The sequence below is a fragment of the Rhinolophus hipposideros genome, assembly GCF_964194185.1.
Source record: "Rhinolophus hipposideros genome assembly, chromosome: 2".
NCBI classification, from domain to species: Eukaryota; Metazoa; Chordata; class Mammalia; order Chiroptera; family Rhinolophidae; genus Rhinolophus; species Rhinolophus hipposideros.
Genome location: NC_138048.1, coordinates 100,148,646 through 100,270,738, shown reverse-complemented (window position 1 = coordinate 100,270,738; position 122,093 = coordinate 100,148,646). Strand labels below are relative to the sequence as shown.

The window sequence follows — 122,093 nt, the reverse complement described above, 5'->3', positions numbered from 1 at the left end:
GACTTATTGTGAGGCTTATGCAGGTGAGTTGATAACAGGTGATGTGTATAGGAGAGGGCCTGGACCCAGAAAGTGCTCAGTCAATGTTAGTCATTATCACAGTGAGGAAGACAGGCATTGAACAGGTAATGCCAAGTGAGCCCAGCGTCATGAACAAGAAGGGGCGGGGGTGGGGCAAAAATGGGGGAGCTGAGGCAGAGGGAGAGAGAAGGGTATTAGGGGCCTTTTTAGGGCAAGATGAATAAGAACAATAGGAAGAGTTGGCCAAGCAAAAGCTAGCTGTTTGGGGAGGGTGAACAAATTATAAAAAAGGATCAACTTGTGTGAAATCCAAAAGAATCATGGCTCCATAGGAGAATGGAGAGAAGTCCGGAGTGGATGGAGCAGAGAGCTAAGGGCAGGGCTATGTGGAGGTGGAGAGGTCGGCAGCCAGAGCTCAGGGACCTGGAAACATAGTGAGCATTTCCATCTTGATCTTACGAATTGTAAGCAGATGAATGACATGATCAGGTGTGTGTTGGTTAAAGATTACTCTGAGTATACCTGGACTAGAAGGATCAAAAAGGGGTTCAGAGGTTACATACCCAAAAGAATCAGAAGGAGGGACCTAAACAAGTACTTGTTCGCCAGTATTCATTGCAGCATTTATTCACTACTGTTAGAAAGTGGAAGCAATCCAAGTGTCCATGGATGGATGAAGGGATCGACAAAATGTGGAACAGTATTCAGTCATAAAAAGGAATGAACTTCTGATACACGCTACAACATGGATAAATCCTGAAAACCTTATGCTAAGTCCAATAAGCCAGATACAAAACAACAAATATTGTATGATTCCACTTACATAAAGTGTCTAAAATTGGCAAATTCACAGAGAGAAAGTAGATAGAGGTTACCAAGAGCTGGGAGAAGGGGGAAAGGAAAGTTACCACTTAATGGGTACAGCGTTTTTATTTGGGGTGACAAAAAGTTCTGGAAATAGTGGTGATGATTGCACAATATTGTGAATGTAACTAATACCGCTGAATTGTGTACTTAAAATGGCAAATTTTATGTTATAGGTATTTACCAGAACTTCAAAAAATTAATAATGTGCCAGAAACCTTTGAACTGCATGTTTGAAATGGGTGCGTTGTATGATATGTGAATTCTACCTCCACAAAGCTGTTTTTCTTAAAAATCAAGCAGGAACAACAAAATGGGTCCAGGGAGATGGTCAGAGTAGAAGTGTGGGCAGGAGGCTATGCCTATGTGTTGGCCTGGGACTTTGCAGGCCCCGAGAGAAGAGGAAAATGGCCAAATTGGAAAGATATTTGGAAGGAGGGTGGACAGTGCAGTGACAGTAGCTTGTTGTGGAACATAGAGGAGCCCCAGCTTCCTTCTACATTGCCTCATAGCTGCTCACGGTTGAATCAGATTTTAGTCCTAATCTGATCGCTTTAAGAATTTTGGAATCGTGCAAGAAAATGAAGTCATTCCACTTAGCTTCCTCTCTGGAGCCCTTAGTTCCAAATCCCTCTGTGTTCCCAACCAAATGGAAACCAATTACCACCCTCTCCCATTTCCCTAATTATTGTACAATTAAATACCTTAATGCTGGGGGCACTATAAAAACTTGTAGGACAGGAAAATGGGGAGGGGAGGCACACACTTCAAAGAAGGAGAAACTTGTAAAATCAATCTAGGGCACAAAGAGGTATGATCTTTTGCACCAAGGTGCTTTCCTTTTCTTTCTCCTGTGATAGAATTTTAAAAAATCAAAAGCAGGGCAACTGGTTGGTTCAGTGGTTAGAGCATAGTGCTCATAGCTCCAATGTCGCCAGGTCGAGTCCCACATGGGCCAGTGAGCTGTGCCCTCCACAACTAGATTGAAAAAAAAAAAATCAAAAGCAGTCAGAGCCACGTGGTTCTTCAGCACAGTTACAAGAGCTGGAATCAAAGTGAATTCAGTCTGAGGAAGGGTGAACCAAATAATAAAGTGCTCTCAAAATATCAATACTCACAACAACCTTTGAGATAGATACTAACCAGGACTCTCCGCATAATTTATTGGCCTTGCGCAAAATGAAAATGCAGGGCTGCTTGGTTCAAAAATTATTAAGAATTTCAAGAGAGTGACAGCAGAACATTCAATCCGGCAGGGGCTCTTGGAGTACAAGGCCCTGAGTGATTGCACAGGTCACATGCCCACGAACGAGGCTGGTACTACCACATTCTCCATGTCTCCAATGTGGAAACTGATGGCACAAACTCACACAGATCATCTCTGGCAGGATTTGAAACCCTCTTAAACTGCAAAAACACAGAAATTAGGGATGGACACCGAGATGGGGTAACATAAAACTGTTCCATTCTATGTGATGACACCATTGGATGATCTTGCCCCTTCTTGCACTCGAGTTTCAGACATGTCTTTGTACCCACAATATTCATTGTGTGGGGGAGAGGTGTCCTTGCAGGAAATCTAGATTATCATAGTCCCCCTTTATTTGAAGTTTCGCTTTCCATGGTTTCAGTTACCTGTGATCAATCGAAGTCTGACAATATTACATAGAAAATTCCAGAAATAAACAATTCTTAAGTTTTAAATAGCACACCATTCTGAGTAGTGTGATGAAATCCTGTGCTGTCCTACTCCGTCCCACCCGGGATGTGAATCATCTCTTTGTTCAGTGTATCCATGCTGTGAATATAGTAAAATAAGATATTTTGTGAGAGAGAGAGAGAGAGAGAGAGAGAGAGAGAGAGAGAGAGAGAGAGAGAGAACATTCACATAACATTTGTTATATAGTTTATTGTCATTGCCATAATTGTTCTATTTTATTATTGTTGTTAATCTCTTACTATGCCTAATTTATAAATTAAATTTTATTGTTGGTATGTGTTTATAGGAAAGAACATAGAATATATAGAGTTCAGTACTATCTGCAGTTTCAGGCATCCACTGGGAGTCTTAAAACGTATGCCCCACAGACATGGAGGGCCTGCTGTACATTTCTAAATTACATGACTCAATTTCTGCTTCCCCTCCCCCCCACCTTTTAAGCAACCCTGTCCTTCTTTCCAGCTCTAAGTTACGTCCCTATCCTCATTCCTTGACATCTTGGCTCCTTCCTCCCCATATATACAAACTATTTTGGAAGATGTTTGTGTGCTGTGCCCCTCACCTATGCCATCAGGTAAGACTTCGGGCTTCCAACAAAGACCATCTGCAGCCGTTCTAAGAAGACGTAAACCACCATTTGTCAGCCACAAAGAAACCAGCGTAGGAGAGTGAGGCCGAATGTTGTCCAGAGCTAATAGACTTATTTTTAGGAAGCAACAAATAGTGGTTTGTTTATAGAGTTGGCACCAAAGAGTCACATAACGAAGAGCCTGCTTGCTGAGGATTGCAAAAGCTGGGGGAGCACTGAAAGGCTGATTTCAAAAGCCTACAGAAGGAGGCCTTTAAGAATGTGACAGAACTGATGTGTGTATGGCAGTCCCTCCAAGGTCAAAGGCACCAAGTGCAATAGTCTCTATTCTGCCACTGAGAGACAGCTACCCACAGAAGCATTTGACCTCTCTGAGTATGGCTGTAGAGCAGAGGTTCCCAAACCTTTCATTTTTTCACATCCGCAAAGTGAAAACGTTGGACCCTATAGTCCATTTTGGCTCTAAAGCCCATAGAATATTTAAATTAGAGGTAGGATTTCAGAAAATTGGGCTAAATCTATGCCAATCCCTTGATATTCCTTAATGTTTTCTTAAATATATTTTTTTCACTTATTTTTAATCAATTTTCTTTCTATGATATTCATATTTTTCTCTTTGTAAAAGAAAAATGCAGCATAAACAAAGTTTGGGGGGTTCTTGGAGTATTGTGACTCCATGGTAGTTTTCGGTGTGAAATTTCCCAAACTGACAACCATCATCCTACTTTCTGTCTTTATGAGTTGGACTAATATAGGTGCCTCACATAAGTGGAATCCCAGTGTTTGTCCTTTTGTGATTGGCCACTAGGCACTGCCTATGGCGCCCTCTGTAGGTGAAAGTCTTAATTTTTGTCTTAGGAATCGTGGCAGTGGCCCATGAATTTCAAAACTAAAAACTTTTAATGTGGTAATATATGCAACATAAAATTTACCATTTTAACTGTACAGTTCAGTGGCATTAAGTACATTCACGTTGTTGTGCAACCATCACTTCCATTTATCTCCAGAATGTTTTCATCTGCAGAATTGAAACTCTGTACCCATTAAACCCAGTTTTCCACTCCCCCTCCCCAGTCCCTGGCAACCACCATTCTTTCTGTCTTTATGAGTTTGACTCCTTTAAGTCAGTCATATAACTGGAATCCTACTTGTCCTTTTGTGACTGGCTTTTTTCACTTAGCATAATGTCTTCAAGGCTCACCCATGCTGTCGCATTTGTCAGAATTTCCTTCCTTTATAAGGCTGAATAATGTTCCATCGTATGTATGGACCACATTTTGTTTGTTCATTCATCTGCCGATGGACACTTGGGTTGCTTCCACCTCTTGGCTATTATGACTAATGCTGCTATGGACATAGGTGTACAAAAATATTTAACAATTTTTAATGGTCATTCCCAAGGGAAGGCTTACAGCTACCAAAAAGAAAACAAATCAAAATCCAGAGAAAGGAATTCAGACTCAACAAAAGCAAGTTCTGAGTATGGCTATAGAGCAGAGGTTCCCAAACCTTCTCAATGATTTTTCACAGTGCTCCTAGACAAAAACGAAACAAAAAGTTTGAACTATGTTTATTATTATCAAATAGCTAGATCCAACCAACTTAATAAGTATTTATGTTTTAACAATTAAGTAGTTGTTTGAAAAAAATTACATGTAAATTGAAAGAAAAAATACTTTTATTTTTTTCTTAAATAACCACAATTATTTACTAACGGCCTGTGTGCACCTGTTGAACATGTCACTATCTCTCCAACCTTGAAATCAGATTGGACCTTCATTTCCTGTTCCATGTTGATTTTCCTTGGTACTGGCTTTTTATCACAATAACCTCTGAAATCCTGGCTTTGTGAAGCTATGACGTTATCAAAAGAGAAGTAGCACAATATGATGTTGAAACGATGAACTATCTTGAGTTAGTAATTTGCAATGGATGTCAGGAATTGCTGTGTTTCCCTCAACTTACAAAAATATTCCGAGGGAAACTGTGAGTTTCTTGTGGTGCTCTGGGTACTTTGGCACCCAGTTTGAGAACTGCAAATCCAGACAGTTCAAATACTACAAAGACCTTACCTTGTCAACAATGGCTCCATGCCTTGCTCCTGGCTGATTCTCCGACCAACCTCTTTTTTTACCACCCTTGGCCTCCTTCTCTCCCTCCCTTGCACACACACTGGCCCTCTTGAATTCTAGACCTCTCTGATCATATCCCCACCTCAGTGACTTTGCATTTCATGTAGATTTTTTCTGGAATGCTTTTCCCCCCTTGGGTTGACCTGGCTCTCCTCCCTAACTCATTCAGGGGTCTGCCGTTCCCTGCCCACCCCCAAATGCTGTCACCCACTTTACTCAACTCCAGAGCACTCATGCCTACTTGCCTGCCATTCTGTCAGTCTTCCTGCACCTTTGGGGATGATTGCCTAAAACAAATCTCTCTGAAAACAAATTACATTTGACATTAGTTGGTCTGGGATAACTTCAATAGCAACAAAACAACATTGCATGTTGAGGTAATTAAAATGTTAACGAACACAAAAGGAAGGAGACTGGATAAGAAAGACCAACGAATGTAAAGGAAATAATGCAAACGCACAACAGTGTCACCATTTAAACTAGCAAGCCAGGAATACTTTGAGAGGAGATGACAAGTGAGGAAAAGTGACGATGTTGTGGCAGTGGTACTCAGCTGCTTCTGGAGATGTCACAATCCAAATTGCTCCTAGACAAGTGAAGAAACAACTCCCCCTCCTGATGGGAGGAACCGGAAGCTCACTAAGCTGGGAGGGTTTTATGGCCATATTTTGCAATCTACCACACCATTCATTTCCCACTGAGGTTTGGTACCACTTTTTTTCCTCATTAAACTTTGTTTTGAAAGGCCTGAAAATTCTGCAACAGATTTTGGGTCAAGATGTTTCCATTAAAAAGTACTCATTTAAAAAGCTAATAACTTAAAACCGACACACACACAGACACACAGACACACACACACATACACCCCACACATACTCTCTCTCTCACACATACATGAAAGAAAAGAGAAGAAGAATGGTGCACAAAACATTCTGCCTTCCTTCTGGAAGTTTTACCATGCATTATTGTCATTAATAGTCTTTTGCTATTAAACTTAAGTGGCCAATTGAGACAAAGAGTTCTGAGACCATTCCTCCACCACTGATTAACACTTTACGTTGTATTGTATTCTACGTCTTTCATAATTTCCCTTGTACTTTCCAACAATAACTTAGAAAATTTTTTTTCCCTTCTCAGGCTTATGGGATTTTAAAAACGTATCCTCTTATTATCAAGATCTAATTTTATTGCTTGCTGATCACATAATATGGTTTGTATGATGTTGATATTTTAGAACGTATTGAGGTCTCCTTTCTGGCCTGGAACATAGTTAACTTTTGTGACTGTTCCATGTTATTGAAAAAGAACACATATCCTGTTTGTGGGTATACAATTCTCTCACTATCTATTAACTTGAATACATTGTTATTCAAATGTTATGCATTTTCTCATATCTAATCATTAAGATGCTAGACCAGTCTTTACAACAGCTTTGAAATTTATCATTGATATTTTAATGTCTAAATTGAGTATGGATTTTGTTATATTTTGCTGTTCGAAGAATAGGGCCATCAAGTCAATACCCTAGTATTTTTGAGTAGTCAGGTCTGAGACCCTGGTCATCAACGTAATATATATTTATCAAGGCTTGGTTCTGTGGCCATTGTCCTGCTTCCCTTATGGACTTGCCAGTGTATGTTTAAACATTGAGCCATGCCCCCTAATTATAAAATGTAACACATGGGATAATGGCTGGGATTCACTGGCAGATTCATACACAATGTTCAGAAACCCTTCTTCTCCTGGTGATGAGCTGACTTTTTGTCCTCCCCATACCACCCCACCCCCCATTCAATGCCACAGTGACTAAAACACAACCACACACTAGAAATTCAATTTGGGGGTTCTGATTTCCTAGTATCCTTTTTTAAAGTGTAAAAATATTCATGGGTTGGCTGTAAATTATGGTCCTTTAATACCTTATAAGGAATGTATCAAATTTCTTTATTTTCTGACGGCTATCTAAAAACATTTTTGTAAGGGAACAGGTATGGAGGAAAGGTGGGGAAGGAGGGGCACTTAGCATAGGGAGGGAGGCAGAAAAGGAAATAATTCTGGAGGAGAAATTTTCCAGGGAGCTAACTTCTGGGAAAGCTGCAGCAATTAGGGCCTTGGGAAGATGGGGGGGGGGCGGTGGGGCCAACAAGAAGGTGTTAAGTATGCATGTGTGGGGAGGTAGGTGAGCAAAGAGGGAAGAGATTTAAGAAGACAAACTTTATCTATGTTGTGATTTTTATCAAGACTAGCCTCACCCTATGGCTATTTTATTCCATATTGGACAAGAGGGGAACTCTTTTTCAATTTTGCTTCAGAGAAGAAAAAAAAAAGGCATATTTGATGTTTCTGTTTTATTCTCTGTTTTACTGTTATTTCAGTAAGAATCCCACAATGATCTAACCTGAATCATACTAATGTCATGTGTCTAGCGCTCAAATAATTCGTTTGACAATTATCATGCCACCTTGTAACATCTCATATCATCTTGGGTTCTTGGTTAAGTTCTTTATTGCTATTGAACTTCACAGGTGTGTCATATTCTCAGTGATACTGTAAGTCCCTTGGGAGTAGCTAGACTATGTTATATTTTTTTGAAAGTACTATGGAAGGTTGTATAACGCAATGAACATAGCAAATCCTAGTGGATATTGGTGTTTTGTTGACTTGAGGAGCAGCTGTAGCTTTACTTATCTTTTAGCCTATGGACGCTGTCACAGAGTTCATGTGACTGTCTTTGAAAGAATGCTTCATTCTTCTCACTGCTAAACAAACAGATAATGGAACTGCCTTGATCTTAGTAAATGCCACACTAAAACATTCATCACTAAAGAGAATAAAATTTGTACAGAATAGAGAAAGGAATTCCATATCTGTCCTCTCTATAATGTGATTGCATTAACGAGCTTTTACCCAGATGCAATGATGCTGGGTAAACTGCCAAGATAATGTTATCTTATGTGCAGCAATGTATACTTCTCACATTCTGAGTCCATGATTAATATGCTTTCCTATGAACTTGATATGGGCTCTGATTGAGTTTCTCCTTTGATCTCTTTCCAGAACTTGAATTTAAACTTAAAAAATTGAAATGGGAATAAGCATCCACACTTGACAGGTGTGAGTGAGAAGTGTGGCTACTGGAGATGAACTGGTTGACTTTTAGAGACTGCATGCTTCTTTTGGCTAATCCACCACAGTCCAGGGGCCAGTTCACAAACTTGTAGACTCAAAAACCTGAATTCTGAGACTTTTTGACAGCATTCCAAGAGTTAACCTGCCTTTTAGGCTAGACTGACATTAACCAAGTTCAAGACCCAGATCTAGGCATTCGTTTATGTTCATATTTATGTAGACATTGTTTTAACAAATATGTATGGGTCCCTACGATGTGCCAGTGATAACAGAGCACTGAACTTTGTGTTGTGCCATTAGAGAGTGCACATTTTAGCAAAGGAATTTGACAAACGAATGAATATGTGATATCACCAGTAGGTGATAAAGGCAATAAAGAAAAATAGAAGAGTGTGACGTAGGGAGTGTAGATCCATATAAAGATCCCACATGAAGTGAGAGTAGGAGCCACATCAGGTCTGGGCAGAGTTTCAGAGGGAACAGCAGGGGAAAAGGCCCCCAAGTAGATACCAGCTTAGAATGTCCCAGAAACAGTGATGCTTATCTTCAATAGACCAGCATGTTCTTGGATCCCTTCTCTCCACGCAGGCCTTTGATATAGAAAGACATGTCCTTGTCTATGAGTTGGTTGATGAGCCTGATATCTGAACAAGTGGGGTTAGTGAGTTGGTATGATTCATGGCATCAAGCCAACTTAGTCTGAAGCACCCATCTGTACTTCTGAGCCCTATCCCTCATCAGGTATGCCACTGGTGAAGGCTGGGGTGGGTATTGACAAGTTCTTTCTTTGTTTTCAAATTGGATTAGGATATACTGAGTGGAGGAGTGGCTCAAGGACTTACTAGCTGGGTTATACTGACAAGTTGCCTCACCTTCTTGATGTCTTTGTAAAGAGAGAAGGTAATTTGCCCAAGGTCACACAGGCAGAAACTGGATACAGGGCTTTGGACCATTTCCTACCTCTCCCTGCTGCCTCTGTGGTCAGGTCCACCCTGCTTGAAAACAAACTTGGTGGTTGGCAATTAACCACAGAAGAGAACCAGTGTGGAAATCAGTCAGAATTAAGTCTCTGTCTCTACTTATACCAGTGCTGCCCTTTACAGTTTGCATTGTGAGCAGCTCCCTGTCTCTTAATACCGTGGAATCAGCTCCTATCTGCTGGGGTGACTCCTTCTGTCTGACCTGCTGATGACACAGGCATTTCCACTGGCACTTCCACTGGCACGATAGTCTCGCCAGGCCAGAGGCTCAGGATCAAACACCACGGGCTGTTTCTACTAGAGACTGAAACTCCAACAGGCCACAAAAGTCCACCTCCTCCGATGCTCATTATACAGCTACTCACAGAACACAAGACAGTATTTCCTCAGGCCAGACGACAACTTGACAGAGAACTGCAGGAATTACCAAATTACTCATCAAATGAGTTGGTTTATTCATGATTTATTTGAACACATAACCAAGTATTGATGAAGTCATATTAAAAATTCACCAGCCTGTGTTTTACTTATTCATTTATACCTCCATTTTATTTCAGAGCATTGCATGTGGCTCTCAGATCAATCACATCGGATAAAAACACACAGTACTTTTTCCCAGGGCCGTGTTTCACACATCGCATCACTTTCTCAGGATAGCCCCAACGATTAGGTAGGGCTGCCTTTGCTGTCTCCATCTTCACGACGGGAACTTAAGTATGGAGGCCACCGCACTGTCCACGATGGCTTTTCACAGGCATTAGTTAGTTCATTTGATCCTCTCCTCGCACCCTGGGGTGGCGGTCAGTCCGGAGTAGCATCCCACCAGACAAAACGGTCTGTTCAAGTTGGGAGACAAGTTTTGGGTCAGGGTTAGGGGCACCCGCACGACCCCCGAGCCAGGTACCCGAGCGGGGACCTCTCCGCATCCGCCCGCCTGGCATGTAGCTCGGGGTGTTCACCCTTCCTGCCAACTCGCAGGGCCCGGAATAGGCAAAGCATCAAATCCCGCTGTGTGTCAAGCCAAGACCTTCAAACGACACCGATAGGGCGCCCGCAGGCCAAGAACTGAGCTGAGTGCTGCTGCGACGAGCCGAAGCTCGTGCCCTCCCGGAGCGGAGGGTCTGGGGGTTTTCCTGCCAAGGACCCGAGAGAGCCCACGGGGGAAAGAGGCGCGCGCCAGGGGGCTCCTGCCCGCCACGGCCGGGCAGGGGTGTCGCGGAGTGCCCGCTTGCCCTCGGCGGCGAGCGAGCCTGCGGGGACTGCAGCAACGGGCAGAACTCGGGGAGTCGGTGCCCGCACCAACTGTGAGACCTGATTGCTTTCCGACCTTCTTCCCGCCCTCCCTTTCCATAGGCCCCGCCCTCCCTTTCCACAGGCCCCGCCCCTTCCGCCGATCCCAGCTTCCACCGCCACCCCCACCCCGCGGGCCCGCCCCTTCCGCCGGCCTTACTTTCCGAGGCCCCGCCTCTCCCCCAGCCCCGCCCCTTCCTGCGCACGTGTGGGCTCCGGGAGCGCTTCTGCCGGCCGCAGGCGTCTTCCTGGCGAGACCGCAGGTGTGGGTCCCGGCGCGCCTCCGCCCTCTCGGCCATGGGGGTCCCCAAGAGGAAGGCCCCGGCTGGCCAGGACGGCGCGGCTTCCCCCGCTGGCGCAGGCAAGCGGGCCCGCACCGAAGAACTCACAGGCGTGCGCTTCAAGGCTCAGCTGAGGGACCCGCAGGGAGCCGGGCAGGGTGAGTGCGGGGCCGGCCCGCGGCGGGGAGCACGTGTGTGCGAGGCGGCCTCCAGGCCCGGGAGGCGTTTCCGTGTACTAGACACGGCCCCTCCTTTCTGCAGCTTTTCGGTCGCCGAGGGTCAGAGCCTCGTGTTCCTCTGTGCGTACAGGAAACCGAGGCTCCGGCGACAGGCCTTCCCGAGACCGCCCCTGGACTGCGCGCGGCATTTCCGTGCCCTGCGCGGCCAGCGACACCAGCGGACCCCGACTTGTTTGGTTGTGACAGTTCCGTGCAACTACACACCTCCCTTCCCCGAGCAGCGACCCTCAGCAGACTCCAAAACCTCTTTATTGCAATTGTTAAGAGCGCAAATAAGTGTACTACTCCTTCGCCAACACATATTTATGGAGCCCCGACTGTAAGTCAGCTCGGGGCGTTCAGGGAGACCGCTTTCTAGTACTGCCGATGGCTGTCAGCACTGTTTTCAATGGCATTGGTCCTTCAGCACTCACCCACCCCGATACCATGTGTAATAGTAAATGACCACATGAAGCCACCCACAAGGACTGGTCAGCTGCCCAGGATTCGACTAGTGATGGATGTGGAGCAGATCCTATCATTTCACGTGTTGAAAAGTGTGACCACCCTTCACAATGCCATGTAATCCATTAGAAATTATATAGGTTTTAAGAAAAAAAACCCAAATTGAATATCCTAGTCTGTGGAAACACTGGTACTGGGTCAAAATAAAACTTGACAGTGTTTCTCCCAGGTTAAAGGAATTTTTAAGTTAATGGCCAGCATATCCTCAGTTTCCAGTCTGTCTCCCATAGATTTCTTTTGTGGTTTGTTGTTTTTTTTGTTTTGGGGTTTTTTTTTTTTTTTCAGATTTTGTTTTTAAATGTTTGACACCTCCACCTGCTAGCCAGTGCTGGGAAGATGATACCTGCTTTAGCGCAATTACACGTGTCATTCATTCATTTATTTGTTCATTATTTGTTAGGGGCTATTATTACTAGAGTAGAGATAAAACAGTGAGTAATAATCAAACCCAGGCCCTGCCATTGTGCAGTTTAGGAATAGTCAGGTGGGGAAGGCAGATGTCAATCAATAAAATCTGGTGCTTGCAGGCCTGTGTCTAATCTGGGAAATCAAAGAAGGCTCCTGGAGGAAGTGGCTTTTCAGTAGAGTTGTAGGATGGAGCAGGGACAGGGACAGGAACCTCCCTGGCAGAAAAAGAGCATGTTTGTTTAAAAGATTGCATCTGTATACATATTCATGGTTTAGCTTGGAGAGCTTCATGATATTCAGGTGCTGCATGTAAACAGGTTTTGGATGGAGCCCGGTTGACAGGCGATGGATATATGTCGGTGAAGTAGTTGGAAGATGTGGCAATGAGTGAAAGTGAATCTCCTGTGAGGCTGTGTTGGATTCGTGTTTGAATCTGATCTCTATTTTTGGATTATCTCTCCCTTTTGATACTTTCTCATCAATTCCTGTGATAGGATCCACTCACAAGGAAGTGGAACTGATAGATGTTAGGGGGTTTGTTTTCATGCAGGCATTAGGGAAGGTGTTGTTGTTGTTTTCAGCTTTACTGAGGTATTATTGACATAAACCATGTAAGTTTAAGGTGTAATTGCGATGATTTGATACATGTATATATTGTGAAATGGCCAAAATAAAGTTAGTTAACACCACCATCCCCTCACATAATTACCATTTTTTTTGGTGATTGCATTTGAGATCTACTCTCTTAATAACTTTCAAGTATATACTACAGTACTCTTAACTAGAATCACCATGTTGTACATTAGATCCCCAGAATTTACTCATCTTATAGTTGGAAGTTTGACCAACATCTCCCCATTTCCCCCAGCTCCTGGCAACCTCCATTCTATTCTCTGGTTCTATGAGTTCAGCTTTTTTAGATTCCACAAAGTGAGAACGTGCAATATTTGTCTTTCTATGTCTGACTTATTTCACTTAATACCCCCAGGGTCCACACACATCGCAAAAGGTAGCATATCTTTCTTTTTTAAGGGTGAATAATACTCCATTGTATATGTATCTCTATATAAATATACCACATTTTCTATATATACTCTCTGATTATACCCCCTTTCATGTCGGGGTGGGGAGAAGAGAGCTGCAGGGTTAGATTGCAAAGACCCAGAGGGCGCTCTGGAGTGTGGATCAATGTCCTTCCTTGATCAGGGAGGATCCTTGGATCAAGGAGGGTTCTGCTCTAAACCAGTTCCTTTGAACATTGTGGCCCATGACTTCACTGGCGATAGAGAAAAGGCAGTGTCACAACTTTCGGTCTCCCTGTCTTCATATTGCTGTTGTGTTTTCCATCTCATCAAGTGGCAATGCCAATCACTTGGGTGTTCCTGCCAGATGCCTCCCTCGGTAACAGTAGTGGCTGTGATTGTGGGAGATTGTCCTTGTTAACATTTGAACATAACTCTGTTTCAGCCTTGGAAGCGTTTGTCTCTGCTGCCAAGAAGCTACCGCGAGAAGATGTGTATGATGTTGTGGAAGGGTACATTAAGATTTCTGTGGAGTGTGCAGAGATTTTCCAGCTCCTGAGTGGGGAGAAGCGACCTGAAAGTGAGGTATGTTATTCCTCATCTGGTTTGATGCAGAGAAGAAAAAGCGAATGCTGCTATATATTAAGCTCGATGAAGACAAATGTGATATAATTTTCCAAGACGTTGCCAGCTTTCTACAGAAAACAGTGCTTTGGCCCCGTGTTATCGGCATACATTCATTTTTGCATCATGACCTTTGGAAGCGTTTAAGTGGAAAGCATTAACTTCTTATCGGTAAATAATACCAGAAAGAAGGATCGTAGATTCTTAATCTGCATGCACTAGGTTTTGACATGGTTCGTTCTAACAAATGGAAAATAGGTAAAAATTGTGTCTCACAGATTCAGATGCATATTGAGTCTTTTTGTTCAAAAGAGGTTCAAACTTGGGGATATTTGGAACCTATTGAAATCTTAGGGTTATTGCTGTAAAGCTACAGACCTGAATATCCCTGATTGGGCAATGAGGCCCAATCGTAAGTAGAAATTTCTCTTTTCCATTTGTGTAGTTGTAAGCAAGCATTCTCTATTTAACTAGACTATGGAAGCAAGACTAATTCCAGAGCCAGGAGCCTTGCAGGGCAGCCTGCTAAGCTGCCACCTTCCTGTGTTTGGCCCAGGATGTCGGGCGGCCTCATCCTGGGAGTTGAAGGTTTTAAACCTGCAAGTGACTGTGGCTAAGACCAGAGGAGCAGATATGTAGAGGGGGAAAAGAAAGGAGATGCTTCATAAGCATTTCGATTCTCTCTTTGCAGATGCTATTAATATTTCAAGTTTTTGAGGCCATATTGTTACGGACGGCAAGTGATCTTTCCCATTTTCATGTTGTGGGAACCAACATCGTGAAAAAGCTGCTGAATAACCACATGAAGCTCATCTGTGAGTCCCTGTATGCCTCGGGTTACAAGTAAGTTGCCCAACTTTACATACGTGGCCAGACTAGCCTTGGGCTTGGTCTGCGCTCTGCTCTCCACAAGTGCATTTGACCTTGCCTCCATTCCCAAAGTAGAGCTGCATGGTTTCCGTGACCATGGCTCTGCCTCTTCTTTGTTGACTGGCTCCTTACTGTCGCTGACTCCTACCACAAGTGCCTCTCACTCTTGCATTGCTCTCCTTGCTGTCCTGGCAACGCTCCCGGCATCCTTCTGCCCCAGCGGCCCTTCTCAAAGGTCATCACGCACTCCCTCCCTTTCTGCCCTCAGGGCTTTGCAGAAGTGTCCTCTCAAGGAAGCCTTTTTTGACCATCCTGTGTCCACTGTCACTTTCTGTCCCTTTAGCTTGTAGAGGGAAATGTCTATTTGTACAGCTACACATTTGACGTAATTTTCTCTATCGATCTGTTGACTATCTCTCTCCTTCCACTAGAATGCAAGGTGCATGCAGGTGTGGGACTTGGCTGCCATAAAATGCTGTCTTTCCAGCACCTGGAAGAGTGCCTAGAACATAGTAGCTACTCAGTAAACCACGGGTTCTGGGTGCCTGCAGAATGGAAAGGCAGCCACAGGCTCGCTTTTGGAGATGCCCACTACAGAGGAGTGCTCTGTGCCCTGCAAAGGCAGGGTGGGTGCGGCTTCCACTTACAGGATGGTTGACTGGACACAGAGATGGCCGGCTTCTTCGTAACTTGCATTTTGTATTCTTGGATCCTCTTTAGACTCATTTTATTGTTTTGTTTTGGCTTCAATTGAAGTTTTTGTTAATGACTTTTTTTTTTTTTTTTTTAAAGAGCATGTCTTCTTCCTTCCTTTTGCTGGTTTGGGGATGGCAAACCACAACTGGGTGTGCAGGTGGCTTGTGCTTCTGTTGTTCCTGACATGCCTCATTTCCCCATTGTGCCTATGCAGGATGGCTCGAGCCTGCCTGAACCTGATGGCCGCCATGGTGACCCAGGGTCCTGAGGCCGCCAGGGATGTCTGCAGCCATTTTGATTTGCATAAGAAAACCTTGTACACGCTGGTGACCAAGAGGGATTCTAAGGTGAGGAGCCCTGAGCATCTTGCATCTCCTGTGTTTCCTTTCCACTTGGAGCCGCAGTGGTTGGCTTGTCCTCCTTTCTCCAGCCTTGGTCCTCACATAGATGCAGTAGGAGACCATTGTGGGGAGAACTGTGCCTTGGCTGCACTGGAGCCTGGGAGGAAGGAAGGCCTTACCTCTGGCCAGCAGTAGTGGCCGAGGCATGGCCGAGCCTGAATGACAGGGACATCGGAGGCCAGCTTCTCTGGGGCTCAGTGTCACAGTGCCTTTCTGGCCTGTGGGGATAACTGAGCTTGTGAGCGTCTTCACTGAGCAAATGAAATAATCCCCATGAGCCTCATGGCGTGGACTTAGTCCTCCTGTTCATATTCTGTCCACTTCGGAGAAAACCCTTGGAAGTCTAAGCCAATGACATCATCAAAGAGGACATTTATGGTTTCTTAATATATTTCTTGTATCTCCCAATTATAAGTCTTATAATGAGTATGGGCTGGATTGTACCAAAGAGCACGGAAGTGTGAATGGTTGATTTCAGGAGAGCTGTATAAAAGAAAAGTTCCCTGGGGGGTCTAGAAGTTGCACTTGGGTTTAGAAAGGTTATTGGGGAGGAAGCACAAGTTTGAGGACTCATAAGCTGGACTCATAAGCTGGAGAGAGGGCCTAAGGGTGTCTCAGCGCCTCTTACCTTCCGTTAGATCAGCTCTCTCCACTGACACTTCAGTGCCATGAACAGCCATGGCCCAGCTCTCCACACCCCTTCCTGGGCGCAAAGAACAGACCCGTATCAAACCCTGTCTGCCGGAATGGAGAACCACATTAGAATGATTTACTCCTGCGCCCATATGTGGCCTTGTTCTCTAACTCTCCCTGAGAACTAAGAGTTTATCCAGTGCCAGGTAACATAGACTGAGGTTGAAGCATATTAACAACAAGGTGACTTTTACGGCTCTGTGAGGTTGGTTCAGTGTTGAGAGTTTTCCTGGAATTGCGAATAAGGTGTTCTCTGAGGGTAAGTATCAAGGACACTATGCTTTATTAAAGTGTTAGCAAATTCCATTTGATAAGTCATGGCTCCTGACGTTTAAATGCATTTCTAGTAAAAAGAATTTGTGTGCTCTTTGCACATTAGGGCAAATATCATGGTTCTTTGGTTCTACCTGGCAGTGAGCCTGGTAATAATTATCCATTAGATTCCCTTTCCCCTCCCACCCTGTCTTTTTTTTACCTCAACCAGACCAGCCATCTAAGTAAAATGTCAGTACCCAGGCCACCCACCGAGACACACGTGGGAAAGCACAGCTGGGATTCCCTTCCCAATTTCCTTGCTTGAACCCTGGCTGCAAGGCTGCACACAGGCTGCTGCATCTCAGAGTCTCAGCAAGCTGTTTTACACCTCCTTGATCTGTAAAGTGGGACGTATGATCAAGATGAAAATGTTTTTAATTTCTTTAGTTTATTCTACATCAGGTGTTGTAAATTGTGTTTTGTAGGCAATGGTTTCTAGACATTAAAAAAATTTTTTTTTTCATATAGGAAATGACGGGGATATTCAAAAATAGAGAGCAGCACAATGAGTCCCCATGTACCTGTCATCCTACATCAGGCACTGTCACCTCTCCCACCTTTTGGTTTGCTTTGAGGCAGAGTAGTACAGCAAATCCCCCACGTGAATCATATTTCACCATAAATATTTCAGTGTGTATTTCTTACAGAAAATGACCTTTTAAAAAACAAAAGCACTGTACCATCATCGTACCTAACACCATTAATAATTTCTCAGTATCATCTAATGCCCAGTTCAGTCTCATTTTCCCCCAACTATGGCAAACATGCCTTTACCCTTTGTGGTTCAAATCAGCATGCAGACCAGGACCCCACATTGTGTTTGGTGGATCAGTTTCTGAAATCTCTTAGCTTCTTTGAGTTTTCTGCCCTCAATCCCCATTTTTTTTCCATCCTATTTAGTTATTTAAGAAGCTAGTAGATGTGTGTGTGTGTGTGTGTGTGTGTGTGTGTGTGTGTGTTTAATGAGTGTTTCTGACATTTTAGAGGGAATTATTAAAGCCTCGTAAACAGAAGATTATGGATATCTTGATCCAGCCAAAGAAAGCATTGTTAAAAAACCCTGTGCGAAGAGCAGTTTTACCAAATATGTTTTGGTCTATTTTAGACAGTGTTTTGGAACAAGCTGTAGAGTTCGGGACACTTTCTTCCTGGGATACTAGCCCTGTGAAGTCACAGGGTAGGAATGAGGAGTAGGCATGTGGCCCTTTTGCCTTTGATGGAGTTTGCTGAGATAGAGGGTGGGGCCCCAGGGGACTGTCTGGTCAGGTGGCAGCGGGATGCATGGTGGCCGCTGCTGGGAGTGGGGCAGATGCTGTGTCTGGAGGTTTTGTTTCCCCACAGTGTTAGGAGTCTGAAACTGGGTTGTCGGGGGTATATAGGACAGATACCAGGAGGTGAGAACTGAATTCCATTTTAGTTCAAAATTCCTTGTTGGAGGGCCTCTGCAGAGGATCTAGTCCCCCTCTGCTATGTCCAAGCAGGAGAAAAAGGTCTGGAATGTCAGATAACTGGGACCAGCACTCAGGGCCCCGACTCCTGATATTTCAGTGGGACATAAAAACCCCAACTAGTGGAACTTTTCCAACTCGCTGAGAAAGGATCAAACTGAATTTAATTTGGCCAGGCAAGTTTTAGCATTTTATCAGCATTCTTTTGAATCACAAGGCGTGCATAGACCAGGGTACAAGGTCACTGAGCTTGAATGAGGTGATGTACTTCTTTGAGCCATGAGGCATCTGGAGACTTGGTCGCAGTGGTTACTCAGCTTCCTGAGGACAGGGACAATATTGGAGGCATTTTCGCATTGTCTCTCAGCCTGAGGTTGTGGCACCTTGAATGTAATTGGTGTTTTGCAAACACTGAATTGGTGAGTAAAGGCACTGGGGCATCACAGACACTCTAAGGAAATGCAACTTCTTTTCAAGACTTTAGTTGTCATTGTACCAAACTCCATATTGTGACTCTTCATGTTCGTCCCCAGAACGGAGAGGAGAGCTTAGAGCCTTTAGTGTATTTGGACTAAACCAGCATTAGTCTAACCAATTTTGCCGAAATGCTGTGTGACGTGGGTGGAGAAAGACTCCATAAACAGAACTAATGTGCGAGGCCTCCATCCAGATTTTACAGAGCACGGGTCAGATGAAACATGTACCCAGCGAAACGAGACAGAATTAATTATACTCAAATAGAGGCGTAGGTGATGCCAAGTATGGTCCTTGCACCTTGAGAAAAGTGAAACGAAAATGCTGTGGAGCCCTGAGAAGAAAAAACTCTCCTGTGGTCAGACATAAAGTCAAGCGCAAAGCCGTGTGTTTGTACAGTTATTTCTTATTATCCCAATGCCAGTACTTACTTAGTAGGTATGTGACGTTGAGTGAGTTTTTGAAAGCCTCTGTTTCCTCATCTATAAAATGGGTGTGGTAGGCACCTCTACCTTAGGTTGTTATAAGGAGTAAATGAGATGACAGATGTGTGGCATTTGACGTAATGTCTGGCACATGGTAAGTGCTCAGTAAACATTACTGGTACCACCACTAGTACTGCTGCCTTAAGTGGAGGGGAACTGTCTGGAAGGCTGAGACTCCTTTATCTTTTCAGAATTCAGGGCGATAATTCTCCGTGATACTAACTTTTTTCAAATTAAAATGCCTTTGGGATAACTGAAGTAGGGAGAAGTTTTCAGTTTTAGTAGTGGAGGATCTAAGCGTTTGTGCTAGTTCTGGTACAGCTGACGAGGTCCAGGTCCTGTGGGTGTAAAAGAGGGGTGATGAAACACGGGTTTGTCTTAAAGTTACTGGGAGGGAAAACTGACCAGAGGGCCCCAGTGACTTCCCCTGAGTGTTGGCTGCTGGTCCTGGGCCTTGGCTGACAGTCGTAGGACAGTACAGATTGCAATCCTGGGAAGGCCACGCTGGGTTTATAATATGACAGCATCTGTGCTTCCGTGTCTGGAGTAAATTTATAATATCTAGTAAAAACCAGACATCACCTCATTGGCATCTCATCAAAAGCAGCACCAGTCTTTACCTCTGGATTTTCAAAAACGTAGATATATTGTTTCATTGGCAAGTGAGAGTAGATGTTATCTAGACGACTGAGAATCTTCTGCTCTTATACCAAAGTGGTCCATAAACTAAAAATGCTTGTGAATTACAGTTGAGGAAGGGGACATAACTATATTTTACCTGTACTTTGTATTTAAAAAGAGCTTGAAAGAGATGGGAAAGTAGTAGCATAGAAGATTGAGCAGGAAGGGCATAGAAGAAACCCTTTGTTTCCATAAAGAGATGCCCATCAGTTTCTCGGTTTCAGACTTGAGCCCTCTGATGGCATCAGCGTCGAGTGCCTTTGTGCCATTGGGACACGAGGGGCATGCATTGTGCTGTGTTCCTGCTTCCTTGCGTGTGTGTGGACACACATGTGACACGTGGTCTCCTTTGTCCCCAGGGTGTGCCTGACGTCCGGCTGGCCTACATCCAGTTCGCCCTCTCCTTTCTGATTGCCGGTGATGATGGCACCGTGGTGCAGGTGCTGGAGGTGAAAGGTAGGCGTGCCGTCTTGAAACAAAGCCTGGCTGTGACTGGAAAAATCTACCACACAGAACAGTCTGCAGCCCTTGCCGCTGCCGAGTGCACTAGACGGAAGGGGTGTGGGTGGCGAAGCTTTGGTCAGTGTGGTTTGGATACCGTGGTCAGCACGAACAGAGGTATTCCTGTGACGCTATCTGGAATGCTGAGCGCTGTACCAACAAAGGATAAATGCAAACTTCAGAGACTCGTGCGAACAAAGGGCCTTTTATGGGTCCCGAGCATACACAGATTCATTGCCCTGGCTACCTGGCCTTCCTTAGTAATAGTGTTTAAAAAAATAAAGTTTAATTACTTTGGTGGCTTTGCCTAGTGTTACCAGAATATCAGTAATAGCGCTCCAAGGAATTCCAACTGGGTCACCTGTTGGCTGTCTCCCTCCAGCAGGGCTGGCATAATTTAATCTTTTATGGCCACTTGCATTTTATCAGGAGACTCAGTAAGGCGGTAAGTCACAGCCCTAGCCGTGCTTAGCACATGGCAGTTGTTCGGTGAGCTCTGCAGAGCCTGCAGATGAGGCGCGGTCCGTGTCCTGGCCGCCGCTCTGGAGCTGTAGGAGGAGGAACGTCAGCGTGTCCAGTGTGGTCCGGGCTCCAGCCCTTCTCCTACCTCGCCCAGGGTGGGAGACCTGCCTGCCTCCAGAACATGGCTGTCAGGGACCACTAAGAGCAGGGCGTGGGCGGTGGGCACCCTGCCTGGTGCAGTGGACAGTCCTGCTTGTTGCAGGTCCCATGTGGGGCGTCCTGCTGCCCCAGGGCTCGGAGTTTCTTCAGAATTCCCCGGTGTCGTCACAGCCATCGGCCTTTTATGAAAGGACATGCTTTGGGCTTCTTCATCTACACTGTTAGTGTGCAGAGATGCACCTCTACTAGTGTCGTGCAGGCCATCTGGACGTAGGACATTACGCAGGCACTTTTGAACTGTGTGATCCAGCCATCCCATGTCTGGTCATTTATCCTAAGGAAAGAATTAAGGATGTGACTAGAAGTTTGGTTAGGAGCCGTTTTTCCATATTAGCTGAAAATTAGCTAACTGTCCACCAGCAAGATATCGACCGAGCAAATTGAGGTCTGGTCATAGGTAGAATGCACCTGTTAAAAAAGAAGTCAGAATATACTTGTTGACATCAGACTTTTTAACAATATATGTGGGTATAAACTTAGTTATAAAACTGTTCTGTATGATCCTATTTTACTAAAAATTAAATATAACAGCATAGATACAGCAGAAAGTTAGCAGTTAACTGGTAACCTGGAAGTTAACCTCTGGGTAGTAGAGTTATGGTTGATTTTAAATTTCATTCTTTTGGTTTGTCTAGTATTTTCAAGCTTTGTTTTTAGAACAATGAATTTGCTTTTATACAAATTATGTGTGCCTGTTAAGCATGTGAAATTGTAATTGCTTTGATGCCGTGCCTGGCGTCACCAGTCTGTTAGTGATGATACAGAATCCAGCTGTGTGCGGTGGCTGATTACCTGGGGACCTAGAAGTGTGAAAAGAAAGCAAACAAACAGACCCCAAATTCTACCACCACCCAACAAAATGATGACCATCGTTTTAAATACATCTCGGAGCAAGTCTAAGCAAAGAGAAACTTTGGAAAGCTTTAATCATAACATACATTCTCTTTCAAACAGTCAGCATCAAATTAATTTTACTTTTAATGTGAGAAATGGAAACTAAAACAGAACTAAATAACTACGGAACTTCCTTAATTGTCCTGTCATCGTTTTAGCTGTAGATCTTAATTTCCTTTGTCACGAAAGTGGTCATTTCCACTGAACTTGTATAATTAAAAAAGACAAAACTTAAAAAAAAAAAAAGAAAGTAGATGGCATTGTTTGCTATACCATTTAAGAAGTAATGTTCTCTCATTTCCTCTCATGTTCAGAATTTTCTGGAATTTAATGCTTTGAAACTTTTACTTTCAGAATTTATTCCTTGCATTTTTGGCTCAGGCATAAAGGAAGATCGGATTTCTACCATCAATATTTTGTTATCCACACTGCAAACAAAGGTACGTGTTTGGTAATCAGCGTTTCTGTCATTCATTTTCCCCAGCATTTTACAGAACTCTGGAGCTTTAACATCTTAGGTTACATAGGTCGTTGTTACATAGGTTGAACGGAAAACTGTTTCTTCAGCAGAAACTTGGTGTTGACAAGCAATCCTGAAGCGGCCACCTAGGCTGAGGCAGGGCTGCCTCCTCTCACAGCAGGAGAAAAGCTGCTGGTCACCTTTTCATAGGAAGCCATGGGAGTCATTGTGAGCTATAAATGACACCTGTTCTTCATTTACACACCTAACGAAATGTTTTGTGTCATCTTGCACATTCTGTCTTTTACAAGCATATAATAGAAATTTTAAAACTTGCTGAAAGGATCACTGTCTTTAATACCTAAGCACCTTACAAAAACTCTGTGACCCTTCCAATATAAAAAGTTGTCAAAAGGCCATGAGCTGACAATCCACACACAAACAGCTAATTAGCATAGTATATACTTAAAACACTGATTCTCAACTGGGGGATGCTTTTGCTCCCCATCGCACATTTGGCAATGTCTGGAGACATATTTGATCGTCAGAACTGGGGAAATGCAACTAGCATCTGGTGGGTGGAGACCAGGAATGCTGTTCCACATCCTACAATGCGCAGGACAGTCATTGGTCCCAAAGGTCAGTAGTGCTGAGGTTGAGAAACCCTGGTTTAAAGTAATGAATTAATGAGATGCAGGTTTTTGTTGTTGTTGTTTTGCTTTTTTTTTGCCTACCAAATTAGCACTGACTTTAAAATAATGATATATAGTGCTAGGAAAGATGCTTTGAATCAAGTACTTTCCTGGAAGAAGTGTTACAACACCCTGGAAGACCAGGCCTGACAGTATGTGTCAAAAGTCTTAAAAAACATGTTTGTAGATTTGGGAGTGGGGTGGGGGTGGGGCTAGCCTCAGAACCGCTTCAGAAACTCATGTGAGGTACCTAAACCTCCAGAGATTCAAGGGATAGGTTTGGGTGGAGCTGAGAACTTGTGCCACAATTCCAAGTCCATAGAGAGGGATACAGTGAAGGCTTTGTACAAGGATACTGGTCGCAGCCAGAGTGTGTACACACCTGGGGAATGGTAAAATTAAGTTACAGTCACTTAGAGGGTAGGACGATATTCAGCCCTCCCAATGACGTTCTAAAGGAAGTTTTAATAATATAGGAAAAGTTCTTGCTACATAAGTAAAAGCAGGCACTATATACATATAAAATATAATCTCAAAGATGTAAACTCCCCCATCCCATACATACACGTGTATATTGTGTGGGTTGGGGAAGGCTGAAAGGAAATACACCAAGACGTTAACTGTAGATATCCTAGGATGGTGGGAATGTTGGTGGATTTTGTTTTTCTTTTCATATTTTTTCCCTTTTTTTGGCCAAATATTTTGTCCTACACCTACATTATTTTTGTAATGATGAAAAATAGTAAACACTATTTTAAAAGTTGAATTCCTTGAAATTCATGTTTTATTGTTTTCAGATAGTTCACAATAAAAATATCACAAAAACCCAGAAGGTGCGTTTCTTCACTGGGCAGTTACTGAACCATATAGCATCTCTCTACAGCTGGAATGGGATTGTTGATGTGAACCTGGAAAATACTGAGGTACAGTCGTGTTTGGGTTTCATGTGGCTTCACTGTTAGTGTGTGATCCTCACAGCTCGGAGACTGAAGACTAAACGTAACATCTGCCTTTAAAAAGTCCCTCCATTTGATCTGTTTCTTTTGGCTTGTGGTAATATTAATTTTCCACTTAGATTCAATATGGTTTTACAATTTTATTCTTAGAATAAGATTTTTTTTCCTAGCCTCTGAGGTATCATGATATTAAACTTTTTTTTTTTTTTTTTTAATGAGAAAACGGTTCCCTTTATCTGAGTGACATCTTAATTTTCCCTGCAATGCTTGCCCAGTGGGATTACAGGGTTGATCCAGGCTCTCTTCCTCCTCTTATTTACCTCTTCTTTTCCTCTCTTCCATTGTTTTTAAATCTAGCTTTTGGAATTCCAAGGCTTGTTCTCTTAATTCAGGGTCCTAAGCATCTAAGGAACCCTAATTTCCTCACCTACTGACATGTATAATTTATTTTGTAGCAGTTACTAAAATGCTAAATTAGAACAGTGGCTCCATTGACCCAAGGCCAACATACCTTTTAATTCTCCTCATTTTGAAATTCCTCAGGGTGTTTCTGAACATGGACTTGGCCAGAGTAGTGAAGGATCAGACTTCCTGTTAACTTTATGATAATTACTTCTCAAGAGCCCACTATTTCGCTTCCTTTTATCTTCGTGACTTGCTTATGTCCTCTTGTTTTGAACATGTTTTGTACACTCTATTACCAGGAAGCCTCAGGGCCTTAATAAAAACACTCCCAAATGTGGAATTTTATTGGAAAAGGCAAGAGAAAATAAGTCATTCTTAAGCTTGTTTAAAAATACAGATTTAAACTTGCTCCTCTTATGAATATTTTTAAATTTTGATTGGTGTTTCTGTTTTTTTGAAATGATACCTGGTGTTTACTTGAAAATGTTTTCTAAGTTATCATTAGGCCTGTGATATTTTCACTTTTATTCTATAGCTATTACTAAAGTTTATGAACTTGGAATTTTCATTGAATTTTTTAAAACCCTCTTAGGCTTCTGCTGAAGACACAGGGAAAACCATGGTGAGGGAGCTGGTTCATCACTTCCTGATGGATCTTTGCTGTTCGCTCAAGCATGGGATTAATTTTTATGATGCGTCTTTGGGTACCTTCGGCAGGTAAAGTGTAACACCCTTGTGAATCCCAGGTGTGTGTTTCTCAGAAGTCACCACATCTATCCATGACTGTCCAGTGGAAATCTGTTAAGTGATGGAATTGTAGTGGGTTAGAACCAGAAACGTAGCATTTGGAGACCCAGAGAACTTGTAGTCATTATGTGCCCTTGGGGAGAAGGTGTCAGGGTAACCATTGACTAAGTCGTGGAGATGTTACATCTCTCACCCAAGGCGGTGCTGTGTGTGTCTATTCGGTTTGCTGACTCTGAGAATAGGTCTTACATCTGCTTTCCCACAGAGGACAGGCCCTGAGAGGGGCCTCACAACAGTTCTGAAGTGGTGCCATTGTTATTCCAGTTTGCAGAGGAGGGAAATGGGCACAGAGAGGTCAGGTCACTCCCCCGTTAGTGGCAGAGCTCAGATTTGATCCCAGGAAAACTGGTTCCAGGGTCACCCTCATCACAGCTGGAAGGTCCCCCTCTCCACAGTGACTGCTGCTCACCAGTTAGGATTTCACAATTTTGTTTATACATTTTGTTTCATATTTCACAATTATAATATTTCATATATAGTCCAAAGCTAACAGCTTAGATTGTATTCGATTAGACTTTGTAGTTGTATTATTATAATATCCATGTTATTTTTTAATAACCAAATGGCCTACTGTTAGATATGCTGTTCACCAACTTGCTTTTTTCCATGCGACAGTAAATATATTGGACATGTTTTCTGGTCATTGTGAAAGACTCTTACTTTTTACCCCCTTGGCATTTTATTATAAGGGTATAGATGGTTTAATTTAGTTTTAACCAGTCAGGAAATAGCTGATTCCTTCAGAAAGATATGACACGGTGGGAATTTTTCTCCCTGCTTGTGACTTTGGATTTGTTTTGATTCTGAGATTATTGTGATTTAACTTGCCACATCTTTTTCTCGTCAGTTAGAATAAGCTTGTTTTCCTACTAAAATGTAATAGCAGACTTTTATCGTCTAATATAATGTAATACTATGCTTAAATCACACACATTTTTCCCCCTTAAGTAGGTCCATAAAACAGATGATCATTAAATGAGCATGTTGAACCAACTTAGGGGTGTGGGTCTGTTTAAATAAGCTGTGATTTACATCAATTTTCGAAGCCGTGGGCAAAAGACAAATGTTTGTGCTTGTGGAGGGAAGGGAATTTTGTTTGTGGGGACATTAAGGAAAAGCTTAGAGGAAGTGGAAACACATGGTTCCCCAATCATCGTAAGTCTCACTCCCTCATTCAGGTCATTCAGGTCTCCACGCCAATGTCACCAACTCAGGGAGGCTTTCCTTGGCATCCCTTTCTGAAATAGGCCTTTCCTGTCACCATCCTTCTGCCTGGCTCTTGCTTCTGACTGTGACTTGTCACTACCTTGCATGTTTATTACTTGATAGGGGAGAATCAGAACAGAGGCTGTTCTGCAGTTCCCAGCACGTAGTAGGTGTTTGATGAAAGCAAGGTGTTATGGGGTAGGCAAGGATTGGCGAACTTTTCCTCTAAAGCGCCAAATGGTAAGTATTCGAGGCTTGGCTGGCCATACGGTCTCTACTGTGACCACTCAGTTTTGCCATTGTAGTACTGAAGGAGCTGTGGCCATAAACCAGTGCGTGTAATTCTGTTTGTTCCAATAAAGCTTTATTTACAGAGACAGACAGTGGGCTACAGTGTGCCGACCCCTGGTGTGAAGGTTAAGGGAACAGATTCTGGGTGAGCTCTGAGAGCTTGAGCAGCTTACTGTTCCTCTCTGACTCTAGCACCTCATCTGTAAAATGGAAATAAAATTAATACCCGTCTCAGAGAGTGGTAGGGAGTGGTAACTGTTTAGGGCAGTGTGTGGCAAGTATTGCATGCACACTACATAATAGAAATGCTATTCATTTTATTACATTGTGGATTGAACTAGCACTTGTGTGTGTATGTGTCTGCAAATTGTTAGCACTCTTTGTAGATTTAATGTTCTATTCATTTGACAGCATAAACTGTTTTGCTTATGAAAATTTCATATTAAGAATTTTAAGCTTTTAAAAGGATAGCTCTCTGATCAAAAGTATATTTTCTAATTTAATTTTTTGAAGATTTTTAATACATGGGAAGCTGTCATATAGCTTCTTAGTTTCAGTCAGTTTATAAGGGAACACGAAACAGTGAGGGTCCTAGAAACCAGCAGCATGGATGCCAATGAGGCAAATTCTCAGGGCTTTCTGCTTTTTAGACTTCACATGTCCAGCAGATATGAAAAGGCCTCTTTTCTTAGAAGGCCTCTCGGGTAAAACCCAGAGGCCTGCGGTTTGGGGTATGCAGATCCTGGGCTGGTTGTTTCCTTTCTGCAAGTTTTAATGTCCATAGGTTTTCCTGGCTTCTTTTTATCATTTTCTTGAAAACTGCCCACATTTAGGAAAAGTTTTGAATATTTTCATACAGATTTTTTTCCACTATATTAGCTTCTTTCAGCTGGCAAGTGAAGGCATAGGAATTTGAAATAAGCTAGAAACAGAGGAAGTAAAAGATCTGTGAAAAGACTTTTAGAAATAATTTATGGCACTATGGACTGTGTGGCAATTCTTGAGCATTTCATATAAAAAACCCTTCATCCTTTCAAACGAGAGATGGAGTCTCTGTATTTTTGATATGTATGTGCACATACATATTTATTCACATACACACCTTTTCATGTGTGTTGGAAGAAAGAGGTCAGTAAAGTTTCAAAATGAAATTTGGGGAGTGGGTCCCTCCCTGCTGATTTGGGCCTTTCTTTACACTGCCGTGACTTCTAGGCCCACTCGCTGGTAGGTGGCCAGTGGATAGGGAGAATGCGTCTCTTCTTTACAAGTCAAGTGGAACTCAGAGGAAAGGTGGGGGTGGAGAACCAAAGAAGAGACTTGTTCAGCCAGTCAGAAGTAGAAGAGTGAGATTGAAGCCCTTGGATGGAGAACTGGAACCCCACAGGCCAGAAAAACACCCTGTTTCATGCCACCGGGGAAGTCTACCCAAAATGAAATTTGCCGGTCATCTGTGTTTCCAACTGTGTTTACCGAGAGTGATTCTGTTGTTACCCTGAGCTCTCAGTGTGTTGTGACAATTTCCCGCTGACCCTTCTCTCTGCTTCTCTGACAGAGGAGGAAACCTGACACTCCTGCACTTCCTGTTGGGTTTGAAAACTGCAGCGGACGACGAGCTGGTGTCGGAACTTGTGGTGAACATCCTCAAAGTGTGCCCGGACTTACTGAACAAATATTTCAAGGAAGTGACGTTTTCCTTTGTCCCAAGAGCGAAGTCCACTTGGTCAAATAATATCAAACTTCTAAAGAAGGTGAAAGCCCTGGGCATTTCAGAGTCTGTTAGATAGGGTGGGGGCAGGCAGGGCAGAGAGGGACCTCTGACAAACGACAGTGTGAAGAACTTCTTCCAGCCGTTCTTGTTCTTCAGGGGACCTTTGAGATCATGTAAATTAGGTGTTTTTATCCACTGGGACATTCTGCTGCTCACTGAGCTGAACTTGGAGGTTCATGCCTTTTGCATCTGTTGAGCCAATGTCATCTTCTTCACCCAGCTGTTGCATAGAGTGAGATCTTAACAAGTGTCAGCAGGTAGGCCGGAATTAGGGAAATGTCTGACTTGTAGGATGGTTTTTAAAGATTGCTGTTTCAAGTACTTAGAACAACTTGAAATAAACTGTGGCATCGTGGTGTCTTGGTTGGAGTGGATGTGTATTAATTTCCTTCTCATCATAGATGTTAATATCCCCTCATCTACCAGTGGAAGTACTAGTACAAAGCCTTTGGCAGTCCTTCCTGGCTCGGTTAATCCCTCCCTCTCTCTCTCTCTCTCTCTCCCTCCCCTCCCCCCGTCTCTCTCTCTCTGTCTCTCTCTGTCTCTGTCTGTCTGTCTGTCTGTCTCTCTCTCTCTCTCTCTCTCTCTCTCTCTCTCTCTCTCTCTTCCTCCCCCCGTCTCTCTCTCTCTGTCTCTCTCTGTCTCTGTCTGTCTGTCTGTCTGTCTGTCTCTCTCTCTCTCTCTCTCTCTCTCTCTCTCTCTCTCTCTCTCTCTCCCCCCGTCTCTCTCTCTCTGTCTCTCTCTGTCTCTGTCTGTCTGTCTGTCTCTCTCTCTCTCTCTCTGTCGTTTATGGCCTGCCTACTGCTGAAATACCTGGGATTGTTTTCTTGCACATCAAGTTGAGCATGGGTTTATCTGTAAAACAACCTTCCATTCTTGTATCCTCTACTTTTCCCTGAGTGCCTACACGTGCAGTCCCCACGTGTGTGTTGGGTTGAGAAGGAGGCACTTTGGCCTGATTTTGATTTTGGTGCAGGGAGCCTTGTGGCCAGCCCCCCCGGCCACTGCTGTGGTTCTCCCGGGGAAGGGGAGGGGGCAAGTACACGGCGTTCGCCAGCCTGGGTGTGAGTCCTTGCTTCTCTGCTCACTAGCTGTGTGTCCCTAGGGAAATTACTTAACCTCACTGAAGCCTAATTTTGCTTCTGTAAACTTTTTAAATTTAATATAAAATATCCCTACCCCATAGGGTTGTCATGAAGCACTGAAAAGGTCACATGACAGGTGCCTGTCAAGCACATTATGATGAGTAACATGGCTGTTCTTGCATTGACTTATTTGTCATCAGCAGTTTTAAGAGGCTCCCAGACCGCAGGCCGAGCTCTGCTTAAGGTCACTTCCCTGGTAACAGCCAGTCTCGTGACCTGACTTGTCTCTTAACAAGTGGGTTTGGGGGTTAGTCTTCTGGACCCTGTTCCTTGTGGCAAGCCTGCGACTTTTATCATGATGGTTGTTTCTTTGGAATGCAGCACTGTTGGGGGCCTACAGTTAGCCTCAGGTTTGAAACGCAGTCTCCGGCACCAGCTCATTGTCTTTTTCTCCTCCTCACAGATCTATGAGGCCCAGCCGGACATTTCCCGGGCGTTTCAAACCAGAGAGTTTATCCCTTTGCCTCGGCTTCTGGCAATGGTGATGGTAACCACCGTGCCTCCGGTGTGCAATAAGATCATGTTCACCCAGGCACTAAACGTAAGTGGTCATCCTGCTTCTAGAACTTTCTCCTACTCACCCTGCTGGCAGTGCTGGGGAGCATTCTGAGTGTTGGCCTGGACTGGGTTGTGGTTTGTCAATGGTTCTTCAGGGTGTTCCCTGTGTCCTGGTGAAGGGACGCTGGCGCCCAAGGCACATTCCTGTCAGGGGGTGGGGTGACTGCACCCCCAGCACTGAGCTCAGAGCTCTGCATCCCTCCATGCTCTCTAGGCCTGCCTGAAGATGGGGGCATGTTGGAATCAGAGGAAGAGAAGTGTGTTCAGCCACAGCCTAGTGTCATGCGTGGAAGTCTCCTTAGTTTGGAATTTTGGGACAGGGTAGGACTGAAATTTGCCTCGCAACTCTTCCGTTAATGGTTTAAGTGACTAGTGTTAAGTTTTCTGGGAAACGTACTTTGAAGACCAACTGTTTCGGGCATTCTTGGAGGGTATGTTCATGGAAAAAAATTAATCCTTCAATTTCATATCATTATTTATTATAAAAGGTCCCCAAGTTCCATCAGAAGCCACATTCCAAGGGACTTATCATGGCCTTAGGTGATTGGCTGTGAGTGGCTGGCACACGTGGGTCCAAGCTCTGCTAGTCCCTCCTAAATCCAGGTTGCCTCAAGACCTACCTGGGTTGGCCAGGTATTCAGAGGGGTGCAGGGCCTGGGGTTTCTTTCGGGGGTGTGGAGTCCCCATCTTTCTGGGCAGGTGGGGTTGTTGTGTAAACACAGCAGGCCCAGGGTCTGCCGTGGTGGTTTGCAGAGGCCTGAGAGTGGTAGCCTGGTGGTGATGGGGCAGTTACTGTAAAGTGGCAGAGACGCCTTAGATGGCACAGTGGGATTAAGCAGTTTTTGATACCCATCCAGGCTTTGTGCTCAGAGTGGGTAGTGGGGTGAGGCGTAGAGAGAAGGGGGCCTATGTGGGACGAGGCAGAAAGGTCTTTTGTTCTGGTTGCCAAATCATAAGAACCAAAATTAGGACCCAGCTAGCTTGCCCATTGATTTTGTGGAAGACACAAAATCTTTTAACTCAAAGGGCTTGCAAGAAAGTAGAACTGAAAGGAATGTTAGCTGCTGTCTCTATGGGAAGAACAGTTTCATCTGGCCAGCTGCATTTATGCTCCCCTTCAATCTGACTCCAGGCAGCCTGGGTCTCTCTCTTATGGTGTTGCTTTAGGAGAGGGGGTTCCATCCCCTAGACAGAGTGGCTACAGGACGAGGTAGAGGCCACGGCTTTCTCTCCTGCCAGCTCTGCCGTCCTGTGCAGAGCCACAGCTGGCAAGGGGCGGCTACAGCTCTGCCTGCTCAGCGGACCCTTCCTGAGCTGTGACGCACCACCAGTGAGTCCTGTGAGTCAGATGGACCTGGGCCGTGGGGTCACGAGGCTGTGGGGTTTGGGTTTGTTTTTGTTATTTTACATTTTTCTTTTATTCTTCACATGTTATCTGAAAATTTTTAATAGCATACATTTTAGAATCAGAAAGAAAAGAGTTAGCTTATTTTAGAACAGGAAATGAGGTGTCTGGAGGTGGAGTCTGGGGCTGTTGGTTGAACTTTGTGCTCCAGGCCGTCAGGTTTACATGTGAACACTTGTTTGGGCCCTGCCTCAGACGTGATTGTGGGACGGAAGTCATTATTGGTTTCGGATGTTTCATGTAGTGCTGCTGTAGTGTACAGCATACATATAAAATGAAACCCCGCCACCTGGAATGTTGGAATGAGGTGTCCTAGTTATTAAATTAAAAGTCCATCAGAAAAACTTTCCATTTCTATCTGAGTGTAAATCTATAAATCTCAGCAGCAGCTGGTATTTCCAGACTTGGCTGTTCTCAGGAATCAGCTGGGACCAGTCGAGTTGGCCTGGGCTGGGGCCTGAGGTTGTGTGTATCTCCTGAGCACCCAGGAGATCGCCTCGCTGCTGCTGGCCCAGACGTGACTAGCCAGGATCTCGTCTTGCCCTCTTTTTGGCAATAGCACAGGTTCTGGAACCTTCTTCAATCCCTGCAGTGAGTGAGAATTGTGAAGACTCTCCTGCTGTCATTCGGAATACAAGTAGCAAATGTGGGTGTTGGAGGCTTGGGATCAGGGGCTGTTTACCGAGCCTAGGGGTGGTTTTTCCTACTAAACTACCGACGCCTTTTCTTGTCATTGCTCCACCTGGTGTGAAACGCTTTTTTAGGGGCTGGTTGGCATCTGGTGAGAGCTTGGCTATTGTTGGTACAGATAATCCATATGAGCTGAGTGGTTTTCAGAGAAGACTTAACCAAAACAGACAATGGAAAAAAATAAGTAACTCTCCAACCCTTTCTTTAGTAACCGCCTTCACGGCAACTGCTGAAGTCAGATCTGTGGAGGTCAAGAGGGCAGGGTCGCTGGGCCACCTCCTCTCATGGCGTACAGGCCAGCCGTCTCACACAGCTTCCCTGTGGGTGACCTGAGAAGGGGCGAAAGCCATCCAAGTCTGGGGCTCGGGAGAGCAGTGTCCACCAGTGCAGCCTAAAGACATTTGTGGATTTGATTCTTTTTCTTCCCAGTTGGACAGCAAATCAGTGAAACACACAGCTTTGTCCCTTGTTTCCTTCATTTTGAAGAGAGCATTAAAAACTCTTGACTACTGCCTGAATAAAGAGGTGTGGCAAGCATCCGGCATGTACACGGCCGCGATGATGGAAGACTTTATGCAGCTCTTCAGAGAAGCCCTGAGTAAGGTAGGCACGGAAGCCAGGCTTGGCGTTTCTAGAGAAGTTTCCAGGGCTTTCCTTAACAGGTGTCCCAGGTAAGCACAGCAGGTAGTAAAGGCGGTCTTGGGAGCACAGACGGTGGGTGTGAAGTGAAGTGGTTGGGGTGCTCCTGGGGCCTAAGTGTCACCAGGAGCTATTGTGTTCTTTCCCCGCCCCCAACCACTGCACACGCATGCTGGACTGGTTCCACAGTCAGGCACCGGGTAGCTGGGAAGCCCCTCTTATTCCCTCCTCCCCCTGGCTTTTTCTGGTAATTCAGGAAGGCCAGTCATCTGCAGACTGGCCAGCTGCCCTGGAAGAGCCACAGTCTTACTGGGCAGGTCCCCCTAGACGGTCATAAGGACGTCTTTCTTTGTTCCCAGGGCCTTGCTCAGGTGAATGAGTCTTAAGGGGTTTGTTTTAATTGTCAGCACTTGTTTTTTTCACCAAATTTTTGTTGTGTACAGTTCTGGGAATCACACCTCAGAACAGAGCTCACAGAGGATGTGGGCCTGTTCTCACCCTGCACCCCTCTTTCCACACACATACACACACACAGACACACACACACACAGACACACACATACACACACACACACAGACACACACATACACACACACACAGACACACACACATACACACACAGACACACACACACAGACACACACACAGACACACACACATACACACACAGACACACACACATACACACACAGACACACACACACAGACACACACACACATACACACACACATAGACACACACACAGACACACACACACATACACACAGACACACACACAGACACACACAGACACACATACACACACACAGAGACACACACATATACACACACACATACACACACACATACACACACACATACACACACAGACACACACACACAGACACACACAGACACACACACACACATACACACAGACACACACACAGACACACACACACAGACACACACACATACACACACAGACACACAGACACACACACACACACACACACACATATGCTCACACCTCCCCTCTGTTGAGCTTTTCTTAGTAGGTTCCGTTCATTTGTTTCTCTTCCTCGTTTAATGTGTCTCGTTTTTTGTTTCTTTGTTTTCCCTTTTAGATTTTACCAGACCTGAACACCATCGTGTGGGTCTGGCAGTCACTTAGAAAACAAGAGACAAAACAAGATAACGAAAAAGGAAAGAAAAGGAGCAACAGGAGTCCTGTGGCCTGCGCGGCTGCCCAGTGCGGTGAGGGCTCCGTGGGGTTGTCTGCTGTGTGTAGACAGAGCTGACACAGAAGCGTGAATCCTCTGTCCTTTGCTTGGAGAGAAGACTGAGAATGGAATCTCAGAGTGAATTCTGATGTGAATTAGCAATGTGCCCGAGTCTTACGCATACGCTGTTTCTATAAAGACTTGAGTGACGGGTGCCATGTGCTCAGGCCCGTTGTGGGATGGCCCTTTTATGCTGTGCATAGGGAGGCAGGCAGGCTCCAAGGTCCCCCCGGGAAGGAGATACACTGACTCAGACGTTGTTATTAGCCAGACAGGGGGCTTTGTATCTTATATCTGCATCCTACTAATCCTACGGTGGCCCTGCAAGGGTAGGCATTATTGTGTCCCCATTATTCGGAGGACACGGGAGCCCAGAGAGACAGAGTAGCTTTAACCTGTCTGAGGTCACAGCAGTGAAACGGGGGTTTAAACCCAGGCAGTTTGAATAGTCCTGACTTTTTCACCACGTTCACTCCCTAACTTTAGTTCTGTAGGGGTCTGTCTGCTCAGCGGGCAGTTGACAGCACTGGGTCACGGGCAGCTTGACTGCTTACCGATTGGTGGTGAAGGACAAAGAACACGTGTGTTTCCTAATTCAAGCTGCTTTATTTGGGTTCAGATGATGCAGAAACCGTTCTTCTGAAAGCCGTCCTGCTGCAGGTCATATGCCTCTACCAGAAGGTGGTCCCGCACGTGGTCACGCAGTACAACTTTGACTTCAGCAAGCTCCTGAAAGGTGCGTCTCAGGGGACATGGGCACCCTTCTGCTGTGTCTGCCAGCGGGGATAGAGGAAGTGGATAAACCAGAGCAGAGCCCACACAGCGAGGACCAGGAAGGGTGGTGGGCTGTTTGGCCCGCGTGCATGAGCCACCAGCCTGCTGCTTTTCAGTAGGACCAATATTTTTGAAATAGCCACTCTTCCCTACGTAAATATCAGGTGAACACTGAGCAGCAGCGAGAGAGGAGAAGGGAGAAGCCAGCCAGTTTGTGTTGCCTGCCACAAACTGTCCACAAATCAGATCATGTGATAATTTATAAAGCCTCTTTTCAGAGGGGTGCAGAAACAAGAACCCCTTAGAAGGATGTCTTGTTCATACAGAGGCACTTTTGACGTAGTTACTCATATTTTACCCAGTGAGTCAGGTTCAAATCACATCTTGTACCTATAACATGATGCCTGTCCAGCCATGTTTTGTTTTGGGTTTTTTTAAAATTTATCATTGGCAACAAATACTGCCTGTCATTCTTTTTCTTTCTTTCTTTCTTTCTTTCTTTCCTTTCTTTCTTTCCTTTCTTTCCTTTCTTTCCTTTCTTTCCTTTCTTTCTTTTCTTTCCTTTCTTTCCTTTCTTTCCTTTCTTTCCTTTCTTTCCTTTCTTTCCTTTCTTTCCTTTCTTTCCTTTCTTTCCTTTCTTTCCTTTCTTTCCTTTCTTTCCTTTCTTTCCTTTCTTTCCTTTCTTTCCTTTCTTTCCTTTCTTTCCTTTCTTTCCTTTCTTTCCTTTCTTTCCTTTCTTTCCTTTCTTTCCTTTCTTTCCTTTCTTTCCTTTCTTTCCTTTCTTTCCTTTCTTTCCTTTCTTTCCTTTCTTTCCTTTCTTTCCTTTCTTTCCTTTCTTTCCTTTCTTTCCTTTCTTTCCTTTCTTTCCTTCCTTCCTTCCTTCCTTCCTTCCTTCCTTCCTTCCTTCCTTTCTTTCTTTCTTTCTTTCTTTCTTTCTTTCTTTCATTTTTATTGGGGAACATGGGGAACAGTGTGTTTCTCCAGGGCCATCAGCTCCAAGTCGTTGTCCTTCAATCTAGTTGTGGAGGGCGCAGGTCAGCTCCAAGTCCTGTCGCCGTTTTCATCCGGCAACTTTGTTGTTGAGAGCTCGCACTCTAACTAACCGAGCCATCCAGCCACCCCTCCAAAAGCTCAATGGCAGCTCATTGTCTTCAGTCTAGTGGAGGGCGCAGCTCACTGGCCCATGTGAGAATTGAACCGGCAACCCTGTTGTTCAGAGCTCGGGTTCTAACCAACTGAGCTATCCGGCCGCCCCCGGCCGTGTTTTCTTGATGGGAAAGTTTGTCTAATAAAATTGACTTTAATTTGGCCTACAGAAGAAGACCTGCAGAAATATCATTCCTGGGATTTATATAAACAAGTGAAGTAGTTCTATTCAAAGCTGTAATTAACTTTAATTGACATGAAAGGTTCTTTTTGCTGTGAGAAAAGGAAATATACTAGAATGTGGCCATTTAGTATTTAGTAACTATGTCCTTCCCAATCGAAGAGAAACCCAGAAATCAGGTCAGAGGGTAAGGACTTGGGTGGCCACAGTCTGCTCACAAAACGCTTGCAATCTGGGGAGCAAGGCCGGTGCCCCACGTGGGGGGTGTGACATGAATCGGAGACTGCAGCTGGAGGGCAGCATGGGGTACAGGGAGGGCATCAAGCTATAGGAAGAGGTCAGTGTGGGCTGAGTGGCAGGGCAAGCGTCTTTGGGCAAGTGGCATCCAGGATTCTTGTTAACAGATTTAGATAGACCTCAGAGGGGGAGGGGTGTCAGGTGAGGTGTCAGGGCAGAGCGGTGGGCCTGTCTGAGGGTGACCACAGGACTGGGAGGAGGAATCCTGCAGTCTTCTTTTCAGACAAGGAGTTCCTCGTCTGGTCCTTTGGGCCGGGGCAGCAGTGGCTGGGCGCCTACCTCTCCATGACTTCTTGCCTGTTTTCCTCTTTTCCGCCCGCAGGCATCATCTCAGAGCAGGGCCTTCGAGAGGAGGTACCTCCCATCCTGCAGCACCACATTCTGAAGGTGGCCCTGGAACTTCCGGCCAGCAAGTTTTTGTGGTTAAAGGCACAGGTAGGAAACTGAGCCACTCCGCCCCCCTCTCCCTCCGCCCCAGCTGCCTTCCATCCTTAGCGATCCTGCAGGCTTGCTAGCTTTTTGGCCTGGGAATTTCTAACTGAAACAACAGGACCCTGACGGGGTTGGGGGCACAAAGGAAGATGTTAACGGTTCTCCTTTTAAAGACACATCTAGAGCAGAGGTGAGGTCCGGATTTGTGAGCCAGGGGGCTTGTAACTCTCTTTGCTTTTGCAAAATAAGACACTTCATGTGTCCTTACTGAAAATATATTGTTGCTGGGTACTGGGAGTTTTTGTATTTTTTATCTTGACTATTTTACATTTTTCTTGTCATTTTAAAACCTTTGAGAAAATAAAATAAAACATATTCCTTCTCCTTTGTCCTCATCCTAGAACTTAAGACAGAAATAGAAATTAATACCAAGCTAGAGGCTGGTGGAAGAAAGCAGTCGAGATTTCTGGCATTTTTCTGTCTTTAATAATGTCTTCTAGGACTTTCTGGAGAACATAATGTTGAATCATAAAGGGAACTTAGCATTCAACATCTATGACCGGTGTATTTAAACACGAAGTGCTGTATCACTTTTGTCCAAAGGGGGAAACATGACCAGGCAAAATTTAGCATCGTCTGAGTGTGTTTCTCAGTAGCTCAGATGACTTTTTTAGTGACTGAGATCTTATGGAACCTATAGCATGGAAATGTACGTGGCATCTTCACGTGTGACATTTCCGGAAAGGCGTGAGAATGCTGCGGCACTGGAATTTTGTATTTCCTCCCGAGTCCTCTCCCTTAGGCTCACCAGCATCCTAGCTGAGGAGCATTCTTACGGAGAACTTACTGTGTCAGCTCATTTACCACCACTTCAAGACAAGGCAGCTGAAGCACAGAGTGGTTAGGAAACTTCTGCAGGGTCCCAGCCAGAAGTGGAGGCCCCGGGATTGGACCCAGAGCCCAGCTCCCAACCTTTATACCCCACTGAGATCGCTGCCACGGCCCCATAACGATGACAAGACGGGCGTTAGTTTTTTAGCCCAGTTGAGCAGGGCTAATGCAATCTTGATGATTTAGTTAGAAAGTAAACAGAAGCCTCTTACTTTGAAAGATCTGGTATTAAAATGTTCATTTATATCCTGTATCCCTGCTGGGCTTCAGGAACATTGGCACTTCCCATGTTCAGGGTCAACCTCCTGGCCACAGCTTGAGGGTCACTCCAGTGAGACAGATTCGGTGGAGTTTGGGCCAGGAAGCTGGAGCTCTGTGCACTTCTCTGAGATGTGTTCAAAGCCCAAAATCTTTTGCAAGAGGCTAAATTATGTATAAGGAATCGATTTTGTCAGCACCAGCATTCTGCTGAAGTGTAGCGAGCACAGCTTATCACCGTGTCAGACCGCTCTGAGTCGCATCCTTCTCCACCACCCACCAGGTGGTGCCAGGTCTGCACCAGGGCGCCCTGGACTTGATTCCCTGCTTGACCACTAAACAGCCAGGCACCTCCTTGTGCCTCAGTGTCCACATGTGTACGATGGGAATAACAGTGATGGCCACCTCAGGACTGTTGGGAGGATAAAGTGAGGCAGTGTATGTAAAAAAGCAAGAATGGCACTGGCAGCCCAGCCCGGTGGCTCAGGCGATTGGAGCTCCATGCTCCTAATGCCGAAGATTGCGGTTTGATTCCCACATGGGCCTGTGCCAGATGGCTCAGTTTGTTGGAGTGCGGGCTCTCAACCACAAGGTTGCTGGTTCGACTCCCGCAAGGGATGGTGGGCTGCGCCCCCTGCAACTCAGATTGAACACGGCACCTTGAGCTGAGCTGCCACTGAGCTCTCAGATGGCTCAGTTGGTTGGAGCACTTCCTCTCAACCACAAGGTTGCTGGTTCGACTCCTGCAAGGGATGGTGGGCTGTGCCCCCTGCAACTAGCAACGGCAACTGGACCTGGAGCTAAGCTGTGCCCTCCACAACTAAGACTGAAAGGACAACAACTTGACTTGGAAAAAGTCCTAGAAGTACACACTGTTCCCCAATAAAGTCCTGTTCCTCTTCCCCAAATGAAAAAAAAGGAAAAAAAAAGAATGGCACTGGCACATGACGAAGGCCACCAGGAAGAGGGCCACCTTGTTGCTCCCCTGCTGCTGCTCTTTATAATCACTACAACTGGGGGTTTTGGGGTTTGGAGTGAGTTACTTAACTTCTGAGGTTCTTTGTATACAAAACCCCAGCAGTCATGACAAGGTGTAGTTAAAATGAGATAAGAGGCCTGGAAGCATACTGGGCACACAGTACCTGTTTGCTCAGCAAATAGTGGTCTGTTATGTTTATGTCGTTCTGTGCTGTTGTTCAAACTCCAGGAAGGCCCAGAGGCAGAAATTATTGGAGGAGAACGATCCGTGTTTTACTTACTGATGAAAATGTTTGTGGCCAGTAGCCATTTACAACTCAAGTCATCAACCAAACTTCTGATCATAAAGGTGAGCATTTTCTACCAGTTCCTAATTCTGAGAAGCATTTTACAGAGTCCTTCTTATAAGTATGTGCTTAGTCAATAGTTGTTGAATTAAGGAAGTCTTAGGACTATTGTAATTTAAAAATAGAAGGTTTTATGGCAGTTTTAATTTATTTTGTCTTAAACTTGGCTGCATTCCTGAGAGGCAGCATGGTGGAGTGGGGAAAACATCCACTTTGAAGTCTGTTCCTAGATTTGAGTCCTGGTTCTACCACTTGCTGGGTGGCATTGGAGAAATTACTTAACCTCTCTGAACTTCGCTTTCCCATAGTTAGTGGGAATAATAAAGCTGTAGGTTGCAGAGGAGATTGATTACATGTGATAAAGTAGTAGGTTATGCCTCACATGTTCTGGGCTCAATAAATATTAGATTTCTGGCACTCCAGGGAACTGTTTAATAGGTGATGCCTCTCTCCCTCATCTTCAGCCTTTTGACCTCACCCATCACCCACAGGGCAGGTGTTGTCAATATCAGTGGAAAGAAATGAAGAGTTTGACTCGTTGCTTCTCTTCTTTCTTATACTTTATAGTCATTTTCCAGGGCTACATCAGGTCTTGGAGCAGTAGGAAATCCGGATTCTCCTTTCTGCTGTGCAGCAAACATCTTGGGGGGTGCTGCAGAAGTTACATTTGTCGTCTTTTGAGTGCAAAGATTGTACCTTTCTTTGAAGAGCTGATAATCTTGCTGCCCTTCAGCCTCACCTGAGCTATTTGAAGGGTGGGAACATCTAGGTCTTGACCTCTGTACATAGCCATTTCCTTGCAGATTGTGCAGGGTGAACTTGACCCAGCCAGGTGTCATGATCACGAAGTGCAGACATGAGCTTGGCACAGTCGGGCGTGCGGTTAGTGCACCCCGCTGCTGGGCTCGTGCTGCGGGGCTGCTGAGACCCCGGGTCTCTGCCACCAGGCCATGGGGGTGTCACCCCCACAGGCCCAAGTCCTGCCTCATAACAGCCCCATTCTCTCAGAAATGGTGGGTGCTCCTGGCCCCGGGTCTGAGTCTTGAGGGGCCACACTGACAGGTTCATTATCTTAGAGGATCTCAGACAGGCTGGTTGAGTCCCTGTGAGGGGTCAAGTCCTACATGTTTACCTGGAACTTTGTGAAAATCCAGGTACAAAAATCAGACCCCTAAGTAGCAGCTGGACTTTTCCCTTTTTATTATTAAGGAGTTGAAGGAAAGGAGTAAACAGCAGCAGGACAAGGGATTATGTTCTCTGCCCGAGCACAGAATGCTCTTTTCCTTATTTCCCTCAACAATGGAAGTGTTGTTTGGAAAGAAAAGCTTTTAGGGTAAAACTAGATGCAACTTTCACCCTTTGTGCTCCTTGGGTCTCTGTGTCGTGCTGGAGCAGTCAAACCACGGCGACTCCCTCAGAAAGGCTCCAGCCTGACTTTTTCACTGATGTCTCCTTCCTGACAGATCCTGCGGGACACGGGGGTGTTTGAGTACACGTGGAAGGAGCTGGAGCTGTGGCTGGAGCACTTAGATAACACCGTGGAAGAGAAAAAAGAGACTGTGATTCAGTTTTTGGAACGTGTAAGCACATATTTTCTGTGTAAAGGAGCGTGTTCAGGATCATTCTGAGTGATCCTCAGCATAATTCAGGCATTTTGATACACCAGTGCCAAAAGGCCTCACTTCCTGGCTTGCTTCCTAATTCTTGCTGACGTGTCAGAATCTTTTAGTTTTGGAATCTGTAAAATGGGAACATATTACCATGTGCTGTTTAATTTCCTTTTAGGAATTTTTTTTTGCATGAGCAAACAATGGTATACTAAAAATGATGTTAAAAGCAATGATATATATACTAAAAGGAGATTTTTTAAAAAATTTTACAACCAAAAGTTTTTAAAAATCGCAGAAAAATTATTGTTCTTAGTAAGGCCCGTTAACATTTTAGCTTTTCTTTTTATTTTTCCATTGATATTTTGGGACATTTTTTCATTTCATTTGTGACCATCTCACCATTTATCACTTGGCTCTTTAATGCCCAGGTTTTATTGACATTGGTGGCAAATCCCTATTCGTACACAGACAAAGCATCTGACTTTGTCCAAGAAGCCAGCACACTGCAGGCCAATGTGACAAAGCAGGACGCTGATGACATCAGCATCCCCGTCTCCCACATCGACGGTAGGTGCCACGCCCTCCTGCACTCCTCGGGTTCTGAAGATCGAGCTGCAGTGGCATATTAGAGAAAGAAAACAAGATTTGCATTAAAGGTCGTGCAGAGTGTAGACGTCCCATTTCTTTGTGTCACAGGTTAGCCTACTGTGGAAATGAAAGTTGCTGTATTTGTTCATGTAATGGGAGCTATGTACAGAGCTTACCTGCTGGGTTATTTTTATTTGTGCAGTGTTTACTGTATGCCAGGTGCTGATCTAAGCTCTTTATAAGCCTTAAGTGTATAACCTCGTTAAGAGCCCTAAGCAGGGGTATTATTCTCGTATTATATATTGATAAGGCAGCTGAGGCACAGAAAGGTTAAGTAACCTGGTCAACCTCACTCAGGCAGCGTAGCAAAGTCAGGGCTTGAATCCAGACACTCTGGCCCTGCTCTCTGCTTTAACCCTTCCACTTGTTGGCTTCTCAGAGTTTGGCTTGTTCGCCTGAATGTCCAGGTGAAAGGTCCTGGGCTTTCTGTGTCATCTGAGGAAACTTCATCCTAGTATCACCTAAGCTGGATATCCTGGCAAAGATCTTAAGATATTACAGGCAGTGTCCTCATCTATGTAGAACCAAACTTCGTATTCAGCATTTTTCCCTGAGAGAAGTTTAGCATTTATTTTTTCTCCTTTTGCACATATTCTCTCTCTCTTCCCTCCCTGTGGACTTCTTTGCAGTAGAGCCCTTGGCTGGCTCTTGCCTCCGTTTGATCCCTGCCTCTCTGTCTCAGACGTTCTCGACATGGTAGACGTCCTGGTGGAAGGCAGCGAAGGCTTGGATGAGGAAATTGGCGCCTTACTGAACGAAGACATGGCCGTGCTCACATTCCCATTCAGTGCCGTGGTCCCCGCAGCCCTAGAAGCCAGGAATAAGCTGCTCCTCGGGACAGAAAATGCAGCAGGTACCCTGTGTAGTCAGGATATTGTGGGTGTCTGGGGTAGGAGGTGGGATTGCAGGGCCCCTGGAAATGGTTGCTGAAAACCAGAGCAGCAAGCGTTCAGACCCTCCACAGTGAGCTTTCCCAGTGGCAGAGCTAAGCGTGCGGATAGGAATTGCAAGGCTGGGAAATCAGTCATTTGAAGGATGAATCTGAAATGTGTTTGCATGGCCTCATGGACACCTGCTATAACACTGATCTTGTCAGTATTTATTCTTGATATCTTGATGCTAACGTATGAGTTTTTCATATTTGCTCAGTACCCAGGCAATTTAGACCCAAGGAAGCACTCACAGATCACAGTGGTGTAGTTAGTATGGCTCAGGCTTTGCTGCAGTAATAAATAAGCACTCCCCCAACAGGTCAGTAGTTTAATGAGGAAAGGTCTCTTTCTTGACCTCGTCATAGTTCAGTACAGGTCACGTTGTTCTCCTGGGCGGCTGTGCCCCGGCAGCCAGCACAGGGATCTAGGCTGCTCCTGTCATGTAGCAGTGCCATCTCCACCTGGGCTTCCCCAGGTCGCTGTGGAAGTGCTAGAGTCAAGCAGGGGTGTTTGGCTGGGCCTGGAGGAGGGTAAACCAGTCATGTGTCCCGACGTAACTGCAAGGGGGGCTTGTGTGTCAAGGAAGAGGAAGTGGATTGGTGAGCACTGAGCAACTCCTGCTCCCAGGTGGCTTTGCCTCACCTCTTCTCTACCTGGGCCTCAGGACCTGAAGTACGACTGTTTAATAAAATGGAGCCTTGTGAGGACTCTGGTGGTGGTATCTGCCTTCCAGAATGGTTATGTGACCCCTCGTGCAGTCAGCATGAATTTTCCTGGTCTTGAATAGACCAGGTGAGAGACAGTTGGTGTTATTGATGGATCCCAGAAGGCTGGTCCCAGCAAGCCTCTCCCGGCATGCATCTCATTCCTTTGCAGGAGAAAGCGTGGTGACGTACCTGACAGCAGTGCTGACGGACCTCCTGCACACCCAGAGAGACCCTCTGGCTCTGTGTCTTCTGCTCCAGGCCTATGACAAGTCGGAGCCTCCAGTCCTACCTTGCTCTCATCAGCTGTCCCGGTTCAACAGATACTACAGCCTGTGGCTCCCGGAGCCAGCCCGAGGGGCCTCGGTGAGTGGCGGCTGCAGCGGCAATGCCTGCTCCTGCAGAAACCAGGCCTTTCCCTAGGAAACCCTGGTAGTGTCTTCCTGCCAAGGCCACAGCTGTGTCGCTTTACAGGGTGCAGTTTGTAGGGTGAAATTTCCTAACCCAGTGTCCCCTGCATAAGAGAGGAAGCTGAGGGGTGTCATGGCTGCCCGGCTTAAGGGGATGAGACAGAGGTCGTGGTAGTACCGCGGAACTGAATTTCCTTCCGGCTGCTGTACAGTCGCTAATTACATTCCAGCTTTGGGGCAGGAGGTTGCTTTTTCTTTTTTCCTCACTAAGTGACCTGTGCTCACTTGGCATGCCCCTGAACTTCTCATGCTCAGCAGTCAGACCTGGCCCCACAGCCCCCAGCAGGCTCCATTCTGCTGAAACTGGGAAAGTACAGGGAGGAAGGGAGGGAGGAAAATGGATTTTCTTTTTGTGGGGAAACATTCTTAGCATGGAGTGCTGAGTTCTGGCTCCAATGCATAGCCCATGCTCTTCACAAGTGTCGCCCCCTGTCTCCACATGATAGGCCAGGCTTAGGAATTGGTTATAGCCGTACAGCAGCTCTCGGGGGCTCTGGACAGTGCAGACCGCACTCGTGGGTCTCGAAGTGTAAGTGTCTGCTCTGTTGAGTAGGTGGGAGCAGTGGTCCTCGCCCTTGCAGGTGCATTGGAATTCCCGGGAGGCTCCTCCCCCAGCAAGTCTGCTTGAGCACGGCTGAGTGGGCCCCGGGAATTTGCATACTAGCAAGTGCCCGGGCATGCGGCTGCTGGTCCACGGACCCCCCTGGAGACCTGCTGAGTTTCAGGACACATACTCGTATAGCCTAGTTTTATTGGCCTTAGGAAGTGGGGTATTTGGAGTTATAAAAATAGGAGGCACGAGGGGCAAATAAAGAAGGCATTTTGGGAATTACGTGAGAGGAAATGAACAACTCCAGAAACTGGTCTTTAAATTTGCCTTCTTATCCTCTCAACGAGCTATTCCAACCGAGGCTTCTGGGAGGGCCACTGAGTTGGCTCCCTTACGGGGCGTGATTTCCCAGTTTCCAGTGATGAATCACAGTGGTTCCTGGAGTGAAATCACCTCTGTCACATGCATCCTTTGTGGCAGTGTCTGTTCTAAGCCATGTAACTGCCCCTGAGTCAGGACCTTCGCATTAACACACTCTGGGAAAGTATGTGTGACTGATAATACCGGGACTTAAGTTACTTATAAGCCATGTGGTTACATATTTTTTAGTGTGAATACGTGATTACTGTGAAAGTCCCTTTGTTGTGAATGTCAGCCTGTACCTGTTCGCCAGGCCGTGCACCTCTTTCATCCCTTGCGCTTTGTCTTTCCTCTTCCCGGGCTGTTGCTGTCTCCCCAAGCGGCCTCAGATGCCGCCGGGCAGCCAGGCCCCTCAGGATACCTCCGCCTCCTGCTTTGGTGTCCTGCTGCAGACAGCTTACGAGAGTGAGGGCGCGCTCCTGGACGAGCGAGTCCAGGCGCAGCTGCGGGCGGCCCTGCCCCGCCTCCCGCTGCACCGGGTCCTGCGCTCCGTGAAACACGTGCTGCTGTACCTGGGGAGCACCGTGGAGAACTTCGGCCAGGTCAGCACTGCTCCCAGATCTGTAGCTCAGAGAACACGGCCTTCTCTGAGTCGGGTCCAGAGCCACTGACAGCACTGATAAGAGTCCTGGGGTCACGTTCCACTCCACACTTGGGAGAGCAGTGACCTGACACGTAGGGCCACAGGGCCAGCCTGCAACTCCAGGCCCAGGCGGCTGGTTGAGTGCTCTATGTGGCTGGTGGTCTTGTCTCTCTGGAGCACAGAGGCGGGTTAAGCACCCCTGTCTCCAGGCCTTAATTGTAAACCAAGCGAATCCCTCAGCAGCTGCAGACAGGGGGCTACGTGCAGTTGAACTTGTCACTGGGGCAGCTGTCAGTGTGTGTGTCCCACAACAGACACACCGCAGATGGCCAGGCATCCCCACTTTCATAAGTTTTAATTCAGTAGTTCATTGGTGAGATTTCTGTCCCTGATGTGGTTTATAGATTTTTAGATTAGGCTTTGAAGTGGGCCTTTCCCCCTCATTTTGGTCAAAACTTGTGTATTTCATCAGGATTTAGGAGGGCACATCCTACTGGGAAGTCACTGAAGTTATCTGCATTTTACAAGCAGTGGCCATTCCAGCCTCCCTCCTCCGTCCTTGTTAGTGGTGACATTGCCCCTCTGGTCAGGGAGGGACCTGGCAGTGACGGTGGTGGTGACATAGCCCTTCCCTGGCTCTCGTCCTTACAGCTGGGCAGAAGCGCGGGGCCTCCCCTCCTGCAGCTTCTCCTGGATCTGCTCAGGTGCCTGGTCATCCACTGTGAGCAGCTGGACGTCCAGAACAGGCAGAAGTATGAGGCCGCGCAGGCCGAGGCCGACCTCTTCCTGGACATGGAGTCCGTGGCGTCACTGGAGTTGGCCAATGACAAGGTACGTCCACCTGCGTCTGTGTATCTCCAGCCTGCTAGCCTTTTCTTGTCAAGTCATAGAGAGGCTTTCCCTCCACTTCTGATTAAAAACAAGGACGTGTTCATTGTAGGGACCTGCAGGAGATTATTGAGGGGACGGTAAAGCCACCCTTACCCCCTCACCCAGACAGGAGCAGGGGTTCATTGCACCCTCATCTTCCCAGGCAGCTCCCTGTGGCCACACCCTCCTCCCTGCAGCACTTTCCCGCACACTGTGTGCGGAGAGCGTCTTGAGAAACTCGGCGTGACTGTTTTCCCTGAAATCGCTGCAGCTGCTGAGTGTAGGCCAGGCAGTGGGGCCTTTCACTGTGAACGTACAGAGTAAACGTCCTGCTCCGGGGAGGATGAGCCTCGCTCTGCTCTTGTTAGTCTGGGAAGTGGGCTGCTTAATGGGCCAGCGCGATCTTTCTCATACAATTTGGTCTGTTTTCCTGGTTTCAGGAAGGAAGCATGTTCCTTAGCTCACGGCTTCCTTCTTCGACCTCCAAGTGGACTTGCTTGGGGGTGTCTGTTGGCGCAGGACTTGCTTGGGGGTGTCTGCCGGTCGGCTCGGCCTGGAGCAAAGCAGCCCTAACATGGACCTGTGCTTTGTTTTTTCTAACTGGCCAAGCTCGGTTGGAAAGTGCGATAGGCTCCTCTTTTCTTCCCTTCAGAGTAAATGAGGAAGAAAATGTATTCCTGTCCCTGGGGACCGGTGTGACTTCGTTGACTAGGGATCGTGTTTAGCAAGGCCGCTTAGAACGACTTAATCAAATTATTCACTAATCCAGCACAGAGCGCTCAGCTGTTTTCTGCTCAGTGGTTTAAACTCAGTGGCAGGATGAGAGATGGTTCCTCGGGGTCACGGGAGGCCCAGCTCCCTGCTAGAAGTGGAGACAGGATTGCTGTCACTTCTGGATTATGGGCTTTCACGGCACTAATCCCGATGCACCTTCCCCACACACGGCGTCTCAGCTGCGATCGCTGTGTCCCTGTTGTCAGTTGATACGCACGTCTCTCAGCCAGATTCATGTAGAAGGGCAGGGCTGCTACAGAGAAGCCAGATGATGGGTCTTACTCACATTTTGGCATTTCTGCGAGGCCCGTCCCCTGCACTGAGTGACTGTGGAGAGCAGTTTTGCTGTCCAGTAAATTCAGGGTGAATTCATCGGATGCCTGCTGGCCTGGGTGGGGCACTGACCAAGTCACGGTCCAGCCCTGCTGGTCTTACGGGGAGGAGATGCGTTAGTGGGGTTACAGCTTTGACTGGGCTCGGGCTAGGGTGCTGCAGGCACCTCTCAGAGGGACATCGAAACGCAGGCGTGGGGATGGAAGGGCATAGGAAGCCGCTTTCTGTTCTCCATCCTGCTCATCACGGTGAAGACTCACCCATCGCAGCGGCTGCCTCTTTCCTGCTGGCACTGGGCCGCTGGTGAGGCTGTGCCTTGTCACTGTGTTTCAGACGCTGGAGGAGGTGCTCGTGGCCATCCTGAGACACCCCACTCTGGAGGGCTGGTACCTGGCCCTGGAGCAGCGGGCCCTTCCTCCACACGCCCTCAGCCCCATCCTCGTGAAGCGGCTGGCAGCCCACCTAAGCGCAGGGGTCCTGCAGCTGCTGACCGTGAGCGCCCCGATGCTCCGCAGCATGGGTCAGCTGGGCCTCCTGGCCAAGTACTCGGAGGCCATCACCCAGAGCGTGTTGAAAGAGCTTCGAAACAGGAGGGCGGGCCTGACCACGTCCCCACCAAAGACCCTCCCTCAGCTGGAGGCCCTGCAGGAGTTGCATGCGTACATGGAGGGCGCCCAGCTCCGAGAGATCACCCTGGCCCTGCTGAGCCTGCCGGAAGCCCACCTGGTGGCCCAGGGACCCACGAAATCCACCAGGAAGGAAAGATGCTTGAACGTCCTCGGCGAGACCCTGGTCCAGCTGTTGACCAGCAGCCCCCAGGATCAGTTGCAGCATGGGGAGCTCCTCTGGTCTGCTGAGTATGTGAAAGGCCTGGGCACTCTGCTCCCCACGCTGGCCGTGGACGAGCTGGATGCTGTGTTCCTCCAGTCTCTGCAGAGAGAGCCCGTGCTGGCCCCCGTGGTCGGGGCCCACCTGCTCGACTACTGCCTGTCCCGGCGGACGCAGGCCACTCTCGGCATTGCTGCCCTGCTCCTGCAGCAGGGCTGTACCTCCCTTCTGCGCTTCGAGCTATGGTGCGGGCAGGCCAGCACAGCGCGCTGCCTGCAGGAGCACCTGGACGACTTCCTCCCCCTCGTCCTCGTCTACCTGCAGTGCAGGACCCGGGGACACTTCACGCGTCCAGCAGGAGGTATGTGAAGGGTGGCTTTGGGCAGCTGGGAATTTTAAGTCGGACGGTTCAGTTCCCTTTCTCCTCCAGCTTCTGACCCAGCTCTGCAGATTGAGAAAGATGAGAAACTCTCACTCGACACCCCTCCCCCCAGGCTCCCCATCTGTGGCTTGCGGTGTTGCCCCTGTGCTCGCATCAACTCCGAGTTACCACGTGGAGCTGGGCAAGGGGGTGGGCGATAGCTGGGGGCCTTTGGGCCCAGGAGGGGCAGCACCGGGGCTGAGTCCAGTTATGGTGAGGGACTCACTGGGGTAATCATCCCTGGTCCCATCCCGCTTTGCCAACCGTCAGCAGTGTTGGTGAGTTAAGGCTGCGTTGAAGCAACTTGGGCCCAGCTGCTTTCTCCACCCCTCGGGTTTCAGGTCTGAGGCACTTTCGATCACCTCACATTTAACTTAATTCTTTTTAATTCTATGTATGGATCAGTTTGCACTCAGTGCTGCGCTCTGTGTTATGTCAACTGCATGTCAGTGATGGTAGATGTTTTTACAGAGTGAGAGAGCCGTGCAGGAGGCGGCCTTCCAGTCAGTGCTTGTCGATGCACCTCTCCCGTGTAGCCGTCCCGTTCCCCAGCCTCTGACGAGTCAATCCCGTCCAGGGCCTTGGTGCTCACAGTCTTACGAGCTTCAGGCTGAGGGTTTCACCCAGGGCCCACTGGGCTGAACAGTCCCTGTCAGAGGGTCGACCCTGTCAGCAGTGACCACTGGTGTTCTGCTAAATGTTTAACATTGGCCCTTGGGGGAGACCGATGGGTAGCATTTGTCACTTTCCGGGCCCAGTTTCAAGCTACCAATGTGACATAGCCCAGTCACGAGATTCCTGGGATACAAACATCGGCTCTTGGGAGCTGCTTCACCCTGGCTCCAGTACACACTTCGTGTGACTCCCTGTCCTTGTTGTCTCTGCCCCAGTGTCCTCTGCTGTCATTCCTGTCTTGAGGAAAGCCCTGTGGAGGCGGCTGCAGACCCGGCTTCTAAGTGCTGATGGGCCCCCCGAGTTGGGGCTGCATCAGGAGATCCTGGCCCTGCTAGTCCCGTTTGCGAGAGCCAAGGACCTTGGTGTCCTCATGGACCGTTTGCCCAGCTTGCTTCAGGCTCCAAACAGTCACAGCAGGTACGAACGCTTGGATTGTTTGATGACTTATCTCGGCTTCACTTCTCCTTGTAGTATTTATAAACCAGTGAAAAATTGCTGCATTGCTGTTGTGCCAATCCGTACAAAGGCAGTTTGTACAAGAAAGCTTACAGCCATCCTGGCTGGAGTGAGTATGTCTCCACAAGTGAATGGCTGGTTCTGATTACCTAAATAGTTCTCACTCCGCAGTGATTTTGTACACTCTCAGGCATAGCTAGCAATGTCTGACATTTGTTATTAGACTATGGCTTGGGGGACGGGGGTCGCTTCTGGCCTCTAACGTGTGGAAGACAGGTGCTGCTAAAGATGCGTAGGACAGCTCATCCACACAAGGAAAGACTTACTTGGTCTAAAATGTCGGTATAATTGAGGTTGAGATAGCCTCATTTAGACAAAGGCTGGACAAAATGTCCTTTTTCTGGTGCGCTAATAGTGTTTTCCCTAGTCATAAAAATTCTGGTGCATCTTTGATATTTGAGTAAGAAGCAGGGGAAGCATGTGATTCCTATGCTTGGCTAGCACAGGGAGCGGGACTCAGGGCATATGGCCCACTGTAATGTTGGATTGTATTTAAAGCTAGAGGTATTTAGGCCATCCCCTCCAACTCTTCGACTTTTGTGTTCTGTTGCAGTTGGATGGTGGCCGACTCTGTCTCGGCTGTCCTGGAAGGGTCGGCAGAAGAGCTGTGTGCCTGGAAAAAGACTCTGCTAGAGTCATGTGTAAAATGGCTGATCGGGTCCTTCAGTGGTAGTCAGCAAGACAGTTCCCAGGATCAAGAGAAACACATGCTGCTGAGATTAAATGAACTGTTGGTAAGTGTCTTTTATTTTTAGTTTTTTAGAGTCCTGGGTACATTATTATAGGAAAGAGAAAGATAGACAAACCAAGGTTTACAGATACATTCCAAGCCAGGTGGCATGAATGTGGCCTGGTGGGAAATGAGAGAGGCCGGGTCTAGGAGACAAAGTGTCAGGTGGGGCAACTCCTGAAATAAGAGGCCATCTTTCATCAGGAATGGGTATTGGATTTTGTCAAACACTTTGTTGCAACTGAGATGTTACCGTATTTTGCCATGTGTGATGTGCACTTTTTTGCCCAAATGTGTGAGGGAAAAATAAGGGTGCGCATTATACATGGGTAGTGCAAATTCCATTTCCCTGAAAGTTTGGGCCAAAAACGTGGGTGCGCGTTACACACGGGAGTGCAGTACACACGGCAAAATATGGTACATGGTTTTGTCTTTTTGCTTCATCTGTTAATGAGGTGGATTATATTAATTGATCTTTCAATATTAAACCAACCTTGCATTCCTGGGATAAACCTACTTGATTGTGAATTATGATTGTTTTTAGATATTGTTAGTTTTAGTGTACTAATATTGTATTAAGAATTTTTGCATCTGTGTGCATGAGGTATATTTATAATTTTATTTTCTTGCCGTCTTTGTCTGGTTTTAGGATCAGGTAACACTGCCCTCAGAATGAGTTGGGAAGAGTTTCACTGGGTATAAAATTTTAGGTTTTCTATTTTCTTTAAGTATTTTAAGTGTTGCTTTACTGTCTTCTGTTATCCCTTGTTTCCGATAAGAAATCTGTTATTCTTATCTTTGTTTCTTTGTACGTTACGTCTCTTATCTCTGGCTTTAGGATTTTTCTCTTTACATTGGGTAAAGCAATTTGATTATTATAGTGTAGTTTTCTTCAAGTTTCTTGTGCTTTAGGTTCAGTGAACTTGTTGACTACGTTTACAGTTTTCATAAAATTTGGAAATATGCAGGTATTTTTGGCCATTATTTCCTTCTATTGAAATGCCCTTTAAAAAAAATGTTATAATTTTGTACAGAAATAATTAACATTCTAAAAGCTGACATATGCGTTATTCCTCAGTTCACAGTGTAAAATTCCATTAGAAGTCATAGAATCTGACTTAACGTTTAAACTCTGAACCTAAGACTTAAAAAGTAATCCTCAGGGAAATAACCCTGGGGTGAAAGTTAACAAGTGTGTGATAACTACATTCAGAGGTTATAGATCAAGCAGTGTGCTTCCACGTAGTTGTGTTAAGAGACTTTATAACCTGTGTTTCAGCCTTAGTTTGTTGTTACAGGTTTGTGAATGTAAGGCTCGTAGGCACCCAAAAGTGGAAGAACTAGGGAAGAGGAGGAATGTCCCCAAGTCTAGAGAGCACTGAGCTGCAGCGGAGCTGTGCTGGGCCCACCTGCCCCTGTCACAGGGAATGTCCCTGCCCGGCACCATTGTCAGCCCCCTAGTAGGCTGGCTTGATGACCAAGTGACAGGCTGTGCTCTGTTAGGAATTTATGTACTCAAGACATGGCTCCCTCCTTACCCCACTTTTCTTTCTTTTTTTCCCCTGTTTTAATCGATTTTTTTAAAGAGCAGTTTTAGGTCCACAGCAAAATTGAGCAGAAAGTACAGAGTTCCCATACACCTTCAGCCCCCACTACTCACACAACCTCTCCCTCCCTCAACATCCCACACCACCCTTTTCTTTTAATTGAGGTGTATTTTCATATTGTGAAATATACGCTCTTAAGTGCATAGTTTAGTGATGACAAATATGTATGCCCTGGTGCCCACCTCCTATTCAAGAAGATTTTCATCTTCCTAGAAAGTTCCCTTGTGCTTTCTCCCAGTCAGTTCCCTTCCCTCCAGAGCAATGACTCTTGTGATTTAACATAGTATCATGGTTGGAGATTTTCTCCACATCAGTGCCTGTGAGTAGTGTAGTCCTCTTCCCGTGGGTAGATTGATGTACTGTCATGTATGCAAACTGTCGTGTGGCCAGGCCCATGTGTGTGGCACAGCAGTTAGTGCTGTCTGAAGTGGTAGACAAAGGGAAAAGTAATTGGACTGCTAGGAAATTTCCTTTCGCTCATTTGGTGATCATAGGTATGCTAATAATATATCAGAGCTACTAGTGGAAATAACAAAACAGTTTTTAAAATTCAAGTAAGAAACAGTTGCATGCTTTTGTGGATTATTTAGGTAACTATCTTTCACATTTACTTAGTGGCTCTAATTTTAATTCCACATTCTGTTTTCTAAATTGAGATGTCCTATGTATATTTCTCACTCATTTTATTCATAGAATTCCGTTAATGAAGTTGACCCTGGCGATTGGCAGAAATTTGTGAAGACTGGACTCAAGTAAGTTGATTTTATTTTCATTATTCAGTAAGGGAGCAAATCTCATTGGTGATGCAGAGCGAGTTGTACGTGGTGGGGCAGGTGGTGTTTTGTTTTAGAAATACAAGATGTGTAATGGTAGGAGAAGTTAAATAATTTTCCCATTGACATGCAGTGTGTTTCTGGCAATGATGAGAAGCAGCCTTTAACACATGAAATATTTTTTAAAAATCAGAAATATGCAGAGACTACTACAACACTCAGATTTAGTAAATCCTGACAGTTTTCTATATTTGTCCTAATTTATTATTTTCCCTTCCTTGGTCTGAAAGTGTCCTTCTTCTGAGGTTGAGCTTTGTCATGGCTGTGTATGCTTTGGTACTTTGGTTGTATGTCTCTAAACAAAAATAACATTGTTTAGTGTGTTTAACATTTTATACAAATGTATCATTCTTTACGTGTCTTTCTTTTGCACACAAACTTGAATTACCCATGTGGATACATGTAGATCTAAGTCATCATTTTTACTGCTGTGGGAAACTCTAGCTCACGACTGAACCACTGTTAATGTATTTAACCAGCCCCTTACTGATAGACATCTCCCTTTCTTCTTTTCTTCCTACTCCTTCTCTTACTCCCTCATTCCTGCGGTGAATGTTACATGTCCCTTAAGTGCCCGTGGGCCAGATTTTCTCCGGGAGGGGTCACTTGCTGGCTCGTGGTGTGGGCATAGCTTCAATTTACCACACCTTTAGTTTGCTTCCCAAGGTTTTTGAGCTAACCCAAAACAGCATTTTTCCCTCATATCCTGTATTCTAAATTGATATGGTCAGACTCTTGTTTTTGGCAGTCAAATAGTCATGAAATGATGTTTCATTGCACCTATAATTTTCATTTGCCTGATTATCTTTCAACTTGAAACAGAAAATACTTTCTCCAAGAGGAGAGAAAGAAGTGAAAGTGGGTAACAGATTAATTGTAACTGGATTACCATCATGAAATGGTGACGTTCTTTCAGTCTTTGGTTAATTTGTATTTCTGGGATGCCCACAATTTGCTAAGTGACTCTTAACATTATTCACGTACGACTGAAAAAAAATTCATTTTTCTAGAGTCTGATGCTTTCATTCCTTTAGTGAGTTCTGAAGGGATTTCAGATGGGGAAGTCTTCTGAACCATTTGATGGGAGTGTTGGGTAGCTGGACGTAAGGCGGGAGGGAGGCTGACCTGGCAGGGTGGGCTGGGGGCAGTGAGTGTCATGTCAGTTCAGGCTCAGCTGTTCTGCTGCCTCCTGGCATGTCAACCAAACAGGAAGTGTGTGTTCAGTGTTTGCGCCGTCAAGAAAATAAATACACCGCACTGCCTCCCTTGTTTTCAGAAGCGCTCCTTGTGCTGGGTGACAGCTAGGCATGTGGTAAAGCAAGGGTAATGCTATGGCAACAGTAGAACTGAAGTGGGTATACGGCCTAGCACTGTGAAATCCTCAGTGGTAGGGTGGTATGTTGAAAGATTGTCTTTATGAAATGCCAAGAACACGTTTTTGGGGTTTTTTGGTTTGTTTTTGCTTTCTATTGTTTACTGTGAAATAAAATTCCGTTTTGTGAAGCTCTTTCCCCTACTGATGTTTGTCTCTTAGATTCCGGTATCAGGACCCTGCGTTCCTAAAGGCCCTCTGTGCGGCCCTGCAGCTCCTGTATCTTCCAGAAAGCTCCGTGCGCACTGAGCTTATCCCACTCCCGGTATTCCACATGATGCTCACCCAGCACTCTCTGTTTCTGCCAACTCTGCTCAAGTCTAAGGACGAGGAAAACCCAGACAGTCAAGTGAAAGGTGAGCTGCACCCCGCCCCCCATTTCAGACACAGATGTAATTCCTGATTGCCTCGAGCTCGCTGTGTGCTGAAGCTTCGCACCCAGGAAGCATTACCAAACAGTATTAGAATGTTTTGTTTCTGTCACAGCCAAGCTCCAGAAATGTTTCCTCGGATTTAGGATCAAACAGCAAATGCAGACCCCTTTTCAAAGCCCGTTTTGGCTCATGGACGTTGTGTTTATGGTCTCATGGCCATATCATGGGCAAGCGTTAAAATCTGAGAGTTAGGGGGAGTCAGGAGGGGTGTCTGACAGGAGAGAAATTGTTCAGTTGCGTGTAATGTCTTAATGGGAAGATTGATACTTTTATCAAGGGTTCAAACACCCCTGTTGACAGTTCCCTGCCAGGGAATCTTGCAAGCCCAGGTTTTGGCATGATCCCTGGTTCATTGAGCATTTACTTGAGCACCTGTGATCCCAACTTTGGTGTAGGCTGTGGAGACATTGGAGGAGATGGTCTGAAAGGTCCTGCCCTCTTGAAGCCACACTCTGTCTAGAGACAAAATTAACATCCCCAACCCGTTAGAAATCACCACAAGGTCGGTCCATAATAAAGTGCGAAATTGAAGAGAACCATTACCCAAATTACAGGTATGGACAGTAAAAAAAGTAAAAAGGCTCCAGCCTTCTATTTAGGCAGAATAGCAACATTAGAGATTTTGATAATATAGGCATAGGGAAATGATTAGGCTTTAAAATCCTTGGTGACTTAAAATTTGCAATGGGGAGTGGAAAGATAGTGCTTTGTTCACGACCTAGGAAGAGAGACGACTATGAAGACATGTTTATTTATTTAAAAAAAGGAAAAAGTGGTGAAGAGACTTGGTGCAGTCCCTAAGGCCAGTATTGCTCAGAGAAGGCAATTTCAAGCATTTCAATGTCCCTGACATGCTTCCTCCTCTGCTGGGATCCAAAATGTGTGCATTCACCCCGCAGTGCCGTGCATTTCAGTGTTATTTTCTTCCAGAGGCGCTGGTGGACCTGTTGGCAGCGGTGGTGAGACTGTGCCCCTCTGTCTGTGAGAGCACCCACTTGGCAGTGCTTCTTGGGGCCTATGGTGCCACTCTCAGCGTCCTGGGTGAGGAAGTGTGTGGGGACCGAGTGGTGTGACCAGGAAGTGTGTGGGGACCGAGTGGTGTGACCAGGAAGTGTGTGGGGACCGAGTGGTGTGACCAGGAAGTGTGTGGGGACCGAGTGGTGTGACCAGGAAGTGTGTGGGGACCGAGTGGTGTGACCAAGAAGTGTGTGGGGACCGAGTGATGTGACCCGGAAGTGTGTGAGGACTGAGCAGTGTGACCCAGGAATGTACGAGGGCTGGATAGTGTGATGAGGTGGGAGGAATGCATATCCAGCTTTCTAAATTGACCTTCAACTGACCTCTAGACCAGAAGATTTTACTCCTCCTTCGGGCATATGAAGAGAACAGCCTCAGCCTCATCGACTTCAGGTGAGTGTTGGGCCTAGAGGTATGAGCTACAGGCTTTGAAGGCGACAGCCCTGAGACTGGGGCTCGCTTCACACAGGAAGCTTCCAAGATGTTCTCTCGTTCCTTTTGATTCTCAGGACAGGGGTGGGATGGGTGGAGCTGCCTTAGCTCCCACACGGCTCCAGTGTAAGCAGCTTAGTCTCCCCACGATGTTGTCCGGGCAGGGGCTGCCTCGGCCGGGCCACCCTGCTGGTTGATGCATGCGTGTCTGTCACCGGCCTGCCCCGTACTCACTCCTGAGTGGGCTGTCTAGTTTAGTTGATTTTTCTGAAACCCTTTTACTTCAGGTGGGAATGACTTGTGATGTGGGGATTTGGGTGGCAGGGGAGAGTGAGGAGTGCCGACTAGATATTAATTCTACTCTCCCCTTATATGTGTGTGCTGTGAGTGTGTGTCTGTATTTGTCTCTTTCCTTTCTGTCTGTCTCTCTCTGTGTCTCTCTTGTCTGCCCCTCTTTTTCTGACTGTCTCTCCTGGTTCCCAGGGGCTGCCTGCCCCTGTCCTTGGCACCACAGTTTTGGGCCCTGAGGGCCTGAGATGGGCACTTCCCATGGGCACTCCTTATCATTTGGGGCAAGCACCCTAACATCTGTCCAATGCATACATGCAGATGAATTTCATTGTTAAGGCAGGAAGTGAGCTAACTGGCCCAAGAAAAATAGTTCAGCAGAATTCTGCAGGGAAGTGAAAAAAATATTAACATTGTAGAATACTTTTTTTTTTTAAAAGATAAAAGCTGTATTAGCCTAGAAGCTACCCTCTTCCCCTCAAAAAAAGAAAAACAAGCGAAAACATTTTCTCTCTCTTTAGGGTGCCTGGGTCATGAATAAACATTCTCCATCATTTCCCTCAGGGCCTCACCCTCTTACTGCTTTGGAGGTGGTGCTACACCAACTGTACCCTTTTTGGAACAGCAGAGTCCCTGTGTGCATAAGGGAGAGGAGAGCGAATGGGAAGCATTTCCTCAGACTCAAAGTATACGTCATGTCCACATTCTTACGTGAAGGAGCAGGTCTGAGTTAGGGGAGCCACATGGGGAACTCTGGACATTCAGGGGATGAGTCTCAGACTAGTGGGTGGTGCCCATCTGAGGGGTGTGACCAGTGCGTCAGCTGCCTGGCTGTTAGAGCTCGAGGCCACCAGGGATCACCGTCCTAACGAAGACTCTTTGTAACTTAGAGTGACTATTGTTGACTTGCGTAGAATCTATCTGTATCTACGTAGAGGAATTCCATTTAGAAGTATTTTATCCAATAGATGTTTGTTGAGCACCTGCTGTTTACAAAGCGCCGGGCCCAGCACTGTTGGGAAGAAGACACAGCCTCCCTGTCTGTTGAGGGGATCAGACTGTCATGAATGTAACTCGTCTTAAATTGGCTTCTGATTCATGCCATGTGGTGTAACCAGCAGTTACGGCCTCACGTGACAGTATGCTTTCCCTTGGGGAGTCACCGAATGCTTTGGGACGGTGGGGAGGCGTTTGATGGAGGTGAGGTTAGCAGAGGAGGAGTTGCCGGGGGCACCAGGTGGAGGGGACCATGTGGTGACAGCTGGGAGGTGGGAACATCGGGACGTTTCCGGGAATAGTGAGTAGGTTGGTTTATCTGCATCACAGGATATGTGTAGGGAAGAGGTGTGGGAGGGTCAGACAGCTTGGTTGGTAAGGACTTTCAGTACCAGACAGAAGTATTTCCGTTTCCATCCAGGAGACAGCAGAGAGCTGACAGGCATCTTGGGGCAGAAAAGCGGCCCTCACGACAGCTGGGCTTTCAGGAAGCATCTTCCAGCAATGGGGAGGTGGATAGCGGGTATCTGGGCTAGGGGTGGGAGGAAAAGGGAGGCCTGTGTCATTTTCTAGGAGGAAGGTGAGGTGACCTCTGCGAAGCTTCCGTGAGGTTGGTGGCATGAAAGGTGGAGGTGTGTACATGGTGGGCTCTCGAGGTGGATGCGGGCAGACCTGGTCTGGGAAGGAAAGGTTTATATCAGTAAAGCATCCCCACGCAGCCAGGAGTCTGTCACTGTGGTCTGGCATGGACTCTGGAGCCAGACTCCCCGAGAGGGAATTCCAGCTCTGCCATGGAGAGGCTGGACGAGTGACCAGCTGAGCAACTTCCTTAAGCCTTTCTGTGCCTCTTTCCCCCCATTTGCAAAATGGGAGCAATAGTAATAATATCTACCTTAATGTTATGCAGATTAAATGAATTAATATTTGTAAAGGGCTCAGAACAGTGTCTGGCACATCACGAGCTCCATGCAGGTGTCGGCCTCTGTCATCCTGCCTCACACGGTCTCCACCCTCCTCATTGTCAGCATCACCGTCCCTCCCACCTCCGTCCTAAGTTATGAGAGGGATTGAATGACAGAACTCTGGAACACGCCCAGAACCGTACCTGGCATGTGCCAGCTGCTGGACAGAGCGATGTCGTCACTGTCATTATCGTCACCAGCTCTGTCCCTCGGGGGCCTGTAACAGTCTGCTCTGCCCTCTGCGGCTCTAGGGTGCTGCTGTGGGGCCCCGCGGCCGTGGAGCATCACAAGACGTGCAGGAGCCTGGGCAAGTCTCTGTGGCAGCAGCCGAGTGTCGGGGACGTCCTCCGCCTGCTGGATCGGGACCGGGTGATGAAGACCATCCTTCACTTCCCCCAGAGCCGAAGGCTGCTGCCCCCCGAGGTACGGGAGGCCCAGGGCAGAGCCCTTCCTGCCAGGGCTCCATTTGCACCCTCAGCGTTAGCGCACTGTAAAATACAAGCGTGCTTCTGCATGTGGTTTGGTAACTTCTTATTAAGTAAGGTTCCAGCCACGTGCAAAGGTGCAGAGTCTGGACCCCCATGGACCCACCACCCAGCTTCAGTTATCATCACTTGTTTCATTTGTAACTTGTTTCCCGACGATTATATCCTTTCATATACAAGCACTGTTTTTCACAGCACCATTTTCTTATGTTCTTGAATATTCAAAATGGTTTGAACTGTAGATGCAGTGGGTGAGCATTCATGTGGTATTACATTTGGGAGCTTGACCTGCACACACACGTCTGTCCGTTTCGGGCTGTTTCAGGACTCAGAGGAACCAATATTTAAAGACAGGAGCATAGCGGATATGGATGGCCTTTATGACCCCTGCTTTCTCCTTCATCTCTTCAGTGAACTGACCAGGCCAGGTAACGGCAGCCGGGGGCTGGGGGGCGGGGCCGCTCCTGCTGTGCGTGGCTGGGCAACCACAGGCCTTTGCAGTCAGGTTTCTCACAGTGATTGTACCTCCTGAAGGAGTATTGTCACTCCTTCTTGAGTGATCTGCAGCTACCTTGTCACCTTTTTATTCCAGTGATTGTCAGCAAAGTAGCAGTTCATATTTTGAATATACAGTGAATTTATTTTTAATTATAATTTTAAAATCCGTCAGTGTCCCTTTGTCCTTGATGTTTTCCTAATTCTTAATGATGAGAGCCTTTTCTGAATTTTCTCTAGACGGTGGTCAAATACCAACAGATTTTTATCCTTAAGCATGAGTGAAAGCCTGCTGAGGTTGGCTTTTTCCTGGTTTAAGCAAAAATGGATTTTGTATCCAGTAGCCTGAAGGTGGGAGTCTGTGGGTGAATGGGTCGGGGAGAGACAGAAGGAAGTAAAGTGGGTACACATGCCCCTTGGGGAGGACCGAGCTCCAGTTCTGGGTGGGTCTGGTCTGTTGGTTTGGGCACTTTGTTGGCGATGTGTCACGTGTGGTGTTATCGCACTGTGGTTTTAATTTGCGTTTCCTAATGGCTAGTGATGTTGAGCATCTTGTGGCTTGTTTGCCATCTGATGTCCCCCTAGCATGAAATGTCATTTCACGCTTTTGCCCATTTTCTAATGGGACTTTTTTTTTTCAGTGTTGAGTTTTGAGGATTCTTTCTGTATTCTAGATATCAGGCTCCCCGTTTGCTGGCCTTAGCTGGGGCAGGGCCACAGGTTTCCTGGGGTGCTTGGCTGGAGTAGAGTAGTTATTGTCTAAGAGTTTTCTGTCTTGCTGGGCTGCCCTCTTCTAGTCCTTTGTCTTGAGACTGGGGAGTGGGCTTTTGTTCTGGCTTTGTCTGTGCCCGTTGGTGTTTTGGGCCTGCTGGTTTCCTCAGCTCTAACTGTAGGCCCCCGGAAGCAGAAAGCAAAGACAGGATTTCACCTGAGGTCCCTGTCTGGTCTGCTTTCTTTCCATCTTTTAGAGTCATGTCCTGGTTGTCCAGGATTTTCAGTTGTACGTGATCGTAAAAATATGTCTACGCTGTCTTCCGAGAATTAGAAATCTAATTCATTTTTAACATTAGGCACTATATTCACAGTTCAGAAACCAGGTACAACCAGGGTCTGTGCAGTGAAAATCTTCTCATCTGTTTTTACGGGCCAGTGATGACTCCAGTGGGGCCTGCAAGGAAGGGCTCCCGGGTCTGGGGGTGAAGGGGCGGGAGGAGGCATGTGTTCTGGTCTGCCCGTCGGCTCGGCCAGTGTGATGCCTGGATTACTGGATGCAATGGCCGCAGAGATTTAGGTGCATTGAGAGACCATGACTCACTCTTTGTCCTGTCCTCTCCCTTTTTCAACTTGAAATTGTCTTTGTATGCTCAGACTCTCCCCCTTAGGAACATATTTGCTGAGCAGCCACCACTGCCAATAGTAGTGCCAACCAAAAAATGAGAGGGCTGCGTTTTCAGAGAGCTCGCCCATCCATAGCCCCTGTGCCCCTCCAGCTGCCCCCTCCGTGAACACTGACTGTTTTGTGGCTGAGCTAGGTTTTATTTGCAAGGGAGCTGGGGCATTTCATGCAAATGTCAGATTATGATAATGGCAAGCAGATATCTTAATTGCCCTGGTCCTATTAGCAGCAGACTAACAGGCACGTCTGGTGTGTGGCCAGGAAGCTCGCTGATTCCCCTATGCCTTGGCCCTGCCTCTAAGTCTGTTTCTCATCAAACATGAAAATAGATTTTCCACAGTCTAAAAATATGAGGTGACTTCAGTGAATTATAACAAATCATTTCATCTGTTGCTCTGTCTCTCAATAGAGCTTTTAGGAAACAGAAGGCAAAAGCTTGGGAAACATTTAATAGAAAAATAGTAAAATCAGGACACAGTGTTTTTCTCAAAATCTTGAATATTGCCTTTTTTAGGCAGGGGAGACAAGGCCTGGGAGGCCTTTTGTGAAGAGAGGTGACTTGTGAATGGTCTTTTAAGGTTGGAAAATCTCCAAATACAGCCTACTTTAAGTATTATTGGTCGAATACAGGTAGAAAAAATTTGCAGAGCATGTCTACTCGAAAAAGGATTTACAGTAGCATAAAATACCAGTTACACTAAAATCATTCACATTGAAGTAGAACATTTTAAAAAGCAAGAGATGGATAGGGAGAAATAGAAATATAAAAAATTAAAAACAAAACAAAACAAGAAAATTAGGTTCATTAAATTTTGCTCTGGGCTACTAGAACAAAAAATGGAAGCGTAATGTTTTAAACAAATTTTGTTGTCTGATAAAAGGAAGCATACCAGTTTGTCGAGAGAGGAAAATACCTAGCAGTAAAATGGTTAAGTTGAACAGGACATTAATCGGTGAACAGCATAAAGGCCAGTGGAGGCTAGGTTTGTATGGTTGGATTAAGTCATGAATCTTTTTTTCATATTATTTTAAAAATTACTGTTCCTTTAGTTTTTGCCCTGGTGAGGAAGTGAACACTGTATTAAATAAATTTTTATTGAAGTGGGACATACAGAAGCTTACACAAATCATGTATGTGTGGCTTGAGTTTTGGTGGAACCACCAGCCGGATCAAGGAACAGAACATAATCTTTAGCTCCTCAGGCCTCATCCTAGGCAGTACCCATTCCTCCCCAGTACAAACCAGTGTCCTATAGTTGAACTTTATGTAAATGGTATTACGCACTGTATATTCTTTGGTATCAGCTCCATTTATCCCCCCTTATATTTGTGAGATTCATCCATGCTGTGTGTGACAAGTTTTCAACCGTATGTTTTCACTTCCTGCAGTGGCACCTGGGTCCAAGTTGCTAAACGTTTTATAATCCTGAATTGGGTGTATGATTCGTTTTTATGTGTGGCTGCCAGTCTTCAGAGAAACTGCAATCTCACAGCTCCATTCCAACTCTTTGCTGAAAATGGGAACCTGTTTCTTAACCTCACTGCTTCCCTTCTTTGAGTCCTTGGCTGAGAAAAAGGACCAGCCAAGGCTATTAGCAGCGGCAGTGACAAATGCTTTTTCCACAGCAAATTTTTGTCCTTAGCAGACCTGGGCTGAAATCTTTAGCTCATAATTCACATGGAACCCAGAACAGAGAGGCCAGTGTACAGTGCACTGAGCCTTGTCCCCAGACCACAGGCTCCACAGGGTGATGAGCCTTACCCACGGCCGCCTCTGAGGAAACTGTAAGAGGAGGCGTGAGGAGCAGTCCTTAATGTCCAACAGCACAGTTGCACTGCCACAAAAGCCCATAAGATGTGGGGTGCTTTTCATTTTCATCCTGGATAATTGTCCTGGTTAAGCCATTTGATCTGAAGATCTGTTATCAGAAGGCCAAATTGCTGTTTATGAGGTCCCAGAAACAAAGAGAATGGCATTTATAACTGTTTTTTACCAGCTTATGTTCAACACCCAAGGGCAGCTCTTAAGTGTTACAAAGCCAAGACTTCATAGAATAACAGGCATGACCACAAAATATGTAATTGACTTTTCCTCATGGACACGTGGAAAATCCATTTGTCGTAGAGAATGTCAGTGATTACTAAAAATGTCCCAGCCAGCTGAATACTATTTTTAGTGGGTGTAATATTAAATGTTTGCACTGTTCTTTCTTCCAAATGTATTCTTTTATGTGTATTATGTTATGTAGGCATATAGGTGTATCTTAGACACACCTCATCTTTTCCTAAATAATATAATTTTATCCCACAGTTTGATGCATTTTAAAGCTTTTGGATTTTTTTTTTCCCTTCCCATCAAAAATAGTCACTTGTTAGAAATGAGAAAATTTAGTCTATAAGCTGTTGGAGCCCAAGAGTCTTCTGATTATTCTTTTTTTCATCCTTTACTTTTAACCTTCATCTTGATATTAAAAGTGGTTTCCTGTAGATAGATACACTTGGGTGTTTTTTTTTTAAATCTAATCTAACCATCTCTGCCTATTTTAATTGGAATGTTTATGCCTTTTACATTTAATGTGATTATTGATCCAATTCTCTTTTATTTTCTTTGTTTTTAGCTACCACGCAAGTGTGCCTGAATGTCTGTGTGTGTGTTGTGTGTGTGTGTGTGTGTGTGTGTGAGTGTGTCTGTGTTGCTTTAGGATTTATACTATTCATCTTCGAGTGAAATGATGCCACTTCATGGATAGATGTATCTTACAACAGTATTGATCCATTTCTCCTTTCCTGGCTCTCATGCTATTTTTATCATATACTTTACTTCTGTGTGCTGTAAAGCCCACAATGTGTTGTTGTTTTGGTTTAAATTGTTAATTACCTTTTAAAGAGATTTAAATATTTTATCTTTATCATCTAGATACCATTTTTGGTTCTCTTCATTCCTTTGTGTAGATCCAGATTTCTATTTTCTATCATTTTCCTTCTACCTAAAATACTTCCTTTAAAAATTATTGTAATTCAAGTCTGCTGGTGATCAATTCTTTTAGCTTTTTTATGGAAAAAAGTGCTAACTTTTGAAAGATTTTCATGGAGTATAAAATTCTAGGTTGGCAGTTTTTTTTCTTACTGTACCTTAAAGATGTTGCTGCCGCCCTGATTCTAGATTGCATTATTTCTAACAAGAAATCTACCATCATTCTTATCTTCGTTTCTTTGTACATTATGTGGCTGCTTTTAACATGGTTTTTTTTATTACTGGCTTCAAGACATTTTGATTATGATATACCTTGGTGTAATTTTCTTTATATTACTTTGTGCTTGGGTACTCATTGAGTTTCTTGGCTCTGTAGGTTTATAAGTTTTGTCAACTTTGGAAAAGTTTTGGCCATATTTCTTCAAACGTTTTCAGGAACTCCAATTACACATATGTTAGCTTACTTGAAATTGTACAACAGCTCACTATGCTCTGTTCATATTTTTAAATTCTTTTTTATTGCTGTGTTTCTGTTTGGGTAGTTTTTGTTGCTGTCTCCATGTTCACCAGTTCTTTTTTTTTTCTTCTGCAGTGTGTAATCTGCTGATAATCCCATCCAGTGCATTTTTCATCTCCAACATTTTAATTTTTATCTGTAGAGGGTCAGTTTGGGTGTTTACATCTCCCATATCACTACTTAACATGTTCAGTCATTCTGGTAGCTTCTTGAACATGTAGAATAAAGTTATATTAACTGTTTTAATGTCTTTGTGTATTCTTTCTGTTACCTGTGTCATATCTGGGTCATTTTTGAATGGTGGATGTTTTTTCTTCAGAATGGGCTATATTCTTGCTTGTTGAATGTCTTCTAATTTTTTATTGGAAGCCAGGCATTGTGATTATTGCCTTGTTTGGTGCTGGATAGCTTTGTATTCCTGTGAATATTCTTGAGCTTTGTTCTAGGACACATTCGAATTACTTGGAAATGGTTTGATCCTTCCAGTTTTGCTTTTAGTCTCTGTCAGGGAGGAACTTTGCTGTACAACTGAGGTGAAATCTTCCTGAGAAACCTACCCTATCGTGGTGAACTGTGAGGATTTCACCCTGGCTGGTGTGTACGGGAACTATTTCCAGGCAGGCGTGTGCCTGGATTTGTCTTCTCCAGTTCGTTCAGGTGGTTGTTTCCCAGCCTCAGGTAGCTTCCTCTCACACACTTGCCCACTGACACTCGGCTGAGAACTCTGGCACTTTCTTCTGTGGGACTCTGCCTTGTGAACTCTGGCCGTCTTGGCCTGCTAGGCCTCCCACTCTGTCTCCTCAGCTCAGAGTTCTTCAATCTCCACATAGGTTTGCCCTTTTTGTGCCATGGCCTGGAAACTCTTTAGGTTGTGAGCTGAGACAGAAGCTTCACCTTGTTTCCCATCTCTCAGGGCTGACTGTCCCTTGTTGTCTTATGTCAAATGTCCTGAAAGTCCTTGTTTTATTTCTTCAGTCTGCTTTTCTGGTTGCTTCAGGTGGACAGGTACATCTGGTTCCTGTCACTCTCTTGAGTGGAAGTGGAAATCCTGGTTATTCTTTGATAGGGTTTAAAAGTTGAGAAACACAGAGTAAGGGAACTGTATATAAGCAGTACCCCCTCCATCGGTCTGCCCTTGGGGGGATGCTGGTGGACGCTCCAATGAGCTCTGTTCCTTCTGAGAGAGAAGGAAACTTTATGGTTTAATCAATGGTATATCACTTCATGGCAGCATATTCCAAGATTACCCATTTGGGGTAGTCATTTCAGTTAGTTTGTGTTTGCTTCCTAGTTTACCTAGGTCACCAGTCACTCAATCTAAAGAACATCTTCATGTGTGATTATCATGACCAAACCCTGCTTAATCATTTAAACATGGTGACCTATCTGTATTCTGAAGCTTTTCTTGACAGTATTTATCTTGTAAAAAGGCCTGGATTCTTATTAAAGAGGATTTGAAGTGTCCTGAATTTTACTAGTGATCATTAGTGATAATCAAACCCTTTACGATGTGGTCGGGTGGGTCCCCTCAAATATCTGACCTTCTCTCTTGCTCACATCCTCTCTGGAGTGATTGCGAGTTTCTCCCAGGTAACAAAGTAGTAACAAAGCAGGCTCTTTGGACTGTAGTTCTGCTCAAGCTTCGTGGCCTGCCTTTTGTGAGATTTTTGTTGTAATTTTGAAGAAAGCACTAGGGTTACACAGTGGGACTAGGGTTGCACAATGGGTGTAAGTTAATCCTTTATAAAATTGATGGGCTGGGTCAAACTGGTTTGCACCAGCTAATTTCCAGCGTTGCCACCTTACGGGATTTTCCTTAGCGGTGCTCGTGGTAGGAACTCAGAGGCAGCGGGCTGACCGAGATGGAAACAGGAGCTGGTTTTCTCTGCTGACACCTGATTGTGTTGCCCTGGCTTCTGGGATGTGGGGAGATGCCAGGATCTCGTGTTTCAGGTCTGAATAGCGACTCCTTTCTCCTCCGGCTCATTGGGTATTTATGAGAAGTAATGAAAAAATCCTAGTTGGGATTTACAAGCATCTCAGAGGCTGGTGGCATGGTAATTGTTGCCACAGAAGGGAAGATAGTCTTTTATCCAACTTCAGCAGAAATTAAGGGTAGTTGGAGACTTGGCATCTCTCATATCTAGCACACGTAATTAATATTGGCGAAATGCAATCGGAAATTTAATTCACCATGTCTCACAAGTATCATGGGTGTGTGTGTGTGTGTGTGTGTGTGTGTGTGTGTGTGTGTTTAATGCTGTATTTTATTTCATGTAGAATTTGTGGTGGATTGTCGAAAGTTCTTGGATTCAAATGCTCTGGGCCTGACCGTCACGGCCCTCAGTAGCTATGACCCCCAGATGCGAGCCGCAGCCTACTACGTCCTGGCGGCCTACTACTCGCATGTGGAGGGGGCACGGTTCCGAGAGCAGTCCCAGGTGAGTGGCGCTGAGGTTGGGCCTGGAGGCTTCCGAGGCTGGCTCCCCACCTGGTCTGGTGGAAGGCTTTCTGAGTTGCCAGGAGACCTCTGGTAAAGAATGAAGATCTGTTCCCTCTACGGGGTGATGCCGGAGGTTGCCTCTGGTCCTTGGCCCCAGGGCAGGTGGGAGAGACCCTTACAGTCCCTCTGCTTGTGTTGTGGGTGGGCAAAGTAGTTTAATTTCTAGGGTCTAAATCTAGTGGTTAAGGCAGCTGTTATCCAGGACATGCAGCTTCAGAAGCCTGTGCCCCGGGGTGGAAAGACAAGAGCAGATGGGATTGTCAGTCCGTGGAGCCAGGGCTGTCTGCCCTTGGGCACATGCCTGGTCATCAAGGAAAAGCAAAAGTGCTCCTGAGAGCAAAGATGTCACTACGTATTATGAACGGCATCTTGGGGCCCTGGGATGAGAGGAGCAGGCCACCCTGCAAAGCTGTAGTTGCGGCTGCACGAGGCAAGGCTGGTGACAGTTCCGAAAATGCTCTTTTTCTTCTCCTTTCCCTGGTTTTAAGGTACTTTACCTGTTGGATGTAGTCCGCAACGGAATCCGAACCAAGAACATGAGACTCACCTATACCCTGACTCTCTTCATTGCCAAAGCAGCCCTGCAGATTTTGAAACCAGGTACCACTAACAGGATTAGATGGAGGTGGCATTGAAATGTTGAGGCTGAGCAAGTCCCCTTGCAGACGTTCATCCTACAGGTATAATCTGTCATTCGTGTGAGAGAGAACGGATCAGGGTCATCCACTGCTTGTCACGGTGAAAGACTGGGAGCCACCTGAAGTCCACCTGTCATGGACAGTAAATAAATGATGGTTGTGAAGAAGTGCTTTATAGGTCTATGGGATGAAAGCCGGAAAAATTAAGTGATCGAGCCGTGTGTATGATGGAGAAAAGGCTATGTTTTCATGGTTGTTTGCGGGTGTAAAAGCTGTGGTAAAAGCAAACCGTAGCACCCACCTCGTGGGCCCGCTGTGAGGGGACACGGGGCCTGCATGTGACAGCACTTAGAGGGTGCGTGACGCAGAACCCCTGTCAGTGTTAGCAGGTGCTGACCCAGGCTCGAGGTCGAGCCAGCACGCTCCTGGGTCCTCAGCCAGAGCGCATGTGGCCTTGTGAGTCCCTACAAGGTGCCAGCTCAGGCACTAGAACAGGGCTCCTCCTTATAAAAACGGGTTCCGCTACTGAGGTGGTACAAGAGAAGTTAGTCTGTCATGACATTTTTTAATTAATGAAAAACCATAGAATGTTGGTACCATTGGGGATTATGGGGTTCTGTGAGTATAACATGGTCACTTTCAGATGAGGAAACAGCCCCCGAACTTTAGGCCCCCAGGGTGAAATAGCTTGTCCGAGATCCCACAATTAGTCTCTAGTCACGTGGCTATTAGAATTCAGATCTGATTTTCATCTGCTCCTACATCACTTTTATTGCATGTTTTTTTATTCGCCTTCGAAATTTGGGTAGGAAGCCAGGTAATGAGCCATTTGCAGACAAAAGAAAAAGGCTGTTCTGAGAAATTATCTCGCAGAGGCTACAGTGGCGTTGACCTCAGCGCCCCGTCTAACCTGTGCCTGGGCGAGCTCTGCCCCACATCAGACCTCGTGTCATGAGCTCAGGCGGTAGGTGGCCAGACAGACTGTGGGCCATGACCTGAGGGTAGGAAGTGGCAGGGAGGAGGTGCCTGCCTGTCGGCCCCACCGTGTCCCAGGCCAGTGACCCAGGGCGCCTGAGCCCCCTTTGCTGGGTGGTTCCCTTCAGTGTTAGCCCTGTGCTGTCTGGGTGACCTGGTGTCAGCCTGCCTGCCAGGCTGATGACTAGGGGATGGTTGGCATCTCTGAGGACTCCATGTCCTGCCGTGGTTTCTGAGCCCCAGAGAAAGTCTGTGTGCAGTGTAGACCTAAGGTGTCTTATGAAGTCCAGCTCTCGAGAACTATTGAGGTTTAAAAGGTTAAAAATAATCGCAAAAACTGCAGTTACTTTTGCAGTTTTTACCTAATAACCTGGTAAGGATGCGAAAGCTCCCAGGGGCAGGGATTTCTGTCATCCCCCAAATCCCCGTTCCCCGACTCCAGTAGGCCATGGGGAGTCCTGTTAGTGCCCGTCGTGACTGTCTGCCTTGTTCCTAGAGGAGCACATGTACCTGAAGATCCACAAGTTCCTGCTATCCCACGAGTACTTGAATATGAACAAGGTTCCAGGCTTCTACCAGTTCTTCTACAGCTCGGACTTGGAGGTAATGCTGTGAAACCCCACACGGTCCCGAAAGCCTCTTGGATTGGCTTGCTCAGCCCTGCACTGCTCGCTGACTGCTGCTGCCCTGCTGACGTTTCCCCCATCAGTGCTTTTGCTGCTCAGCTGGCATGACTGCACAGTGTTAGAGCTGGAAGGTCAGGGAAAGGAAACGTTCAGTGCGGGCTTGAACTTAAACTTTTTGGTCACTTCTCAAACCTTAAATACTGTGTCAGAGGTCTGAGTTTTGTGGCATTCTCGTTACATTTTCTTGGTGAATCACTGGGTAAATATGAAGTGTGCTTTTATAGAACACCTGCCTGAACTCACACAATTCAGTGTCTCAACTTCACTTGGTCCTTACTCCTGATTTGAAACCAAATCAGAGATAAAATCGAGGATTTTTAATGACACCATCAGCAGTGGAGGTCAGGGTTGCCATGCCACGGTCTTCGCCATCGTGCAAACAGTGCTGTCTGGAGAGTTGTTGGATGAAAGGGCTTTAACTTACATAACAGTGTGTCCTGTCTGCCTGGGTTGTAGCGGAACGCCGAACGGGAGTGGATCTTTGGAATTCTGCGGCAGGGGATTCGAGACAAGCACTGCTACGAGCTCTATGCCAGGCGAGGGGTCTTCCACATAATCCTGTCCTTCTTCAACAGCCCGTTGTGTGACCAAGTGGCACAGGTAGGCAGCTCCCACAAGTGTATTTGGGAGCAGAATGTCTAGGCTCTTTCTGAAGGTTTTACTTGGAAGTCAAGTTCACGTGAATTTTAACCCGCCTGGACATGACCGACCTACTACTAAGTTGACATTAACCTGACTTTCGATGAGGGAAAATGAGACCCCATCGGTGCCTGTCCTGCTGTTAGGCTGCGGTGTTAACACTCACTGTTGTTTGTCCTCTGAGGAAATGCTCTTCATTACGGTCCCCTTCCTGTGCGCCCCACTTCACCCTCATGGTAAGGCCTATGAAGAGGGGTGTGCTGATTAGTAATCGTGAATCTTTGGAGCTGGCTAAGCAGCCTGGAAACAAATTATCCCCACAACGGACCAGGGTGCTCTGGCTGAGACACTCTTGAACCACCAAAATTTCATCTAATGCCCGGAAGCTCTGGGTCATCCAAACTCAGCTGGGAACCAGGAGGTGGAGTAGACACAGGCTGCACAACTGATGGGGAAGTCTGCACGTAACTGTCCCCTAGACCAAGAACTCACGTGGGAGCGTTCTAAATGCCATGGACAGTTAGTTGGAAGCAGTAACTGGGTATTCTGATTAATTTCTAGCCCGGTCATCTTTTTTCTGATATTATGTAAAATGTGGGTAAATAGGAGTGAGTTAGGATTAAGAAACACGTTTGAATAAACCAAATTTGGGTGTGGTAGTTTTCATTTTTTATAGCATGTGAGAATTCTAAAGCTGCCAATTAGCAGCTCAAGGGACATTCCCATTTTTATGTCTTCCTTTCCAAATGGTAAACTGAGGGGACAAAAATGGGCCACCAGCCGTTCATGGCTCTGCTAGAAATGCGTCCTCATTCCTCATTCCAGACTGCTGCTGACCTGGGCCATGGGTTTGGGTGCTGCCTCTTTGCTTGTGGGTTGGTTCCTAATGATGGATTAGCAGAAGTGGGCATCCCCCGAGGGCCCAGCAATTGCCGTGGAGGTCTGTGTCCTCTAGCTGTCACCTGTGGGGAAGGACACGTTCCTACACGGCCAAGCATCACTCTTACAGACGTAGCAAAGCAACATATGCAACCACCACCTGTAACCATAACATGACTTTATATTTTCACATTGTTCCTATGATCAAATTAGGCTTTCCCACTAAAGAGTACCTCTTTATTTTGGACTTTCAGAACTGGATTCTGGAAATTCTACAGAATGCTGCACGGATTGCCAAGTCTGCCTATGAGATCCTACGGGACTATAGCCTTTTAACGTGGATTTTGCATATCCTTGAGAACAAGTAAGCACCTTGCACGTGAGAGGTGTGTGTCAGGCTGGAAGAGACAGTGGTGTCTACTGCAGGCTTTCGTGTCCACTGGAAATGTCCAGTAGAATGCATGTTGTCCAAAACAGTGTCCTCTAATGCCACCATAAGCCTGTAACCAGCTCCTGCTAATGCCGAAGTGGCATTTCCTCGCTTTCAATCTTTGAGTGTCTTGTGTGAGTGGAGTGACAGGTGCCAGCTGCTTTTGCGCTTGGCGGAGGCTCCACCAGCCGACCTTCCGTCTGTTCTGCACAGTCCACTCCCCTGCAGTGGCACCATTTAGCTAAGGTTTCAGACTGCAGCTCTCAAGGTAGAAACAGGCTCCAGTGTCAGCAACGCTCAGTCCCTCGTGTAATGGGTTCCAGCCCCCCACGGTCCACCCAGGGTCAAGAGGCTCCGTGAGGAGCTGCTGCTGGAGCCGTGTCGAGTGTGTTTTCGTCTTCGCCCTCGGGCTGCCGTAGCGACTTGCCCCAGACAAGGTGGTTCCAACAGCGAGGATTCATTTTCTCACAGTTCTGGGGCTGGGAGTCTGAGGTCAGGCCATCCTGGGTGGGGTCTGGTGAGAGCTCGCTTCGTGGCTCACAGACACTGGCTTCTCCGTGTGTCTTCACAATGGCAGGAAGAGCGAGAGGAGAGAGCCCGGGTCTCTTCCTCTTCTTATACGGACATAGTCCCGTTATGGGGGCTCCATCCATCCTCACGACCTCCTCTAAGCCTGTTCACCTCCCAGAGGCCCCACCCCCAAATACAGTCAGAGAGTAGGAGTTAGTGTTTCCACGTAGGAATTTGGCAAAGGGCTGGGGAGGGACGGTGCAGCTCATAGCGTGCTCTAGTTTGATTCCTGTTGATCTCCGAAGTTTGAGGTTGTCTGGAATGTTGAAGACGTCGTCTCAGCAGACAGCACTGGGTGGGAAGATCTTTCTTTCAAAGCACTAACTACTCTGCTCAGCCCAGGGATATTCAAGCCCTTTGTGCATTTTTTAAAAAGTATTTTTAAAAAATTATCTAAAACAAAGTAGTGTCCTAACTATAGAATGTGTCTTTGGACATCAGCTTCCAGACTGTTTCCGATTTATAAAAGGCATAATTGGCTAATTATCTCTTCTTGGCTGTTAACTTTAGGTTTTGAATCGAGTGTTCTCGTGAGCAGGATCTCTTCTCACTGTACCACAGCGGCTCCAGAATTTGTCTCTACTTGGGGCTTGGGGTGGTCTTCTGGTTAGGAAGGGGTGTCCACTGGGGCCTCACCCTGTGTTGAAGCTGGATTTGTGACAGGCACCCTGTTCTTACTCAGATTCTGTGCCTTTTGGGGGAATAAGCAGGTGGAATCGTTGAAGGATGGGAAGAACGAGCCAAACCACTGCTTGGTACTGCCCCACTGTCGTCGTCCCTTCTGTGGCTCCCGCATACCCTTCCTCCAACAGATGTCAGTGAAAGGAGAGGATGTGGCGGAGAGTGAGCATTCTGTATTGGGTTTTAGGTTTCTGGAGACACAGGTGCTCTCTAGCATCATCTCCTTGCTGCACACGCTGTGGGTGACCAACCTGGGAGACAAAGGAGTGGAGTGGGGGAGCCAGCCTCCTCGCCAGTCTGGGCCCCAGGAGCCCCCGAAGCTCCTCGCTCTGCACTTGGTCAATGAGTTCCTGTATGTTCTCACTGTACTCACGAAGCACCTCAGGTAAGCCCCTCCTCCGCCAGGCCTGACCTTGGGGTGTCGCTGGTGGGCGTCACCTCCCCTCTCAGCATTCCCTCTGGTCAGGACTCCACAGGTGGGCTCTGGGCCAGTGGGCCAGTCACTGGTTGGGCTGGTGAGAGCCAGGCCAGAGAGCGGCTGCCAGTGTGGGTGAATCAGGAAACCTATTTTAGCTGTTTCCTCTTTTCTGCTTCAACTTTATGAGCAGCTTTCAAGGCCCTGAGAACTTTACATGCTCTCAAAACTTGTAGTATGTCATACATACCAGCTCACTTTTAGCGGGCAAAGTGTCCACCTTGATATTTTGATTTAAGCACTCAAAAGTGACGTTTTGTAGAAAGAACGTATTTTCCATGACCTTAACCTAAGAAGTTAGGGTACTCCCAGACTTGCTTCTGCCTAAGCCTGCACAGATTGACTTGGTCATGAATTTTCTTGAAAACTTTAGTATTTTCATCTGACTCCTTGGAATAATGCTCTTGATTTCCTCAGCAGAGCTAAATTCTCCTCAGATTCCACTGTGTCAGGGAAAATATACACTCGTGTTCCTGATTTGAGAATGGAGGGATGCTAATTGGAACCAGAAGATTGATAGCAAACAGATTGTAATCTCAGAACGAAAACCTTCTTGGTAAAGAACAGGACATGTGGTTTTATGTTGTTCAAATGAAATTGTGAAATCAGTGCTGGTCACCGTGTTTCTTATTTGAGGGTTGTTGAAAGACACACTGGTCTCTGAGAACTGATTCCTATTTGAAATAAGGTTGTAATTTTAATTTTAAGATTGTGTGGAGCAAATGATGTTGAACTGTAAATTCCTTAGAGTTCAGAGGGACGGATTTCCTCCCAGTGACCATCGTAAGGATGGGCCGTGGGCAGTGCTGTCCCAGGGCTCTCCTGAGCCTTTTCACTGGATTCTGAGAGTTGATGAGATAAAAGGAATGGGCAGTTCTGAGTGTTTTGTTAGGCAGCTGGCACCCTGACCCTCAGGCTCTCTCTGCCCAGCTGTCCATCAGCCACGGTTTCCAGAGAGATTTCTGTGCCGCTAGGATGGAGTCACACTCCGGTCCCCTTTCTGCCTCCCCGGGAACGCTCTCTTCTTTCTGTTCTGCATACAGGGGTCCATGCTTATCTGTTTCAGGGGAAACCTGGGTGGATGGCCTGTTTGCACCTGAGGTCTTGTGGCGTTGACTGGCGTGCCTTTCCTGGGCTGCGGGACGAGGGGCAGCTTTTGCTCAGTCTGTGCCATTGGCTCCCCACAGGCCCTCCTTGGCCTCCACCCAGCTGACCAGCTTCTTCGGGGCGCTTGACTCCGTGCTGAGGTACCGGGCCACCGTCCTGCAGGCCTTTAGGGACATGGACCGCTTCACCGTGAACGCGACGGTGCTGTCCACCAGGGACGTCCTCCTCCTCCTGCACAAGTGGAGCCTCATCGAGAGAGACGTCCAGCTGCAAGAGGACCTGAGAGCAGCCGTGGAGAAACACCCAGTGAAGGAGCTGCTAAGTGAGTGTCAGGAGCCGTAACTCTGTCTCGCGTTCCCCACGCTGTGCTCAGTGCCCCCAGAGCGTCCTGCCCTCTCCGAGCAGCATTTCCAGAGTAGGCAAGGCTTAAAGACAAAGCCTGTCCATCGTTGTAGCCCCAGAGCAAGAGGCCTGGCTTTTCATCCAGCTCTGCTGCTGTCAGGGAGCTCACCTGTTACGTTAGCAGTAATGGCGGTCGCAGTCACATACTGAGTGCCCGCTGTGCTCCATGCATAGGAGCATGTCCTACCGGAGCAGTGCTGAGCGCTCAGTGCCTGACAGCTGTCCACCCCGCCCCCTCACACCGCACCTCCCGGGTCTGTGTGGGGAGGAGGGGCTTCATTCTCACCCCCGGCTTCTCTCTGTGTGTATAACAGAAATGCTCAAGGATAAGAACAAGCCCATCATGCCAGGACGAGCCAAAGGCCCACGGGGCTGGAAGAGGTGGCCTGGGGAGGCAGAGGAGGTGGCCAAGCCTGAGCTGCAGGCATCCAGCCTTGAGACGTGCAGGGGCCTCCTGAGGTCCATAGTGACCCACTGGGGGCCAGTGTTCCCCAGCCCTGACCCCGCTCAGGAGCCCGTGGATGGGGCTGCCCCCAAGAGCAATGCACTGGGCCTTGTGAATGCCGTCGCCTCCCTGGTGGTCCGCTGGGTGCTGCAGTCAGTGGCTGAGCAGCCACTCGGCAGGGCAGAGGCTGCAGGACTCCTTGGCTGGCTTAAGAGCTACATTTTGCCTCAGTCGGTACTCGTGGCCGACCTTCTCAAGGACAGCACCGTGAAGACTGGCATATTTAAGCTGTACAGCCAACTCTGCGGAGCCGAGGGGCTGCTGGAACCTGCGCAGAGGGTGGCCTGCCTATTCAACACAGTCATGCTGCAGCTCATAGCGGCCCTGGGCCCCCCGGAGAGCCCCTTCCACCCAGCAGTCGAGACCCTCTGCCTCTGTTCCCTGAACGAGAAGGATGAAGCCACGCGAGGTAATGCTGGTCCCCGGTCTGAGGCAGGTGTGGGCTGGGTGGGAAGCAACCTCTGTTTTTTAGAGCCTCTTGGGTGCTCCTGGTTAAGTGTTCAGGTGGCCTCTCACCACACTTTAGAGGATCGTGGAGAGTTGGCCACTGGACCCTGAATGTGAAGGAGAGGAGGTCTGGCAAAACCTTTGGTGACGGCCGTGTTTACAATGGAGAAAGGTGCTCAGCTCAAAACCTCCCTCGTCCCACTGGGGACCCCACCCCCTGCAGGGCAGTGGCTCCTAGGTTTCAGCCAATCCCAGATGTAGAATGATGCTCCCCATCGTGGCCAGATGAATACGTGTGTGCATATGTGTACGTGCACACATGTGTACATATGTACACATAAGCACACAATTTATGTGCTTGGTATTTAGCTTAATAAAGGTTTAAATACACGGATGAATGAGTAGCAAAAGCTTTAAAAGGCTGTAAGAGAACACGGGGAGGCTGTGACCTTGTGGCTTCCTCCATCTGGGATTGTCCCTTTCATTGAGGGACCTGAGGGGAGCAGGGAGCAGGGACTGGCCGGCAGCCTAGGCAGTTGAGCTCACCTGGTAGCAGGGTGACCTATTTTGTCATCTGGCTGTGGTCAGAGAATTGACTGTTAGCCTGTAAAACTTCCTCGCCAGTGCCTTTGAGGAAATGATGTGAAGCGATTCCATGAAGCTCTTCTCAAACTTCAGTTCTGGTTCTGGGCATGGGTGTTCAGACCAGGAGAGACTTGGCTTGTGGTAACTTTTTTTACATTCATCGAATAAAAAAATTTAAAAAGGAGCAAAGAAGATTAACCCAAAAGTTAAGCAAAGGCAAAATTAATTTGTTTTTTCCACTTGCTCACCTCGGGTTGCCACACGGATACGGCCCAGTTCCCATAGGCACGTAGCAAGCCCGGGTCCTCCTGCGTGTGGGCGGGATGACTTGTTTCCCAGCTGCGTGGAGTGGCGTCCTGACGGCTCTGTGTCCTCTTCCTCAGCTACCGCGGCTTTCCTGGTGTCTCTGTACATTAAGGACATCTGGCTGGGCGCCCAGCAGCCGGACACCCTCATAACCCACGTCCAGATGATCTGTGACACTGCAGAGGAGGTGTTAAGTGGCGACAAGGAGGCTGTGGTCGTACTCTGCAGGGACATCGCCGCCCTGCCCCCGACACACGCTGCCCTGCTGGCCGGCGCATGCAAAGGACACGCTCTGTGCATTGACTCGGTTTCCTGACAAGAAAAGTTGCCTTTAGATTTAATTGACCCATAAATAAGCTCAAGGGACTGTATGCAGAAGTGGTCAGAGTTACAGTGGGGGTCGGGTCCTTCGGGGCCACCAGGCCCATCCAGTGTCCAGTCAGGCTGACCCTTCCTCTCAGGGGTTTGTTGTTTAAAGGAAATACCTCAAATTGAGGTAACGTACCCGAGCGCTTAACAGATTTGTGGATGTTAAAGCCAACATGACCAAAAACGTATTAGATACGAGAGCATGGTGAGAGTTGTGGAAGGTTTCCTTTCTATAGGAGATCACAACAAAGCTTTGGATAACTTTTTAAATTAATAAGCACCTGCCAGTGTTTGTTAGTTATTTTATTAAATAAAAGGATGTTATATCAAATCCTTAAAATATAACATTGATTTGACTTCTGCTTTTAGAACGCAGCCTGTATTTTTTTAAATTGTGTTTCAAAGAGGGGATTTTGAATTTTATAACTTATGAATAAATGTCTATTTTTGTTAGGTTTCTGTGTTTCGCTGATATTAAAAGCTATTTTTTATTCCACAGAAACCTGTATTTTAGAGGTCAGGATTTGACTTGTACAATTCCTATATTAATTGGTGTCATAGCTGACATATTCGTACGGAATATGAATGTCATGGGTTTCACAGATAAAATTCTAGTCTGCTCATTTAAAGCTGTGCATGTACCCACATGCCTCCTGCACTCCGTGGCTCCCAGGGTCTGCTCGGCCATCGTCACATGTCAGTGCATTCCCTGTCTGCCACCTGGGAGGTGGCTGTTTATTCGCCCGTGTAATATACACAGTACTGAGAATGGCTTGGTTTTGGCTTCAGCGTTGCACGTTTTTGTACCTCCAGTGTTCTTCGGACTCTTTTCTGTTGCTTTTAACAATATTTTTAACCAAGGCAAGAGTAATTCTTCATCTAATCCCCTTAACCACAAATAGGGCTCATTGTCTGGAAGCATTCACCTCCCCTATCCCCTCCCCTTTTGAAGTCGGAGTCCTACAGGTAGATTCAAGCTGGAAAGGCCACGTGTTCCTTTCTTTCCCCCTTTTCTGGAGCTCAGTTTCCCCTTGCTTTCTCCTAACGCACTGCCCCGAGTCCGGTGGGGCCAAACACGGCGCTCACCTTGGGGAATTATTTTTCTGTTCCCTGGTGCCTGCCTGCCAGGGTCAGGCTGTTGGGCACTAAAGGACCAGGGCTCAGATCAGAAGTCACATGAAGTCACATCCAGGATGGGACCCTTCCTACCAGCGTAAAGATGCTGCGCGGCAGCATTTGGGGGCAGATTCTTCCCCTTGGGCTTAGGCCTTGGCCTTAGCCTGCCGAGCGTGGCTGCTCCCTCCAGGGGAGATGCGTTCTTGGCTCTGTCTTGGAAAGGCTCTGGGGAGGTCAGAAGTGTGACGTGGGTCCCTTGACCGCAGTCTGCTGGCCTGGCAGGACACACACTGTCCCATTTTGGTAACAGTGGGCATCATTGGGCGGGGGGACTCCTCAGACCCTCCCTTGATGTCCTCAAAAAGGTACAGATCAGCCAAGTGAACTCAAGCTCGATAGAACACCACAGCAGTAATAGTTGAAGCTAAAAGTAGCATAGTAAAGATTAGTGAGTGAATATTTTTTCATCTTACGTATATTTTATTCCTCTCTTTCCCAACGTGAACATAGGTAGTAAGTAAAGAGGTAAGTGCACTAAGTCAGATCTGCGATGTTCGGGGCGACTTCTCTGTGCTGGATGGGCTTCGCAAGCCTTGGATAAATGCGTAGTGTGTGCCTCCTGTGGAGTCGTTCTTCACCTTGTTGCACTTCCTGCAGTGTGTAAACAGGCTTCCAGAGGGCACATGTGTGTGCAGGATGGTTTGAGTTTACCGGCTCACTCGGCAATGGCCATGGTTTGCTGGTGTCAGTTCTGCAATCGAGAGTTTCTGTCTCCAAGGGGAGGCTCCCTGGGCTTCTTACTGACATCAGCTGATGCCATGCGGGTCCCCATCGAGGGCCAGTTCCCCGGGGAGAACAGGCTGGGCCTGGGGGTGGGATGGGGTGGGGGGCGAAGTGGACAGGCCCTCCTGCTGCAGCGGATGATGGGGGCCACATGCTGTGCTGCCTGGTTCCGTGTCTGAGCTTGGTGAAGCCTGCGGGGTGGCACGAGGGGCCCTGTGACGCAGCAGGAACCTCTGGATGCAGAGGGGGAGGGGGAGGCCATGACTCCAGGAGCATGTTAGGTGCTGTTGGCCGTTGTTCCTACAGACAGAGCACATGGGAGGCAGACATCAGGCCACTGGAGAAAGTCCTTTCCGGGGGTTTTCTTGTTGCACCCTCCTGCCTGTCCAAAGCCCGTACTTAGGGAAGGTCCCATGGAGTGAGAGCACCTGTGCCAGGGGAACAGTCCCCAGGGAGAGCCAGCCCAGCTCACAAAGGTCGCCATTGTGGAAAAATGGGAGGAAAGAGGAAGTGATCGATGGTGACCCATACCTCAGATCTTTCCCTCAAGGTCACTTCTCCCTCGAATGTCCATTTACGGTTGGGGAGAAGGCCAGGTTGAGCTTCTGCCCATCCACAGATTTGAATGCAGCTCATCTTGTATCCACACCTCAAGCCAACTTGTACCTTAGCCAGCAATCCACCCCCCTGGATGGACTCTCCTGCGCTCAGGGTGCTGGGGGCAGTAGGCAGCCACCGGGCTGAGACGGCCAACATGTCCAACCTGTCTGCCTTCAGTTTCATCAAAGAAACAGCACAGTGATTGCCTCAGGTGTCCTCCGGATCAAATGAGGTGATGTGCTGAGAGCGCTCTAAGCTAGAGGACTAGTTCACGTGTGGTTGTGGTGCTAAGTGAACGAAGAAGCCGGAAAGGCGGCCCCAGGGAGCAGAGCCCTCCTTTCAGAGGGTGCTAGCATGATCGTTTTTCAGTTTTCTTTTTCTTTTTTTTCTTTTCTAGCAAGGATGAAAAGAGCGACTCCTCAGGGAATGGCTTGGCATTCTCTTTCCTAAATCTTCCTAAGGACCCATTTGCTGCCCTGAGCATTTCACATCTGCTGCCAAGTGCCTGGAGGGCGTTCTCCTTAGGGAGCCGCGTGGCCAGTCGGGATTTGTCCTGCCCAGAAGATGCACAAGACCCCTCCTCCACGGCCACCCGTGGGCCCACCGGACTGGAGAACTTCCCACTGGGAGGATAACTGACCAATCTTGCAAACTGTCCCTAGCACAGGGCTTGCTAAAAGTCACCTCAAAAGAGCGGGAGAGAGAGGTGGTTTCATTAGTTTGTCCCCCAGGTAGCTCTTGGGGGTAAAAATCCGCTTGACTTCAATGTGAGTTCTAAACACTGGAAGAAAAGGATGGATTTCTTCGTTGCTCCAAAGCTGGTCCCTGTGCTCCATGTGTGACCAAAGGGAACCATAAGTGACCTGGTGAGTGTAGACTGATGGATAAGAGGCTAGGGGCAGGGTGGGAGGGGGTGACGGAGGGTAGAAGAAACTCCCTCGAGGGAGGTCTGCACACGCAACATCCACAGGGCCTCACTGGAACCGGCTGTGGGACCCCATCGCGTGGGGGGCCGCCCTCTCTGGTTACCCCTCCGTCTCAGAACAGCTTTGCTCATCTCTCTGCTGTCAGCTTCCAAAGCTGACGCATGGTTTCTATTCCCCAAGGTTCTTGGTCCCTAATGGTGTTCAGGACCCCTCAGTGCTCCCTGGCCCCAGCTCTTCTGCCAGGACACACGTTTCAGCCATGGACGGGCCCTCTTTGGGTCCCATGCCTACCCCTGGTCCTGTCAGCTATGGCAGGGAGAGGCGGCATAGGGTCTGCCGTAGGAAGTCATTAGGACAGCAGTCGCTATGGGGTGCAGATTGAGCTAGAAGGGAAAACTGGGTGTGGGGGGCCAGTCATCTAGCACAGAACTAACAGCAAGCGAGGCTCAAATTACTACTTGGAGCTCCCAGAGATTTTACCACTAAGGCACACAGCAGGCACTGAGTAACAGATGGTGGCCATGGGTCCCTAAGTTAGGGTCCCATTTGTCTGGGGAGCTGACTGGCAAGACCTAACAGGCATATGAGCTCATTTTTGCTTTATCGTTTTCAACAGCCTAATTGAGATATACGAGTATATACAGTAAAGTTCACAAAATGTAAAGTTGGATGAGCTTTAGTATATTCAGTTATTCAACCATCACCACAATCTATTTTAAAATATTTTTATCATCCCAAAAAGATGATACCTATTAGCCACAGCTAATCTGCTTTCTGTCTATGGATTTTCCTCTTCTAGATATTTCATATCAATAGAACCACACACGATGTGCCTTTTGTGCCCGGCTTCTTTCACTCAGCACAATGTTTTTGAGTTCAGCCATGTTGTGGCATGGGTCAGTGCTTCATTCCTTTTTTATGGCCAAATAGTGCTCCCTTGCATGAACATAGGACCCCGCACTGTTTAGCCACGGAGTTTCCTACATCCCCACACCCCCCTGACTTACCTCCCCTGCAGGGAGCCTGAGCAGGACATGTAGAGCAGGATGAGGAAGAGAAGCACCACAAAAGCAGCAAGGCTCAGCCAGAAGGCAATGACAATAGAATCTGCGGGAGGGAGAGATGCATCTCAGTGTCAGTGTCATGTCACAGAAATCAACTGTGAGGGAAATCCCAGTGCTGTGGAAACAGGGTCCAGTATAGGTGTTTTCTCCTCTTCCAGCCTCTTGGCTGGAGCCCTTGGGAAGATTTTCCTTAAACAATAACCTTGAGAGGGAACAGGGCAGCAGGAAATGACTTTTCCCAGAGCAACTAGCTACTGGGTCAGTTTAGAGTGATTGTCCGTTGAGGGAAAAGCAGTAATACAATCGAATGGCACCCCGTGGATTTGCTTTTTTGGCTGCTACTGCTGCTCAGAAGATGGGTTTCCCCTCCTTCCTTTCTCCCTGGGAGGCAGAAGGAAGGGCTGTGGGCAGTTTGTGTGACAGGATGGCTTCCCCACCCCTGTGAGGGCTACAGGGGCTTTGGTGACAAGCCCCATTCTGGGCAGCTCCAGAGACCCCAAGAGTTAGACCCTTAGAAGGAGGCTGTGAGCATGACGGATTGCTCTAGAGCACAGAGCCAGAGTGACCCCTTCCCACTGTGGGATTGTTAACTGAGACCCGCCCTGGTCAGCCAGCTCGATGAGGTAGAAAGAGCTGATCCCTCCCTTATAGCTGGACAGGCCCAGCTGGGGTGCAGTGGCAGGAGGAAAAGGCAGTTTTGCAGTCATCACTATGGCTGTATTTGTGGCCGGAGACTGAAGGGGCAGGGGCCACCCGGGAAACACGCTTAGCTTCTTCTGGGCCCTGGGTAGAACCTGGTAGGTCAGAAGGTGCCATTCTCCAGTGCTGCGATTCAGAAACATTCGGCAAGTCGCTAGGAAACCTTTGCAATAGAGTACTGTTTCTTGGTGGTTGACTCTGGCTCTGGGCACAGAGCACTGGGCTCACAATTAATGTCTGCAGGTGTCTTATCCCAGGCACACTCATGACTCCAGGACAGGATGGCCCGGTGGGGATATGCTGGACACCTGTGTGTGACCAAAGGAGGCTGCAGAAGGATGGTAACCAACAGGTATTAAGCACCTACGTGAGCCAGGCTCTGCTAGCAGCTTTCAAGAATTCAGAGGGGGCCCACCTAGCACCCCGGAAATGACTGACACCTTTCACCTGCACTCTCCTCCCCCACCATCCTCCTCTGAACTCCTGCAGTGCTTCCTGCGCTAGCCCTACCTTGCCTCATGTATCCTGTGTTCTGGTCAAACAAAAAGATGTTTATGAATGAGTGAACAAATGAAGGACCCAATGAACAACTGTCTGAATGAATGAATGGGGTGTTAGAGATTTCTGAGTTACCTGCGTGGTAAATAATGGCCTTTGAGTAGAGTGTCACCTCTGTGCTCCATGGCCCAAGACAGGTGGAGGGAGACACCGAGGACTCATAGGACTTGATCTTAGACCCCGGCCGCACCAAACACAGGGTATGAGGCAGAGATGCAGTATTTGCGAAAGGAATCAGAGCCCCCACTGCCTCGTCATGTACCAGCCACAGGGCATGCGCACCCCAGAGAGGCAAGGACAGCAAGGACCCCCAGGCTGGCTGGCTCTCACATCCTTCCTCCTTTCTGTCCCTGAGCTGAGGAACTGATGGTGGCACTCTAGAGCATTGAACTGTTTAAGTGGAACTTCTGGGCTCCTAGGATGTACAGAATGAGGTTGTTACCGTCCATCCTAAGCTAAGAACTTTTCGAAGTCTGGGACTCTCAGCCTTCCTTGCCTGCTCGCTGTGCATAATTCTATAATACCTCCTTTAGTTCAGCTCTATCCCAAAGAGTCATTACTTTGCAACCCTCAAAGCATGAGAGTATGTATGCTTTCAGAAAACTTGGTTTGGAGTTTTTTTTTCTGTCAGGAAATTTTTAGATTTCTGCAAACATGAATGCTCTTTTTCCTTCATAAAAATAATGCAGGGTTTGAGGTCTTTAGAGCCTGGATAACTCCTGTCAGAACCTCTAAGAAATAGCTTCAAAAATTGAGTGGTTGAGAACTCCCCTCCCCCCAGCTGCCCAGCTTCTCCCAGGCTCACACTTTTCGGCTCCTGCCCTTGGTCCTTATCCCTAGACACTGAGCAGGAAATGAGACAACACTGTTCACAGAACAGAGTTCGACAGACAAGTGAAATTTAAATTTTGTCAGACCAAAGGGCTATCAGTGGTTGTTTTGTGTATTAAATTCTCTTTCATCATATTCTGTTGAAAAAGGCAGCCAAGAAAAGAGAGTTCTTTCCCTCTTCCTACTGAAGGGTCAGCCTAAGTGCTTGAACAGAACATTTTGTCCAAGGGCAAGAGCTGTCATTCCTCAGTGTTGGGAATGTTTAAACATCCGTGGGCTTGTTTTCACAACGAGGAGCACCAGGCTGTCTGGACAATGACCCTGGTCCAGCCAGGAAAACATCCCTTTCATCCCCTCTCCTCTCCTTTTTTTCCCTTCCCCCTTCCTTCCCTCATTTACTTCCTTCTCCTCCCTTCCCCTTTCTCCTTCCCTCTGTCCCTTGTTTCTTTCCTTCCTTTTCCAGTCCGTACTGATAGAAAGAGGGGAATGAGGCATCCACAGTGGATTGACAGGAAAAGACTCTGGATGGCATGGTCGGGCATCATGTCACATTAGGAACTTCTCATCCGAACTTGGAGTTAGCAAATCAACCTAATTACTCCCAACTCATGGTAGGCACCTCCATTTTGTTGAGTGAAAACTGCGAAGCCTCAGTTTTAGCATTGCTCCAAATGCCATTCACATTTGAGTCCCAGAGTCCTAGTACATGAAATCCAAGAGTCTCACCTTCTTGGGGGCTAACAACAGGATTATGGGCCAAGGCTCTGGAGGTGCGTGGTTTTCAGTTTAAATTCTACTCAGCCATTTCCTAGCTATGTGATCTCAGACAATCTGGGGTTTTTACATCTCTACATCTGTTTCCTCATCTGTTAAATGAGGATAATAGTATATATTATATAGACTTCTAAACAGATTAAATAAAATAATACGTATGTGTGATACACATGGCATAGTTCCTTGTTTAATGGTTGCAAAATGATATATAAATAGAACTAAAATTATTATTTCTCTTAAGAGGATTTGTGGCAAGTGATATCACTGTGTCCTTCAAGCTTACTAAAATGTAAGATATAAGTAAGGTACTGGTGGCATAGATTGCTAGTTGTCAATTGTAATAATTACTTTCATGCACTTCCATAGTAATAGAACCTCTACCTTTGGCTGGGCTCATGGCTGCCTGGGACAAAGACTACATTTCCCAGCCTCCCTCTCAACTACGTCTGACCATGTGACAGGCCAATGAGATGAGAGTGTGGAACCATTACAGGACAGTTTCTTGGAGTCTTCTTGCAGAGACTGCTAGTTTCTACTACTTGGTGTTCCTTCTTATTTTCTTACCAGATTTTACTGCCCAGAACATGGATGTGGTGGCTAGAGCATGGCTTGGAACATGAAGATGAGGGACAATGTCCCAGTGATGGCAGAGCAATGAGCTGAAATGACTCTGGATCGTGAGGAGTTCGTGGAGCCAACCCACAACCCCATTCTGCAGACTTGTACATGGGAGAGAAATCAACTTCTATTTCATTTGGTACTCTCTGTTAATTGCAGCCAATTTTCTTTATTGAATCAGTAAAAAGAAGTACCTTTTTAAATGAATGTTCCAAAACCTACAAATCCAAATGAAGGCTGACCTTCAAAATAATCATCCTTTCTCTACAATAGAATCAAATCAATGTTCCTAAAATAAATATATTGATCTAACATTTATAAACACTTATCAAACATTCATGAATATTTATAAATTTTTCTTTTAGAATTACCTTCAAGGACACACGACACACACACAGACCAATTTTGCTACTTTAAGAGGTCGTATTTGAGTTTTGACACCCACATCATATTTACCAGCTTAATTTCATTCACCCAATTGGTTTCTTTATGATTTTTAACTATTTCCCAAAAGCAAATCCGCCCTCAGAGGTATACACAGTTTATCACCTTAGCTATTTCCTAGACTGTGTTGTGGCTACCAAAGTCAGTTCCAACAGAAGAGTTCCAAGCAGTTTTTAAGCAATAACAGAATCTTCCAAGTGTAGCACCTCCCTGTGGGGCTCCTTTGATGGGAACTTTTCAAGGCAAACATTTTCTTAGCTTTGTTGAAAAATTGCTTTTACTGCTATGTCATGCCCACGGGACTGACCATTTGCTGAAGTGTTAGAAGTCACAGTTAAAGTTGTAACCTGAAATTGATTACTCTGAATGAGAGATAAGAGTTATATAGGTCCTTTGTTCAATCTTTACACTGAATTCTCTGTAGTGTGTTCAGAGAGCAGATTGATTAGTGGTGTGTTTCTGTACTTCCTCTGCCAGCTCTCAGAGCCGCAGATACATAGACTGCCGTCTTATTGAAGCTGCCATAGGCGGTGCGGCCGCAGAAGTCAATATGGGCCATGACAAATTCTTACCAACCCATAATTAAAGAAAGAAGACATATTGATTAGAAAGGTAAATGACACACAGCATGAAAGCCAGGAACTATCCAGGGAGGTCAATCCACCTTGCTATTTTATTCCCTGCAAGGGAACATTAGACCACTGTTGGGAGACTCATCATATTAGAGGAAGATTGGAAGATTCTTGCCGCTGTAAGATTGGAAGATGGGACTGGTTTTCTCCTAAGCTTACCCTCTGAAAAGGGGACAATGAAAAGATTACACATGTAATCAGAGAGTTCTGGCAGGGTCTGAGGAAACTGATCTGCATTTTCCACCACTTGACTGTGGTGAGGAGATTCTTAACCTTTCTAGGAAATAGAAGCCACATACGAAAATTACAAGGGTAAAAATCCTTGTCAAGTCTCTGGAACAAAATCACACCAGATTTCAAGCCATCCCTGGGAAAGGGCAACTCACAGCCTTCAATCAGCTCCTCACTGAATGCTCCATAAAAACATATGTAAACCCCTAGATGTTTCCAATTTTCCTCCCAACCACAATGGAATAAATTCCAGTGTGGGGGCGTGAACACAAAAATCTTAAAATCCTTCCCACTTGTACGGTTAACACATGAGCCCCGGCAAAATGAGTCTCTATTTTGTCTCCTTCTCTAGGTGACATAAGACTTGAACCCAGCCTGACCTGCCACATTTCAACCAGCTGCCGCAGGCGACCTTCTAGTGAGAAGAGGTGAGAGCGAGAGCTTTGCCTCCTTGTTTCACCCTAAAGTGTCTGGTTCACAGATCCGTTCCCAGGATCTTTCTGTCTTTGATGTGCCCACTGCAGAGAGCTGGGATATGATGCTTCCTGGTTTGTTTGACGGGGGAGGAGAGCCAACCCAGACGAACTGATGGGGAGAGAAAATCAACTTTGTCAGCAAAGAAGGTCCCCTGCTTTTTGTGGAATGACCTCTGTCCATCCTCATCCAGACTGTTGGTCACCTTACCCCGCCTATGACGCAGTGTGACAGAGCATCCCTGAGACCACCTACCATTGACACTGCCTGACAGTGATCACTACAGAAAACAAGCGCCAGCTGTTGAGGGGTAAGGCTGTATGTTGTCAAAGGCCCAGCAGAGGGCCTCCGGGAGGGTGTCGGCTCAGTGCCAACCTGGAGCTGGCATAAAGGGACCATGTGCGTGAGCAGGGCCTAGAGGGGGGTGGGCCTCCAACAGAACCAGTCCAGGTGGTCTCGGCCTCTGAGAACAGGGCCCTGGGGGCATCCTCTGAGGCCAGCAGAAGAGAGCAACACCTCTAGGGGTGGAGGTGTCTCAAAACGCACTCCACCAGGAGAGAAAGAGCCAGTTTGACTCGCTGCCCTGACAGAGGACACCCCCCCCCCCCAGACCAGTGCCAGCCTTCACCTCTTTCTGTTTCTTGTGCTCCAATGAAGACACGTCACAAACCAGCATGGGGCAGGTGGCTGGGGGAGAAAGCTGCCAGCAGAACAAAGAAAGGAGAAGCACTCCTGCCCCCAAGTTGGGGAAAGAGGAAATTCTGACTTTTAAAGAAGTTCATGGGTTGTTTGTTTTTAAACATGTTCAAAATTTATTTCATGGAATTAGACATTAGACCTAAAGTGACTGGTAGACATTTTTAAAAATCTAAGACTGAACAGTGAAAGGAGGAGACCCCGCTCAAACTTTCACCCAGAGGCACGGAAAGAGTCCGCACCAACACACAGGTTTGCAGGGGCCATTGGAGAAAAATTACAGCTGCTTTCTGAGTGCACTCTATGAACTTGCGCTTTCAATGCAGCTGTTCATGCATTTAAACAGGTGCAGAAGAAAAAAGACTGGAAGGAGATTGTAGCAGGCTAGGCCCAGTCAGGAGATGAAATCACACAGCAGGCTAAATAGGGAAGCTTAATATGAAGAATTATTAAATAGGATAAAAGAGTATAAGATATAAGGAAACTCTATGACGTATCCTAGAGCTGAGGGAGAGGACCCAGGTGTATTAGTTTGCTCAGGCTGTGCTATGGTCTGAATATTTGTGTCCCCCCCACCCCAACCAAATTCATATGTTACATCCTAATGCCCAGTGTGATGGTATTAGGGCCTTTTGAAGGTGCTCACTTAGGTTATGAGAGTGGAGACTGCTTGGATGGGGTTAGTGTCCTTTTAAAAGAGGACAGAGACAGCTCCCCTCGCCCCTCCCACCCTGTGAGGACAGCGGGAAGGCACCAGTTATTCCAGGAAGAGGACCTTCACAAAAATGGCACTGTGCTGCTCCATTGATCTTGGACTTCCTGTCCTGCAGACTGGGAGAAATACATTTGTGTTGTTTATAAGCCACCCGTCTGTGGTATTTTGTCATAGCAGCCCACATGGACTAAGACAGGCTGCCATAACAAAGTCTCACACACTGGGTGGCTTAAACAACAGACATTTATTTTCTCACAGTCCTGGAGGCCAGAAGTCCAAAGAGTTGGCAGGGTCCATTTCTTCTGAGGCCTCTCTCCTTGCCTTGTAGATGGCTGCCTTCTCACTGTGTCCTCACGTGGTCTTCCTTCTTTGTGTGTCTGTGTCCTAATCTCTTTTTATAAGGACACCAGCATATTGGATTACGGCCCATCTGTATGAACTCGTTTTAACTTAATGATCTCTATGAAGCCCTATCTCCAAATATAGTCCATTCTGAGGTCTTGGGGATTAGGGCTTCAACCTAGGAATTTAGGGGATAGGGATACAATCCAGCCCCCAAAATCCAAGGAAGGACAAACTCCGAAGGGGTTCACATCTTGGAAAAGGTGTAGGTGTGGTTTGGCCACCAGATAGCAGAGATGTTGGCTAGTTTAGCTAGGGCTGAGTGGAAGCAGCTGGACAAACCACGGACAGCCTTCCAGAGCACCGGCAGGAAGGAAGTGACCAACAGCTGGTGGTGGGGTCCTGCTGGCAGGCGCCTGTGGAGGAGCAACTGCTCAGCTTGTAATGCCCTCCCCACACTGGCCACATGGATGGGGGTTTTGGTTGGCAGGTTGAGATGGCTGCAGAGAGGTTATTGCCACACAGAGCCTGCAAGATCTCAAAGGGGCCGTGTTCTGGATCAGGGACTAGGCCGGGCCTACCAGACGTCCTCATAACCCCCTTGCGGGCCCCCCACCCAACCCAGGCCTCCTGCAGTGCCACTCAGAGCCCTGTCCTGGGAAAGCTTTACACCGGGCTCACTTTAGAGAAATCCCATCGTTTATCACAGAGCATGTTTTGAAAGGTGCATTCAGAACTGAGAGGAATAAATTGATGACCAACACAGATATTCATCATGAAAATGCATAATGCACACAACAGCTGCCTACCTCCCATCAGTTTATTTATTCATTCATTCCACAAAGACTTATGTGTGCCTACTGTGTGCCAAGCACTATTCAGGAGCTGGGATAGAGAGAGCAACACAGCAAAGGTTTCTGCTCTGCGGATGACACATCCTGCTGAGAGTCTGCCCACTGGTCATGACAGTGTCCTGGGAAGTCCTGGCGCATTGGAGCCTGGAATCGAAGCCCCAGCTCTGCGAATACCTTGCTGGGTACCCTTGAGCACATCACTCAACTTCTCTGGGTCTTAGGACCCCACATACTCCTATTGCCATGTCAGCTTCTTCAACTTTTCTGGTCCTTGTCAAGTTGCTCTCCAAAATGGTGAACCCAATTTTCATCCCATCAGCAGCATCTGACAGTTCTAATTTCTCTACTTCCTACCCCAGTGCTTCCAATATCAATCTTTTAATGTTTGCTGATGCTGTGGGTATGAAATGGCATCTCATTGTTCTTTCCCAGTGCCTTTCCCTGATTACTTGTGAAGTTGAGCATTTTCTCCTGTTCGCTGGCCATTTGAGCTTCCTCTTTTTTTTAGTGCCTTTTCATGTCATGGGCCCATATTTTTATTTTTTTTACTTGTTGGCTGATGGGTTGTGTTGATGTATGAACTAATGAAGTAGTTTCCATTTTAAGAGAAAAAAATATTTCCAAGGTAGTTTCCAAAATTATAAGGAAATAGTCACTGAAATGTCTTTCTCGTTCCTGGAATACACCAGGCATCCCCTGCCTCAGAGCCCTTGGTGTTCTTGCTGTCTAGAAGGCTCCCTGAGACTTCCTCAAGGCTCATCTCTCACTCCTCACAGGCACCTTGGGGAGGCCTTCACTCAGCACCCTCGTCAAGGTTGCCATCCCCAGTTCTTTGCTCCCCCTCCTATTTTATTTATTGGTGGAGCACATAGGGCCACCTGCCATATTTTTCTTGTTTATGGTGCATTAAAGACTGCTCCAAATTTGTAACACTTCTCCCATTGAGAGACGGTTCCAATTTCCTCCTCCTGATGATGGCCTGGCCTTAGCTACTTATCTGCCCAAGCTCACTCAGATCGTCACATCACTGGCCGAGCTCAGCTGTGAATTCCAGCCAACTGGCTCTGGAGTCTGTGCCTCTGCCCAATACGTGGTCCCAGTTGGTTCCCCAGAAAAAATGAGATGACTACCTATTCAGGGCTTAAACATCTTGGGGAGAGAGTATTTGTCTAACCCAAACTTCTTTTCTAGAGAAAACAGAAATTAAATTCAGATGAGACTGGAAGCCTGGGACATCTGGGATACAAACAGGAAGAAAGGAGGCCAGAGACGCACCTACTTCTCTCTCTGTGAGTATCAAAGACCTCTCAGCATCTATGCGTTTGGGTGAAAAATGGTATCTGACACCCTCTGTAATAAATTTGGAATGAACTTTCTAAGGAGCTAAGACACTTTTGAAACAATATTCTTTCACAATGGATTTTCAATAGAATTTAATTTGTTTGGGGTTCCAATAAGTTGGGTGAGTTTCTTCAAATTGTAGTTTTCATGTTTTCCATTGTCTGTATGCAGATTTGGAAGACAGTTATTTTGTCCATCCCCTAAGATAGATAACTTGAATAATTTCTATTAAAATATCAGTAGATGTTTATTCTTTATAGGGGGGATCCAGCAACTGACCTCTCTGTGAATGTCAAAACACCCGGACATGTCAGGTGTTTTGGGGTAGGGGAGCAACTGGCCTCTTTGGCAAGTTTCCTCACTGAGATGGTCTTTACTGGGTTTGGGATTTTGGGTCGGTGTGTCTTATTTGACTTCGTTTCTGCACTCACCAGGCTGTAAACTTGCAACTCTAGTTCACATCAACAAGAAAGAACATCTTCTCAAACCTTACACCCAATTTAGAGAGAACATCAGCCACTTTTCCTGGAAAGGGAAGTTGTCTGCAGGTGAGGGTGGGGGCAAAGGTTGAGATTATGCATTCTATTAGGTTGGTGCAAAAGTAATTGCAGTTTTTGCAATTATTTTTAACCTTTTAAACCACAATTACTTTTGCACCAACCTACTACAATTCTAAAATTGCAAACAGTTCCCAATTCAAAGCAGCAAGGAGAAGCTTTGGAGCCCAGGTGATGACAGAGCAGGATGTCTGGCACACAAGAGGGTGGCAGTGTCAGAGGCAGACCCAGAATTTAATTTGTGTTAATTTTAAAAAGACTTTCCTGAACGCAAATCTACATTTTAACCAGACCAGTATGCATTCTGAAGTTCTGAACTTTGGGCAATACATATGAGTATGCTTTTATTTCAACCCTGCCACATTCTCGCTATTATTATTTGTTTTCCTTATGGTGAGCTGTGTGTGCAAAAATCTGCATTTTGATTTCATGATTATACCTTGCATAAAAAAACAAAACAAAACACACACACTCCAAACCTATCGAACTCCCAAAAGCTTTAGTATGGTGCTGGGGACATGTAAGTCCTCAGCAAACACAGATGGGCGCCTACACGTGACTTCTGGAAGTTGTAAATGGAACTGAAAACGGGAACACTTCCTGACAAGACACCGTAGGGCTCTGCCAGGGCTCTGCCCCTTTTATTACATAGTAACATCTAAATGGATTTCAGTTTTGAGTTGGTGTAGAACAGACTATCTTTTCATATGAAAAGCATCCCATTCCTTCTAGTTACTGCATTTTTTTTTTTTTGACAGACATATGGTGTGGCTGTAGTGAAATAACAAAGGAATTTGAGACTTCAAGATAGGCAGAGGATGGGTTCCCAGTGCAGAGACCTTGTTTTTGTTTTCTTTTTCATGCTCATTTCCTCAGTTAACTTGTTAATTATCTTGACAGAGTAGTTGGAATAATCAGAGAAGATTGTTCACAAAGTACCATGTTACCCAAGAGATAAAGACGGGAAGGAAGAGGAGCGAAAGGATGTTAACTTGTTCTGGGGTGTCCTTCCTGAGACCACGAAGATTTATCGTCGGCTGGTATTTTAATAGAAATTAGCAAGTCATATATCTTAGGGGAATGGTAAAATAAGTCTCTCCCAAATTGGCACACAGGCAACAGAAAACCCGAAAGCTACAGTGTAAAGAAACTCACCTAAGTGTTTGGAATCCAGATAAATGAAACTCTACTGCGAAATCTATTTTAAAAGCAGATAGAGTGTCTGCTCCCAGAGTGTCTTAGTTCTTAGGAGGTTGGTTCTAAACTTAAGATAGAAGATAACAGATACCATTTTACCCCCGTTCATTTGTATCTCCCAGTGCAGGGTCATGTTCCGCTTCACTGTGACAGCTGTTGGAGGAGTCAGGACGTGAATGGAGAGAAAGTCATTTGGACCAAGCCCCCAGCCTGTGCCTAGCCGGCTTCCCCAGGTCAGGACTCACGTTTGTTGGCTGTCAGCTTCTTCTCATCCACGGGAATGAGGTCCAGGTAATCCATGTAGTACTCGTAGCTGTAGTACAGGGAGGAGGCGTTGGTCCCGTTGGCCATGGCTGTGGCTCTGGGAGGCAGTGCATCAGAGTAGGCTGGCCGAATGATTTCCGTAAAATTATCTAAGTGTGTCTGTGGGTCTCCAGGCTCAGGGCCTGCCCACGTGTGAGAGCCATTGGCTGGGAGAAAGGTCAGGGGCGTGTGCCTGATCTCCTCAGCACGCAAGTAGAGCTCTCCATCCTGCCCCTTCTTGATAAAACTCCAAAACAAACAGAGCTGCAAGGCTGGAGACTGTGTAACCAGAGCAGCTCTAGGTTGCCCTTCTGTGTAAAGAGAGAAAAACTGATATCCGGGGTCCCTTGAAAGACAAGATGCTGAATAGGACTAGAAAGGACAATCACTTTTTGCCTTAAATACTTAAAAAGTTAATGATACCAAAACAAAGGGCTGGTGGTGCCCTGGGCTTACGTTAAGGCGGTACTTGGTGCCATTAAGCAAACAGCAAATCACTGGCTTAGATTCATTATCTGAGGGCAGAAACTGAGTGATGTCGGCCCTGAACTTGGAACCTCGCTCATGTACACACAGCCAATGCATTAAACCCAAGGAACCCCTCGCCCCAGTTGAGTATGCCTCCCAGCCTTTATCTAAGCCTCCAAGAACCAACCAGTCAGCTGCATTTGGTCAGACGGATGAGGCTGTTTGTCTGGGCCAAAATCCCAGATGGATTGAGCTCTTGGGTAATAGGGCCCTAGGGTTCACCCAGCCCTTGGCTGATGACAAGTGTGACGAGGATTCTTCTGGTTTTCTGTAGGGCATGTCTCCAAGTTATACACTCATTTTTCTTAGAGCCACAGACACAATTAAGAGGAACATGTCAAATATTTGGAGTGAGTAAGACTACATGTGAGGGGAGTCCTAGGATTTAGCCTGTAAGAATTAGTTAGGAAATTAAAACACAGGGAATCATGGGGCCTTGCCTCCAACATACCAACTTCCTAGTATTCTTGATGCATGTCTACACTGTCAGAGCAAAGATGGGTGTGGACAGTGTAGACAGGCTCTCTGCTGGCTTTGATCCTGTACATGCAGCCCGGCTGTGCCTGCGGCGTTCTGCAGGGACCGCTCTCCCTGAACCATGGAGGCAGTGCAGTTGGTTAGAAAGGGAGAAACAAGCTCCTGGGCTTCCAAAATGGGCAAAACGTCCACTTGCAAACACACTCCACGCACCCTGCACACACCTGTGCATGTGCCTCCCAGGTGTACTCAGGTAAAGGGCAGTAGAGTGGATGGGGCACAAGCATGGAGTCTTTGAATGCTGTCTGTACCAGGAGGGTAGACCTGGACCAGTGACTTCACCTCTGCAGCTGGTTTTCCTCTTCTGTGAAAGGGGCATGACCATCACCTGTGTCTCCGGGGGGGGGGGGGGACATCCAGGCACAGTACTTACAGCAGCACGTTGTCCTTAGAAGCCACTCATTAATAGAAGCTGTTTGTGTCACCTGCCAGCAAATGCGGCCTTTCTTCCTATCGCACCACTCTTCTTTTTGCATTTCTCACTCTCCATCGTGCCCATCTTCTCTTCTATCACTACTTCCACCCCCATCTCTTAACCCATTCGATCACTTCCTGTGTACAATGCCAACCTTGGATGCAGCTGAACCCCTTTTGTCTTCACCTATTCATGTTCTTCAGCTCCCTGTCTGCCCTTCTTGGAGGACCTTTAGCAAACATTTTCCTAACCTCTAGCTCCCATTGTCATCCTCCAGCATGTGCCCACACCCATGCACATGTGTGTACACACACACACACACACACACACAGAGGAATGTTATTATAAGGAATTGACTCATGTAATTATGGAAGCTGAGACGTCTCACAGTCTGCTGTCTACAGGCCAGAGACCTGGGGAAACCAGTGGTGTAGTTTGAAGGCTCGAGCCAGAGAGCCCGTGGTATAGACTCCAGTCTGAGCCTGAAGGTCTGAGAACCAGGTGGGAGAATACCAATGTTCCAGCTCAAGGAGTCAAGCAGAAAGCGAATTGGACGTTTTTGTTCCACTCAGGGACTCAATAAATTGAATGATGCCCATCCACGCTGGAGAGGGCCATCTGCTTTACTCAGCCCACAGATTCAAATACTAATCTCTTCTGGAAACACCCTCACAGACACACCCAGAAGTAATGCTTAACCTGGTATCTGGGCACGCGTATTCCACTGGAGTTGACACATAAAGTTAACCATCATTCCTTCTTTCCTTCCTTCCTTCCTTCCTTCCTTCCTTTCTTCCTTCGTTCCTTCCTTCGTTCCTTCCTTCATTCCTTCCTTCGTTCCTTCCTTCTTTCCTTCCTTCCTTCCTTCCTTCCTTCCTTCCTTCCTTCCTTCCTTCCTTCCTTCCTCCCTCCTTTCCTCCCTCCCTCTTTCGTTTCCTTGCTTCCTTCCTTCCTTGCTTCCTTCCTTCCTCTTTTCTTCCTTTCTTGTTACATTTTCCAATTGAACATAATTTAATTCCATTTGTTTGGAAATTTTACTTCTACCTGACAAATAACTGATTGTTAAAATGAATTTATTGGTCTGATAATAATCTTGACAAAATACCCATGAAAATTCCCTGGTAGAAAAACAAATTTAAAAAATGTCTCTTTTGACATTTGTAAGACTACTCCCATGAAGGTCAGCTCTCTGAGATAATAATGACATATTTATATTAACCAATACCTCGAAGACCTTGACCGTAAGCATTGTTTTTCTTCCCGCTTTAATTTATAACCCAAAGCTTGAAGGTGAAGTTTTTTTTTGTTTTTTTTTTTCTGGGGTGTTTTCTTTTACAGGAAATGTGCACACTCGTTAGCTGTCATTGTGACTACAGATTGAGTAGAGGGGGCAAAGTAAAAAGGAGAGACCTAGAAAGGGAGGAAAACAAACATTTACTGAACAATGATCTGCGCGAGCCACTGTGTGCTGCTCTTTATGTCATTTCCACAGTACTCTGCTGTAGGTGTTGGCAGCCCCATTTTCCAGGCAGAAAGCTGGGATGCAGGCGGCTGGGGCAGCCTCCATGCTCTGCTCCGTACTGGGATCTGCAAAGAGGTGTATTAGTGTCGTGTGGCTGCGGCAACAAATTATTATAGAATTGGTGGCTTCAAACAACACAGATTTATTATTTTACAGTCCTGGAAGTCAGAAGTTCAAAATGAGTTATATGGGACTAATATTAGGGGGCTGCCAGGGCTGGTTCCTTCTGGTAGCGCTGGGGGAGAAGCCGTTCCCTTGCCTTTCCCAGCTTCTGGAGGCTGTCCTCGTTCCTTGGCTCGTGGTCCTGCATCACATCGCCTTTCCCCCCCACTCCTTAATTCCATTGTCACATGACCTTCTTCTTCTGTAGTCAAATCTGTCTGTTCTTACTTCTTATAAAGTTGGGCCCACCCACATAATCCAGGATAATCTCTCCATTTCAAAATCCTTAATTTAGTCATATCTGCAAAGTTCCTGTTGCCACATAAAGTAGCATTCACAGGTTCCAGGGATTAGCGTGTGGATGTTTTGGGGGGCTATTTTTGAACCCACCACATGGGGCAAACAATGTTCTGTTGTGGGTATACAAATCCTTAAGATAAATACAGCACTTCTATCTGGAGTGTCCATTTTTGTCAACCTTTTTTTGGGTAAAAGTTACATTTTAATATTGAAACAAGCATAGGTATGTAACAGAGTAAATGGAAAATTTGCATGGCTGTTTTAAAAATAAAATTTTTATCATGGACAATTTCAAACATTTGCAAAAACAGTGAGAATATAATGAAACTCCATGTAACCACCACTCTAGTTGAACAATGATCAAGTTGTAGCGAATTTACTTTTGTCTACATCCCCATTCATTCCCCCCCATTCCGGATACTGAAACAAATTCTAAATATATCATTTTATCTGTAAATATTTCAGTATGTATCTCTGAAGGAGGATTAAAAAAAAAACAAAACCGTAATACTATTATCCCACCTAAAATTAATACTAATTATTTAATTGTATTAACTATCTAGCCAATGTTCATTTTCCCTTTTGTCTCATCATTTCTTTATTTCTTTTAATAATTTGCTCAAATAAGAAGCAAATAAGATACATGCATTGCAGTTGGTAGTTATGACTGAAGTTTTGTTGAATATATAGGTTTTTCTCCTTCTTATTTTATTTTTTTTGAACTTGTCATTTATTTGCTGAGGAAATGGGTTATTTGCCCCTAAGAGCTTGCCAGCTGGATCCCCTGGTGATGGCAGTCACGTTCCCCAGGCCTTGTATTTCCTGGAAAGTGAATTTATGTCTAAAGGTTGAATCAGATTTCAGTTCAATTTTTTTGGCAAGAATACCTCAGAGTGGTGCGATGTGTTTCCTTCAAGAGGCACGTAATGTCTGGTTGTCTCTATTTTTTGTGACATGACCAGCCAATGATGATCGTTGCTGAGATCTTTCAATGTAAAAATGGTGATCGTCTTACTCCATCATTCCGTCCTCATTTTATTAGCTTCTGTCCTTCTAAAAAGAAAACAAACAAAACCCTTCCTTCCTAAACTATTCAGTTACCCGAGGTACAGTTCACATCACTGGAAAATAAACGTTTGATTTGCTTTTTGTGTTTGTTTGTTGCCAGTTTTCAAAATAATGATTAGGTTTTCTAGCATTTTCTGACATGAAAAGTTTTTAAAAAATCCTTATGAACTCATGCATTTAAACCTATTTGATGTGTTCCTATCCATTGCAGCTATTATCTTGACTGACCTGCAAATTACCTTATGTTTGGACAGTGAGAGCCTCTTGATGTGGATTTCATTAGCAGTTTGTTTTGTTGTGTTTTTTTCTAACTACCTCGCTCTCTGGAATGACAAGTTGTTCCAGGCTCCTTTTGTATATTTCTTGCCCCAGACCTTGAATTCATCCATTGCTCCAAGGAATCCTGGTTGCTTTTAGCAGGAAATGGTGTTTAGCTACCGTAATCTGGATGCAAAGGATGCTTATTGCTACAGTGTTGGTTATAATGTTCAGGCTTATTCAATGTGGAGAGCTAGGGAATATTTATTTATGTATTTATTTATTTATTTTTCTTAAAGAGGCACAGCTCACAGTGGCCCATGCAGGGATCAAACCGGCAACCTCGATTATCAGCACCATGTTCTAACCAACGGAGCTAACCGGCCAACCCAGGAAATATTTATTTTTTTAAAATGAAAAACATCACGAGTTCATATTGATACTTCCAATTCTAAATCACAACCATAGTTATTACTTAACCTTATCTTTCTTCGCTGTATCCTTTTATCTCCAGAACTTAAAATCCTATTCCCCAGGGTACTAACATAATTATTCAACATTTAATACACACACAGTTTCAGAATAACAAAATAACAATCAATATCAACAAGAACATGATTACTGAAAACAACTTAAGATCTTTTATGAGGGGGACAGTTTTTGTTTTTCTTTTTTTTCTTTTTTGTCCTTAGCATATAGGCTACAAGAATGTGTAGTAAAATCCATGTTTTAAAGTCACTTGAAATAGTTCTTTTTTATGGAGTTATGCCACCCGCTAAATATATTAAATATTTCAATTTTTAGAGATTGTTTTCTAAAACATTTATTTTGTTTTATGATTATGTAAAATATTTAGATGATTCCCAAGTTAAATCTATAAAATAAGGTTTATTTGTAGATCTTTAGATTCTGTTCCTCTTTTCCCTTCCTTTTACTTTCACTCAAATCATTACTTTTAAAAAGGGCGTTTGGTTTATTTTCTAATTTTAAAAAATATAAGTAAATATGTATGTATATTCAGTCTTTCCTTCTCCCCCTTTCAGATGTACAATAGCAAACTATATCTCTTTTTTTAAACCATGCTTTTATCACTTAACAATTTATTCTGGACATCTCTCCATGGCATGCAGACATGTTTCTCCTTTTTTACAGATGCATAATGCTGCCATTGTGTGGATATACTACAACTTATTCATCCAATTCCCAGAGGGAGATGTTTGGCTTCTTGGTGTTAGGTCTTTGCTGCTGCAACAGTGCTGCAATGTCTTGTTTCTGTTTTTGTCATATTGTTGGGATCGATTCCTGAAAGTGAGAATTCTGTATCCAAGGATACATACATGTATGTAATTGTGTTAGGTATTGCCAAATTCCTTTCCACAGAGCTTATAATATCTTGCATACCTATTAGCACTATATACAACCCCCTGTTTTCTGAGGCAATAGCCTGGGCAACAGATTATCTTGTCAAACTCCTGGATTTTAACAAACTGATAGGTGAGCTATTGGTTTTCAGCATAGTTTAAAAATAAGGCGGGGTAGAGTGTCTTTTCATATATTAAACATTTGTTTTTCTTTTACTGTGATGTCATATATCCCATTTCTTATTGCAGCACATTTTCAAAGAAGAAAGGATATGTTAAAGATACATTTTTGAAGTTTATTTATGTCTGAAAATGTCAACCTTGCATGGATCGTGACTTGAGTGGGTATGTAATTCTAGTCTGGAAACGATATCGCCCCTGAATTTTGAACTTTCCAGCTTCTTAAGTTGAGATACTGATGAGAAATCTTAATGCCACTCTGATTCTCGCACCTTTTTTCCTCTTATTTGAAACTTTGGAATTTTCTCTGCAGGTAGGAGTTGTGCTGTTTTACAATGCGAAGGAATTTCATTCCTTGTCCCGGGCAGTTGGTACATCCTTTGCATCTGAAGAGTCATATCTTTTAGCTCTGAGAAATTTTATTGTATTATTTCTTTGACTATTTCTTCTCCTTTGTTATTTTGTCTTTCCTGGCTTTTTGAGCCACCTATTATAAGTTAGATGTTGGACTTTCTGGATTGATGGCTGATGCCTCTTATCTTCTCCAACCCCACCTTTTACATTTCTTAGTTATTTAATTTTATTCTCTGTGAAGATTCTTAAACTTTATCTTCCAATACTTCTACGATGGATGCAGCATTTCCTCAAATCTCTCAAAAGATACGTAATTTGACTTAAGGTCTCACTAGTAGAATTCCAGATTCAGAAGTCACACCCTTCACTTTATGATCAGTATGTGTTGAGTTTAGAGAACACCCTCTGAGTTAAAAGGGAGATTTATAGGTGTTTGGTACAGGTGTTATAAAGCTAGTACTCCCTAATTGAGACCTTCTTCTGCTTGCATTAGAAAAATGGAAAGACCTAAGAAAGAAACAAGGAAGTGCTTGGAAAGAAAGTGAGGGACTGACTTAAGAATTTTATACTGGAAACACATACTTCCCTTACATGATATTGCTATTCACCAGAGTTAGCCTCTTTTAAAGACCTGTATTTTGAGAAATACAAGGCACCATCCAATGTATGAAGTTATTATTTCAACAATCTGGTGCAGACCCCACTATACTCAGGGTCCAGACACCAAGGTTCTAGGTTGAAATCTGTGTATTAGTCAGGACTCTTGGCAGTAAGAGACAGAAACCTGGTTCTAACTAGCTTCAACACCAGTGGGGTTTATGGGGTGCTGTGAGGGGAGCCCACAGAACAGGAAAGAGCTGTGGAAGCGGGGATGCGGCTGTTACTTTCAGCCTCCACCTCGCATCTTCTCTCTGAGGGTCAGTGTCATGCCAGGCTGTTCCACGTGGCTGGGGACATGCCTGACGACAGCTCTGGGATCGTGATTCAAGAGGAAAGGGTGGGCAGAGGACGCTCCCTCCAAGCTTTGGCATTAAAAAGCTCCAGGGATGGGCGTGAACTGGCTCTCGTTCTGACATCTGCTCCTAGAACCTAGAGCTGTGGCCAGGAAGCTAAGACTATCAGAACTAGGGCACAGACCACCTCTGGGATGGGGAAGGAGTGAGATAAGACCTTTGAGATGGGAAGCCCCAGCTGGGGTTGGGGAGGAGGGTGGAGCACTTTTCCCAAGAAAAGGAGAGGGTGCTGGACATATAACAGCCCAGATGTCCACTAATCTCTGCCATTCACTAGATTCATGACTTTGCAGAACGAGATTTGTGGACTAAGCATCTCTATGATTCTTTCCCAGCTCAAATATATTATGATTTTTCTGAAAATCACATTCTTTTCATTTTTTTTCAACTTGCACGAGAATTAAATATCTCTGTTAAAGACCGGAAAATCGTGATTCCACACATTGACTAGGAGAGGGGAACGGAACTATTTAAAGAATATCCTGTCTCTGAGGAGTTTTTGAAAGGTGAACCATATTCCTGTAGTTCTTGTTTCACTCCTGGAACACAGATATAAATATCTAACCATACTTTTCCCACAGCACATCTTATTCCCCTAAGGAGGGCTCTGATTGTGGCAGGAGGTCCCTGGGGGCTCAGTGAGCAGCATGGAAATCTCTTGGTGCCAGCGGGTACGGGGAGGCAGCTGTGGGTGCCATTTGGCTCCCAGACATATCTCCACCAATAAGAGTTGGACCAAATGGTCCTCAAATGCAGCTGCAACCAGCTCTCTAAATACTAAAGGGGACAGACAATTGACTTCCGTGACCTACAATCATACCTCATTGTCATTCTTACGGGTAAGTGCAACGAAATGCATGCAATTAAAATCTAGAGCGTGATTGCAATCAGTAGCCATTAATTCCCCAAATTCTCCAATTGCCAGAGCACTTTTAAAAAGCCATCAATTCTTCCAGCAAAATTGTCAAGGTCTCATTAGTTTCTTCTATCCTTTTTCCTATTTCTTCTCTCCCCTAGTCATACCTAGTTGCTCTCTCTCTGTCTGTCTCGCTTTCTGTCTCTCTCTCTCTATCTCTCCCCTGGTGCTAGCCTTTGACATTAAATCAGACTAGCATTTATTTATTATTTACACCAAAGCTTTTGAACCCAGCCAGAAATGAGGATTGAATCAGATAGTCCAAGTAATGGGTATGTTGAGCAAAAAGAAGGATTGAAGGATAGAATCAAAATAGAACTCTATTTGGAATTTTGCTTCCTACCGTGCCCTTAGGACTTATTTGGTGCCCCTGGATGAAGACAAGGGCAGTGTGTGTGGGGGGTTCCTTCTGCTTGCCTCTCCATATCACTCTCCACCCTCACTTGTATAAATCACATCAATATGCTCAGTGATCTCTGGATTGCTACTGGATTTTGACCACTGGAGCTCCAGCAGGAAAGTGGAGGGAGGGATGAGAACACGGTCGGGGGATTTTTATCTCTTGCTTTCCTCTCTGTGAAGTCACCTCAGCTGGCTGTGTCCCTTGGTGGAAGGGTGATCCTCTCAAAGTAGCTTGCTCTTCACAACTCTCTTTCCTTCTGGGTTCTAGTAACCTCTCACTCCCTGCATCCCTTTGGGTCAAGGGAAGGGTTGTGTCAGCCCCACTGCTGTTAACTTGGGTTCCTGTGCTATCCCTCAAGGTTCTCTCCTATGTGCCATCTACACCTTTATTATTAGACTGTTTGTAAAGAAATCCTACCCCGTATTCTCAGAATTTGAGTGTACCCTCTTAGGGAGTAGACAATTCTGCAGCTACTTTAGTTGCAAACAGAATCTCAATGTCAGAATGATGATCTCCAATCTAAGATATTAATACTGCAATCTTCACTCCAGAATAAGAACTGTTCTCCTCCCCAAAGTAGGACGTGTAGGTGGGACCCTGCTTCTAGTAGGGGAGGGGTGTGTGGCTGGCTCTGCTCTCTTTCTCACTTCACCTGCTCCTTGCTATTTCCATTCCTAGGTTAAAATGGGGAACAAAGGGGTCAAGATGGTATTCATTTGAATTGGTTCTGTCCTAACCTGGCTTTGCACCCTCTGGCCTGGCATGGTTAGAACCAACTCTCTCTCTCGACCCCTTGGAAACACCTTGCACTCTCACCCCCAGCTGCACACCCACGACCCAGGAAGGTCTCCCTTGGGTTGGCTGCTCCCCTCAGCCCTGCTTCTCCAAGGCCCCTTTCACACTTGGATATTTGCTGCTGGAGAACCTTCATCCTTCTGGTTATCCTCTTAGGGTAGGTGCCCTACCCACCAAAAAAGTTCCTATCTGGTTAACAACCTACCTGGCTCACCTTTGTTATGCCACCAAGACAGTTTGACGCCCACTGTCCACTGTCCCCAAACACCTGGGAACCCACAGACTCTGTAACTGGTTCCTCGAAGTCTCTTCTCAGCCAGATTGAGGCAAGGGGAAGATACCCTCCACCTTCTCTAATGGGGAGAAGTGGAACTCATACCCCAGCCTGTCTCAAAGAAATCTTTCTTATGAAGTTATCTTGGTCACCATTTTCTCCAGGCTTTACTATTCCCCAAAGGTAGTTTAGGGCAGGAAAGAATTAGTTCTCCAATATCGGCTCTGAAGTTCCCTGCAGGGGAGATAGGCAATCTGTCTCACACACATTTTGGTCTGTCATTTTTACTCATCTTCGAGTCTCAGTCAAAATCTCCACTTTAACATACTGTAACACACAGCTTTTAATTGCTAGTAAAACCAAAACCGTTCAAACTGGCTTCCACAATAAAGAGAATTTGTTGGCTTGCATAACTGAGAAAGCCCAGAGGTTGAGCTCCCAGTTTCTCTGATTCTATCTGTTCTGTCCTCCATCTTTAACAGGTGACAGCCTGAAGCAACCTGGGTATGTGCTTCCTTGTTCACATCCAGGGAACAAAGTGAACATCTCTTCCTTTAACCATTGAACAAGAGTCTTGAGATTTACTCCGATTGGACAAAATTTGACAACTTAGATGAAGCTGTTATCCTGAGCCAGTCCCTACAGCCAGAGAAAGAAGCACAATGCACTGATTGGCTTAAGACTGGGATAGGAGCCATTGCTCCATCAGTGGCTATGGAGAAGATGGGTTATTCTGATTAGGTTAAACCTCTGGGGACCCATTCCTAGAATTGGTGGTGACGGCAGGGGAGGTGATGGGGGTTGGACTCAACCTTATCCAAATCTCCTAGTTGTAAAACTAAGAGGAAGGGTGGGAATGATTGTCCAGGAAGCAACTACAACCACCCAATCCTAGGTCATCTTCCTCAAGCATCTCATTTTGTCCCCACATAAAATATGACTTTGTGGGCATCTAAATACTATGTATTCATAACACTTGGGACTGTAGAGGAGTTTGTTTTGCGTTGAGGTTGACATCTCACTAGGCGTGGTGCCTCAGGCCCATAATATAATTGTGGGTCCCCATAAAAATGTTTTAGATCTCCTTTAAAATCAGAAAAAAAAAATTAAGTTTTAGGTCAAAGAAAATGTTTTAATATATCACGTTTATATTGAGTCTTTATAGCAATACAGTTGTAAAATATAATTTATATTATTATTATTATTATTATTATTATTATTATTATTATTATCTATAGAGGAATGGGCCCACCATAGCAAAAATGTATTGGTGAGGAAATGATCAGGAAACCCGCTTTGCATTTCTTCTTTACTGAGATATCCCACCCCAGAATTTAAGTGTTGAGGCAGAGATCATCCCTTGAATTCCAAGATTACTACCCACTTACTAAAGAACATATATAGGGTTTATCAACCCTGTACCAGAGACACTGTGTTGACAACCACAGTCCAGAGATGTCAAGCTTGCCTGCACAAAAAAGGAGGGAAAGCAATTCTGTGTGTGAAATAAAAACCTAAAATAATTCGAAGTATTTTCCTCTAGCTGGAGGCTACTTGACATGGGCATGGTGAGCTAGAGATAAAGTATTTCCATGTATATTCTATCACTGGACCTTCATAACATCACTGGTGCAGCACTGACCCATTGATCTTTGAAGAATCCGAATCAGGGAAGGCACGGAGCCCTTCCGCAGTTTCCCACGCAGTTACTAGTAGGGGAAGGACAGGTCAACCCAAGGCTTCTGACTCCGAAGCTTTTGCTTTTTTGCGAGTGGCCAGAGGCGCTACAATTGGAAGTAAACTCGATGTAAATAACTTATCTGACCCAGCAAAGTGGGCGGTGATTTAGGGCTCACCCGAAGCGTCGCCTGAGCAGACCCTGGGCCTGGGGGGTAACTGCTTTCTAGACGCGCCGCCGGGTGGTCGGCGCTGCCGCGGGGCAGCTCCCCGTCGGCCTTTCCCGTCGCTGTTTGTGCTTGAACGTCGGCGGCTGGCCTCCGGGGCAGCGGAGCGCGTCTGCCCTCGTCACGCGGGAGGGAGGCTCCCTGCGCGCGAGGGGCGGACGGCCCCCGGACCCCACGGCACAGGCGCTTCCGGGCGCCCCTGCCCCCGGCTGCCGCGCCCGCGTGGCCTTTCCCTGCAGGGCCGGCCGGAGCGATGCGGCGCCCTTCCCAGGGTCTTGTTCGGGCAACGACCTGCGTGCACAAAAGAGATGTGCGACGGGGTGGCCCCGCAACAGCCCTGCTGTCTCCACCTGCAGGAAACCGGCCGACGCTAGCACGCGCCATCCAAAGCGGAGCGGCCCGGACTGCGGAGTCGCTGTCGCCTGGGAGCTTGCTAGTCGCAGGGGCAAGTTCTTGGGCCCAGCGACCCGTTGAACCAGACCTACGAAGGTGGGGCTCAGTATGCTGGTGACCCGCTCTCAGGGGATCCCATCACGCCGAAGGCGGAGGGCTGCAGCGCCTCCGGGAGGGCCGAGGCCATAGAAAGCACGTGTGCCCGACTCCTCGCGCTGGGCGCCGCGTGGGGCGGCGGCGTCGCTTTCCTAACCACGTGCAGGTCTCGGGAGAGAACGGTGACTCAGTTCGGGGCGCGTAACTTTCTCAAAGACACCGCCCCTCCCACGGAAGTGGCTGGACACCGCTACCCGAGTAAGCGGGCCATCGCACCTCTAGCGGCCTTGATTAGCAAAGGACGGGACACCTGAAGCGGGCGCCACCCCCCGCGGCCGGCTCGGGACGGCGAGCATGCGCAGTAGCGGGCCGCGCGCCGTCCCGCCTCCCTCAGGCCTCGCCCCTAAAGCCACGGCCCCTGCTCGGCTCCGCCTTCTCGCCCCGCCCCCCGCATGCGCAGAGGCCTCTCCCCGGTGGCGCTCGGCTGCGCGGGCTATTTGTACGTAATGGCGGGTGTGCGGTCGCGGGGTGGTTGCAAAGGTTGCTCCTCCACCAGCTGTGCGTGTGGCAACAAGGGCACGTGGAACGAACCCTCGCCGTTAAGCCAGCGACTCTTGGAAGACTCAAGCCGCCACCAGCTGCTGCAGAAGTGGACGAGCATGTGGAACTCCTTGAGCGGGGACGTGTCTGTGGCCTGCGCGGAAAGGACGCGGCGCACGGAGGCCGCGGAGCCCGCCGAGGAGGAAGACAGGCCACTGGTGTTTCTGTGCTCCGGCTGCCGGCGGCCGCTGGGCGACTCGTTGAGCTGGGTGACCTGCCAGGAGGACACCGACTGCATCCTGCTGCGCTGTCAGTTGCCGGGCGCGGGCGTGGGAGGCTGGCTGGGGGGCGGGCGTGGGTGCGCTTCGGGCCGCCTTCTGCCAGGGGTGCCGCACGTGGGCGGCCCCGGGGGACGGGGGTGCCGGGGGTGCCGTGGGGCTTTTAAAGGCAGAAAAACCCGCGAGGGCGAGCTGACCCAGGAAAAGAGGAAGAGGAGCGTCTGCCCTGCTCCTTGGGCTCACGAGTGACAGCTCCTTTTCTGGGACCCCCCCCCATTCACCATCAGTAGCGGTTGAAAGGGTCTAGTTGTTTTATTCCGTAAAAAATGGCCAACTAAGTTGTAAGCATTTGAGGCGTAGACGCTCTGTTTCCCCATAGAAATGAGCGGGCTGTTCATTGGTAAATAATGTTGCAAACGGTTTATTTAGGAAATGAAGCTTTTCAGCTACCTGCTTCCTGCAGGGGGACGTCAGGATTGATTTCTCACGCCAGACGAGTTGTACGGGCAGACACTACGGTCGGAGGTGCGGCGGCCATGGAGTTGACAGAACACATGCTATCAAAAAAGTTTTACAAGGGGACTTGCAATAAAAGCGCGAGTCACCCCGTCCACGTGGGAGAGGAAGGAGGATCTAGTACAGTGCGCAGGAAGGCGGGAGCTCCAGCCTTTACTCTTGGCCCCACCACTTCCCACTATGCTTTCCCACCTCTACCTGGTCACCTTGTTTGGTGGCTTTTATAGCATCTATTTAGGGGAGTGGTTCACATACGTTTTTGTCTGAGTTGGTGTAAAATTGGCTCTTCTTTTAGGCCTTGTGGTTTTCAAGTTGAAGTTTATGCTCTGAATTCTATAAACGTTTCGATGGCGCAAATTCACCACCAGTTTCGTCACGTTCCTGGAACGGTTGCTTTCCTGTGACAAAACATTGGGAAGAATGGTGGGCACCAGTGCCCGTCAGTTACCTGAAACTTTTTGGTACCTGCCGTTTGGCCATAAGGATGTATCAGTTCATCAGCAATAATCGCTGAGGAGTCCCTTTCGGTTGTTAAACAGAAGCCTAAGAATATACATCTCCCATAGTACTTCGTTGGGATTAACCCTTTGACCTATTGAAATCAACTAGTGGAGAAGGATGTAAACGTAAAAAAGAACTTGGCCCTGACTCTGCCCCTGTCTTAGCCCCGGGGTTAACATGCCTTAGTCTCATTTATCTTTCCAGATGTGCTTCATGCTTGTAGAAGCATATTTAAACATGTTTAAATTTAAAAACACACTTGCGATTGTATTATTTATACTGCTAAGCATCCTTACTTTTTTTAATTCCACGGATCTAGTCTGAATATTTTTTCCTATTAGTGTACGTGGATATCCTTGATTTCATCAGATGCGTATTGTGCTCTTGCCGAGAGGCATTATAGTGTGGTGATGGCCCCCTCAACTGCTTGCTTGGGTTTGAATCCTGGCCTGCTCATTTCCAGCTGTGCCTCTTTGGGCAAGCTACTTAGCATCTCTGTGCCTCAGTTTCCTCTTCTGTAAAATAGGGATTTTTACAAATTGATTTAACACTTCCCCCAGTGAAAGATAAAAAAAAAACAATGAACTCTTGGATTAATTTCCATTCTCTTCTGCCCAGTTTGAGTTAGTTGAGTTATTTTTACTTTGTCAAGATTTATAACATTTACATATTATTCTGTAGCCATAGCACGGTCGTTTAGCGGTCATGTAATGTTTATGTGAGCTCATTTCTCAACTCCAGGACTCATTAATATTATGAGAAGGCTTATTAATAGCTTTCTCATTCCTCAGTTTGATTAATCGCCATCAGTGGTCTCTCCATCCTCAAGAAAACTTCAAGTGTGAGTGCTTGAAAATGTCTTTCTGTTGTCTTTATACATGATGGCACCTTGGCTGTATGTACAAGTCTGGGATCATGCTCTTTGCTTTTCCCAGGCACAAGGAGCAGTTAGTGCAAAGACCTGGAGACTCGTGTGGCCAAAAAATAGAATAAAGATAAGACTTAGGGAGGAAGGAAGAGACCCAAAAATTCAGGGCCTTGTAGGCTGTTCTGCAGAATTGGAATCTATTCTAGTGAGTGAGTTGTTTAAGCAGGGGTGTGGTGTGACCCAGATTTTCATTTGGAGGAAGCATTGAAGGGAAGAATAAGGATGGAAGTGGAGGTCAGTGGAGCTAGTGCAGTGGCTTAGGCAAGAGGAGGTGGTGGTGGTGTGGGGGCTGGAGTGCGCGTTTGTGAGGTGGAACTGACAGGACTTATCAGTGTAGTGGATGGGGGGGGCGGCATGAGGGGATGAAGAATTAAGGTTGACACCCTGGTTTCTGATTTGAGCCCCTGGATAGATAGGTAGAATTTACCGAGTTAAGGTAGACTGTAGTAGGAGGTGACATCCAGGGTGTTTTGGCCATTTTAGCACCTCCTCTTGCCTAGCTCCCATCCTTTGCTTTAGTGGGTCCTGGACCAGGATCCTCTAGGAATGCTTCTTGATTGTTCTGGAGTTCAACTGTGACTCCTATCCACGTCTGAAAGGTTTTTGGCTGGCTTCCTGAGGACACTCTCAAATCACTTTTAGAGAAATAAGCTGTGCATTTAAGCTCTGGAGAGCTCTGCACTGGCTTTTAGCATCTTCCTTGGTTTTGACTCCAGTTGTACTGTATCTGGCTGGTATTCCTGGTAGTCTGTGAGCTGAGGTTCTAATTGTTCTAGCTTTTACTGTCGATTGAATTTTCCCCTCTAATTTTATTCATTTTATTAATTTCAGTAGTTTTCTGGGAGGGAAGGAAATAATTCTTACTCTGCCACCCTTTCCCAGAATACTCCTGGACATTTAGTTTTAAACCACCCGTGTGTGTGTGTGTGTGTGTGTGTGTGTGTGTGTGTGTGTGACAGACAGACAGACAGACAGACACATACTTTGGACTCATTTTTTTCTGGCCCTCTGAATTCTAAAATAAAAGTTGAATTAGGAATTCTCTAAATGACTGCATGTGTATTATAACAAACCACATTAATAAATTGTTGTTACTTCTTTCTAGGTGTTTCCTGTAATGTGTCTGTGGATAAGGAACAGGTACTATCCAAACGTGAAAATGAAAATGGTTGGTGAGTAAGGCTATATCTATGTGAATATGTATGTTAGGGAAAATAAAAAAAAAAATATTTTTCAAATAAAACTCTTTAAGAAGATGATTACCAGTAAGATTACTTGGGATAAAAATTTTTTCATGGTAATCAGTTATAAAATCAGTCATTCTAGTGTATCAATTCTTGGGTGATGGTGGTCTCCTCTGGATATGGAGATGGATGAGTTTTCTAAATTTCTAAAGGCACATTCTGACACTCCCTTTTGGGTCTTTGGGCTTGGTTGGTGCTGAAGAAAAAAAAACACACACACAGAAAAAGAAAATATCTGTATCTTAAAATCTCAGAATCAAAGGGTGCCTAAGACCAGTGCTACCCACTTTTTTCAGGTCATGGCTCCCATAGAAAATGCTGATATCATGTGTACACACACATATGGCTTATGGAGGTCAATCGACAAGGCTGCATGTACCCAGAAATAACACGGGGCTCCACCAGTCCCAGGTCCTGTGACTACCCATGTGCTATAAGTGGCACCCTCAGCCAACTGAATGGGAAGCTCTGCCTTATGTCATTATTGCCCGAAATGTGTCTTACTAATGTATATGACATAACTTTAGTGGTACACAAACAAACAAATTAATAATCACATATGTATTTTAAATGTATTTTAAAATACTGGTTTTTCACTTTTAGTAATGCTAGAGTGTCCTATTCAAATGAAGTGTATTTCAGTGAAAAAATTACTTTATTTAAGGAGAGTGAAATTCATAATAATACAGGTATTATGTGGATGTAGCAAAAATTGTACTGCTGACATGCAGGTGATGAAAATTTGGAAAACCCAGCCTTAGATCATTTCTCATCTCGTGTATGAAGAAAGTAAGGCCTCGGGAGGTCAGAACTTAGCTAAGGCCACAAGATTAATTAGTAGTAAGAGCCAGGATGATGTTTATATCTCTCCTTGCTTCCTGTGTTCTTTCTTCTCTACTTCTCAACTCTAGTCATTTTGATGTTATCTTCACCATTTTTGCCCTATCCAAGTACCAGCTGTGCTATCATGTACTTAGTATTAAGTATTAGTATTTTTCGGTAAGTTGACTCAAAATTTTTATATAACCGCCATAAATGTATCATTTGTTGTAACTAGAAAGTAACTGAAGATAATTAGAATGAAAACCAATGTTAATAAATTCTTGATGAGATACAGTTCATTGCCTGGCTGGGTCTGAGCCTGAGGTCTCTTCTCTCACTGTTAAAAGATTTGCAGCTGTGAAATTTGTGTGAAAGACATTCTCGCACCAAACGGACTTCTTTTTATAATCAGGAATGATAAAGAATTGAAAAGGGATTTAACTCACCCTGCGAGCCAGTATTTAGTTCTTTTTCCTTGTTTCATCTAAACCCATCGTTTGAGCCACCTTACATTGTCTTGCATTTCACTAGGCTCACACGTTCCACACTTCTAGAAGTAACACATTGCTTTAGGATGCTCGTGAATTTTTTGATAGGCCTGTCCCACGGAACAGCTGCTGGAGCCATTGCACCGATGGCCGACAAGAGCACCTGTAGGTTTTAGAAATGAGTTGAAAGGTAGCAGTGCTGTTTCCTCTGTTCATCCTGATGCTATCTTTTGTGTAGTTTCTTACACGCTAACTCGTTCCTTGTTTAAAGTCACCTTAGGATTTCTGGCACTGCTTTCTCAGCATTGTTTTGCAGTGACAGGAGTGAATGCTGGTCAAATTCTTGCTGGCTGTGAAAGCAGAAAGGTGCTGCAATGATAGCAGCTACCATCTGCATTGTTCCTCCTGGAGTGTGAATGGGTTCATGTGTGTTAATCAGTGGTGTTTAGTTTGATTGTGATAGTTGAGGATAACGCAGTCTTATCCACTGACCAGTGTCTTTGTGCTGTTTACCTAAGTATCCTTCCTGCTCTGATGACACCTGCATTACATGTTAGTTCTCAGTCTTGGTGATTGCAAACGGCAGCCGTGTAATAGTCACGAGACTTGATATGTAGTGTGGAGATGTCCTATTCACTGTCTGTGGTATGGGTAGCGTTCCCTCCTGAGGTTTAACGTGTTTTTATATTTCTCACATGAAACCATACAGAAGCTTATAAAAGCCCGAAGAAACTTACTCTATGATCGGTGGCCTATTATCTGGCTAAGTGTGTCACCCGTGAGAAATTATAACGTACCCATTTGTCCTTTGTTCCATATGATGCTGTCTCTCGGTGTCTGCAGGTGAACTGTAATGCGATCTAATGTGTTGCTTGAGTCTTGGTTGACTCCATTTGGCTTGATGGCAGGAAGAGCTGTTTGGTTGTTACAAGTGGCTCACATACCGAGAGGAATTACAGTACTTTTGAAATAATAGCTATCTTTTGTGCTGTATTTTACACTGTCATGATCATTGCTAGATTTAAATCCCCAGTTATCATCAACTTGCTGTGTTGGGACTGTATTTTTAGTATAGATATTTATAGAATTGGAAATTTGGAAGGGTCAATTCGAGAAGGCACTTGGGAGACAGTGGATTCTAAGTTTTAAAGAAGACATGAATTGGCATTGAGGGTGGAGGTGGGGTGTACTCAAATATGAAGAGCCTGAGTTGGAAAGTACTGGGAACAAAGGAACAATTTTGTGGCAAAATAGTGATGAATCATTAAGTAAAATGTTTGTGATTACCTATGCTGAACATACCTGTAGTTGACAGAAGAGTGTTAGTGTCAAAATGTAACTAAAAAAAAAAAAAAAAAAAAAAAAGGCAACCCTAACAAATACATAATGAGCACATGTCAGAGATTTATTTAACTGACTGATGAAGGAACCAGAACGTGGCAAAGCTGGTTTAGGGGAGGATACTCTCTGGAGAACAAATCTACTTACTGTCCTTCAGGAGAGTAAAACCTCAACCTTCAGGGTTATCTTTTCTATTAGCAGAAAACATTTGCTGGGTACCACACTAAAACTACCTATAAAATTCATCAATCTTCTTTCTGAAAGCCATCATCTAACTTTAGAGAGTCTGGGCACTAATCAGTAGTAAGTGTAAGCAAACACTGGTACGTCCCCGAGAATGGTATGGCCCGTGGGCCGGGACGTGTTTTTGTAAATATATTTGTATGGAGCACAGACAACATCCATTCAGCTTTGTATCGTCTGTGGCTACTTCCGTGCTACAGCAGCAGAGGCGAGGAGTAGCAATAGCCACCACATGGCCTGCAAGCCTAGAATATTTTTTCTCTAGCTCATTACAGAAAAGGTTTGCCTACCACCTGCCCCAGAGTGGAAATGATCCTGGTGGGCTTGGTGGACAATATGACATTAAAAGGCCATGTAGAATCTTTTTGTCCTATTTCCAAATTTTAGATAATTTTTCTTAATATCAGATTGAGGCATTTACATTCCCGAAAAACACCACCTTAGTATCCTCTGTTCTTGTCACTGTTGTATGTGCCCCTTGTCGCTAGGCGCTTAAGGCAATGTGGCCTGGAGGTGACCGGCTACATTCCTGATACAAACATGTTACTAGTATCGTTTTTTTCCTTTTTTATACACATGGTTTAGTATAGTTGCAGTAACATACTTAAATGTTTAAGTGTTTATGGGTTTTATCAATGGGACTTATTGTAACACGTTGCTACTTTGTTTGCTAAAGCAATGGCATTTCTTTATTGCAGCATTCTGGAGAGTTTGTACTGCACAGGGTGCTCACTCAACCTTGGCTACATATACAGGTGCACACCCAGTAATCTAGATTATAAGAGGGACTTGTTTTGCCTCAGCGTTGAAGCCATTGAAAGGTAAGCGTGACATGTATGGAAACAAATACCTCATAATGGAATTCTCAGAAAGTGGTTTGAGGAGAAATTTGTGTGAAAACATCAGAACTAAATCACCACTGGTTAAAATATATTTTCAAGTAATAATTTCTGACAATAAAGTCAGTGATTTTTAGTTTTGGCCTGCTTTATTTGGTATTGAAAAAGTCAGATATTCTAGGTTGTGAGGAGAAAACACTGAGAACATTTTTTCAGAGTAAAAATATGTTCAATAGTTCTTGAAAGTCAAATGTAGTTTAAAAGGATTTTTTAAAGCAGTTGTGGGGATCAATAGATTTTGTCCATTTAAATTTCCCCGTTTTTAGCCTCCTAGAATATCCTGAAAGAATAGGAATTTCAAAACAGGTTAGGAATGGGGTGGCCGGTTAGCTCAGTTGGTTAGAGCGTGGTGCTAATAACACTAAGGTTGCTGGTTCGATCCCCACATGGGGCACTGTGAGCTGCACCCTCCTTTAAAAAAAAAAATATGGATTTGGAAAAGTAGAAATACAAAATCCAACGATTTGTTTCCTTGAGTCTAGTAAAGAATTGTCTTCTGGTTTTTTGAGAGATGCAAGGAAGTGCCAAGATTTATTCTCCAAGATACCTAAAAAGTGCCAAGATTTACTTGCCAAGATTTCTAAAAAGTATTAGGAAGCAAGGCGAATTAGAGTCTGATGACAAATGTCAGTCTAAGAATTTCAGATAGCTAAATGGCCTTCCAATTCATTAATCTTTTTTTGGAGCAAACAAACATAAATCAACTGACCCCAAAGTATGTTCACGTCTCCTGGAAAAGAAGTAACCCTAAGACTTTAAAGAAGCCTAAGAAACCTTATATATCAGTTCAGAACAAAAATTTATGAAGAAAAGAAAGTGCCTGCACTTTAATGACTTGAGGTATTTTGTCATTCTTGTTGAATTTCTTCGATTTTCTCTTTAAAAAACTTAAAACCATATTCTTTTTATTATAATTATTTCTCATCTGTTCTTTGATAACTGCAGCTTTGCCACCTTCTTTGAAACTGGACAGATCAAAATTGTAAAATCTGCACACTTTTTATAACTCTTACACAAAAGAATAATACAACACAAGTACGATTCATTGTTGTAAAGCACGTAGATCTGTCTGGAGAGATCTCACATCTGTTTTGGTTTTCAAATATATATAGGTGACCCAGCCGAAACAGATGCTCCCTTAATCTCCTTGAGAATTTTGCAAAGATTTGTGGAAATTAGGTGAGGGAGAGCACAAGTAGAAAAGACATGAAATCTCAATCCAGTAGGATTGGTACAGAACTTTAAAAAGTGATGCGTATCTGTATAAAAGAAAATGAAGGGAAGATTTTGCCACAGGGGATCATACTATTGAATCCATATTTTTCCTAAACAGTTGAATTTAGGGTAAAGTTACCTCTTGGGGCAGAATTTTGATGCCAAGGAACCCGCTTTGTTTTAGAAGTGGATGCCCTCTGTAATGTTTATTTACAGTTTTACAAATTACTCAATGTCATTTAATTTTTCCACTTCATCTCAATTTTCTTTTCTAGCAGGTTAAATTGTCTTCCACAATTTTGCCTCCTGTGCTGTTTTTCAGATACATCATCAGCAGGGTTTCCAAGACACATCTGTTCTTCTTTGATAAAAGAAGTGACTGACATAGTAAAGTTGCTACATGTGATAAAAGACTTTTACTAAATAAATACAACTGAATTAAGTTTTCTTTTGAGAAATACTAGCACCTTCTTCCTTACTATTTAGCTTCATTCGGTTATCAATGCTGGGCCTGTTATCCTGCCATTGCCAGGCCAATCTTTCTGCTATTCAGTGTTTTCTAAACCACAGCATCTCATAACCCCAGAGAGTTGAGCAAAGCATAACTTGGAGGGTGACTGTTGAAGTTGCCCAAATTTGGGTAATAAAAAGTTGACTCCACAAATTATTTACTAAAAGTCAAATTTGAAAGAACACATGTTCCCGAAAAGTTATATAAAGCAAAAAAGCAGTGGCTTCTTCAGGATCTTTTTAAACCTTAAAATAGAATTTCGAACTACCCAGCTTACTAAAGAGCAAGTTTATTTCCAATAATGAAATACTTACAATGTTGGGAAATATGGATGACTATCTGGACAAAGCTATTATGGAGAAAAACATGATTTTATATAGAACAGCTTCCTACATAGGTTGCTGTTAACACCAATGGTTGTTTTATGTGTTTATTTGGTACTAATATATAGTGTAATTTAGTTTAATATTATTAACTAACGCAAATTTAATATTGGCTCACTGTTTGTATTCTAACTTTGTGCTGTGCTGTACTTCAGCTATGTTTTAGGGTCCTCTGAAAAGCAGATTGTGTCAGAAGATAAAGAGGTTTTTAATCTTGAAAGCAGAATTGAAATAGAAAATTCCCTAAAGCAGGTAATTTAGTTCTGCACTTTTTATATCTTTGTATGAGTAACTTCCTGTCAGTGAAGAAGCACTCCTCATAATGGCACCTGTTTTGGTCTTAGCACTTTCACAATAAGAGAGTGCTTGTTTTACTTCTTAGTAAGGTTGATTTTGAGGGAACCCAACTACAAGTCAAGCTAAAGCTTTATAAAAAAAATAATAAGGAAGCCATTTCATGCCAAAATCAACATTGTGTGTGTGTGTGTGTGTGTGTGTGCGTGTATACACCAAAACTATTAAATTAGTAGAAATATGTATATCTTTGAATCAATCAATATTTCACTTGATTCAGTTCTCACGGTGTAAGCAGCCTTACTTTTCAATGTTAACATCTTCTCATGGCCAGATAGGCAAGCTAGTGAGGAATGAATAAAAGAGCTATAGATTAGAGGTGGAGAACTACTGGTAATAGATTTATGTTTTATTTAAATACAATTTAGTTTAAATAATTTATTAAATTAACACTGAATATGTGTAATTCATAACGTATTCAGAAATTTGCATTAATGATGTATATTTTAATCACATTTAACCATGTTTGATTTTAATCATAATCATACGTATTTTTCTTATATTCTTTTTTCAATTCAATAGATGGAAGATGTTTTGAAAGCATTACAAACTAAGCTGTGGGAGGTTGAGTCAAAATTGTCCTTTACCAGTTGCAAAAGCTGAAATCTGTTCCAAGTCTCCTATTCTCCTATTCCAAGACTCCTCTACCGTTGGATAATTTTTTTGTACGTAGCAATTCTTGTTATAACTTATTTCACTTAGAATTGAGGGAATTCTATGTGGCTGTGTACATTGTATTCTTTTCTGTTGAACTAATGAGAAGAATTGTAAAATTAACTTTTTAAAGCTATATTTGATGGTAAAGAGATGATAGTTTTCCAAATTTGAATTTTAAATTCATTTTATGATACTTGCTGGAAATAGAACTTAGGAGTTTTTATTTTGATGAGAAGCTGCCATAATTTTCTGAACTGTTGTCTCCTTTGTAACAACTTCATTATTCTTCATTCCCTATTTTTTAAAACTATTTCACCTTTAATACTTTGCATAATATTTAATATTGAATGGTAAGAAAATCTTAGCGGTTTTTCTATTCACTGTGTGATTGAATCCTCCCTGGAAACGAATACATACAGCTCTCTGGAGAAACTGGTCAATTGAATTATTTGTCAGAAATATTTGAAACTTGCACAAGAACAGAAAAGCATGTATTCTAATAGTAGAATTCCAATTGATCCTGTTTATTTACTACTATGTGCCCCCAAAATCTGGAAGAACATTTACCAAAGAGACTTATAGTCATTTCTGAGGGTGGGATTCTGGGGAAATTTTCAGTTTTCCAGTTTTCTATAATGGAAGACTTACAGTAAGCCCATGTTATTTATATAATCAGAAAGAGAATAAAGATGAAAACAAGGTGCTTTACGATTGAATTTTACAACACTGAATTGTAGGCATTTCACTGAGCTCATAAAACTTGGTGCCATGAATTCCACATTTACTGGACATGGTACTCGCTATACTAGGTCTGCCCAGGAATATAAAGATAAGCCCATGATGTCCAGGCCCCTTTCTGTTTTGGGGTACAGATGAGACCACCTAATAGGATTCATTTGTATGAGTAACTCAGCTCAGTTTCTGCTCAGAAGTTCCCTCATTATTTCTGAGAGTACTTAAAGTGATCACAACAAAAAGTGCTATCACATTGGCTTGATCATTCAAAATATTAAACTCTTATAAAGCCTCCAGTAATTGCAGGTGGTGAACCCTTTAGGTCTCTTCTCTCACAAAGCTGGTGCCAGATAGAATATGGTGAAAGCAATACCAGCTTTCACCATAAAGTGAACGCAATACCAGCACCTGCTGGCAGCAAGACAGTTATCCTGCCTCAGTGAGCTTGACCAAGTCCCCAGTGTCGTCTTAGTTGCTTCAGTGGCACCGTGCGTGCAAGTTCATTTGGAACAGATGGGAGAGTTGTTAACAGCCGGATTCAGCTAACTATCTGGTTGTGCAGGCAGCAGAACACTCCCAGCGGGGGCCATTCCTGAGAGGTGGGCAATTTGGTTCCCTAATTCCCCTTACCCCATTCATCCTGGGGCAGGATTTCTAGCCCATCCACACATCTGGAAAACTGCTTACTTCCCCAGTGAAAAGTATTTCTCATTCCACAGTGCTAACTCAGGCTGGACTGTGGGTCAAGAGAGACACAGCTCACGTGCTGCCTCTGGTGGGGCCGTGGCTGAGCCTTCCCGCGCAAACTCGCTGTTTCCGGAGGTGACTAACTACCCCTGCGGTACAGATAGAAAGCTCACATACATTTGTATCACAGGTGTGTCTGCATTTGTATCCCACTGAAATGTCTAAAAGTGAACCCCAGGAAACAAGCGTGTCTCCTAAGGCAGTGTGCATGTTGGGCCTCTGCCTGTGATGTTACTGAAGGGGTGGCCTTGTCATCACTGTGGGAGATCCCTGAGGCTCCCACACTGCCCACCCCGAGGGGTCCAGGTGGGACTGCTGTGTCCTATGCGCTGTACTAACATGTGTAGGACACGGGCCTTCTCCACATTCCTGGCCATACTCCTGGGGCCACCATTTCCCTGAGGCCTAGTGGCCTGGCTTTTCCAGTTGGCATGAGGTCTCCTCAGAATGCTGTTTTTTCTAACTTGCCTTGTATGACCACATATTAAAACCTATGACTTGAGAAATGAGCTCTTGTTTCTTCTGTTCCTTAAAAGTGAATAATGCAAAGTGTTTCTGGTTACTAAGCCTTGGTAAAACACTGCCTGTGAGTAGGAACGAGGGTCCTGAAGCAAGAAACAGATGTCCCAGCCCCAGTCATACAGGGCCCTACAAAGAGGCTTCAGACAGGATCTTCCAGAAACTGTTCCTTCAGCCATCCCTGTAAAGGGAACTCCCTAGTTCTTTAGGGAGAAGCTGTAGAGACTGACATCAGAACCCGTTGCGTGGCCTTTACAGATTGTTGTAAATACATATATGTAGAGCATTGTACATGGTTTTCGTCCCAGAGCGTGGGTTCTGTTCTCGGTAGATTCTCCGGTCATGTTCATCCATTGCCAAGCTCAAGTGTCTGCTCTGGGCACTGTTCTTACAGCAGCTGTGCCTGCATGGAGTGTGCCCCACCTGGGTGATTCTCGTCACGCTCGGGGCATTTCGGTGGGCAAAACCAGGAGGGTATTTCCTTGCAGAATTGGGTCTAGTGTTCAGTGGGAACTTCTTGAAAGAAGGAGACATGAGCAGAGCTTCCCTGACTATGTTTTTCAGGGAAGATCTTAAGGGTAGCAGAAATCCTGGGGCAGAGTCCTAGTTTAACTACTTTATTAGCCATGTGACCTTGAACAAATCATTTAATCATTTTGAGCCTCTGTTTCCTCATCTGTAAAATGAGGATATAATCTACTTGCCTTACATCACAGATAAATTAAATAATGCTTATCGGGTGTGACAATTAAGTTCGCGAACTTGTTGCACTGATGTTGCTAACCTTTTTTGATATCAGAGGGATTATTCATTATGAATTTGTACCAACTGGACAAACAGTTAACCAAGTTCACTATTTGGAAGTGCTGAAAAGGCTGCATGAGAAAGTTAGACAACCTGAACTTTTTGCCAACAATTCGTGGCTCTTGCATCACGACAATGCACCAGCTCACACAGCACTGTCTGTGAGGGAGTTTTTAGCCAGTAAACAAATAACTGTTGGGACACCCTCCCTACTCACCTGATCTGGCCCCCAATGACTTCTTTCTTTACCCAAAGATAAAGGAAATATTGAAAGAAAGACATTTTGATGACATTCAGGACATCAAGGGTAATATGACAACAGCTCTGATGGCCATTCCAGAGAGTTCTAAAATTGCTTTGAAGGGTGGACTAGGCACTGGCATCAGTGCATAGCTTCCCAAGGGGAGTACTTCAAAGGTGACTGTAGTGATATTCAGCAATGAGGGATGTGGCACTTTTTCTAGGATGAGTTCGTGAACTTAATTGCCAGACCTCGTATGATAGAACAACAGTCCCCTCTTACCTGCAATTTCTCTTCCACGATTTCATTTACTCGCAGTTTCAGTTACCCACGATCAATGGCAGTCCAAAAATATTAAATAGAAAATTCCAGAAATAATCCATAAATTTTAAATTGGGTGTCATTCTGAGCAATGTGATAAAAATCTCACGCTGTCCCACTCTTGTTATCCCTCTGTCCAGCGTATCCACTCTGTCTACGCTCCCTTCCTGTTAGTCTCTTGGTAGCCACCTCAGTTATCAGATCGACTGTCATGCTTTGCAGTACTTGTGTTCAAGTCACCCTTATTTTGCTTCATAATGACCCCAAAATATAAGGGTAGTGATGCTGGCAATTCAAATAAGCCAAAGAGAAGCTGAATATATGTATAGGAAAAAACATAGTATACGTAGGGTTTGGTACTGTCTGGACACTACCCAAGGGTAAGTGAGGACTACTAGACTTTGTAAACAGTAAAGCATCACAAAAATAAATGGCGAATATTTAGCTGTGTTAAAGTAGAGTTAATCTGATTCATTCTTCTAGCAAGTCTGCCCATAAAATTCTATGGATGTAAAAGAAAAAAATCTGAAATGTCCAGTTATTTTTCATTTCAAAATATAACACATTGGATTTATTTCTTTTTCCAATTACAAATATAATATATGAATGTTGTAGAAAATTTGAAAAAACAAGAATAGCACAAAGAAAAAAATGAAATCCATATATAATCTGGCAACTAAAAGGTAATAATTACTTTGGAGGGCATATCCTGGGAGTCCTTTTATATGCGAAAACATTGTTTTCACTAAACATTTTATAAACATATTTCTGCATCATTAAATATTTTTATAACCTATTTTTTCATGACTACCTAGGATGAAAAACCTATTTAAAAACCTGTTTAAATGTGATCATATGGTGTGAAATTCACACTTTTTATGGCTTAACAGTCTAGTGCGCTTGTCAAATAAGAGATAAGGCATGAAAGAAATTTTATACCACTCACCTCTGTGTAGCTCCAGGGTGTGAAGGAGCTAAGAGCCAATTCTTAAATTTTCAGGAATTTTGTGAGTTGGTTGTTAAATTGTTGGTAGCTTCAAACTGGCTATGGTTAGAAGTATTTAAACCAGAGAAAGCAAGTGCTAAATAATCACAATTTTGTCCTCCAGAGAGCTGGTTTCCCAGCACGTTACCATATATTTTGAATCTTCATACTATTTGACTTCAAATTTAAAAGAGAAGATAAAATGACTTCCTTTTCAACCCCCAATAAACCAAGTCCTAACATATTTTCATTTAATAAATCTAAAACGAAACGCTTTATCTTATGAAGATTGCAACCACGTTCTTAACCTCTTCTGGAGAAAAAGCAAGAAATACTGTATAGTCATCCCTCGGTATCTGCGGGCAGTTGGTTCCAGGACTCCCTCAGATGCCAAAATCCTTGGGTGCCTAAGTCCCTTATATAAAATGACATAGTATTGGCATATAACCTACGTACATCCTCCTGTATATTTTAAACCATCTCTAGGTTACTTATACTACCTAATTCAAGGGAAATGCTATGTAAATCATTATTATATTGTATTTAGGGACTAATGACAAGAAAAGAAATCCTATGCACGTTCAGTACGGACGTAACCATCCTCGGCCTAACTATACAGTACCCATCAGCAATAATGTACCTTTTTTTCTCTTCAAATACTTTCGACCCGCGTCTTACAGAATCAGAGGGCATGGAACTTGTGGATTCGGAGGGCCAACTCTCCCTGAAAACAAATGACTTAAGATTTTATATGAATAGTCAATATTGTATACATCATTTTTGTTCTTCCTGAATAAGATCAATAGCTGGGCGATTCCATGACTGTGAACAAGCCAAGAAAGTTCCCTTGCAATCACTTTTGAACTGACGCAAGAACATTTATCCTTTGATCTAACTCAGACATGTTTTGGGTACTGATCATTAATTTTGTTGAATGAGAGTTGAGGCCCATTTGTAGGGTGTTTTGCTATTAAGGCAGCTGATCACGATGGTCTGAGGACAGTTGGGGCCAATCTATGTATATACATAATTGTAGTCTCTTCAGAATGTTTATGCTAAATTCTTGTGATAATAAACTGGAAGGCAGAGCACATGGCGTGAGGGGGTCTGAGGAAGTGAGGTGCTGGAGTCCAGGCTTATTGGTCCCAGTGGGATTTCCAATAGAACTGGCCTTATTTCGTCAAGTCAGCTCCTCCTGACTTCTGCTAGCTCGACGAAATGAACTCTCTTTCCCCCTAAACAATTACCGCCGTGGTTTTAGACATCCTCCATTTGACTAGCTTTCAAGCAGAGAGATGGACAAGGTAACCCCTCAGGGGCCCTTTCAGCTTTATAACGCATAAGCTGAAAGGAAACGGGAAATAATTCAGAGGAGGGCAATGAAAATCCGGAACCGGCTTTGCAGACTTGAGAAAATGGAATAATTTAGGGTTTTCCTAACAGCATCACCTTCAGGCCTCTCTCCACTAACCAGTGTCTACCATTCTCAGAAGCCTTGGGCTTGGGATTTTGGAAGCTTCTTGAGAACAATAGAAATTTTGAAAAAATTAGGCTGTGTGTTTGAATAATGCTTTCCAAACCAGATACAAGAGTATGTAAACATACTCTTTGAAGAGCTATCTTAAGAAGCTTTCAAAAGGTTTTCCCGGAAGGGGACTAGGAGCTGCTTTTTGACGGCTGCTTGCCCGGAGATGGGTTCTCTGTTTTTACATAGCATTTACTGGCATTTACCATGTACCGAGCACTGTGCTTGGAGCTCCACGTATGTTATCTCACGCAGTTCTCACGAAGCCCTCTCCAATAGGAATCATGACTTCCATTTTATAGACGCAGAAACAGACTCAGAAGTAAAATAAATGGCTGAAAGTCCCACTTGGTTCATGAATGGACACAGTGCTTTCGTCCGAGGCCCTCTGCCTCCTCGCTCTGCTCTGAGCTACAGTTGGGATGTCTCCTTGTTTCTTAGCGTGATATACACAGAGGGAA

At 45.5% G+C, this 122,093-nt stretch overlaps 3 protein-coding genes across 4 annotated transcripts; 2 read left to right on the top strand and 1 right to left on the bottom strand.

Annotated features, from left to right (window-relative positions):
- Positions 1-10,475: 10,475 nt before the first annotated feature.
- On the top strand, positions 10,476-77,366 carry URB1 (URB1 ribosome biogenesis homolog). Of its 2 annotated transcripts, none has more exons than XM_081027591.1 (39): positions 10,476-11,164; positions 13,625-13,764; positions 14,495-14,646; positions 15,584-15,716; positions 20,226-20,322; positions 22,297-22,382; positions 23,892-24,017; positions 25,048-25,172; positions 28,312-28,507; positions 30,076-30,213; positions 32,755-32,928; positions 34,073-34,202; positions 34,848-34,964; positions 36,949-37,061; positions 39,415-39,534; positions 40,996-41,112; positions 41,571-41,709; positions 42,473-42,643; positions 43,599-43,792; positions 45,196-45,408; positions 46,101-46,280; positions 47,760-48,615; positions 49,566-49,767; positions 50,420-50,600; positions 52,897-52,955; positions 54,571-54,764; positions 55,773-55,883; positions 56,189-56,252; positions 58,789-58,960; positions 59,348-59,450; positions 66,685-66,845; positions 67,396-67,507; positions 69,017-69,123; positions 69,663-69,806; positions 70,979-71,088; positions 72,593-72,790; positions 74,068-74,309; positions 74,704-75,303; positions 76,310-77,366. In XM_081027591.1, the coding sequence occupies exons 1-39, from the start codon at positions 11,023-11,025 to the stop codon at positions 76,546-76,548; spliced, it is 6,858 nt and encodes a 2,285-aa protein (XP_080883717.1). In that variant the 5' UTR covers positions 10,476-11,022; the 3' UTR covers positions 76,549-77,366. The 2 variants fall into 2 exon arrangements, with proteins under 2 accessions (XP_080883717.1, XP_080883716.1); XM_081027590.1 differs by having other exon boundaries at positions 45,187-45,408.
- Positions 76,916-93,004, bottom strand: MRAP (melanocortin 2 receptor accessory protein). The gene is made up of 3 exons (XM_081027613.1): positions 92,299-93,004; positions 81,034-81,133; positions 76,916-78,800 (listed from the first exon to the last, which is right to left on the bottom strand). Exons 1-3 carry the CDS (start codon positions 92,402-92,404, stop codon positions 78,524-78,526), a joined length of 483 nt encoding a protein of 160 aa, XP_080883739.1. The 5' UTR covers positions 92,405-93,004; the 3' UTR covers positions 76,916-78,523.
- Positions 93,005-105,313: 12,309 nt separating this feature from the next.
- Positions 105,314-117,745, top strand: MIS18A (MIS18 kinetochore protein A). The gene is made up of 5 exons (XM_081072229.1): positions 105,314-105,684; positions 108,704-108,770; positions 112,435-112,557; positions 114,900-114,996; positions 115,621-117,745. The coding sequence occupies exons 1-5, from the start codon at positions 105,342-105,344 to the stop codon at positions 115,699-115,701; spliced, it is 711 nt and encodes a 236-aa protein (XP_080928355.1). The 5' UTR covers positions 105,314-105,341; the 3' UTR covers positions 115,702-117,745.
- Positions 117,746-122,093: the final 4,348 nt, after the last annotated feature.

Bases quoted from the DNA above. Each gene is read 5' to 3' on its own strand.
- URB1 (XM_081027590.1), top strand. From the start codon at position 11,023: ATGGGGGTCCCCAAGAGGAAGGCCCCGGCTGGCCAGGACGGCGCGGCT. The intron at 46,281-47,759 runs GTACGTCCACCT...ACTGTGTTTCAG, and splicing joins TGGAGTTGGCCAATGACAAG to ACGCTGGAGGAGGTGCTCGT. The intron at 72,791-74,067 runs GTAAGCCCCTCC...GGCTCCCCACAG, and splicing joins GTACTCACGAAGCACCTCAG to GCCCTCCTTGGCCTCCACCC.
- MRAP (XM_081027613.1), bottom strand. From the start codon at position 92,404: ATGGCCAACGGGACCAACGCCTCCTCCCTGTACTACAGCTACGAGTAC. The intron at 81,134-92,298 runs GTGAGTCCTGAC...TCCCTCCCGCAG, and splicing joins GAAGCTGACAGCCAACAAAC to ATTCTATTGTCATTGCCTTC. The intron at 78,801-81,033 runs GTAAGTCAGGGG...CTCTGTCTGTAG, and splicing joins TCAGGCTCCCTGCAGGGGAG to GAACAACGGCCAACAGCACC.
- MIS18A (XM_081072229.1), top strand. From the start codon at position 105,342: ATGGCGGGTGTGCGGTCGCGGGGTGGTTGCAAAGGTTGCTCCTCCACC. The intron at 105,685-108,703 runs GTCAGTTGCCGG...ACTTCTTTCTAG, and splicing joins CGACTGCATCCTGCTGCGCT to GTGTTTCCTGTAATGTGTCT. The intron at 108,771-112,434 runs GTGAGTAAGGCT...TCTTTATTGCAG, and splicing joins CGTGAAAATGAAAATGGTTG to CATTCTGGAGAGTTTGTACT.